Below are 124,202 nucleotides of genomic sequence, written 5' to 3'. Positions count from 1 at the left end.
TTGTGTGTGCATCTGATAGTGCAATTCCTGGGTCATACCATAGCTCCATCTGTTTTGGTTTGGTTTGATTTTTGGGTTTTTTGTTTGTTTGGTTGGTTTTGTTTTGTTTTTTAAATACACTTAGGTTTTCTTTTTTTTTTTTTTAATTATTATTAAGAGATTCCGATTCATTTTACATATCAACCACAGATTCCCCTCACCTCCCTCCTCTCACCCCCAGCCTTCCCCCCCATTTCCACCTCCTCCAAGGCAAGGTCTCCCATGGGGAGTCAGCAGAGCCTGGCACACTCAGCTGAGGCAGGTCCAGGCCCCCCTGCCCTGCAACAAGCCTGTGCACAGTGTCCCACTACAGGCACCGGGCTCCAAAAACTGGCTCATGCACCAGGGACGGTCCCGATCCCACTGCCTGGGGGCCCCCTACACAGTTCAAGCTAAACAACTGTCTCACCTATCCAGAGGGCCTAGTCTAGTACCATGGGGGCTCCTCAGCTTTTGGTCCACAGTTCATGCGCTCCCACTAGTTTGGCTGGCTATCTCTGTACATTTTCCCATCATGACTCGATATCTCTTGCTTATAGAATCCCTCCTCTCTCATCAATTGGACTCTTGGAGCTCGGCTTGGCGCCCAGCTCTATATCTGCTTCCATCAGTCACTGGATGAGGGCTCTATGACAGTTAGGATATTCAGCCTACCACAGTAGGCCAGTTCAGGCACCCTCTCGACTATCGCCAGTAGTCTTGTGGATTCCTGGGAACTTCCCTAGCACCCTATTTCTCCCTATTCCCATGATGTCTTCTCAATCATACCACAAGGACACATGGTCAGCTATGTTCATAGCAGCATTATTCATAATAGCCAGAACCTGGAAACAACCTAGATGCCCGTCAACTGAAGAATAGATTAAGAAAATGTGGTACAGCCAGGCGGTGGTGGTGCACGCCTTTAATCCCAGCACTCGGAGGCCAGAAGACAGCATTGGATCCTCTGAAACTGTAGTTAAGAGATGGTTGAGAGCCAGCTTAGGAGTGCTGGGAACTGAACCCCGGTCCAAGCAACAGTGCTCTTAATCTCAGCGCCACTCTGCAGCACTGTACACTGTCTCTCCTGTCGGCCATCTTCAGTGAGGTAAGGTGACATCTTACTGGTTGGTTGTGTGTTTGCTTTTTGGTTTTGTTCTGAGACAGGGTTTCCCTGTGTAGCCCTGGGTATCCTGGAACTCACTGTGTAGACAAGGCTGGCCTTGAACTCACAGAGATCTGCCTGCCTCTGCCTCCTGAGTGCTGGGATTAAAGGCGTGCGCCACCACTGCCAGGCATCTTACTGGTTTTGGTTTGCATTTCCCAGGTGACCAATGATAACGGACATTTTCCTTCCTGGCTTTTCTTAAGTTCTATCTGTTTAGATGTACTGCTCATTTTTAATCAGGTTATTTATAAATTCTGATTAAAATAGCAAAAGTTAGTGGACCTGTAATCCAGCACTCCAGACAATTTAGACAGGACTACTATAGCTTCAGGACCAGCCTGGGTTACAGTGGGAGAACCTGCTTCTTGGTCAGTATTCTTTTTGGTTTGAGACAGGGTTTCTGTATAGTTTTGGAGCCTGTTCTGGAACTCACTCACTCTGCAGACACGGCTGGCCTTGAACTCACAGAGATCCTCCTGCCTCTGCCTCCCCAATGCTGGGATTAAAGGCGTGCGCCACCACTGCTCGGGGCTTCAATCAATATTCTTGATGTTAACCCTTGGGTTATAGTTGGCACACATGCCACTGGTACACACAAGTAAGTGTAATTTTAGCTGGTCATGGCAACACATTCAGGATGCAGGAGGTTGATCTCTTTTTTTTTTTTTTTAATTTATTTATTTATTATGTATACAGTATTCTGCCTGCATGTGTCCCTGCAGGCCAGAAGAGGGCACCAGATCTCATTACAAGTGGTTGTGAGCCACCATGTGGTTGCTGGGAATTGAACTCAGGACCTCTGGAAGAGCAGTGGGTGCTCTTAACCACTGAGCCATCTCTCCAGCCCCCGGTTGATCTCTTAAGAGGCCAACCAGGGCCACATAGAGAACCTAGCTTTAAAAAAGAGAAATTAATTTGGGCACTGGAGATGACTCGACAGTTAAGAGCATTTGCTTTTGCAGAGGACCCAGGTTCTAGTTCCAGCACCTACATGGCTTTAACTCAGTTCCAGAGGATCAGACACTCTTCTAGCTTCCTTAGGCAGGCACGTGGTGCATGGACATACATACTGGGAAAACATCCGTACACATAAAACAAAAATACATTTGCCACTCGGAGACACACACTTTTAATCCCTGCATTTGGGAGGCAAAAGCAGGCAGATCTCTGTGGATTCAAGGCCAGCCTGGTCTATTTAACAAGTCTGAAGTCAGCTAATACATAGAAAGACCCTGTCTTTAAAAAAAAAAAAAAAAAAAAGCAAAAATAAATGAATAAATAATTTTTAAGTAATTTATTTGTATTTTTTGTACATTGATGTTTTGCTTGCATGTATGTTTGTGTGAGGGTGTCGGATCCCCTGGAACAGAAGTTAAAGTTGCGAGCTGCCATATTGGTGCTAGGAATTGAACCCAGGTCCTCTGGAAGAGCAGCCAGTGCTCTTAACCACTGAGCTAAATTTTAGCCCGGTGTTGGTGGTGCAAGCCTTTTAATCCCAGCACTCAGGAGGCAGAGGCAGGAGGATCTCTGCGTTTAAGACCAGCCTGGTTTACAAAGCAAGTTCCAGGATAGTCAGGGCTACACAGAAGGACCCTGTCTCAAAGAAAAGAAAAAAATTTAGAAGTGTAATTTTAAAAATAATCAGGAATGCCGGGCGGTGGTGGCGCACGCCTTTAATCCCAGCACTCGGGAGGCAGAGCCAGGCGGATCTCTGTGAGTTCGAGGCCAGCCTGGGCTACCAAGTGAGTTCCAGGAAAAGGCGCAAAGCTACAGAGAAACCCTGTCTTGAAAAACCAAAAAAAAAAAAAAAAAAAAATCAGGAAGCTGGGTATGATAGTGCACACTTTTAATCCCAGCATTTAGGAGGCAAGCAGGTATCTGGGAATTTGAGGCCAGCCTGGTCTGTATAGCAAGTTCAGGTAAGCCAAAACTACAACGTGAGACCCTGCTTCTAAAACCCCAAATAAGTAAGTAAAATAATGGCTGAAGAGGTGAATCAGTGGTTAAGAGCACTAGCTGCTCTTACTAAAGACCTGGGTTTGGTTCTCAGTATCCACAGGACAGTACACAATTGTCACTCACGCTACATAAAATACAAATCTTAAAAATAGCTGGGCAGTGGTGGTGCACGCCTTTAATCCCAGCACTCAGGAGGCAGAGGCAGGTGGATCCCTGAGTTCGAGGCCAGCCTGGTCTACAGAGTAAGATCCAGGACAGGCTCCAAAACTACACAGAGAAACCTTGTCTCGAAAAAACAAAAAAAAAAAACCAAATAAACAAATCTTAAAAAAAGCTAGACGGTGGTGACACTCAGGAGGCAGAGGCTGGCAGATCTCTTGAGTTCCGGGACAGCCACAGAGAAAGTTCCAGGACACAGAGAAACCTTGTCTCAAAAAACCAGAATAAGTAAGTAAGTAAATAAATAAATGAAAATAAAACCCCAAAGCTTTCATATTTGCCACATCACATGGCCAGTCTCTTCTCTGGAATCTGACCAGACACCCTTCTCTCATTAAGCATTAAGTCATGGAAATTACTTTGGCAATTTCACTTTGAAGATTTCAACCTTTTATAATTTGGGGGTTTTAAACTTTAGAGATTTTGATCTCTTGGGGTTTGTTTTCAACCCTTTTTGTACTAGGAAGAGCTCTACCACTGAGTCTTACCCCAGTCTCCTGAGATTTCAGGTATGAATCTTCCAGAGTCATGCTTGACTATTGCAAGCAGAGATCATCCTCACTCACACTACTGAGTGTGGGCAGGAGGAAGATTCCACTTTGAAAGTCCCTTTAAGACCTGTCTTGGAGCAAAGTGTAAAGCACACAGCTGTACAATGCCTGTAGTCTCAACATGCAGGCAGTAGAGTATGGCCAAGGTTCAAGGCTGTTCACGGCTACAGTAGCAAGACCCTGGGTTTTTGGAAGGCCGTATTAGAGATTGAATAAGAACCCACTGGGCTGAGCATGTGAATGGACTGCCCCATACACAGGAAGCAGTCATAGCATCATGGGTCCATAGAACAGCTACACCAGCCCACAAAGAATGACAAGGACCTTTCTTGCCAACAAAGTATTTTAATAGTTATAAAGCGTCTATAAAGTTTTCTGCTGAAATAAAATTACAATGTTTATCTCCGGTCAACACTAGGACACCCAGAGCCAGAGATCCTGCTGGCTGCCCCTGGGGCTGGATTAATGTTGTGTGTCCAGAGAAGTGCACATCTCAGGAGATGATCCTCAAGGATGGCCTTTCCTCCTCCAGGGCCCGCAGCTGGTCTTCCACCTCCCCCGTGCAGTAAATGTCATACAGGCTGTCACAGACAGGCAGGAGAGAGTGAGTTGGGGTGCTCCTGTTTACTCATCATTCCCACCTTCCTGCCTGATTCCTCTGGGCTCAGGTACCCCGTCCCACTACCTTCAGAACATCCACTTACACTAGCTGCTGAAGGGCACAGCTGGGCTGTTTGAGACTCTCCATCAGTTGCAGGACACCTGAGTCACCCATGCAGTTGTTACTGAGGTCCAGTTCCCGCAGGCTGCGGTTGGTCAGCAGGACTGAGGCAAGGCTGCTGCAACCACTGTTTGTCACGTCGCAGTCCCCCAGCCTGGGTAGAGAGGGCAGAGCTGTTCTCCATATCTGGGCTTTAGCAGCAAGGCAGCCCCTCCATACTTCAAGTGCAGCTAAGCTTCCCTCAGCTGGATACAATAGACGGAACCCTAGCTTCCCCTGACAGGAATGGCGCACAGCCTCAGAGGGCACGTGCATCTCTTTGAGCACCAAAAGCCTGGCTAGGTCAGAACCCTGTGCACCAAGGCCAAGAACATCAGGCTGCCTATAGGAAGTGACAGGGTAGACAGGTTCCAGACTGAGTAAGACTGGGGTACAGACCAAAGGCAGAACAAGTGTGCAGGGCCAGTACCCATGCTCATCAGCTGGAACCTGAGAAAGCCAGAGGTACTGGGAGTTAAGGTACAGGTAGGCCAGGTGACATCAAGAAGCTGCTATGGCTGGCCTCCCCAAGGTGGGTCTGAGATCGACAGGACCCCATCTGTAAGTGACTGCAGCAGGCCCCAAGACTCCTGGGACAGGACCCTCAGACTTCAGAGTGTCCTACGGCCCTGGTGTCCCTATCCTAAGGCCTAGTCCACCCTTCAGTTAGTGCCCAGTCCAGAATGACCAGCAGTCAATATGTGCCACCACACAAGGCAGGGCAGAGATAAATGGTAAATGAGACTCTGGACTGGGTAGAAAATGGGGAATGGCTAGAAATGCGAACAAAAGCTTGAGAAAGAAAGTGAGGACAGGAATTGAACTGCCCTTAAAACCCGACGACTGACTCCAGGACCCTGCAGACAAATGAACGGAGAAGGATGAAGAGAGTACACGACTTCTCAGGACCAAGGCCCACACAAAGGCAAATCAACAGCCCAGAGCACAATGGACAGGAAACTGTAAAAGCTGCCAAAGAAGGCTGGCCCACTTGCTGCCAAGTACAACCACCTGAGTTCCACACTTGGAACCCCAGGGTAGAAGAAGCAACTCCTGTAAGTTATCTTCTGACCTTGACATGCATGGTATGAGCTTGGGGGCACACACACAAACAGAAATGTGAAATAATAACTTAAAAATCTGCCAAAGAGAATAAGGAGGCACATAGGGAATTTGGGACAGCAGAATCCTCCCTGGAACTAGAAAAAGATGGGAGGAATGAGTGGCTCAGATTCCACATCTAGCTCAATGACCAGGATACACGAGGTTCTGTAGAAGATGAGTTTCTAGTACTCATGGAAGCTGCTAGAATGTGACTAAGAGAATGAAAGAACCCAGGCTTGGTGGTGCATGCCTTATCCGAAACAAACACTATCAAGAGGCGGGGATAGGATGCGGAAAACCCATGCCTACCTGTGGTTCCTCACAGGAGGAAGGTGGCCAGACTTGGAGCTGTACCTACCTCCCGGCACATGCCCACCTGAACACTCACCAAAGCACACGCAGCACAGTGTCTGGCTGGCCCAGGGCCTTGCACAGCTCCAGGACTCCCAAGTCCCCCAGGGGATTGCTGCTCATTTGCAGCTCCAGCAGAGAACGGTTCTTGGTCAACACAGAGCAGAAGTGGGAACAAGAGGCGGCTGTGAGGCTACAGGTCTTTACCCTGTGGGAACAGAAAGGCTGGAGCCAGTAGCTCCAACTAGCCCTTCCCTTGGAGGTCCGTAAGGAACCCAGGTGGCACACCCACTTCCCCATTCCTCCCTCATCCTCTGTGGACCTGCACCTCAGCTCAGCACTGTCCTCTTCCTGAGTCCCTCAGCAGCCCCCAGACCTCACTCCACTCTAGCCTTTCTGCATGTCTGCGTAGTCCCCATTCTGTCCTAGAAGAACCTCAGGCCCCCTCACCACAGCGACTCCAGCTGACAGCCAGGCTCCAGCAGGCTCTCACACAGCAGCTGGGCACCTTCATCCCTCAGCTCATTGCCAGCTAAGCTGAGTTCCTTCAGGCTCTGCTTGGCCCTGAGGACACGGCACAGGTCCTTGCAGCCCTCTGCAGTGATATCACACTCCCACAGCCTGTGGGACATCAACATTCTTGAAGGATGGTCCTCACTCACCATGTCCTCCATCCCCATGCAAGGAGGCTGGGAGCTGACTCACCACAGAGTCCTGAGCCTGCAGCTGGGGAGCAGCAGTCCTGAGCACAGAGCTGCAACGCCCGCATTACCCAGCTTGTTGCTGCCCAGGTCCAGTTGCCGCAGTGAGGCTTTGGAGGCCACGACATCACACAGATCCTTGCAGTTGGCTGATGTGATACCACAGCTCTCCAGCCTAGAGACATAGGACATAATAAGAGGAGTACTGGTGCCTGCCCCTACCCCTTTGCCCCTGTGGCCTAGTACATACTTGAGTGACTCCAGTTGACAGGCAGAGTCTTTCAAGCCCTGGCACAGCATCTGGACACCAGCCTCGTGGAGGTCGTTGTTGCTCAACACTATCTCCTTAAAGTCAGGTTTCACCCTGAGCACTGAAGCCAGGGGCTCGCAGCTGGTAGCTGTGAGGTTACAGTATTCCAACCTGAGGGCAGGCAGGGGTCTCAGTACATCAAAAGGATTAAGGATGGGCCTAGAAATTTGGCATCAGGGAAACAAGGGATTGCTGGTATCTCAATTCCCATTGCAACCTTAGGCCTCGTCTGGTCAGGCACAGTGAGGACCTAGAGCCTCCAGGAGGACACCAACATCACTCAGGAAACCTTTACTGGAAAGCCCCACCTCAAATTCTGAAGTCCTCCCAGAACCAGCGGAAAGAAACAAGTTCCTACTGGAGAGTATCTTCGGCTCATCTGGGGTCACACTACAGAATCAAACCAGACTACCAGTATCAGTTCCCCCTCTGAGAGGCTCGGCCAGCTGCCAGCACCTAGCAAAGGAGAGCCCCTCAAATCTTAGGAGTCTCCTCCAAAGTTCTTATCCACTGTGCTGGTGTGAGGCTTACTGAGGATGGCTGGATGACTAGGCTCTGGGTAGGGGGTGGCAAAGAGCTCAGGGATCCTGGCAAGACAGACACTCACTGAAGCTTCTCAAGGCGGCACTGGGGGTCCAGAAGTCCTTCACAGAGCAGCTTCAGGCCTGCATCCCCCAGAGGGTTGTCACTGAGATGTAGCTCACGCAGGGTAGGCAAAGAGCGCAGCACGTTAGGCAGGACCCCACAGCCAGCCTCCGTCAAGCTGCAGTTCTGGAGGCTGAAGCACATGCCATCAGCAGCAGTGAAGAACAGACTCAGCCCACGCCTGCCAGAGCTCCAACCACACCCTATAGGGTTAGGACACTACTTTCCCTCTAGATGGGGTTCCAGGCCAAAGGAGGACACCAGTGTGGCTCAGCCAGATTCTCTCTTGGGGCGGGGACCTGGAACAAAGCCACAGTGTGGCTTGTCCCAGCACTGCACACTACACCTGTGTTCTGGATGGAGCTGTGAGTGCCTAGTACCACAACCTGTCCCTTCCTATGTCACCAATGTCTCAGTGGCTTTCTACATCATGGCTGCCTATCTGCCCACTTGAGGTTCTGCCCTGAACAGACTGGGCTGAGCCCCTGGACTTACCTCAGCTTCTGGATCTTACAGGTGGGCTTCTGCAGGCCCTGGAGCACCAGGCACACACCAGCATCCCCCAGCTCATTGGTGCAGAGGCTGAGCTCTGTGAGGGTAGGGTTGGCCTGGATCGCTGAGCTGATGTCTTTGCACCGCACCTCAGTGAGGCCACAGTCATCCAACCTGCAGACAGGACCCCTGGGTCAGCATGGCGCTGGCCTCAGACCCAACCACCATCCCACACAACAAGAGCCAAGAAATCCAAGTGTGGATTATAACTACAATGTTTAAACTTGAAACAGGCATTTATGGTGACAGGTGGATCACTAAGCTCCAACGCAGTCTGGGCTCCACCTACACAGTGGAAGAAAGCTTTCTCAAAAAAACAAGAACTAGAGTTGCCTGCCTCGCTTGCACCAAGCTCCAGCACTGAGAGTTGGGGGTGGGGAGAGCAGGGACGGATGTTGATAGCAGGCAGAGGAACTCAGACCTGGTCAGAGCTGCAGCAGCATGAGGATGTGCTGAATCATAGCAAGTTATGACTCAGTTATGTTCACATGGACACAGTGTGGAAGGCTACACCCACAGTCTCTCCACTCTCTCCAAAAACACATGACCAGCATGAAAAGCCCTCAGACCAGCCAAGGGGACATGTGCAATGTATCCAGACTCAAAACTCGGGTCACTAGGACAAGAGGAAGAGGAACCCTACAGAAGGGGCTATGAGCTGGTCAGTAGAAGTCATGTGGGATCCTAAGCAACTAAGGATGGGAAAGTCACAGGGCAAAGCCGGGAACCCATTTCTGACTAAAAGTGCTAGGCAGCCTGAGAGTCTTAGGACATGGTCATGGGAAGCTGATAGAGGGCTGGGATGCCTCGATGACCTTTGGATTCTGTGGCAAACCTAAAACTATCTTGGGGAAGATGAGGATGAAGCAGGCACCTATCTCTTGCCTGGGAACCTGAGAGCCTAGTGAGGAGGGCTGGTACCAACCCCCTTTCTCAGTCAGAGACGGACAGACAGGGACAGGGGTGGACAGGCACCATCACCTCCTGAAAAGCCTCCTCTGTCTCCAGAGAAGGGAAAGCTGAGTAATAAGTGTCCAAACTGCCAGATTCGAGGTGCCCACCACCTGCCATCAGTCTCCACATCAAGCCTGCCCCCTACCTGAGCCTGCAGTGGTTCACATCTGCTTCTCATACATGATACATGCTAGTCAAGTTCTACTACTTAGCTACATGAGCTACATGCCTAGTTGTCAGTTTTTAAACTCTTGTATCTCAGGCTAACTTGTTATGTTATGCTCACTATGTAGCAAAAAATGGCCTTGGGCTTCTGATCCTCCTGCCTCCACCTCCCCAGTGCTGGGAATATAGGCTTGTACCATCATGCTCATTTATATTTTGTTGGAAGTCGACTGAACCCAAGACCTTGGGTAGGCTAGGCAACTACTGAGCTATGTCCCTGTAGCCCAATTCCTTGGCCAGTATGGGCTACAGAGTGAGACCCCTGTCTGATAACAAACAAACAAAAAGGTTGAAGTAACATCTCATGAAGATTATGCAAAACATCTTTGTGTCCATGAACAGCATGCTTTTGGAACACAGCAAACCCGTCGGGTGGCCGGGCCACAAGCTGCAAGAACCACCCATCTCCACAACCGAGTACTACCCTCCCAGCCAACCCCAACGGTACCCACAAGGTCCCCAAGGCTGCCTCTACCTGACCACTTGGTATTGCTGGATCAGGGGAACGAGCTCTGTCCACCTGGCATCACTCAGGTGCTCACACTGGATATCAAGACTCATGGTGGGTGCACAATGTAATCTGGGCAGAAGAAAGAAGGACGAGAACGCTTGAGGAAATTTCCATAGCTTGACAGGATAGACTTTGTAAGAGGATGAGCCCAAAAGCCAAAAGAGCACATTTTTTTTTTCCAGTAGGGGCCCAGCCTCACCCCAACAAGTGTGTCCACACATTGAGTCTCTAGACGTAAACAAGGTATCAGGGGAGGGTGCCTACATGGTACCCCTAGCAAATACCACTAAGAGCAGCAGAACATAAGGGCCAGCACTGAGATAGTCTGAAGGAACCCAGCCATCCGGGCACCTCCTTCTTGCTGAGGACAGCACTGGGACACCAAGTCTGGCCTAGAACTCTCCTGCCTCGTATGTGCCTGAGCATATCTATGTCTGGAAACCCCAGCAGGGGAGCTTCCTGCTCACTCAGCTCATGTTCTTGGAACAAACTGGGTGGAAGGCAGCACCATACTCTACTGTTGCCAAGCCATCCACAAAGTCAGATGCCAGGAAGCCAGGATCCTGGACAGAAGCCAGCTGAAGGGTGGGAAGGCACAGGACTCTGGGAGAAAGGGGAGTAATGAAGGGCGGCCACTGAGGCACTTGCTTCCATGATTTCCTTCTGAGGCTAGGGGCTCAGACCAGGCCAGGACTATCTTCTGCAAAACCCTCAGCCAGTTCAGGCCCCACCCACAGAGGATCCAAGCTGTCTATCGGGCTGAGAAAAATGAGACCTATATCCAGGAAAGCTGGGACAAACTGGTCACAGGATCTGACAGGGACAGGCACAGAGCATGAATAAACAAGGCTGGCACTGGCTGTGGAAGGATGTTCCTGAGGCCTGAGGGACAGATACCCATGTCCCCACATTTCCTGAGCATCTGTTAAGCAGGTAGTTTGGCCAGCATGTAGGTATCCTGGAGGGCTCCTTGGAAGAAGTGGTCTGTGCTGTGCTGCTAGCACAGAGGTGGGAGAGGGGAACTGGGTTCTGTTTTAAGAGCAACAGACATTCACTCCAGCTGCCCTCTCTGAGGGTCATGACAATGACCACAGTTCTGTGGGAGGGACCAGTGCCTGGCACACCATGGCCTTGCTAAAGGGGCCTTCCCTTTCCTTCTCAGAGCTGGGAGAATAACCCTATAATGCCAACCAGGGAGAAAGATTCACTCTACACACCTTGACCTAGGGTTAGTGACAGGGGAAACTGACGCAAGGCATGGATACCTCACTGCAGTCCTAACAGCCACGACACGGAGCAACCAGTTATCCCCACCCCCATGAGCCAGTGAGTAAAACCAGCACAGCCTGGATTCTAGGGTGTGTCATCCAAACACAGTCATTGCCGGAGCACTAAAGGTGGGGTGGGGCAGCTACCGGACTTCTCTCACAGCACCATCCCCTGGCCCAGGCCCAGAAGTCTGTTCTCTTTTGCGCTATAGACTAGGAGATCCTAGAGTGTCTATCTTTAGGGAAAGTACAGGGCTGGGCTTTGAGGCAGGTGAGGCAGCCAGTTCTGACTGATTATCGGAGGTCAGGGACAAGGGATGTGAAAGTACCCAGGCAGCTGGCTCTCCTCCCACACTCCTCCCCTGGCTTGGCCTTGGGACTGGGCCCTTGATCCTTTGGCTGTAGGCCCTGGGAATGCACACAGGTGACGAGTCGGGAGGACCCACAAGCCTGGTTTTGGGGCAATATTCAGACCTCAGCTTAGCTGTGACTAGGGATTGCTAGCTAGCTGCTCCTAATTAATCCTGGGATCTGAAGACGGCCCCCTTTGGGCCAATAGGCCGCTGGCGACGGAGACATGAGCTCGGCCTTCAAGCACGGAGAAAGGATCCCCCTGGGCACATCATCTGTGCCTCCCTACGAAGGAACAGGCCTCTGAGGCTCGCCGGGCCGGCGTCCCCGCCCCCGCCCTATTTTTGGTCCCTCGAACCTTCTGGTACAGACGCTCTGCCACGCATTAAGAGGGCCAGGAGGGGACTCGAGAAAAACTCTCAGGGCCAGCCGGGCGCCCCGAAGCATGGCCCTAGCTCACCTGGCTCTGCTGCTAGAGGTCCCAGACGTTCCCGTTCCTTCCGCCCAGGGCGGGGCCTCGAGACACTGCCGGTCCTCTCCGGCCCCAACTAGCCTTTCACTTTGCCTTCAGGAAACCGCCCACCGGGTCTGCCCCTCCCACACGCAAGCTGCACTTTGGGAACAGACCTAAACAAACCTGAGTCACTTCTTTGGGGCCTGACTAAAACTATGTGAAATGAGCCACAGCTGCCGCGAAATGGGTGCGACTGCGATGAGAGATTCTGGCACAAAAAACAGCACACAGTCGCGTCTCTGACAGCTGACGAGCTCTGCACGCATAGAACAGTGTTCAAAACATCCTTTATAAACCAGGCGTGGTGGCGTACACTTTAATCCCTGGGCTCGGGAGGCAGAGGCAGGAGGAATCTTTCTCCCTGGTTGGCATTACAGAATTATTCTCTGTGAGTTTGAGGCCAGCCTGGTCTACAGAGCGAATTCAGGACAGCCAAGGCTCTATTAGACAGAAAAACCCTGTCTCAAAACATGCCCCCACCCCCCAAAAAAAGAAATCCTTTATGGCCCGGGGATGTGGCTGCGGGTGGTAAGTAGACATCATCTTATGCATGAGGCTCTTGACACCCCAAAAGGGCAAGCATTTTGTCACTGTTTAATCACTTCAGTATTATTTTTATCAATTTTATTTATGTATATGAACGTTTCATTTGCATGTATGTCTGTGCATCGTGCCCAAGAAGGACAGAAGAGGGTATCAGATTCCCTGGGACTGGAGTTATAGATGGTTGTGAGCCACCATTCAGGTGCTGGGAACTGAACCTGGGTGCTCTGGAAGAGCAGCAGCCAGTGCTCTTAACTGCTAAGCCAGCTCTCCAGCCCATGTTTAAACTTTGTAACATACTCCCACATTATGGGAATTGTTTTTGGTGTTTGCATTTTGAAACAAGGTCTTGATGTGTAGCTGGCCTCGAACTTCCAGATTTGCCTCCCAAGTGCTGGAATTCTAGCACTTTGGAAAAGGTCAGCAAAGACAGTTTGACTGTCACTCAGGAGCCCTGTTCTCCTGCACAGATAGCCACACACTTGTCAAGGAATCAGCATTCATCCACCTATTTCTTGAGCACCTACTGTGTGCCAGGCACTGTTCCAAGTCCCAGCCCTTCTGGGGCTTAAGTAACACAAGAAAAGAGGACTCCAGCATGCTAACATAGGAGGTCAGGGATTATCTTCCCCAAAAGACCTGGGGCAGGGGGCCCTGAAAAGGGAAAGGGAGGCAAAGGGGCAGGCAAGAGGTAGACTGGATTTCAGCTTCATAAACCTTGCATCGTGGTCACTACAGACCTAGCTTAATCTTCTTGGCGGCAGGAGCCATGAGAACTCAAGGCCCCAGCAACTGTGAATTAGGGGATCCATTCTATGGGGAAGGTTAAGGCTTTGGCCAGGCCAGTCCTTTCTTGTTGCTGCTGGGAGAGCTCCTGATAAGAAGCTGTATCTACAGAGACTGACTGATTAGAATTTCAGTGCTATGGAAAGACTGGGATGGTGAAGTTCCAGAGCCTAATTACCTTATCTTGGGCTAGTTCTAGCCCTCCCAGGCAGCCTTTTCTTGCCCATCTCTGTTGGAACTAACATCCCGTGACTGATAGATAGAAACCTTTTAGAATCTATCTTTTAATTTAGCTTCCACTAACCCCAAGCTGAGAATGTCATCAGATAGCATCCTGGACCTATAGAAAAGCTTCCCCCATCTTTCTGTACCTGTCTCTCTGGTGTACCCACCAATGTCATTTGAACTTGTCTTGATTTATGACTTTTTTTCTGCAAAACTACAAAACTTCATGACACCTCTTCCATCTTGGAACATGGAATTTGGGGCAACCTAAATCTATGTTCCCAGGCCATGGTCACTAACAATAACTCCAGAGTAAACTCTCTCTTCTTCCCTGTAAGATGAGAGCTGTGTTTTGGCATGGGTACTCTGTACTCACAGGGCATGGGCTACCAACTTGGGGTCCTGGGTTCCAGGCAAGTGTGTTTCTAGCACCTCACCAGGACCTCAGGACAAACTGTGAAGACAGTGAGCACCTCTCTTCCTGCCACATGCATGAACATGAGGGTTTCTATAGAGACCACTCCCACTGAGGGGGGGTGAGAAAGGAGAGAAGGAAGGTCCACCAACTACTGGACGCTGTAAGGGAAACTAACAGGGGTGGGTCTGGGTAATCATGAGGAGCCTCCTTTTGTTTTTGTTTTTGGTTTGTTTTTTTTGAGACAGGGTTTCTCTGTGTAGCTTTGCACCTTTCCTGGAACTCACTCTGTATCCCAGGCTGGCCTCGAACTCACAGAGATCTACATGCCTCTGCCTCCTGCGTGCTGGGATTAAAGGCGTGCGCCACCACCGCCCAGCGTCACATGCGGATCCTCTTAAGGAAATCGCAGAGATAATGGGTGGAATGGGCAAAGAAACACTTGTCTTTTGGAGGCTCCAGAAGGAACAACCCACAGACACTTGGTTTTTAACTCATTTTGAACTTCTCTCCAGAACTGTAAAGTGACAAATGTAAAGTAACAAACAGATTTGCAATTTTGTTACAGCGGATATGAAACTGGTATTTTTACAACTATTACAATTCTGAGTGTTTTGTTTTCCTTCTAGACAGTCTCACTGTGAAGTTCTGGCTGTCCCGGAACTCACTATGTAAACCAGGCTGTCCTCAAGTTTACAGAGATCCACTTGCCTCTGTCTCCTGACTAGGACTAAAGGCATGCACACTACACATAGCTCTGGGTTTTTTTTGTTTTCTTTTTTTCTTTTTTTAAGCTGTGGTCTTGCAGCAGGACGTGGGCTGCCTTTAATCCCAGCACTCTACTCCGGAGGCCCAGACAGATGAATCTCTGTGAGTTCCAAACCAGCCTGGTCTACATAGTGAGATCTTGTCTCAAACAAAAACAAAAACAAAACAAGATACAGCCTTGCTATGTACTGTAGTCCAGGCTCACCTTGAATCACATATGTAACCTCATCGTCCTTCACGCTGAGCTTGGAAGCCTGTGCCACCACACATAACCTACTTTTTCTGTGTACAAACACAATAAGGCAGCCCAACCTTTACGTTAGTTAATCCCAGCACTTCATCCAAAGTCAAGGCTGGGCCAGAGTATCAGCATGAGTTCAAGATTAGTTTGTGCTACATAATGAGTTCCAGGCTAGGCTGGGCTACAGTGTGAAACTTTGTATTTAAAAAGAAAAAAAAATCACATATACAACGGCCAGACTACTGAGCAAGACCCTGTCTCAAAAATACGTATTTAAAAAAACAAAAACGTGTATACAATGCAACTTTCCTCTGAGTACAATTATCTATGTGGCTGAATCAACCATCCCTATGGTGGACTGTTTTCAAATTTTCACTACCCTGTAAGTAAGATCTAGCCGGTTCTAAGGTCCTTCTCAAACACGGCCAAAATGACAAAAATTGCTGCAGAAATCTAGCTGTCTGCAAAAACAACTCTCACGAGGTGCGGAACCAGTTCCATGCCCTCCCACGGGAGCGGCTTCCACTTCCCCTGGCGTCCTGGAGGCCTAGGGCTAGCCGGGCTGCCTGTTTCAGGCCCCACTGTGAGTCCGCAGTTCTCGGAGGACCTGGACGATCGAGCGACCCTCCCCTCCAGAAGTCGCTCCATCCAGGCCCTCCACCTGCTCCTCGAATCCCGAGGAAGTGCTTGGGGCTGGGGGGGGCCGAAGGCCAAGGGCGGCTCAGGGAAGGAAAGCAATTCTAACCGGGCGGGCCCTTGCTTCGGTGACCTGAAGGAGAGACTACGCACGCGCACGGGCACCCTGACGCACCAGGCCCCCACCCCACCCCACCCCCAAGGCCGATCGCGGGCGGGGGCGGGTGTAACATGGTGCGATGACGTCATCCACGTGCGCAGACACCGCCTCGTTCGTCCCTCCCCCCTCCCCCCCGGCCCCGCCCCACCCCGTCCCGGAGCGCCCGCTCGCTTCCGGCTCTTCACCGGCTGAGCGGGGCACGGACAGCTGAGTGACCATAAGCGAAGAGAGCGTGTGAAACTGACCTCGCGAAGACGGAGGCCTGGAGACCCGGGGCGTGATGGCGGCCTTCTGACTGGAGTGGGCAAGGCGAGGCCCTGCGAGGCGTGTCAGCATGGTGGGGGCGGGGCTTGTTGTGGAGGCGGGGCCTAGCGCGTGGTACTTTTGGCCGGTGAAAGGATGCTCGGAGCCAGCCCGACTACGGTCGTCGGAAGTCGATCCCGAGTGGTGGGCGGTGTAGCAGTGATGCTGCAGGGGTGGTTGGCGCCTGCGCTGGAGCTCACGCCTTTATTGTGACTTGTGTTGCTGGCCGATTTCTGGACCTACACGATAAATATTTCCCGAATTTTGCCAAAATGTGTTGGAGAGTTTTTTGGTTTGTTTGCTTGCTTCTTTGTTTCAGAGCCAAGGTCTCCTTGTATAGCTCTTGATGGCTTGAAACAATTCTATGTAGCCAAGGTGGCCTCGAAGTCAAGTCCATCCTGCCTCAGCCTCTCTGGGTTCTGGGATTACTAACTTGCTTGATATATTTTTTTTAACAAACTCTGACTATATGGCCACCACACCTGACCTCTGAGTTATATCTTCATCATCATCATGATATTTGTGTGTGGTTTATGTATACTTACTTGTCCAGTGCTTGGGAGGAGGACATCCAGTGTCCTGCTCTATCACATTCCACCCTATTCCCATCAGACAGGGTCTCTCACTGTCTTTCTACTGCTGTGAGACATCATGTCCAAGGCAACTTATAAAAGAAAGCTTTTAATGTGTTGTGTTCCAGAGGTGAATTCATAACCATCATGGTGGGGAGCATGGCAGCAGGCAGGCAGGCATGCAGGCCACTCTGGAGTAGTGACTGAAAGCGTATATCCTCATCTGCAAATAGGAGGCAGAGAGACCTAACTGGAAACAGTGTGGTGGGGTGTAGAAACCTCAAAGCCCACCAGGCAGTGTGGCACATGCCTTTAATCCCAGCACTTGGGAGGCAGAGGCAGGTGGATCTCTGAGTTCAAAGCCAGCCTGTTCTACAGAGTGAATTCCAGGACAGCCAGGGCTACACAGACAAACCCTGTCTCAAAAATAAAAAGGCAACCTCAAAGCCCACTCCCAGTGACACACTTTCTCCAACAAGGCCCATATGCCCTAATCTTCCAAAAGAGTTCCACCAACTGGGGACCAAGAATTCAAACATATGAGCCTCTGGGATCCATTCTCATCCATACCACCAAACCTGAAGCTAGACTGGAACAGGCAAGACCCAACAATCTGCCTGTCTCCTCACCGCTGTGATGGTCCAAGTGCAGAGGTGCTGAGTGACCAGGCAGCCTCCTCAAATGCACATGTCCATCCCACACACCCTCCAAAGTCAAGGCTTTCTGATACAATACTAGGAAAACCTACCCACTTTATAAGCTGGAAATTGATTTTCTTTATTATCTTAAAAGAAGTCATTCGGGCCGGGCGGTGGTGGCGCACGCCTTTAATCCCAGCACTCGGGAGGCAGAGCCAGGCGAATCTCTGTGAGTTCGAGGCCAGCCTGGTCTCCAAAGCGAGTTCCAGGAAAGGTGCAAAGCTACACAGAGAAAAAAAAAAAAAAGAAGTCATTCGGGCTGGAGAGATGGCTCAGAGGTTAAGAGCACTGACTGCTCTTCCAGAGTTCCTGAGTTCAATTCCCAGCAACCACATGTTGGCTCACAACTCTCAGTAATGAGATCTGGCGCCCTCTTCTGACCTGCAGTCATACATGCTGTATACATAATAAATAAATAAATCTTTAAAAAAAAAAGTCATTCATTGTAGACAAACTGAAGCCACATAAGCAGAATAGTATCTACAGATAATCCTATGGTCTAGATGAAAACATTGGGGGCTGGGGAGATGGCTTAGTGGTTAAGAGCACCAACTGCTCTTCCAGAAGACCCAGGTTCAATTCCCAGCACTCACATGGCAGCTAACAACTGTCTGTAACTCCATTTCCAGGAGACCTGACAACCTCACACATACAGACATACAGGCAAAAACATCAATGCACATGAAATGAAAATTAAAACAAAAAAAGTTGGCATTTTGACTGCAGTTACTAGTATTTGTTGTAGACCAGGATTATCTAAAGAAATGTATTGTGCCCACAACTGTGATGGAACAGGACCCAAGAACAGGAAAACTTATGAGAGGACTTCAGAAAGAAAGTGACGGCCCAAACAGTAAAGCCACCATTGTCAAGTCTGATACCTGAGTTCTCTTCCAGAAACCCATGAGGGAGGGAAGAAACCAGTTCCCCTCGGCTGTCTCTGACTTCCACTCACAGGCTGTGGCATGCCCACATCCATACACCCAAACACAAATAAATACAGGTTAAAAGGGAACTAAGAAGAAACAGGTGAAAACTCTTCTTTATTTAAGTCAGTATGTCCAAAACATCATTTCAGCATGTAATTGGTATCTTATAAATTAAATTGAACATGATTGTTCACATTCTTTAATACTTAGTACTCAGGCCCTATGGTTATTTTGTTCATGGACATCTCAGTTCAGGTGAGCCCTATTTCCAGTACGCAAAAATCTCATAGGACTTTTTTCTTTTTTGTTGTATTTTTTTCTTTCTTCTGGTTTTTCTAGACAGGGTTTCTAGCCCTGGCTGTCCTGAACTCATTCTGTAGACCAGGCTGGGCTCGAACTCAGATCTGCCTGCCTCTGCCTTCTGAGTGCTGGGATAAAGGCATGTGCCACCACCACATGGTGGACTTTTTTCTTGATGTGTATGTGTATGCATGTTTATTTTCTTGGTGTGTATGTGTATGCACGTTTATTTTTAAATTCTATATCATCTATTACATTCTCATAATTTGAGGAAGTAGATATGTATGGGCAGATAAAACAGGTAGAATCCAGAAATGAAACAGGCTGCTGCAGTGATCCCTCTCTGGTTTTAGTGAAAGCATTCACCAGCAAGGCCCGCTGTGCAGGGTTCTGGCTCCCTCTAGTGGACACAGCTGGCAAATCCACCTGGCTGCCCAGGGAAGAGGTAATGCTAGGAAGAAGTCATGGAGTTACCTCCACTGATTCATCAGAAACCACAGAGGATCCACAGCCTGACAGGTGAGTGGTACACAGAGGCCCAGGCAGCGCTTACCAGCTGGCCGACAGATGGCTGAGCCTGAGTGATGTTTGCTATAGAGAGGATGGGGAATTCTAGAGATGAGGGAAGATTTCCTTCAGGAAAGCAGAACATACCTGCCCTCAGCACTGTGGGGCTATTACCTCCTGAACATCTTATAAAATGACTTTCTTAAAAACCATTTTGTTGTTGTTTTGTTGAGACAGGGTTTCTTTGTGTAGCCCTGGCTGTCTTGGAACTCAATCTATAGACCAAGCTGGGCTTGAGTTCAGAGATTCACCTGCACACAAACAAATATAAATAAATATAAGGGCCTAAAGAGATGACTCAGTGGTTAAAAGTGCCCACTGTTTTTCCAGAGGACTCGGGTTGGTTCCCAGCACCCATGTCAGACAGCTCACAACTGCCTAAAAGTCTAGCTCCAGGGAATCTGACACTTAAGACGTCTTTAGACACCCGCACCTATATGCACATACCCACCCACAGGAACACACATATTTACAAATAATAGAAATAAATATTTTTTTTCGAGACAGGGTTTCTCTGTGTAACAGCTATGACTGTCCTGGAACTTGCTTTGTAGATCAGGCTGGCCTTGAACTCATAGAAATCCGCCTGCCTCTGCTTCCTGAGTGCTGGGATTACAGGCCTGCACCACCACTGTCCCGCTAGAAATAAATCTTTTTTTCTTTTATTTTTTATTTTTTTCATTTTTCACTTTTTCAAATTAATCAATTTATCCCCCTTTCTATTACCAGCTTGATACAATATGTATTCCCATCTTAATTGTGAAATGTTTCATTGAGGTTTGCTCAGTAATTGAGTAAAACCAAAACTTATTATAAGCCACAGTCGTCCTAGGGTCCCCCATGCTATATATATAGTTTCCATGGTTCTGTGGGTTGTAGTCTGATTGATTGTTCTTTTTTTTTTTTTTAAGTCTTTTTTTTTTTTTTAAGGTTTATTTATTGTGTATACAATGTTCTGCCTGCATGTATCCCTGCAGGTCAGAAGAGGGCACCAGATCTCATTACAGATGGTTGTGAGCCACCATGTGGTTGCTGGGAATTGAACTCAGGACCTCTGGAAGAGCAGTCAGTGCTCTTAACCTCTGAGCCATCTCTCCAGTCCCCAGTCTGATTGTTCTTTATTTTATATCTAGAATCCACCTATGAGTGAGTACATACCTTGTTTGTCCTTCTGGGTTTGGGTTACCTCACTCAGGATGATTTTTTCTAGTTCCATCCATTTGCCTGCAAATTTCATGCTTTCATTGTTTTTCTCTGCTGAGTAGTACTCCATTGTGTATATGTACATTTTCTTAATCCATTCTTCAGTTGACGGGCATCTAGGTTGTTTCCAGGTTCTGGCCATTACAAATAGTGCTGCTATGAACATAGTTGAGCATGTATCTTTGTGGTATGAATCAGCATAAAATAAATCTTTTTTTTTTTTTTTTTTTTTTTTTTTTGGGTTTTTCAAGACAGGGTTTCTCTGTGTAGCTTTGCGCCTTTCCTGGAACTCACTTGGTAGTCCAGGCTGGCCTCGAACTCACAGAGATCCGCCTGGCTCTGCCTCCCGAGTGCTGGGATTAAAGGCGTGCGCCACCACCGCCCGGCCCAGAAATAAATCTTTAAAAGTTAAAGTTAAGGGCTGGAGAGATGGCTCGGTGGCTAGGAGTAGTTTTTCTCTTCCAGAGGATAAGGTTTGGTGGGTCACAACCATCTGTAACTCCAGTCCTAGGGATTCGGATGCCCTCTTCTGACCTTAGGCACCAAGCATGCATGTGATGCACAAACATATATAACATGCATGTAAAACACACATGGGATTGGAAAGATGGCTCAGAGGTTAAGAGCATTGGTTGCTCTTCCAGAGAACCAGGGTTCAATTCCCAATACCGACATGGCAGCTCACAACTGTAATTCTTGCTCCAGGGGAATCTGGCACACTCACACAGACATACATTCAGGTAAAACACCAATGTACATAAAAATAAATCTTTTTAAAAGTCCATACACTAGGCTGGAGATGTCTCAGCGGTTAAGAGCACTGGCTGCTCTTCCAGAGGTCCTGAGTTCAATTCCCAGCAACTACATGGTAGCTCACAACCCTCTGTAATAAGATCTGGCTCCCTCTTCTGGTATGCAAGCAGAACATTGTATGCATGATAAACAAAGTCTTTTTAAAAAATCAGTACACATAAAAAAAATCTTAAAATATATTTTTAAAAATGAATAAAGTTTTAAAAAGAAAAATTAAAAAACCAACCACAGTCTCATTATTCTATTGGATACTTCTTCCTCCTCCTCTTCCTCCTCCTTTTCTTCTTTTTGGGACAGTGTCTCTCTACATACCATGACTGTCCTGGAACTCCCTCTATAGTCCGGGCTAGCCTCTAACTCACTGCCTCTGCCTCCTAAGCTCTGGGATTAAAGATATGCACCACCATGCCTGACTCCATACGTTAGGTTCTTAAGTTTTAGTGTATTAAGGCCAAACATGGTGATGAAGCCTTTAATCTCAGCACTGGGAGACAAGAGTTAGGCCGATTTCTGTGAGTTCAAGGCAACCCAAAGCTACATAGGGAGAGCTTGACTCAAAGATACTTTTTTTCAAAAAAAAAAAAATGTGGGCTTTATTGTATATTTCGAACATGTAAAATTTATGCATATGTTTATATGTTTGTGTGAACATGTATCTCACATACATGTGAGACTGGAGGACAGCCTTGGTGTCCTCCTCAGGAACACCATCAATCTCAGGTCCTTGCATTAATAAAGCAAGTGCTGAGCCAGGCAGTGGTGGCACACACCTTTGATACATGCTAGGCAAGCACTCTACCAACTGAACTATATCCTTAGCCATTTATTGTCTTGTTCAGAAAATCCCTACCTAAGAGATTCTCCCATTTTTCATGTCTGTCTGTCTGTCTGTCTGTATGGGTGAGATGTTCATGGGTATGCATGTTTTTGCATGTGTGAGAGCCCACATGTGTATGTATGTATACGCATGTGTACATGTGCATGGGGAAGCCTGAGGTTGCCATCAGGAATCATCCTCCATTGCTCTTCCACCTTATTCACTGCAGGCAGACTCTCTCAATCAAACCCAGAGATCTTGGATGTAGCTAGTCTCACTAGCCATCTTGCTCTGGGGATCCCACCTCTGCCTTCTGAGGCTGGAATTACAGGCAAGACGCCACACTGCCTAGAATTTAGGTGAGTTTCTTGGGGATCCAAACTACAGTCCTCAAACTTGAGCAGCAAAGGCTTTAACTGATGAGCCGTCTCTCTAGCCCTGAAAAGATATCTTATTCTAACTATTTTTAAAATGTGATTTATACAGTCAGGTTTTCAACCCACATAGACTTGAGTTTGGAAGGAATGGCTGCAAGTAGAAATGCAAGAATACAATTCCTAGAGCAACAGCTCTTTATGTGAAGAAGTATCAAAAATGCCATTTTTTTCTGGGCTGGAGAGATGACTCAGTGGTTAAGAGCACTGGCTGCTCTTCCACAGGACCTGGATTCAATTCTCAGCACCTACATGGTAGCTCACAACTGTCTGTAATTCTAGGGGATCCAATGCCCTCTTCTGACCTCCTTAGGCACTATGAACACATGTAGTGCACATACTTACATGCAGGCAAAACATCCATGCACATAAAATAAAAATAAATTTTATGTGCATTGGTGTGAGAGTGTCAGATTCCCTAGAACTGGAGTTACAGACAGTTGTGAGCTGCCACGTGGGTGCTGGGAATTGAACCAGGGTCCTCTGGAAGAGTAGCCAGTGCTCTTAACCTCTGAGTCATTTCTCCAGCCCAAAATAAATCTTTTTTGAAGATACAAGTTAGGGGGCTGGCAAGGTGGCTCAGCCAGGAACAGTGCTTACCATCGAGCCTGAGGACCTGGGCTTAATCCTTGGGTTCCACGTGGTAGAAGGAGAAATAAGTAAATGTAAAAAAAAATAATTTTAGCAGGGTGTAGGGGTGCACGCCTTTAATCCAAGCACTTGAGAGGCAGAGGCAGGCGGATCTCTGTGAGTTAGAGACCAGCCTGGTCTACAAAGCGAGTTCCAGGACAGCTAGGGCTTTTATACAGAGAAACCCTGTCTTGAAAAATGAAAAAATAAAAAAAATAAATGTAACACAATTTGGGAACTGGCAGGATGGCTCAGTGAGTAAAAGCATTTGATGCCAAGTCTGACAACCTGAGTTCAATCCCTGGAACCCAGCAGAAGGAGAGAACCAGTTCCCACAAGTTGTTCTTTTACCTCTACACATATACTGCCATGGCACATGCACACAGCCTCCAATAAATAAATAAATATAATTAGAAGCATTAAAAAATTTAAACAGAGTATCCAGAATGTTTCACATAACCCAAATGAAGGCAGGAAATGGTAAGTGGATCCAGCTTATTTTGAGCACAGGCATCTCGAGCGTAACCACCGGGATGCTCTGGGTAACCCTGGTCCGCTTTCCCCACGGTTTCCCAGCAAACTATAAACATATAAGCCCACTACAGAGGTGTGCTTTCCTCCCGGACCCTGCCTGCTCTAGTGACACACCTGACTTACTATTACCTTAACATAAACCAGGCATATTCTAGCAAAATGAAGTCACCTCTTTCTCACCAGTATGCACACTTGGCCTTTGACCCTGATCACAAGGAGCCCAGGGCCTTGCTGCTGCCCAGCACCACCCTTCTACCAGTGAGTACCGTATAGCCTTTACCCTGTGCAATCCTTGATCTATCTTTGTTTCAAAGCACCTTGGAACCAACCAGTCTCTAGACCCTGGGACCAGACTGTTTTGCAACAAAGTGGAAACAGAAATTAGAAACAGCAGAACAGAAAGCAGTAAGATGCTGGAACTAAAGCCAAACATCTCAATAGTTACATTAAATTAAAACAAAGACAGCACATTAATCAAGAAAGATTGGCAGCATGTTTCCAAAACTGTGTATTAACTGAGCTTGACCGCACACACTGTAATCCTAGCACTCCGGAGGCTGAAGCAGGGGGATGGCAAGTTCTAGAGCATGGGTAGTCTTTGGCGGGAGGGTCACTGAGCAGGACTCCATCCCTAGGGACCATTTATGCAGCTCAGGAGTTGCTGCCTCCTAAGATCCAGTTGGATCTCAAGATTCTATGGCCTGAAGAATGAAAGGTGTGTCCCATGCCATAAAATGAAGCCACCAGCATGACCTGGCCTTGCCTGCTTTTTTCCAGCTTGGTCGCCTCAGTGCTCTAAGCAAGAGGGCAAAGTAGTGTCCTAGGTCCTCCCCAAGAAGGAACAACTCAGCTAACGCAATCATTTCTCATGTTCTAGCAAAACTGACGGAAGTTCAGGTACAAGGAAAATAGCTAAGAACTGGCGTCAGTACAGGAACAGCAAAGGGTGAAGTACTGAGCTGAGATTCCCTCAGACCACCTGTTGCTGTCAGGGTGGTTATTACTTCTTTGGCTCTCGGAAAAGAAAGAACATTGTTTTGACCTTGAGGACACAGGTCTTGGTTTCCAGATTTCTGCCATTCCTGCAATGTCACCTTGATGAGGAAGAACCTTACTCTAGTTCAGGGGCAGTGGTGCCACCTGGTGGAAAGGAGGAATCGAAGTTCAACTCTGAGCCCTTGTCCATTCTTTAACCATGGGGGGCAAAGTCCAGTTTCAGGAGGACTGACCTCTCCTGGGAGCCATGAGTCAATATGATCTCCCTAATCCCCACACTCTGGTCCTTCCATGATCACCCTAGACCCGCCACTCAGGATTATTATTCTCCCCACATACTTCTCCACGGGTCTGCTGAAGACCCACGGAAGGTCCTGCGACAGGTATGGTCTCTTCTGCTAGGGATCCAGAAAGCCAAGAACCAAGGGAAACACCAGACACTATCTTTGTATCCTAGGCAGGAGCAGCAGGAGTCTAGGTCTCCCACTAACCAGGGAGGTAGACAAGAACACGGCCAATTACATGTTCGGGACACCAGTCCTGCCCTAGTGGCGGCAATACCTGCTATGGCTCTGCCTGATGTCCCTCCCCAGGCCCACGTTCCTCATTTTGTGAGAAGCTTGTTCCCAAGTCCATCCCACACTTAAGATAAGAAACTGAGCTCCACCTTCCCAAGGGAAGGACATTAAATGTCAGGGTTGGAGAAGGAGCAGGAGCAAGGGCAGCAGATTCCCAGGAGGTACCACGAACAAACTGGGTTACCCTGGCTTTCTCCTCCCAGGACCAGACACAGAGTAGCCAATGGCATGGGTACAGCCTCCCCGACCACCCAACACAGGGATAGTCCAAGGTAGCCCCAACCCTGCAGCCTCCCTGGGTATCTGAATTTTTTTTTTTTTTTTTTTTTTTTTTTTTTTTTTTTTTTTTTTTTTTTTTTTTGGTTTTTCGAGACAGGGTTTCTCTGTGTAGCTTTGCGCCTTTCCTGGAACTCGCTTTGGAGACCAGGCTGGCCTCGAACTCACAGAGATCCGCCTGCCTCTGCCTCCCGAGTGCTGGGATTAAAGGCGTGCGCCACCACCGCCCGGCTGGGTATCTGAATTTTAGGAAGAGGTTTACAAATGGAAGATGTGTGTGTGTTACATTAAATTAAAACAAACAGAGCACATTAATCAAGAGAAAGATTGGCAGGATGTTTCCAAAACTGTGTATTAACTGAGCACGATGGTACACACTGCAATCCTAGCACTCTGGAGGCTGAGGCAGGGGGATGGCAAGTTCTAGGGCATGGGTAGTCATTGGTGGGGGTACAACCAATGTACAACACACACACACACAACATAAACAGACAAACAAACAAAAACAGAAAAGAGAAATAAAAAGATTCTTTGGACAGGCAACATTAAAACTGAGCTTCAACTAGGTATAGTGGCACATGTCTTTAATCCCAGCACTTAGGAGACAGATCAGGTGGATCTCTGTGAGTTTAAGACCAGTCTGGTCTACACAGAGAGCCCCAGGCCAGCCAGAACTATGCAGTGAGACCCTGCCTAAACTAACAAACAAACAGACAGAGGAGCTTCTCCCAGCCTGATTTGATTTGTAGATTTGGGGGGTGGGAGTAAGAGGCCAAGCATTCTTAGGGACCCAGAGCCACAGCCTGTCCCAGGAGGCCTGGAGGGAGAGGACAGGGGCATGGGTCCCTGAGTGTATAGGGATGTCAGAAGGGATGGGAGTCCCAGGAGGACAGGGAGGAGTCCTAAGCAAGATTTAGGAGTCCAGAAGGAGGGGTGATACTACCAAAGGACCCTTCCTTATAGAAAGTAGCCACAGCCCTCTGCTGGGTACTGCTAGGCATCAAGCCTTAAACAAGAAGGGCTAGGACCCAGGTGGCACCCAAGGAGAATACTGGGAAACAAATAATGATGCATGGTGAAAAGCACTCTCCATGACTTATGCCCTACAGAGAGGGCACCAGGACAGGGCACTCCCGGGCCTCCATGTGCAAGTAAAGACCTATGAAGGGACACAGAGCTGACCTGCTAGTAAAGGAGCGGGTTAAAGGGCGTGACACAGAGCTGACCTGCTAGTAAAGGAGCGGGTTAAAGGGCGTGACACAGGGGTTGAGGATTTAGCTCAGTGGTAGAGCGCTTGCCTAGCCAGTGCAAGGCCCTGGGTTCGGTCCTCAGCTCTGAAAAAAAAAAAAAAAAAAAAAAAAAGCCAGGGTGTGACACAGAGCTGACCTGCTAGTAAAGGAGCGGGTTAAAGAGCGTGAATTGCCTGCTGTACGAAGAAAGTACTCGTGAGGGGAGACTAGGAACAGACCAGAGGGTGGGCGGGGATGCCAGAAGTATGGAGGCCAGGTATATGGCTTCTTCATCAAACACCTTCTAGGCCTCCTCCTTGGAAGACCCTGGTTTCTTACAGAGCCAAACCGATGACTACCACATGGCCTAAAAGGCTCTACACTCTGGTTCAAACCTGGGACGATATATTCCAAGGACTGAAACCATGTGCACAAACAACCAACCAAAGCAACCAGAATGAAAATCAAACTTCACCCACCGGACCCCTGACATGGTTTACCCTCAAATGTACAAACAGCAGTGCCCTGGGAGACTTGCTGCCTGCTTGGCGCATGGGCCAAACTCGGCCTGGGTTTCTGCCAGGGACTGTCATGGTACCAGTGGGCATGGGCACTTTCTCTTAGGCAACAGCCTTACTTACTACGGTGGCCCTGTGACATGGGTCACACTGTATGAGCATGGGTATGGGTGTCCCATTACCATTGTTGCTTCTAGGGTCTGTTTTCTAGTCTCCCTTAAACAGTACTTCTCTTCCTCTTACAGGAAGTGGTTCATTTCCTCCCTTAGGCCTGCACCTTCACGCCAGGCTTCTCTATCACTATGCAGGCAGGACACAGCAGTGAGGATTAACTGCCATCACTGAGGTGGGTACAGCAAGGAGCTAGGGCTTCCTGGTCTAGGACAGGGATTGACAGGGTGTGGGGGTCCTAGCTCCTGGTCTCCCCTGAACCTCTTTCTTGAGCTTACCCCAGAACCCCACAAGCTTTGCAGCGCTGCAGCATGCTATCCCAGAAGCACGTGGCAGGCTACTGAAATACCCAATGGATGCTACTGGTCCTCGAGCCTGGATCCTGCAAGTGCCATGTGACTACTCCAGCCTAGCAGAGTTAGAGGTTTCTAAGTGCCTGGACCCCATAAGACAACAAGGCAGTCCCCAAAGTGGCTGCTCCCCTCCCCAACCCAATTTCCAGACCTCCTTCCAGAGGCTGTCCACAGCAGGGCTCCCTGTCCTCTGGCCAGAACTCTGGTATCAGAGGCTACACCTTGAATTTCCCTGGGGCCGTTGGCAGCCTCCCAGGGGACCTCAGCCCCCTGCGTGATCTCCTCCCACAATGATTTTGACTCCTGAAAGCAGGGGCCACTGCCTGGGCATGGGCCAGGTTGCCACTGTCCTGATGATGGTCCTCACTAAGGAAGATGCCTTTTGGGCACTGGCCCAGCTGCCAACCCATTAAGGAGCCACATACTGTCCAAGTGGTCAGGTTCTCATGACACCAAACAGCCTGGCTGGGTGACAGCCATACTGATGAGTGATGGCGACTTACAGCCACAGCACCTTCCCTTCCCTCCTTCTGAACCACTGCACTGTCTGCTGTAGTCAAGGGACCCCACCATGTCCCTTGTCAGCCAAGAACCCTCTAGGCATAAGCAAACCAGGTGACATGTTCCAGCTGGTTATTCTGCAGCTCTCACCATCTATCGCCAAAATCCAGGGGACAGCATCAACCTATCCATGTCCTCTCCTGATCCTGAGCCCAAGAGGCAGCCACCAACCTCCATCCCTGTCCCTGTCCCCTGCTAGCTTCATGGGCCCAATAGGCTGCTCGTACCCTATCCACCACAGTCTTTCCTCTGCCTCAAAGGCTACCCTGCCCTTCAGGAACCAGGACACAGTAAGGCAACAAGTCTAGCTGGAACTTGTTTGGGTGTTCCTGCTTCCTTCTCTGGGGCTGCAAATGCCTAATGGAGACTCGGAGTGGGATGAGGGGGAAACCTCAGCTTCCCGGGACACCTGCTACTGTCCTCAAGCTATGGCTCCACCCCTCTGGAATAAGTTCTACTTGTAGGTTATAGGCTCTCAGGATGCTACAAATGGTTCCAGCCACTGCCTTTCAGCTCCCAGCTTAGGAGAATGAAGTCAAAAAGTATAAGGGTAATGGAAGGGACCTGCCTCATCCCCAGAGGCACTGGGTGGGACCTGGAATAGAGAGGTTTGGGGACCATCATGAGCAGGAGACCCTGAGTAAAGCAGGACTGTGAGGAGATACCAACTGTCCAGGGCTTCTGCAGTGTTATGGCAATGAAGTATAGACAGGGAGGGACCTTCCTTGATCCACAGTGCTGGTTTCCCAGCCCAGGGGTCCCAGGAGCTCTCCCACCTTCCAAGAAGGCCAGGAGAGCCCATATCCAACAGATGAGCTAGGCCCTAGACCTCCTGCCCTCCTGCCACACAACCCACAGCACAGGTCAGAGTCTGAGCAAGTGCCACTGGCAGAGCAGGCCAGGCCAGGAGAACCAGGGAAACTCCGAGTCTTGGCAAGCCCCTGATCCCAGGGTCACACCTGCTAAGTCCAGCCCTGAGCAGTTACAAGCCTGATAGCAGCCTCATGGAATCACCTCTACAGAGAACCCAGAGGTTGTGTGCAGGCCATGGGTCCCACCCCAAAGTTCTGGGATGTCTATATCCTGGAGGATAAAGTTGTGGTCATGACCATGGCAAAAAAACAGCCCTCAAGGTACATGGAAGTCACTTCTCAGATATCCAATACAGACCGTGGCTAGCTGTGGGCCATCCTCAAACCAACCATTTGTCTACCTCTCCAGCCTAGAGTGAGCCAGCCACAAAGGGTGGGTCAGGCCAGCTGTGGTCAACTAGGCAGGCGGCAAGGTATTGTCCCAAGCACTAAGCCCATCCCCCATACCACAGATAAGAGTTGAGGTTGCTTTCCTGGCAGGATCTCTCTTTGGCTATGGTCTTATGTATACAAGACCACAGGCCAGTGGTGATGGCACACGCCTTTAATCCCAGCACTCAGGAGGCAGAGCCAGGAGGATATGCGTGAGTTTGAGGCCAGCCTGGTCTACAGAGCGAGATCCATGACAGGAACCAAAACTACACAGAGAAAACCTGTCTCGAAAAACCAAAAAAAAAAAAAAAAAAAAAACCCAAAAACCAGAGTTAGAAACAGAAGGGTACAGTATCCTTAGCAAGACGGACCTAGGAACAGGCAGGTCTTGGGCAACAACCTTTCCCAGGGCCCAGCAGAGTCGAACTCCATACCTTTGAAAATCTCCCAAAGCCTCTCTGTAGGACATGCTGCTTCAGGCTGAACTATACAATGCTGAAGTACCTCCAGGCCTCCATTGTGGTGTCTTGAAGGACAGAATGTGACATTCTTCCCTTATTAGCTCTAGTTTGAGGTCCATTTCCGGGGCAGGCATGTCGAGGCCCCACGAGCTCTGCCTCCATGTTTCCCACCCTACTGCCTCCAGCAGGAACACGAAGCTCCTGTCCACCCTTACAATCACAGCCCAGAATGTGCTGAGCCTACTAAAAACCCCCAAACAGGGCCAAAGACAACCATTAGCATATCAGGCCCTGTCTCCAACCACCTTCATGACCAACATGGCTCCCAAGGAGCCACTGAAGCCTCAGATGATACCTCAGGAGCCTCAAATACAGTGGACAGGAAAGCTGAACTTTTGGCTGCTGTGGAAGAGGGCAGGAGTGGTGTCTTCAACCACTCAGCAGCAGGCCCTACATCATGCCTAGAGGAGCCTCCTTATATTGCAAGTATCCTCCGAAAGAGAGAGTTCACTCAATTCCACTTCAGTCTTGAGAGGGTAAAGCATAGCCACCAAGGGCCCCAGCAGCCAGGATGAGGACCAGGATAAGGAGATGGACACTCCTGTAGTCATGACCTGTGCTAGAATGAGGCCCTGGGCATGGCACGCCCTTTGGGAGCAGTGAGCAGCTACCTGGCCGGCATGTGCCTCTCAAGATGGTACTGGTGGCCGGGCGGTGGTGGCGCACGCCTTTAATCCCAGCACTCGGGAGGCAGAGCCAGGCGGATCTCTGTGAGTTCGAGGCCAGCCTGGGCTACCAAGTGAGTTCCAGGAAAGGCGCAAAGCTACACAGAGAAACCCTGTCTCGAAAAACCAAAAAAAAAAAAAAAAAAAAAAAAAAAAAAAAAAAAAAAAGATGGTACTGGTGACTTGGAGAACATCTGTACACCTCAGAGAAGTGGTAGGAACTGGTAAGGCAGCTTCTAGCTTCTCAGGGTGTTGAGATTGCCAGGCTCTAAGCACTGATGGGACAGAGGCCTGCGGCCACACAGAAAACATTGATGACCTATTTCCAGAGTTCTAGAATCCCCATCACTGGTCAGAGGGCTGAAGGATGCTGGGGCAGGGCAGGTCTTATACTCTGCAATCCTTGGGGCTCTATTTCATGGATCCCAGAATTCAGGAAATGTGTTTCCTGCTGGAGACAAGGGATACCCCGTGCTCTTCAGCCCCCTCCTCCATTACTTAAGGACAATAGGTCACTCTTTGTATCACCTGACTGTTCTTTTGTTGCCTATAGCTTTCTGCAGGAAACACAAGCCAGCTGGGGCAGGCAGAGGGCAGGGCTACACAGTCCAGGAGCCCAGGCTAGTCTCCCCAGCCTCTTCTCAGGAACAGGAACAAGGCAGATGATGAATCCCAGGTTCCCAGTATCTTCTGGGAGGCCACAAGCACTACACCTCTCACTCCCAGCCAGAGACAAGTCAAGACCATCAAATAATTTACTGTGATTCAACCTGTGCCCCAGAGGCACCCAGAGGGAACGGAGAGGGGTTGAGGACTGGGGTGCCAGTGGCAACAGGGACAGTTCATGACAGTCTGTTCAAATTGTCCATGCGAAGGTCTTGGTCACCTCTGTCCACCATCCCTGGACTGGACCGGCTCCAGCATCACTTCCTTCCTTCCTTCCCTGCTCTTTCCTTCCTTCCGTCTGCACCTCCTCCCTGCATCCGGCACCTCCACGTCCTGAGCCTGTGCCGGGACGGGCACAAAGGACACCACTGACGGTAGGCAGGGGGACTGGCAGAATGGGGGTGGGTGGGAGCAGGGACATCAGTGTGGATATGAAGTTCATTTGGCTAGCTGGGGCCACGGCCCCAGAAGTCTGCTGGTCCCTGCCTCACCTGGCGTCAGGACAGCACACACTTGCAGCTCATGCAGCCGGGGCCGCTCTCATCGGGCGGGTTCAGCTTCCGCAGTTTGTGCTGCCGAATCTCACGGACGAGTGTGTAGAAGGCATCCTCTACACCCTGGGAAGAAAGGGAGTGGATCAGAGGGGGCTCTGAGGACGAAAGGGGTGCTGTCTGGGTAAGAGACTCCCTGCCTGGATCAGGTAACACCCCAACCCTGGAAAATAACCCTTCCTCGGCCGCACAACCAGCACAGACAGGGAGCTGGGCTCTGCACAACTAAAAGGCACAGGGCCACTCTCCTTAAGCAGGCTCACTCCAGAATGTCCTTGAAAATCAGAGTCACTCAACTCGGGGCTCTCCCAGACTCCCAGGATGGCTCCGGCATGAATGCCCTGAGCACACTTAAGGGCTCAAAACTCACAGGTAGCCATAGGACACTATGGGGACAGGAAGGACTAGGCCCCTGGGTCACCGCTCCGGCCTGGCTCAGGGCAGCTCTCTCCACGGACCCCCTCCTACCCTGGCGCTGTGTCAACCGAGAACTGCAGGGCATAAGCCCAGACCCTGACCCTTGCCTCCCTCACAGCCCTGCCGTCTGGGAGACTTACAGCATGGGGGCCGCTGGGTCACATGGGTCCCGGGGGGTCCCAGAGGGTCCCGGAGCTGGAGCCAGAGCCAGAGCGGCTGCCCTGTGTTGAGGGAGAGGGGCGATGAGCTCTGCTCCCTGGCTGGGGTGGGGTGGGGTGAATCCCTGACTCGCTGTGGAATGGGGAGCAAGCTCACCTGCCGGGTCTTGGCTGATGTTTCAATGTAGGGGATGCCATAGCTGCGGGCAAGGTCCTGGGCCTGCCGCGACTCAACAGTACGAGCGGCCAGGTCACACTTGTTCCCCACCAGCACCATTGGCACATCGTCTGAGTCCTTCACCCGCTTGATCTGCTCCCTAGAGGGAGATGGAGGGTATGTAAGCCAACTAGCAGGCTACAGGCATGGCTGTATCCAGGACATTTGGGAGAAGACATAAAGTCTCAGTGTGCACACAGAACCTTGCTCACCTGTGCCCTGGGCTCATGGGCTAGCCATAGATGGCTCACCTGTACTGATGGATGTCTTCAAAGGACTTGGTGTTGTTGATGGCAAACACACAGAGGAAACCCTCCCCTGTGCGCATGTACTGGTCCCGCATGGCACTATACTCCTCTTGACCTGCTGTGTCTAAGATGTCCAGCAGACATGTCTCCCCATCAATGACCACCTGTTTCCGATAGGAGTCCTGCAGAAGAACATAGCTTAGGGGTCCCACCTCTCCTCAGACAGAAGTCCACAGAGCCAGCCTACCCTTGCACCTCTCATGCCCTGATGGATCAGGTGGGAGCCAGACCCACACCACCTTCAAGACTCGGCTGTGTGGGCCTGTCCTGACTCTTACCCATGACCACTGCCAGAGCCCAGGCAGGTAGCTAGAGCTCACCTCTATGGTGGGGTCATACTCGTCCACAAAATGGTTCTGGATCAGCTGGATGGTCAGGGCACTCTTTCCCACGCCTCCAGCACCCACCACCACAAGCTTGTATTCTGTCATCGCTTCTATAGGGACTGTCACTCCAGGAGCTCCTGCCCCACCTGCCAATGAGAACCACACTTAGCCAGGTCCGGGTCACTTGAGACTGATAATAGGTGCCTGACCCAAAGGCCCCCTCCAGCATTGAGGAGGCAGGCCAGCCACGACAGTGGCCCAGTCACTCACCTGTGGCACCTCCAGCTGGGACAGGGAGGCCCCCCCCCACCTCCTCCAGCAGCACTTAATGGCTGTGTGAGGAAGCAGGGAGAGGCCCCCAAGGCAGGGCTGACAGCTGAGAGCTTCTCCCAACCACGCACCCAAATTAGAAGTCGCTAGGTAGGCAGAAAGCCTCAACTGGAGGCGCCTGAGGGCTGAGGCCACCCCCCAAAAACAGGTCCTGCCACGGCGGCCTCAGCGTGCCCAGGCAGGCCAGTGCCAGCCTACAACCGGCTCCGGCCCGCCGGCATGTGGGTGCAACCGACAAGTATTTACTGAGCGCCTACTGCATGCCAGGCGCGGTCCTGGCAGCGGGGGAAGGGTAGCTGGAGAGGGACCCTGCCCTCCACTGAGAGAGACCTTCCACAAGGGGCCAGGGAGCCTTCAGCAAGCAGTGGGAAAAAGCGGCTGAGGGTGTGGGAAGCAGGTGACTGCGGGAAAGACTCACAAGGGGCACGAGGGGTGGCTGGGGAGCAGAAGGCCCTGATTGGGGCCCGACGTGGGTGTCCTTGTAGCCCCGAGGCCGGAGCGTGATGGCCGCGGGGTGCAGAGTCTCCGGAGGCCCGGGCGGCGCCTCGCCGGGAGGGCGGCCACAGGCGGGGCGGGCCCGGTCGGGCCGCAGAGGCGGGCAGCCGGGCGCTTAGGCACGCTGCCGGGCTAAGAGGAGCAAGGAAGCACCGATCACCTGCGCCCCGCGCCCCACCCCGCGCCCGCACTCACCGCTTGCTGGAGCGACTGCCCCCGGGGCCGGGGCCGGGGCAGGGCGGGGGCGCGGACCGGCGCCGGCTGGGCCCGCGCATGGGCTCCGTCCGCGGCGGGTGCGGCTCAGGCTGCGGGCGCCGGGCGCGGACGGCGGGGACTCGGCCGGGCCCGCGCTCGCCCCGCCCCGCTCCGCCCCGCGCCCGTCCGTCAACTCTAGACGGCCGGTGATTGGTCGAGCTCCGGCCCATCACGACCTGTTGTGGTTGGCTGAACAACCCATCCGTCAGGAGCCGCAGCTGGGCGGGGCTTCCTGGAGTGGCAGGGAGGGAAGTGTGGCGACCTGGGTACTGCACTCAATGAGCGACGCCTAGTTCCGAGGTGCGGAAGAGAATGTGAGGGTGACGGTGCTTAAGAGGCCGAGATTCCTCCGCAGAGAAACTGGCGTACGCTCGGGTTGGGTCGCAGGGCCTGCCACAGAGCCCCCACCCTGCAGCCGCACCAGAGGCCCTAAGGCCCAGGGAGCAGAAAGGTCTTTCCGACGGAGACCTGGCGTCAGGGACAATCAGCACCGCGGACGCGGGATACCAGAGGAAGGCAGAGTCCGCCGGAACCCCAAGCTGCCTGTTCCCGTAGGCTGAGGTGGAGCGAAGGTCCCATCTCCGGACAGCGTCGGCCCATCACACTGTGCTCCTTGTACTTTGGAGAAGACCCCCCTGCCTCCCCCAAACTTGAGGTCCCAACCCTGCAGCAGCTCATACTGCACCCCATTTGAAGAACGACCCCAGAAGTCAGAAAAGTTGGTATTAGGGCGAAATGAAGTGTTCCACCCACTCAAGCAAGTAGGGTACATCTGTGTCAGACGCAAATAACATGTTTTCAACACTTTTTGAAATTTCAAAGAAACGAGTAAGCTCGTCCTTCTCAGAAAACCGACAGGGCTTTTACTCAGGTGATGCAGGCCTCGGGGCGTGCGCTCACGTGTCGCCCGGGGTCCGAGCTCGGCTCGGTCGATGCGGCCAACAGGCAGATAACCCAGAGCCTGCCATAAGCCCCTTACGGGGCAGCACTCGGAACCACTGTGGGTGTCTTCTCTGCGTTCAGAGGTCCCGCTTGCCTCCCTTACTCTGGGGAGCCCTCCCACCTCATCTGCCGCGTGTCCCGGCAACCGTTGCTAGGGGGCGGGGCTCATCTTGCCACCGCCCTGGATGCCCGGGGCTCACGAATATTTGGATATTCAAATGAGGCCCCGCCCTCGTTGCCATGGCGCCCGGGCCGCAACCCCTCTGCGGTGGAAAAAATAAAAAAGTCCTCACTTAAGAGAGCGACCTCCACGGTGGAGGGGCCCAGGGCTGCGCCCCAGATCTTGGGCACCCTGGCCCACCCCTCAGGTGAGAGCTGGGCACCGCCTCTCCATGTCCCTTATACTAGGGGAAACCTGGGCCAAGGAGTGGGGCCTACATCTTGTGGGGCAAGACACCCTGGACTGAGTAAGTAATAAATCATGAAGTGCAGTGGAAGGAGATAACTCTTACTAGAAAAATGTATCTGGGAAAGATTGGCAGGCAGAAAGTGCAGGACTTAGGTGTCGGCCAAACCCGAATGGAGGTGTAGAGGCACCTGAAAAAACTTCTCCAGAGGTATGGGAAGGAGTTCAGGAAAGGTGGGCCTACAGAAGATTCAGAACCACACACCCAGGATCCCCTTTAGGAGCAGAAGAAGCAGCAGGATTTGGATGAGGACCGTGTCTTAGTTTCCACTGGGTGACCCAGAGGAACCCTGACTGTCTTCCTCATTATCTGAGCCTCATCCCCCACTAAAATGGTCACAGGGGGTTCAGGACTAGGCCCCCAGCTAACAGCACTCCATTCTTGTATCTGTTTGCTTCTGAGCTGACCTTGGCCAGCTCAGCCCATGTGCTACAGAGCACAGTGACAGCCAGGAAGCTAATCTAACTCTCTCTTACAGGTGTTACATGTAGACACATGTGGCCCTCTTGCCCGGATGTTTGACCTACAGCAGGAGCCAGCTACCTGCAGGTGGGGCCTCAGTCAGAGAAGTGGGTGGTTGGAGGGAATGTCTGCTATCTTGATCCTGAACCTAGACTCAAGAGATCATTAATGAAGACGGATCCACAGCCAGGGTCTGGGGCAGTGCAGGGAACTGTCAGTAACAGCTGCCTGCTGGTCGATACAGGCATCTTGTCCAGTATCCCTAGTCTCACAGCCTTAAAAAAAATTATTCTTTATCTTATATATTTGTGCCTGTGTGTGTGTTTGTGTACCACAGAGCACAAGTGCCCTCAGAGGCCAGAAGAGGGCATCTGATCCCTTGGTTACAGGTATTTGAGCCATCCACTATGGATGCTAGGAATCAAATGCAGGTCCTCTGCAAGAGCAGCCAAGTGCTTTTTAACACTGAGCTATCTTTCCAGCCCCAACTCATAGCCTTTGTGAGGCCCAAGATGGCAAAGCCTGGAGCCAGTGCTCCTTGCATGGACACTGTGGGAAGCAAATACAGAACCAAATGAAGGAGTAGGGAGATAGCTCAGACAGTAAATTGTTTGCTTTGTAAGCATGAAGACCTGAGTTTGATCCCCAGAACTCACATATAAAATGCCAGGCATGGTAATACGATGTTGTAATTCCAGCACTGGGGAGACAAAGACAGGCAGGTGCCTGGAACTTGCTGGCCAGCCAGCTTAGCCAATTTGGTGAGCCACAGGCCAGTGAGAGACCTTATCTAAAAAAAACAAAACAAATACACACACACACACACTAACATATATACACACACAAATTATAAAATGGATAAACACATCTCTTTTTTTCCAAAATACAGAAGCAAATGGAGAGAAGTTATTAGCACAAGCAGGGAGTTTGAGTTGAAACTAGGGGAGTGGATATGTGCTGTCCAGTTATCTGGACCGCTGAGGTTGCCCAGGGTCTCTCAGGGCAGGCCAAGTCAGGCTAGGATGTGGGGAGATGTCAGAGTTGACCTAATGGCTTTGTGGGCCGTTGATGTGAAGTAGAGCCTTGTAAACTAGGAGATTTGGCCCTCCGCCTCTCCTAACAGGTTGGATGTGGATGGACCCAGCCTGGGATGGATCCCAGGGGCCTCGGCCAAGCACAGCTAGTATCCGGGTACGGGAGCTGAGCTGGCAGGGCCTAAACAACCCCTGCCCACAAAACAAGAGACTGGGCAGCCATGGGGAGATCCACAGGGAGCGGCGGATGGAGGAGCACCTTTCCCCTGCTCGGCTGGTAAGTGACTGGGGCCTGAGGCTCCGCCATGGGTCTGCATGAGGTGACATACTGGCATCCTTTCTGCTGATATCCAGGTTTCCCTCTGCTGGGTACCCTCTACCTTTCCACCATCAGGGTCCCTGCCAGCAACCCAGTGACACAAGCATCCCCAGGCATTGAGATCACTGGCACTGTTGGGCCAGGATTCTGCAACTATTGGCTGAGGCCTGTGCTCAAGCAGACATGAAGCCTCTTACTCAAGAGCTAATGTTGTAGCAAGGAGGACTAGGAGATAGCACATTGGGATGCTGGAAGGGCATGGGTGCATGGCTCCCCTCCCAAGGCTAGAGTTCCTCAGTCTACTCTCAACCTGCTTGAGGTAGGGTCTGTCCTTGGTATGCTGACTCTATTGGTAGCAGGTAAAGACCTTCCTCCAAATCCAGTGGGAGAGCCCATTGGTGTACCCTGTCCCTGAGTCCGAAGGTTTTGTAGAGTCCATCTGGGCAATCCTGAAGCCCCCAGGACTTAGAGTTTGCTACCTATGGCCACTATGAAGGAAAGAATATGGATAGATGGTATCACCCAGGACCTCCTCAGAATAAATGTTTGGCCTGCTAGGCCAGTACCTGCACATGTTCCCCAAGGTGTCCCCTGATGCCATAGCAGGTGTGGCCCAGAGTCCTGAGAGACCATGCTTGCATTTCACATACAAGAAGGTCTTGTCTAGTCCATCTGCAAGAACAGACAGACCAGTAGGGCTCCCACCCCTTGTCTTCCAGCATGAGTGTTTTTCTGTGTCCTCTGGTCCAGGTATGCTGTGGCTGGGTGCTTCTCAGCAGGGCTCTGGGCTCCAACTGCATCACTGAATCTGTTCTGAAGGTCTCATTTGGAGACTGGCACCCCAAGTGCAGGCCCTTCCCTGGCAGCACTCCTTCCCTGATAGTGAGTTACAACCTCTGCTCATGTCATGTCCACCAGCCAAACTGTTATTGCAAACCCCACCTGGATGAGGCAGGGGAACACTTGCCACCTGCTCCAGTAGGCCCCTTTACAGAGTCCTCAGCCAAAAGCATGGAGAACACTGGGAGTGACACCTGATGATTTCTGCAGCAGGCCCTGGCCCGGGTAGATGACCTCCAACTGGTGAGGGTGCTGGAGATGTGTGTGGACACCCGTAAGAACAGCCTGGGGAACTTCGGTGAGAGCCGCTGGTCACACCCATGCCCCCGTGACTGTCACAACTAGACCTTTCCCTAAGCCAGTTGTATTTCCTGTTGTAAATGAAAAGCTAGCAAACACCTTGGACGGACAGCATGTCCCTTTCCTTAAGATTGGACTGTAGAACTAGGATGTATACTCAGTTTAGAAAGAAGTTTTAGGCCAGGATATGTATTCCAGGGACCACACCCAAAGACCAGTACCAGTATGGCAAAATAGCAAAGGTACTCTGCTCCCGTACAAGGTGCTCCCAGAGCTTATTTGGAGAGGATTTGGAATTTATAGACACAGTGCACAAATGTTATATTGATCCCTCACACGTTCTTCCTCCAGAAGCCCCCTCTGCAATGGTCTCACCATTCTCTCGCTTTCATGTACACGTACACACACACACACACACCCCTAAGACACTTGTTTTTTTAATCTGAGAGACCATTACACTTGTTCACCAATGCCTCAGTGCCTACTTCCTAAGGAGAACATTATCTTAAATACTCTCAGGATAATGATCCAAGTCAGAAAAGGACACTGATAGAACACTCTTATCTGTGTCACAGACCTTGTTCAAATTTCACCAACCATCCCAACAGGAGAGATTCTTGCTGTTCAGGATAGTTGTGCATTTTGTTTGCTTTTCTCTGATTACAAGCGAGGTTAAACACTCCCAATCCTGGTTAGCTTGGTTTTCAGTTTTGCATTTAAGTGTTTTAACAGCTCAGTGCAGCATCTCTGTGCACCTGTGAGATCAGGGGACACAAGCTCTTCCCTGGGGCCTTATAGGCCACCCTATACCTCTTTTTTCATCATTCAGGGATTCTGTCTCATCCTTAGGGCCAGAGTCTCACCCTAAGAAGCTTTGAGAATGGGGGCCTGGAGCTTTAAGGCTGTGCAGGACACTGGCAGGGCATTCCTGAGGCTTGTTATCTAATGCTGCATGTTGAAAGACCTCCAAGGGGGTGCTTCAGGCCCTGGGGGCCAAGGAGGGGATATGCTCAGGGTTCACCTTATCCATGCCAACCTGGTTCCCCTCTTCAAGTTAAGTCCTTGCCAGTGTGTTCGCCACCTTTTTACCTGTTTTACCTGTAGGCTGCACGTGGGTGGAAGGACATGCAGCCCCTACATAGCAAGGGGAGAGAAGGCTCAGAACACCTGGGCCAGATCCTGCAGAAGCCCCTAGAATCAGTCCCACTGTGAGCCAGAAAAGGCCATATGCCTGTGACCAGCCCTTCAGATGTTGATGCCTCTCGGGGGTGTGGGGAGCACTGCAAAGAGGTGGGCAGTGTCGGTGGGGCTAGGCCAACCTCTCCTTCCTGTGGCCCACAGGAGTGCACCTTCCTAACCTGATCCAACTGAAGCTGAACCACAGCTGCCTGGGCTCCCTCAGGTGAGAGCCTGGTCTAGGCAAAGAGGGCTGGGCCTGGAACTCAGCTGCTGCAGGCTGCCCCTCCTCTCAAGACTCTGCTCCACCCTGTTGACCTTTGGAGGGTGAGGGCTGCTATCAAATGGTTTAGAGACATTTATTCAGGTGTGAGCTCCGTGGAAGGGAGAGAGAGGAGACTCCAGGGTAGGATCCTTTATGAGTGGGTCCCAGGTGTCCTGCCTTCCAAGTATCTTGGAGTCTCTGGCTCCTATTTTGACACCCTGCAGTGCGGCAGGTCCCTCTTCTCACCCTCAGTGGGAAGCCCCTTCTACATGCGAATGATACAGAAAACCAAAGCCGGTGCTGGTCAAGGTGCTGGTCATACCAGGTCCTGTGGCAGATAAACCAAATGTATTCCCTGACCTTTAGCAAAGTGAGGGGTCTCTGGCAGACAGCCCAAACCAGGCTAGACTTGGAGGCTCCAGAGATCCCTTGCCTCACATTGCAACCCAGGCATTAACTACACCCTAAAGACCAGAAGATGGAGGGAAGTGGCTAGTGTCCCTAGGAAGAAGAGAAGGTAGGAGCTGCCTCCAAGCTGACCGTCCACCTGAAGCCAGACCCAGCAGAACATGTATCTCCTGAACAGGACTGAAGTGCCAAGGAAGCTTGATATTCTCAGAGTTCTTAGGAACTGGCTTAAAAGATGACATTCAAAATGCAAGGCCACCTTGTGGTTCTGTCCCACTGGACTAGAAAGAACAAAGCCAAGAGAAGAGCGGACTGTATCTGGTAGTTTGAGCAAAAGGCGCTTTGGAAGATGCTGCTTCTTCAAGCCTAGAAGTGTAAGGCAGGCAAATTACAGTTAAAACTCTAGGAAGAGGTGGAGTTCAGTTGGTAGAGTGCTTGTCTGTCATGTATGAGGTCCTGGATTCAATCCACAGTAATAAACGTGTGTGTGCACACATGCATGCACACACACACACACACACACACACACACACACACACACACACACACACGCACACACACTCTGTCTCAGTCTCTCTCTTTCTCAAAAGTTCTTAACTATCTGAATTGGACTCCAAGTGTAGCATCCAGTTGTTTCCAGTTGATTTCCTTACATTGCTATTTAACAAATAAAGCACTGAACAGAATTTAGCAAAGCAATGAAGATGTACAAATGCAGGCAAAGACAAGAGAGCTGGTGTTTCAGCAGAAACCATGGAGGGACATATGTCAAGGAGCCACCTGGTACTGAAGTCCAGCAGCCCTTTCTAGGGATGACACGGGACATACCTTCTTCCCAGCTGTGCACCTGGAGTCACATGATGTTCTAGCAGATGGCTCTTCCCCCAGATGAACAGAACGTTTTCTAGGTCTGGGTGAACAAATAATCTCAAGGAACAATAAAGGTATATTTTTAAAGAGCACCTAAAATAAAATAAAGGATGGCGGGCATGGTGGCACACACCTTTAATCCTGGCACTCAGGAAGCCAAGGTAGTCTGATTTCTGTAAGTTCAAGGCCAGCATGGTCTACAAAGTGAATTCTAGGCTAACCAGGGCTACACAGTGAGACCCTGCCTCTAAAAACAAACAAACAAACAATAAATCAATAAATTATGGAAACCGTGACAGAGAAGTAAATGTATTATAAAACTAAGAAATAATGAAACTGGGTATAGTGGGGCAGGCCTGTGACCTCATACTAAGTATCAAAACTTCAAGGTCATCCTTAGCTCCATAGATAGTGAATTCAAGGCCAATCTGGAATACATGAGACCCTGTCTCAAAACAACAAAAACCTGAAGAAATATAAGCCCAGTGGTGGTGATTTGCACCTTTAATCCCAGCACTCGGGAGGCAGAGACGGGCAGATCTCTGTGAGTTCGAGGCCAGCCTGGTCTACAGAGCAAGTTCCAGGACAGGCTATAAAGCTACACAGAGAAACCCTGTCTTGAAAAGAAAACAAAACAAAACAACAAAAAAAAGCATAAGATAGTACTTGTAATAAAACAAAATAATTCTAAAGGAAATATAGTCAGATTGCAAATGTTTTGAAAATACCCTGATCAGTTTGGTCACAGCAAGGAAAAACAGAGTGAAATTTCGAGTTCTTTCAGTTATCTAATCCTGCAACTAGGCTAGTTGGTAGTTACCACCCGGTAATGATTGAAAATGAATAAATATTTGTAACAGGAAACTGATTGAATAACAGCATCCCATAAACTGCTGTTGTAAATGTAGATGACTGCAAATATGAGCATTAAATATTAAAATCTCAGGCAGTGTTACAAGAGATGGGAAATAATTTTAATGTAGTATCTATCATTTCACCCAAAGCTGAGATAATTTAGCCCCTGAAAATAACAGCCAACATGCACACAGATGTTCTAAATACATGGGCTGGAACTGCCACCAAATGGCTTCATGCTAGCAAGCCTGGGGCAAGCACCTTTTTCTCAGTACCACTGTGTGTGAAACTCCACCTACCTACATGTTCTGATGATACTCCACAGATAATTTAGAAACTGTTAAAACATATTTGGATGCATCCATTTCATACACCTTCATTGCTCATCATTCCTGTGCCAGGCGCTAATTTAAGGATGTATCCTCTTCTCTTGTTGATTACCAGGAATTATCTTTTATATTCTGGTGCATTTTCAGCTTTGCAAGACTTCTCAGTATATCCTTTCAGCCTAGAGGTGACCACCTATGCAAGGCCCTTTGTTTTGAGTAGTTCCAGTCCAACCAATTCTGGATCATACCTGTCTTCTTATTGTCTGCAAAGCAATGTCATTCCCACTGAACTATTTGTCTGGTCCGTCATTTGTAAAGACCATGCACCTATGTTAGGAACTCTGGATCATTAGCTGGTCTCTTGCCTCAGTGCTGTGTTATGTGTATCACTTCGGTCTGTGCTGCACATCCCTCATCTGTATCACTTCGGTCTGTGCTGCACATCCCTCATCTGTATCACTTCGGTCTGTGCTGCACATCCCTCATCTGTATCACTTCGGTCTGTGCTGCACGTCCCTCATCTGTATCACTTCGGTCTGTGCTACACTTTCCTCTGTTGTCCTTACTCCAGACTGACCTTGACTCTCTTGGGCTTCACTTATCCTTGCACTTGTATTTTATAAGCCAGTCAGGCCAGTGGGCCTCATACACTCATGCATACTAATCTGTGATTTTAAAACTGGAATTTAAAAAGATTTATGTAGGTCGGGCGGCGGTGGCGCACGCCTTTAATCCCAGCACTCGGGAGGCAGAGCCAGGCGGATCTCTGTGAGTTCGAGGCCAGCCTGGGCTACCAAGCGAGTCCCAGGAAAGGCGCAAAGCTACACAGAGAAACCCTGTCTCGAAAAACCAAAAAAAAAAAAAAAAAAAAAAAGATTTATGTACTAGTTATGGGCATATACTTGTTAGGTTAAATACATCCATGCATATGGCCTCTTTCCATCAGTGTACTTTATGTATTTAAATGGAGTTTTAGACTTTGCTGTCTATAGTGTGCCAGTTAGCATGCTCACAAACAGACTACATCAGCTTACTTCATATCAGCCTAAACTAGAGAAATTATTCCATGCTGCTACCCTAGAGCAAGACCCAGGAACACCTCAGTGAGAAGACATCGCTATGACCTGTTTGCTGTGGTGACCAGAAGCCCTAGGGTGGGTTAGTTCAGTAGTCAGACTCACAGCAAAGGCCCAGGGAGCCTAGGTGAAATATGACCCTTTGTGACTTTGCCTGTGCTATCATGGGGCCGTTACTACAGCCTTCAATACAGGTGGCTAGGACAGTATAACCATTTTCCTGGGGCCACTATAACAAAGGAGGCAAAGGGGGGCACTTCATCTACAGCGGGGACTGTTTCCCCTGGGAAGTATAGGCGATGTGCCCAGAACCCTTTTCCACACCCCTTGTAAGAACTGTACCTGTCACAGTCTCATCCACCAACTATTATCTAGGAGATGGGGGTTACAGTTGTGAAGGACCAATCAGCTCCCCACCAACCCCTGCCCCAGGACCAGGCGACACTAGACTCCTTGACACTGCACAGTGGCTGTGCTTGTAAATGCCATCTTGTTTCTGGTTTTTCATTGTTGTTTTTTCTTTTTGGGTAATTATCGAAAATGTGAAGAAATACTATGCTGCCAGGTGTGGTGGTTCACAACTGTATCTCAACACTTTGGAAGCCAAGGAAGGGGTATTGCCATGAGCTTGTGGCCAGACTTGGCTACAGAGTGAGTTCTGGCCCAGCCTGGTCTGCAGAATGACACCCTATCTCAAAAACTTGAAAGGAAGGATGGGAGAGAGGGAGGAAAGGAACGAATAGAAAAGCTTTTAACTGGCAGAAATTGGGCTGAAGATATAGTTCAATCAATAGAGTACTTTCCTAGTGTGGACAGAGCTCTGGTTAGATCCTCAGCATTGTATAAACCAAGCATTGTGATGCATGCCTATAATCCCAGAATGTGAGAGTTCATCCTCAGCTACATATGGAATTTGAGGCCAGCCTGGGATACATGAGACTCTGCCTGCCTACTCCTTGTGTTAGAGAGAGAGGGAGGGGAGAAGGAGGAGAGAGGGGGGAGAGAGAGAGAGAGAGAAAGGAGGAGGAAGAGGAGGAGAGGAGAGAAGAGAGAGGAGAGGGGAGGGGAGAGGAGAGGAGGGAGAGGGAGAGGAGAGAGAGAGAGAGAGAGAGAGAGAGAGAGAGAGAGAGAGAGAGAGAGAGAGAGAAACACTACTAGTTTTCCTTCGTGTCTTTGTGTATCTGAATTCTCCACAGTTCTCTCTCACACATACACATTGCACCATCAGCACATTATAACAGATATATGCTCTGTGTGTGTGTGTCTGTCTGTGTGTGTGTGTGTGTGTGTATGTGTGTGTAAAACAGATATAACAGTCTTGCCTCCTCGTTGCCAACCTTTATGCGATTCTTTTTCTTGCTTTATAGTACTTGTCAGGGCCTGGTAGCCAGAACCTTTTTAAACAGCAGCAGTGATAGCAGCCATCCTTAGCTTATTCCTGCTTTTGACTGGCATGTGTCCAATGTCTCTCTCAAGGATGATATAACTGATATTTTCCCTTTAGTCTTATTAATGCTGTGTTCTCCCTTAATGAGTTTTTTGTTGGTGATCATGGTGGGTTTTTGTTTATTTTTGGGTTTTTGGTTTTTCAAGACAGGGTTTCTCCGTGCGGCCTTGTCAGTCCTGGGGCTTGTTCTTAGACCAGAGATCCACCTGCCTCTGCCTCCCGAGTGCTGGGATTAAAGGCGTGTGTCACCACCACCGCCAGTGTGGATCATATTTTGTATGTTTTCATAATTTTTTATGTGGATGGGTGTTCACCTGTATGTATGTCTGTGTATCAGGTGTATGCCTGGTGCCTGAATAGAGCAGAAGAGGTCTTTGAATCCCATGAAACTAGAGTTACAGACAGTTGTGAGTGCCATGTGGGTGCTGGAACCCAGGTCCTCTGGAAGAACAGCTAGCGCTCTTAACATCGAGCGCTCTCTCAAGCCCTGGCCTCCAATTTTCATCCTCCTGCACCTGTCTAAACCTCCCAGGTATTGGGATCATAGACCTGTGCTACCTCAGGCTAGACTAGAATTCTGTGTAGCCTAGGCTATACTTAGACTCATGATGATCCTCTTGCCTCTGCCTCCCGAGTGCTGGGATTAAAGGCCTGTGCCACCACCACTGCCCGGCATCACCAGTTTCATAACATACTTTTCAACTTGACTCAAACCAGGAGAGTCCTACTTTCAAATCAGGTTGTTGGTGGTGGTGGTGATGGTGGTAATGGTGGGGTGGAGTGTCTGTGTTTGTGCACATGCATATACTAGTGCCCTTGCCCATGGATACACACGTGGAGGCCAGAGGTCAACATTTTGAATGGCTTCCTCTATCCACATTATTTTTTGAGAATGGGTCTCTTATTAAACCTAGAGCTTGCTGTTTCAACTAGCTAAGCCGGCCAGTGAACCCCTGGGAGCAGCCTGCTTCCTGCCTCTTGCCTCCCAGTGCTTAGATTATGTGTGTATGCTGCCATTCCTCATTCTTGCACATCCAGCTTTTAGCCACTTAGCCACCTCCCATCCCGTGAGCCAAGTTTTCTGTTTCTGTTAAGTGTCACTCTTGTCAAGGCTTAAAGTTGTTGGTGCCTGCTTCCTTCATACTGGTCTTTTATCATCTTACATTGCTGCTATGGCCACCTTGATTCTCTTTTCAGATGCATTCTATTTGTAATCTATCTATCAGTCTGTCCATCTGTCTGTCTATCTATCTGTCTGTCTGTCTGTCTGTCCGTCCGTACGTATCTCTATATCTATCTATCTATCTATCTATCTATCTGTCCGTCTGTCTGTCTATCTATCTATCTATCTCTGGCTCTTCGTCAGTCTTGCCAGTTAGAAAATCACCCCTGGGCTGTTGTCCTTCTCTGACTGTAACAGGTTCATCCTTGTCTTGGCCTCCTTTTTCCTTCTTGGCTTTTGTTACTCTTCTTTCTCCTGGAGCTGAGTGCTTGCCACAGTTGTTCTAATCCTCCAGCTTTTTTCTGTTTTTCAGACAGAGTCTCAAGTAACCAAGGCTGGCCTAGAGTTCCTCTTTTATTATTTTACTTATTATTTATTTACTTTGTGGATAGGTATTTTGCCTGATGTGTGTCAATGCACCATGTGTATGCCTGATGCCCTCAGAGGCCAGAAGAAGGCGTCAGATTCCCTAGGGCTGGAGTTATGGTCAGGAGTTGCCATGTGGTCGCTGAGAATTGAACTCCCATCCACTGGGAGAACAGCCAGTGCTCTTAACCACTGAGCCATCTCTCCAGCCCCTGGTCTTGAACTCTTCACCTTCCTGTCTCTGCTTCTACTTCTCAAGTGCTGAGAATACAGATGTGAGCCACAGTGCCTGGATTGTTTTTTTTTTTTTTGGGCAGGGGGCGGGGGTTGGTGGAGCAGGGCTTTTTGAAACATGGTTTCTCTGTGTAACCCTGGCTGTCTTGGAACTTGATTTGTAGACCAGGCTGTCCTTGAACCCAGAGATCCACCTGTATCTGACTCCTTAGTGCTGAGATTAAAGGCATGAGCCACCACATCTAGCTTGTTCTAAGTGATGGGGGTCTCGCTAGGTTGCCTAAGCTAGCCTTGAACTGAGGTCATGATGTTGTTTCCTTCAGCTTCCTGAACTTCAATACAGGTATACCACTACACCAGATATGGTAGTTTGAATGTAATTGGCCCCTATAAGCCTATAGGGAGTGACACTATTAGGAGGTGTGGCCTTGCTGGAGTAGGTGTGGCCTGGTTGGAAGAAGGGTATCACTGTGGAGGTGAACTTTGAGGTCTCCTTTGCTTAAGCTCCGCTTAGTGTTGACACTCAGTCCACTTCCTTTTGCTCCTGATCAAGATGTAGCCAGCCAGCACCATGCTCCCCACCATGATGATAATGGACTGAACCTCTGAAACTGTAAGCCATCCCCAATTAAATGTCCTCTTTTATAAGAGTTGCCGTGGTCATGGTGTCTCTTCATAGCAATAGAAACCCTAACCAAGACACGAGGCTATTCTAACTTTTTGTAAGTTCGTATACAACTTCAGACATTCTTTGTGTATTATAAGACTTTGCAAAGGGCATGTGTTTTGCCTTTTGCCCTCAACCCTAAGAATTTTATAGTTTTCCTGTCATTACAAAGTATGGCAAAATCTAATTATTTCCTGATACTTATACAACAAGAAGAATCCATTTTCAGCTGGCTATGTGGTCCACCAAAAGAAATGGAAGTTGCCTTACTCCCTCAGGGCTCAGTCCAGTCATGTGACTCTTCTGAGCTACCAGTGACGAGAAGAAAGAAGTGGGTGAGCTCTGAAAAGGAACAAGCCGGGCGGTGGTGGCGCACGCCTTTAATCCCAGCACTCGGGAGGCAGAGCCAGGCGGATCTCTGTGAGTTCGAGGCCAGCCTGGGCTACCAAGTGAGTTCCAGGAAAGGCACAAAGCTACACAGAGAAACCCTGTCTCGAAAAACCAAAAAAAAAAAAAAGGAACAAAAAACCCTTCGGGGACAAGACAAAGTGACGGAGACCCCTCAGGAAACCAATGTGATCTACAAAAGACTAACTGTCCGTGACAGAGTTTAAAAGAGAGAGAGCAGTGAAGAACGCTTGCCGCTCTCCCAAAGGACCTGAATTTGGACCTCAGTACTCTTGTTAGGGGGCTTACAACCATCTTTAACTCCAGCTCCAGAGTAGAGGGCTAAGCCTCTTCTGGCCTCCCAGGATACCTTCACACACTGCATACACTCAGATACACATACACATAAACAAGTAAATCTTGTTTTAAAAGGATCACAAAGGAAGGGCAGAACCAGTTCCAACAAGTTATCCTGTAACCTCCACATGAATGCCATGGTGTCATATATACATGAGTACACACACACACACACACACACACACACACACACACACACACACACGCACACAGAGAGAGACAGAGACAGAGACAGAGAGACAGAGAGATTGAGATTTTGAGATTGCTGGTATGGTGGTACACACCTGTATTAAGAGGCTGAAACAGGAAAACTGCCTCAAGTTCCAGGACAGCCTAGACTATAGAGTTAGACCATCTCAAAAAGTAAGCAGGGTGGTGCTGGAGAGATGACCTGCCCTTCAGAGGACCTAGATTCAGTTCCCAATACCCATGTCAGGTGACTTGTCACCACCTATTACTCTAACCCCAAGGGATCTGATATCTTCTTCTGGCCTCCATGAGCACCTGCACAAATGTGGTGTATAATCACAGACACTGATACACACACACACACACACACACACACACACACACACACACACACAAGAATCTTAAAAAAAAAAAGAGAAAAAATGGTGATTTAAGGCAACTGATAGGGTAAATGCTGAATCTTTGCAGCTGAAGGACAAAGACTGAAGTAAAATGTACAGCCTAGAGCAACAGCAGTAAATAAGCCCCAGACAGGCTACATAGTAGATGAGTCCTTGCCAAAAAGACTTAGGGCCATGGAGAAATAGTGCCAGTTCATGAAGCCTGAGGTCAGATGGCAATTGTACTAGGGGGCAAAGAGCAGTTTGGCGCTACAAGAAGAGCATCACAGCAGGAGAGCAAGGACCGGTACTCAAACACAGTATCTGTACGCTGCCGAGAAAAGAGGTCCAGGGGGTACCCAGGGTCGGACACCGACAGGGAGCAGGGACAGGGCGCACGCAGGGCTGGATCAAGGCATCAGGTTGAAGGCAGCTCCTCATGGTCAATCTGTAGGCCTCAGGCTGGCGCTTGGCCCTTCCAACAAGGTGTGGGTGCTGAGCACCCCGTCAACATGTTTGAGAAGGGACCTCCACACTCCAGGGACCTCTGTGCCTACAGACGAGTGGGCTCTCCAGGGACACATTTTAACCATGCCTAGGATGCTACAACACTGAAGTTAATAGGGATCTCTGGAGCCCAAAGCTGGAAGCCACCACAAGTAAAGTCACAACTATCCCTGCACCCGCGGGCAGCCAGAGTGGGTGGTAGCTTGGCATTGGCTTTTGTTGGCTAAAGACAGAACCCTCAACTCCATGACAGCACCAATCACTTACAGTAGTAACTTTTTTGGGGGCGGGGGTTTGAAAACTACAGGGTTTCTCCGTGTAGTTTTGGTGCCTGTCCTGGATCTCGCTCTGTAGACCAGGCTGGCCTCAAACTCACAGAGATCCGCCTGGCTCTGCCTCCCGAGGGCTGGGATAAAGGCATGCGCCACCACCACCACCACCACCGCCGCCCGGCTAGTAGTTACTTTTTATTGTTGCTGCTGTGGCTAAATAACTGGCCAGAAGCACTTCACGGAGGAGAGGTTTATTCACGGTTTCGGGGATACAGCATCACGGCAGGGAAGGCATGACAGCAGGAGCAGCTCCTAGCTGTGGAGTGGAAGCTTGCTCACACCTAAGCAGATCAGAAAAGAGAGACAAGAGAGTGCCAGCCATCATCTGGCTTTCTCCTTTTCCCTATTCTATTTTCTTCAGGATCCTTGCCCATGAGGAGATGCCACCCACATTCAGGGTGGATTTTCCCTCCTCAGTTAAACCTTTCTAGAAATGCCTTCACAGACACATGCTCCAAATGTGTCTCCTAAGTGATTCTAAAGCCAGTCAAGTTGGCACTGAAGATTAACCATCACACCACTCTGCCTGCCTTCTGCAGAGACCTGGGCACTTCTCTGGGCCACCTGCAGGTGCTGTGGCTGGCTCGTTGTGGCCTGAGTGATTTGGATGGCATTGGCTCCTTCTTGGCACTGAAGGTAAGTCTGTAGCACTTGGGGTCAAGGAACGGAGATCAAGTTAGACCCCAGCTGAGATTCCCCCATGTGGTCCTCAGGAACTTTATGTCTCCTACAACAACATCTCAGACCTGAGTCCACTGTGCCTGCTCGAGCAGCTGGAGGTGCTGGACCTTGAGGGCAACAATGTGGAAGACCTGGGGCAGATGCGGTACCTGCAGCTGTGCCCACGGTTGGCCACGCTCACACTGGAGGGGAATCTGGTGTGCTTGAAGCCAGACCCCGACCCTTCCAACAAGGTGTGGGTGCTGAACACCCAGGCAGCATGAATCTGGGAGGGACACCCCCCCCCAATGGGAACCTCTGTGCCCACATGCACCTTCTGGCTTGTTGTCTGTGAGACAGAGCTATCTCTTCTGTCACTGGGCACCTAAACAGCCTAACTGTTTGGATATATCAGGCATATGTAAGCTCCTTTGCAGCAGGTAAATCCACATGCACTCACAAAGGCCATGCATGCTCCAACCTCACTGTCCACCTCAATACCTGTTTGATGTTGACCTATAATCAGTTCCACATGCTAGAGGGCATCCCTGAACCTTGGCTATGGGCTTGGGGGGGGGTGAGGGTACCCATAGGCTACGGTAGGATGAGGCAGCATCGCTACCCTGTCTCCTCTGTCCTGCACCATCGCAGTCTGGAAGAGGAAGCCCCAGGAAACAGCTGGTCTGCAGGGCCCACCAGACCCAGGTCTGCTGTCCCCCTCCCTCTACCCTTTAGGCACCCCAGGACTACAACTATAGGGCAGAGGTAAAGAAGCTTATCCCCCAGCTCCACATCCTAGATGAGGTCCCCACCACATGCACCAACCTGCCTGCTCCCCACAAGCTGAACCAGGACTGGCTGATGGTGAAGGAGGCCATCAAGGAAGGCAGCGTGCTTGACATTCTCTTCCCTCGGCTGGGTAGGCCAGACACTTACTATGGACCTCGATACTAAGCCCTAACCCCTGACTCTAGAAGAGACCTCCTCCAGCCCTCCAGGAAGACAGGCTTCTACCAGTACCCCAAGAGGACAGGCCTCCTTCATCCCCAGGAAAAAAGACCTCCACTAGTTCCCCAGGCCTTGTAGAGATGGGTGTCTGCATTTCATTCCCTTTCCCAGCCTTATCTCCCAGAACCATGCAGATTGGCCCAGGTCAGGATATTCCCATTAGCAGCACCAGCTTGCTTCCCCTTTCCTACGTTGAGGGAGAGGAGGGTCTGAGGCTGAGGGTCTTTCTGGAAGGAAAAGGAACCATCATAGGCCAGCCCCTAGGTCACACAACTTGTTGAGGGACAGGGCTGTGTTCTGTGGTCTGAGTTTGAAACATGCTGGCTAGCATGAGCCCAGTGATCTCTGGATCTGACCCTGGACAGATTGTTCCCATGGAACCACCCTACGGAAACTTGACCCAACCTTGCCTGTGCCTGAGACCCAGCCATGGACTCTGTCCCTGCTGGTCCCTGAGGTCCCCTTGCCTGAAGGTCTGCTTTCTGAGAACCCAGCCACAGAAGACCATGCCAGCAACCTCACCCATGGTAACTGAACCTATTTGGCCCAGAGCTGACCCTGCAGTACCTTGACCCCAAACCAGGCATAGCCACACCCTCTTCTTTAGGTGCTGGTCAAGTTCTCTGTGGGAACCCCACCAAAGGCCTGCGGGAACGTAGATACCAGTACCAGGTATGCCTTCCCCATACTCCAGAGTGAACTAGGACTACAGCTCTCCTTCCCAAAGTGGACCATCACCTATTGCCCTCACCCCACAGGAGACCCATTACCTAGAGTCCTTCCCCCACCATACATCAGTGTTCAGGACTACTGCCATGTCCATACTCTGGCTCTCCCATTCCAGGGTCAGGGTCCCTATACCAGCCCTTTCCCTTCCTAGGAATGGGCACCCCTGGAGCAGCTGCCCCCACATAGGCCTGATCTGGCCACCAGCCCCTCCACCCCAAGGCCTGACCCTGCAGAAAGCTGTGACCTGGCCATGACTGGGCTTCGGGCCTGGAGGGAGCCTGGCCTGCGGTTGGTGTCCCTCACCCTGCCAGCCCTACCACCTTTTGTCTTGTCTTTGGGGGGTGGGAGCTGGGCTGGAAGCTGCGTTGGCTGAGCAGCCGTTGGTCCCCCAAGATGGCCACAGAGATCCATCCCAGTATGATGACCATTTGGGACTGGGTCTGAGACAGACGTGGTTGCAGCTCTGCCTTCTCCACCTCAGTCCCCTCCTCCACAGGCAGCTGGAGTTCCAGCAGGAAAGGCTTGCTCAGGCTCCAGCTCAGGACCCACAGAGGGCTTCTGAAGAACAGGAAGACCAGACTGGACCAAAGACTTCCCTAATCCCCCCACGCCTGACCTCAGGTACACTACCTCAGTGCCTGAGAGGAACCTGACCTCCACCACCTGGGTATGGATGTCCCCACCTCAGATCAGTGTAATATAGTTCAGCCCCTTCCTTTGCCAGGCTCTGGGAGGGGCTACATGAGACAGTCCTCTTCTTAGCGGAGTAGGGGTGGGTGAGTTTCACAGCCTATGGATGGTCAATCCCAGCTTCTCCTCCATACCAAGGACACCTCAAGGGCACCTGGGCTAAATGAGAGAGGGAGGCATTCCACAAAAGGATACAGGGCAAGTCCAGAGGCAAGCACCTGTTAGGAGCCTCATGGTGGCCAAGGGATCCAGAAGCAGACACCAGTTGTCAGGAGAAACTGGAAGGAATCCAGGGGTAGGAAAGTGGCCAACAAAACCACCAGGATACCAAGGCAGAGAAGGTTAGGAACATTCAGTGGCTTCAACCCAGGCAGGACTGACCTGTGCTGGCATAGGGATGCAGAATGAAGCCAGGTAGAACCCTTTCCAAGGAAGCCAGAGTGACTGCTGCCTCACTGGAGAGACCCTTACCCAGCAATGCCTTAGAAAGGCACACTGTGGCCATGGACAAAAAGACTGATGGTATAAAGGTTGCCAACCACCATCTCTGAAGGACCAAACAACCACACTTTTGCCCCTCTGTAGACTGGCTAATGCTCGAGGCAGTGGGCAGGAAGAGGGCCCTGAGAGTAAAGCAGGACCAACAGCAGGTCCTCCAGTGGACAAGAATTGTGCAGGTTAAAGAACAGTAGGAAGGTGACCAGCAGAGAGTTGGCTGGAATGGTGTCTAGCCCTCTTGCTACAGATGTCAGGCCTAGAAGGCACTGGATGACCCTAGCCACCCACCTCACACTATTACAGAAGCTTAAGAACTAGCCTGGAGCTACCAGGCCCTCAGGGATGAACACATTCTCAAGGATGGAGCTCAGATGACCAGAGCCAGAGCCCAGCCACTTGGTTTGCCTTAGAGCAGTGCTTCTCAACCGTCCTGATGCTGCGACCCTTTAATACAGCTCCTCATGTTGTAGTGACCCCCAACCATAAAATTATTTCCTTGCTACTTCATAACTGTAATTTTGCTACTGTTAAGAATCATAATGTAAATATCTGATATGCAGGATGTCTGATACACGACCCCTGTGGGGATGGTGACCCTCAGGTTGAGAACCACTACCCTAGAGATAGCCACAGGGCTGAAGCCATATTTTCTCTGGAAAGCAGATGAAGCAGAGCAAAGGGATGTGGCCTAGTGGAACAGGTTCAACAAAGGCCACTGAGACTCTCTCTACCTGTGGTTGCACTGTCCATAGCCTGCCACCATCTCCAGGCTACAAGATGATGGGTAGGCAGCAGCTGGTACCCCCCACCTTGTCGGCCAGGTCCCCTCTGACATGCTGTTTTCTTCCTTGCTTTCTAGAACTTTCCAGGACATCGGGCTTTCACCTGATCCCTTCTCCCCCGAAGTACCCAATGCCTCCTGAGTCAGGCAGCAGCTCCTCGGGGAGACCTGCAGACCTGCCCTTCAGAGGGCGCAGGCTTAGAGTCCTGGGTAGCTTAGGGCCTAGCCTGGCTGAGGGGTCTGGCCTGGGTGAGAGGTTGGCTGCAGTGACCGCCCTGAGAGCCCTGGAGGTGTCCTCAGGTCCCAGCCATCGAGTCCAGGGATGTCCAGACCCAAAGTCAGCACTAGGTCCAGCAGCTTGCTCTCCAGGCCTCCACTGCCTCCATCACCTGAACCCAATCCCTCCAGCCCATTCTCTCCCTTAGCATAACCCTCTCTTGGCCTGGATGGGACCAAGGCTGAAGTGGCTGGGACTGGGGCTGGGCTCTTTGGATGCCCCAGGACTCTGGTTCACCTATGTGACCCAAGTTCTAAGCCTGCTTGTCCTTAGCCTCAAAAGGGCACAGCCATCCTGGGTGGATTTGCAGGTTTCCCTATGTGGGGCAGTTCCTTTCTCTCGGGACACCATAGACCCTCTGTAAAAGCCAAGTGAATCATTTTCGACTCTCAAGTGTGCAGAAATGTGCTTTACTTTGTAAGCAACGGTTGGTTCAATAAATTATGCAGCTGGCACTGCCTGCCTGGCCTGGCTGCCCTACAACCGCCGAGACAAGTCCTCGGTGATAGGAGGGTAGCAGAGGAAGCGGAAGCCATATCTGCTCTCGGCTGTGCTCTGTACTGACAGGGCCACCATGGGGCAACTCAGGTCCACGCTTTTCCGGCACACCTGCAGAAAACATTGGGGCCGAAGAACTCGGTGGACTGGCAGACCCGAGAACCCGGGGCAACAGCACCACACTCACCTGGACCTTCCGCTCCTGCCTACCCAGCGAGTCCTCGAGGCACATTCTTGAGGCACACTCTGGGATTGCAGGGAGGAGCTCAGATGTCTCCGGCTTCACACCTTCCTGCTGTGCAGGAACTTCCCCAGGGTAAAGAAGCTTGCGGGTGCTCAGGAGCGGCAAGATATCCCGTGTCTCGTTGGGGCGAAGAGATCCTGAAGTCCTCTGTCCACTAGTGCTGGCGCGGGAGAGCCTTTGCTGGCGAACACCTGGCCTGGAGATGTGGGAGGGGCCTGAGGAGTATCCTAGTCAATCGGGGCAAAGGTGGGTGTAATGCAAGATAGTTTGGGCCAGGGTAGTAGTCCTGTCCAAGGCGACGCCTAGGGAAATAGGGGATGGGTTTCGAGAGGCAGAATCAGGGGCTTGCACCTACCCCGGCTTCTTGCGCCTGGTCCCAGCACCCCGCACCCTGCCCTTGTGTGGGGATGGAGGACGACGCTGCTCTTCGCCAGGGTCAGCATTGGGCTCGGACTCTGAGAGCGGGAAGCGGTCAATGGACCAGTCAGTGTTGTCTTTGAAGATCTTCGAGCCCAGGGTCATGCAGGGTGCAGCTTGATGCTCACTGAGGACCTGCAAGGCCATCAGGGTGTGTGGTTAACTCTAACCCAGTCAGGTCGGCTCCTCAGCTCCTTAGCTAGGATCAGCACTGACCTGGCCTTGAGGGTTGACTAGTACTGTCACACAGCCTCGACTGGATTGGAAGTAGAAGGGGTCCTGGCCCGAGGACACTGGCAGCTGCTTCTTGGTCCTGCTAGTTCCTTCGCCCCATACCTAGGAAAAGGCTGGGTGGTAAGTGAGGAACAGTGTAGGCTGGGGCAAGACAATTTGAGCTGGCAGGCAGCAAGGGTTCACCGTGATATGGTGCTGTGGGGCTAGCAGAGTACCAGGCGGGAATCGGTACATGCACACGGGGAAGTCCCTCACAAGCTGCTTCAGAACAAAGCCACCCAGGTCGACAGTCTCGGCCTGAGACTGGTTGAGGATGCGGATGAACTTCTCTCGGTGGCTGACGGCAGTGATCTTCAAGGAGCAGCCAAGTAGGCTGGACAGAAAGGAATGCTGGGTGAGGAAGAGGGGCCACCCACCCAGAAAGCCCACCCACCAGGCAGTCCTCCCTGCTCCCTGCTTCTCCTGGTGTGCTCATGGGCGCTCTCACTTCAGCTGGGGCCTTGCGTACTGGTGGTGAAGGTCTGTACAGGACTCCAGAACAGTCTTGCTGAACGACGCTGAGCGCCTCTTATGGGGATCTAGAAAAAGAAGTCCTTTAGGGGAAGGAGAACACAATGAAGAGTCCAGTGGGGGAGTTCCCCAGGAGGCCCGACCAGGGGTCTGCATAACAGGGAAACAGCAGCAGGGTTCAGATCCTGGGCAGAAGCAGCTGGACCTTGGGGGCTGAAGAACCTGAGTAGGACTTTGGGCAGAGGTGAGAGGTTGCTCAAGGGCGAAAGGGAGATGCACCCAACTCCACCTTCCATGTGTCCACTGAAGCTCCTAGTGCACTCCTGAATCTGCTCAGAAGCAGCTAAGTCTGTTCCCTGGGCCGGGTGGTCCGACACCTTCTTTGTTCCAGAATGCTGAACTATCTGGTAGCTGTTAGAGTCAGAGTCGGTTCCCCCTGAGCTGCTGGAGTCTACCAAAGGCAAGGCGCTCCACTCCAGGATTTTGCCAGGCTTCTCCATAGACTTGATGGCGTACTCCGAGTCCCAGGTATCCATATCGTAGGACGGGTGGGGCTGGAGCAGCCTGGGACCATGATATGTTCACTGGCTGCTTTGGCTCCTAAACCCAGGACCCATGCCCCCAACCCCAGTTTGCCTCCCCAAGGCAATGGGTACCCTGGTTTGTGTTCCAGGATCTCCAGAGTCAGACCCAGCTTATGGTAAATTAATGAAGGTAATGATGACCTTGGAGCTCCTCCCCTTTTCTTGAACCCATTCCACATATTACATATCAGAGCTGAGGCTTGAAAGGGTTACATGACTTGTCTGGGAACACTTAAGGATACAATGGGAACTGGTCCACTTCTGTCAAGCCAAATCTTCCCTTCCCCTGACCCCTGGGAACTCCCTGTTCAATGCAGTTACTTTTGTTCTGAGTGGAAACTCATGTTGGAGAAGAGGTTGGGATATCGTTGGGCAACGCTGTTCCAATCTACATCCTCCAATCGGAAACCCTAGCAGGAAAAAAAGAGGTATGTGCCTCCCCGACCTTGCAGGGCTTGAGAGAACCTTATCATACACGTGGAATGCCTCCTGTGGTAGCCTTGCTCACCTCCGTGCCAGAGGGAACCTCAACATAATCAGAGGAGTCAGTAGGGTCTCTTAGAACCTCTGCAGTAACCACCTGAAAGAAGGAAACACAGGGGCTGGAGTGATGGCTCAGAGGTTCAGAGTGCTGGCTACTCCTCCAGAGGACCCAGGTTCAATTCCCAGCACCCACATGGAAGCTCACAATTGTCTATAACTCCAGTTCCAGAGGATCCAGCACCCTCACACAGGCATATATGTAGGCAAAACACCAATGCACAAAAAATAAAAATACATAATTTAAAAAAAAAGAAGAAGGAACCACAGACTAGCTGGCAGGGAACTTGAGGGAGGACACCCTTCCCCAACAGGGCCTCTCACTTTTGACTTTAACAGCACTTTATGTGAACTAGATGAGGAGGATGCTGGTCATATGATTCCTTCTTGTGGAGACATCCCAAGGAAGACAAGGTTTCTCAAGCATGCTGGCTGCCCGAGGAGTGTTGCGGGGGAGGGGGGTTGTCTGAAAGGTATTGGGCCAGGGGCACAAACTCACCTCTACACTGCCTGTCTGAGACCGAATCACGCGGCCCACCCAAGAGGAACGGGCCAGCTGTAGAAGGCATGATTTCTCGAAGGTCTGCAGCTCGGCCTCCATCTGCTGCATTGCACAGAGGTTCTGGCGAAGTTTCTCCTCCATCTGCTCTTTCTCCTGATCAAGAATGCCTGCCAGTGAGAGGCCTCCAGCAGCCTCTCCCTTCAGACCAACCTTAGGTGGGGAGCTACTGCCTGCCGAGGTACTGCCCTGTTCCCTGATCCCATGCCCTCACCAGCTGAGCATGTTCCTTCTGGGCTTTCAGCTCCAGCGTAAGCTTCTGGACCTGGTTCTGCAGGAATTTGTCTTGACTTTTGGAGTGCCTGGTAGGAGGGGCAATCTCAGCCCTTCTAGATCAGGCCAGGATTGCTGAGAGTAGGTCAGCAGTAAAGGATGCCCCACAGCCACCAAAGCCTGAAGGCACACATTATAGCAGGCCAGGGCAGAATAAACCCTAACAGGTCTGGGCAGAGGTCTACATGCTCAGGGGTAGGGTTACATTTCCAACACAGTAACTTATTCAAAAGTATGTTGGGGTGTCAAATCATGCAAAGACTACAGATAGCAGCAGTCAGGTCGAGGGCTCAGGGGTAGAGGTTGGCTTCAGACAGAAACAGCAGGGTAGGACCTGGGTTGGGCTGGGGGTTTCGCCACTGACCGCTCAGGGGGAATCCCTGCCACCTCCTGCAGGATGTGGTAGTATCGGGCATTCTGGCTATTCTGGACAGCCCACCGAAGTGCCTGGATCTCTAGTTCTCTCTGTTCCCATAACAGTCTCAGGGTACGTGGGTCCAGGGTTTCAGGAGCTAACCTGTAATTCCAGTTCCATGTGGTTTGATCAGGGCTGGGTCTTTGGCTGGCCCAACCCAGGAGGCTGCCCCATCCCCTGCCTCCTTACTGCTGCTTGAAAGAGCAGCCTACTGGTATGGATGCGCAGTAGGGCTTACTGCTCTGGGAACTCGAAGGAGCCACTGTGTCCACAGGTGTGCCAACTGGGGACTCTAAGTCACTGCTGTCTGGCTTTACACCTGCTGGAGCTGGGGACACCTGCTCATCTTCAGACTCCTGGCAAGACTTAGGGGCCATGCTCGATGTTGGTCAGGAGCTGGAAAGGAAGGAGGTAGGATGGAATCTGCCCTGTGTCCCAGGTGTGGGAAACGCATGGGGCTCTCTTTGGGTGTCAGAGAGGCCCAGGCAGCATTTGCCAGTTCTCTCTGAGGGGATCTACACATGTGCCTACCCAACAGGACACAGGACTGCTGGTCATATGAGTGTCCTCCTCTGTATGTTTCAGGCTAGGACAGCAGGTCACCTCCCAGGAAGCACGTCCCAAGTATGTACATATATTCCCTGATGTCTCCTCTTTGTCCCCCTAAAGCTCAGCCTAGAGCTAAGATCAGAGGTGCTAAGCTTTTGCCTATAACCCTTATTCATGTGCCTCCAAACCAGAAACTCACCCCCACACTCACCTGAGGCCTAAACCCACAGAAGGCCTAGAGAGGGAAGTGTTCTATACTGTTGCCATGGATTTCTGCACCTGGGGGGAGGGTGTCTGTTACCAGGAGCCTCCAGGGAGACGCAGGGCCATGAGTGCATTCTGTGCCAGTGAGGTTTAGATATGTAAGCTCAGCTAAGCCCTGGAACCCATCCCTAGCCAGTGGTGATAGGCAGGTACTGGGGAATGGTGTCCTGTGAGTGAATTGAATATGTGTGTGTGTGTTAAGTGTGTAAATGGTCCTAGGGATCTGAGATGATTAAGGGAGCAGTTGAGGATGGTGGTAAGAGACTGGAGTGGCTGTGCTAACTCTAGCCTATAAATGAGCCTATGTCTGATAGCCATCTACCTAACCCTTGGAAGCCTTATCTTCCTGTGTCTATCTCTGTACCTCTGGGCTCTCCCAATGGTGGTTCCACTAGTGAACCCTGGGGGACATTGCTTCTGCTTCAGAACAGAAGTGAGGCCCAGGAGAGGCCCCTTCTACCTTGTCCCTTCCCCAGCTCCATACTTCCAACATTTGCTTCCTTATGGCCACAAGAGCACGAGTACCTCCTCCCACAGCTCTCTGTGATTGGGACAGAGCACGTGGGGCTGGACTGGCTGGATTTAGCCCGTTGAGACACAGGGAAGACGTTAAGGCAGGGGCCCGCTTCAGGGAGAGAAGGGCTGCTCTGGAGGGCACTGGGCCCACTGGGGGAGGGGAGAGGATGGAGCTTCAAACAAAGACCCCAGGGTCTTTGTCGCAGGCAGCCTCAGGAACGGTCCCCTCCCCCACCAGGGCTACAGAGCCCACCAGGTCAGCCGGCCCCTAAACTCCACCTCCCTCGGATGGCGGGCGGGAGACATTCACGTCCTCTCTAACTGGTGTTCTCGGCTACAGATTCCTAAGAAAGCAGGGATGGAGAGGCCTAGCCTACGGGGCTGGTGAAGGAAGGGCGAATGTTGCGCTCGGGTACATGTCAGAGTTGCAGGGTTGCAGTCAGGATCCCTCTCGGTGGGCGGAGACCAGTCACACTGAAAGTCTGTTGAGGAAGTCCGCTCTGGAGCTGGGAACACACCTGGGCTAAGCAGCCCAGAGCGAACGCAGCTGCCGACGCGCTTCCGCGTTGATCACCGGCGGTGAGCATCCCCGGCGCCCGGGTCCTGCCCTTACCCACTCAGGGCCCCGCCCACACCTGGATGCCTGCGGGCGGGACAGAGTAGCGAGCCAATGGGGCGTGGTGGGAGGAAGGCCGCCAATGGGAGTGGGCATGGGGCGGGATGCACACGCCTCCGATCTAATGGGGTGTCGTGGGGCGGGGCGTGCGGGCCGCGAGCCAATGAGGCCGTGAGGTTGGGCGCGCCGCAGCGCTGGGACAGCAGGTTGAGGCGGCGCTGGAGCGCCTACGTCCCGGAGGCCAGCGGGCGCCCAGGTGAGCTGTGCCGGGTTCTCGAGCCTCCTGAGCACTGGGCGCGGCACCCGGGAGCCGTCTCCGTCCCGGGAGAAGCGGATCTGGGCGAAGGGGCGCGCGGTGGCTGTGCTGCACCTGCGTCTGCCAGCTGCGGAGTGGGGACGTCTGGATCCCGCGCGGCCGGGATCAGCCGTGAGGCGGGCTGTGTGCCCCCAGCGGGGCGGGACCACTGGAGCCCAAAGTGCTGGCTGGACGGGAGGGACTGCAGAGGCGGACCAGGGACTGGCGGGGGGCTGCTCAGATCTGGGGTCGGTTCGGAGATGGAGGTCTGTCTGGGTCGTAACTCTCAGCTCCTCCCGGCCCAAGACTGTTCCTTCCCTGGGGGCGGGGGGGGGGGGGCGTTCCCATGACTGTGGACGGCGTCGTATTTGCGTATGGTCGGTGTTAGGTGCCTGGGGACAGCCGCCTGCGTGAAAAGGGTAGTGAGTGGCCCTTGAGCCAGGTGACCGGGGGACAGGAAAACTTGGACCTGGTTAATAATTTGCCCTGTTCCTGGAGTGGGGTGGGTGGGGCAAGAGGAGGCTGGTGCAGAAGGGGACGCCTCAAAATGCTCAAGAGGGCCAAACTAGTTCCCCTGCCACTCCAGGAATGTGTGGCCTGCGGGTGGGGCTGGGCATAGGAGGGCAGGGCTGAAGGGCCACAGTCCTAAGTCAGTTGTGGCAAACCAAGAGAAGAGGAAGGCCAGACTATGATGGAGGCAGGCCTGGCCTGATCTTATGACCTGTGTCCTCCCCACAGGACAGGGATGGTCTTGGAGCTTGTGGTCATGGAGCTGAAGGTGTGGGTGGATGGCATCCAGCGGGTGGTCTGTGGGGTCTCAGAACAGACCACCTGCCAAGAAGTGGTCATCGCGCTAGCCCAAGCTATAGGTGAGTTCCCCGGGGACGGAGAGGCAAACCGGTGGGGCTGGAGTCCAGCTCTGTCTCCCCTCCCGAGGAGGGTGGGGTTGACTCCACCCTTTTACTGCTCTATTCCTCAAGCCAGGTGGATAGAAAGGGGTGATATAGACTGACCCTGTCTTTCCCCCACAGGCCAGACAGGCCGCTTTGTCCTTGTGCAGCGTCTTAGGGAGAAGGAACGGCAGCTGCTGCCTCAGGAGTGTCCAGTAGGAGCCCAGGCCACCTGTGGACAGTTTGCCAGTGATGTCCAGTTTGTCCTGAGGCGGACTGGGCCCAGCCTGTCTGGAAGGCCCTCCTCTGACAACTGTCCACCCCCGGAACGATGCCCAGTTCGGGCCAGCCTCCCCCCAAAGCCATGGGCAGCACCAGGCCGTGAGCCACACAAAGCACTGACCTTCAACCTAGGATGTCCCAAGCTGGTCCCCAACCCCTCGAGCCCTGAGCCTACAGCTCTGGTAGGACCCACGCCAGACTGCTTTGCAGACCTGCAGGGCCTAGAACTCAGGATACAGAGGAATGCTGAGGAGTTGGGCCACGAGGCCTTCTGGGAGCAGGAGCTGCGAAGAGAACAGGGCAGGGAGCGTGAGGGACAGGCGCGCCTCCAAGCACTGAGTGCAGCTACTGCCGAGCATGCTGCCCGCCTGGAGGCCCTGGATGCCCAAGCCTGTGCCCTGGAGGCAGAGCTTCGGCTGGCTGCTGAGGCCCCTGGCCCTCCTTCAGCAACCGCATCTGCTACGGAGCGCCTACGCCAGGACCTGGCCATCCAGGAGCGCCATAGTATGGAGATGCAAGGCACCTTGGCCCTGGTGAGCCGGGCTCTGGAGGCTGCCGAGCATGCTCTGCAGGTGAGCCCAGGAGGTCTAGACCCCTGTCAACGCCCCGCCTGCTACACAGCCAATGCGTCAACACTCCATCTGCTGTCTGGGCAGTTTGGGAGTTTGATATAAGACCAGGGAGCATGCGGTATGTGAGAAAGAAGGTCATGGGCTTGTTCCTGAAGGTCCCGTGTGCCCCCAGGCTCAGGCTCAGGAGCTGGAGGAGCTGAACAGGGAACTCCGACAGTGCAACCTGCAACAGTTCATCCAGCAGACAGGGGCTGCATTGCCACCACCACCTTCACAGCTGGACAGAAGCATCCCCGGCACACAGGTCAGAGTAGTTCTGGGAAGAGGTGATGGTCGAGGGGCCACCCTAGTTCTCAACTGACCTGCTTTCCCCACAGGACCTTCTGCCTCCAGCCAGAGAAGAGCCCCTCCAGGGAGTCCCCCAGAGCCATATCCTAGTGCCCAGCCTGAGTCCCGAGGGTATGTTTCTCTCCCTACCCCTACCCCCAGTCCACAGGAAGGGCCCAGCTCTGGTTTCAGCCCATTCAGCCTGTGTCTTTCTCACAGTTCCCCCCATGAGGCAGAGCTCCTGGAGGTAGCAGTTCCTGCTCAAGTAGGGGACACTGAGGACAGATGAGCCAGCACAGCTGGAATGAGCCACCTGGACAATGGGAGAGTATGACCACAGGATTCTTTCCCTAAAGTGGGGAAAGCTATAATGTCCCGGGGTTTCTGCGTCAGGGGGCGGGAGTGCTAGTGACATGTTGTCCTAGTCTTCTTCAAGTCTCCCAAGTCCCCTGGAGAAGCAATGGGCACAGTTCAGAACTTACCACGCCCCAAAGGCCACTACTTATCGGAGGAGTGAGAAGTGTGGACAATGCATTCATCCTGTGGGTGTGTGCCTGCTGTTCACTCCACAGAACGTGTGCTGCCTTCCTTGCCCTGACAAACCTCAATAAACTACCTTTCAAAGGTGCTTAAGTATGTTCTGACGTTGTGCCACTGGGCAGTGTCTGCAGTTCAGAACTTGAGGGCCACATGGCGGCTACTGCTGGGTTCCTGAGAAAGCAGTGTTTTCAGAGGCCAGTACTCAGTAGGGTCCAAAGCTGGGGCTCCCAGGGTCCCGTGTTCTGACTTCCTAGGGGCATTTATTTGTAACCCCTAGCCTGGTGAGGCTTGCCAGCTCAGCCCTGGCCTGGGTTTTTATCTGGACCCTTCTTCCCTGGCTTTCCTTGTTTGGCCTGTGCGCCACCAGCAGCAGGAACTGAGGATGCCAGGACAAGCTAGACCCGCCAGTCAGGTTTGCTGAGAACTTGTGGGGGCGAGTCCTGGACTCCTGGGTCAAGTCTATGACTTCTGGGTTGGCCAGGCTCAGGGAGTTTTCCCTAGAAAACTTTGCCAGCCCCAGGGTGGATATGGGCATTGAATGGTAGGGGCTGTCCCTCTCCTAGAGTGGGTGTGAAGCCTGTTTATGAGCCTCCAACTTCGACACTGGGGCAGGGATGCTTCCACAGCCCAGCCCAGCTACTGCTCTGGCTCCTGAGCAGATAGTGACCACTTCCAAAGTCCCAGTTACCCAGGCAGACCACATGTTCTGAGTTCCTGGGGCTGGAAATGTTTGCAAGGATCAGAACTATGGGTAGAATTGGGTGAAAAGATGGGGACACCATAGATTATGAGGGTCTTCACACCATATTGAAAAGGACATTTGGGATGGGCTCCGCTTTCTCTCTGGCTGGCTCCTGAACTAGGTTCAGTGCTCACTATTTCTTCTGGGGCAGACTAAAAAGGGACATGGAAGTCCTGTGCTGGAAGAGCAAGTAAGACCATATTCTGTGTGTGTGTGTGTGTGTGTGTGTGTGTGTGTGTGTGTGTGTGTGTCTGGTTTTTCAAGACAGGGTTTCTCTGTGTAGCATTGGCTGTCCTGGAACTCACCCTATAGGCCAAGCTGACCTCAAACTCGGAGATCTGCCTGCTTCTGCCTTCCAAGTGCTGAGATTAAAAACAGGTGCCACCACCACCCAACAGACCATATTCTTGCCTGAAGCAGGAAACAGGGAAGGGGAGAGGCCAGGCAGCAGAGGGAGGCTCCTGATCTGGTGTCAACGAGCCAGAACTTCCAGCACACTACTCCTGTCTGCATTCCAGCCTGAGCCTGCTGCAGCCTAGACCTGCCTGACCTGTGGCCCCAGACAGGCAGGGTCAAGCAAAAGGTCACATAGAGTAGATCCTAGAGTGCAAATGCCACTACGGCTGTATCCTTGGTAGGAAGACGGGTCTGAGGAACCTGCTCCCCCCACCTAAAGCCCTACCCACACTCAGGAGAGTTGAATAGATGACCCTTTGGCACTGGTCCTGAGCTCATCATGGTTCATCTCCCAGGCTAAGCACACAGTCTAGTGGATGCAACGCCAGGTTCCACCCAGAGACCACCCTACACAGGAAGCTAGGCAGGGGTAAGCTATAGCCTCCTCATTTGAGTCTTTCACATGTTCCCTGTGTCCTGAGGAGCACCTGTTTCTCCTGAGACCTCTGCCAGGTCAGGTCCAGTCTGTAGTATGCTGTTGCTGGTGGCACTGAAGAAGCTACCAAGCCTTCTTCATGTGGCCACTATGCTTTGAGGGGGGAAGGCTGGTAGAGATCCACTGCTCATCGGTGGCTGTTTCAAGTGGACAGACTCCCATACTCCAAACAGTTGCTAGACTGCTTTGAACCACCAAACAAACACCTGAGTTGATGAAAAGTTTACTGTGGAACTTGCAACTTTACTTTGGAAACAATGGTGTGATGTATGCTGAAATGAGGAACAGACAAGCTGCCCACAAATGTCTGGTCCGTGACAGGGCAGGACCTGGCCAAGTGAGCTACCTTACATGGGTGATGTTAGGACCTTACCAGGTACCAGTGTGGGGTAGGCAGTCTCCTTGTCTGGGCAATCCAACCAAAAGTCAGGTCCAGACTCTGCTAGGTCTCCTAGTCTCAGTGGTCTTGTTCATTTCCAGTACAGAAGTGGAAGAACCCTAGTTCAGAGGACCTCCCCAGTAAGTAGCTGTCCAGCAATGAGTCAGTTTTGCAGTTTCTTAACCCAGAGGCCACATACACCTCCTCTCATCTGCAGAACAGAGTTTGATACCACTGTGGTGACAAGCAGGGTCCCCTTCAGAGGCCATGTCGGTTTGGAGAGGTCTGGACTGAGTCTGTCCCTCCATCTCCAGGGACCGGATCTGCTCCAGATGTCCTAGCCCTGTAGCCTATAGCTTCCCTGGATAACCCTTTCCCTTTCTGCTGGACTTGAGAACACCCAGCAGGAATGTCCCTGGGAGAGGCTTGTCCCAGGAGCCCACAAAGAGGTCCATGGTACAGAAACAGGCAGAAGCATTCAAATTGTCGCTGTCTTCCTGTAGGAAGTTCCAGAGGTGGCCCTCAGGAGGTGGGTCCTTAGGCTCTGGTCCCGTTGGCTGAAGTTCACACCAGTGCCTGCCCAGAGATTCCTTGGATGACTTCAACAGTGGCTGTTCTGGGGATGTACACAACCTTGAACCCTAATACACATAAAAAGAAAGTTTCCTCCAAGAGGGTACCTGACCCAACCTTAGTCCCACACGTGAAGGGCAGAGAAGCCCCCAGTGTGCCCTCAGCCCAGCCTGTCTCAGCTGCGCTCCCACACGCAGGCCTCTCTGTAGGTGCAATCCTCTCCTAGTGGCCTGCTATCCTGACTCTCTGAACCCAGGTGGCCCCTGCCTGCCTCTGCCAGACCCAGGTCACTGAAGGGCCAGGGGTTCGCGCTGCCCAGGGACAGATCAGCCGCTGTCACACGCACAGTGGGTCCGGAGCAACGCAGTGTGCTGTGGGCAGTGACTGTCCTGAGCCTGGAAGAACTGCCCCCGCTGGCCTGCAAGTGGAGGGGTCACCCTCTCTGTCCCCGCCCCCGTCCCCTCCAACTTGGACAACAGAGCCACTCCTCTCTTGTCCTGCCCAATCCCCATATCCCCCTGGGAAGGGCAGCCTCGAAGATGCTCCCCCATCCGCCAACCTTGTAACCTTACTGTTTCACCTGCGAACCCGGCACAGGGCCATCGCCAGCTCTTGAATCAACTTCAGTGGCGGCGGTGGCCACTCTCACACCCAAGGCGGGCCCCAATCGGGCCCAGTTACCCCGCCCCATATGCAAATAATCTATCCCTCAGCCAATGGCCGGTCGAGTAGGGCCCACCCTGCAGGGCTGCAGCCAGTGAACACGAGGAGGAGGCAGTACGCCCCGCCCGCCGCCGCGCAACCCTTCGCGGGCGAGGCCGGCGCGTTCCTTTCTGCACGTCGGCTTGGGGAGGGGCCGCCACCTGCTGGGCGGGGCTTGCGGGACGGCATCGCCGAACGGTGTGTGCCGGTGTCGGTCGTTGGTACAGTCCAAGGCAAGTCCCCTTCCCTCGAGCGGTGGTACCGTCCGGGCTTCCTGCATCTGGGCCTGGAGTTGGGACCGCTGCCTGACCGTGGAGTGCTTCCCTGGCCCAGCGCGAGGAGACAGCTGGACAAGGCGGGCCCTTTGAGGCACAGCAGCAGCTGCCCCGCCTCCCAGCCTGATGTTAGGGCGGACCGGTTATCCCCGCCCAGTCTAAGGACCGCCCCTCCTCGGGAACTCACAACACTCCGGGCGCACGTAGTCCTGGCAGTTACCCAGGAGTGGCCTGGATGGCCAGGGACAACATGCCCTCGGGAGGCACGTAGGCCCCTGCCTTTCTCCAGCGCCTGTAGATCTTCAAAGATATGTGGGTCCGTCTGGCTGTGAGGAAGGGGCTGTTTCTGTCTGACTTGCTTGGAGATTGCCTTTGCCGCGACCTAAACGACCAACTCTGGAGGGAGAGTTCCGCGGAGCGCTGGGCTCTCAAAGGGCTTGCCCCTATGTTTTGAAAAATAGGCGAGAGCGGCTGCTTGGGGAACTGTCACCCTCCTTAGGATAAGTCGGGCCAATTATTTTACTCCTAGGAGGAGATCCAAAGGGGTGGGATGAGATACAGCCAAAAGAGAGTTACTTCCCTCCCTACACACCTCCCTCACTCCAGGTCCTTCCTGTGGTGGAATCATGGGACATTTAAAAGCTCTTAATCACTCAAGATGCTGCCGCTGTTCTTTTGCTTCTAAGGCAGAGAGCCTTTTTTCTTTCCGCTTTCCCGTCCACCTCAACCAGTTTTCCACGCCATCCTCAAAGATAGTCTCCCAGGGAAACAACCTTTCCTTGCTCTAGGCAACTCCAAAGGGCTCTTTTGTCCACCACAGATACCCTGGTCCGTGGCTCAGGGGTTGTGATATATTGTGTACCCTAATAAAATTTACCTTAAGATCAGAGGACAGAGCAAGCCACTAGATTAAACATAGAGGCCAGGCAGTGGTGGCACACACCTTTAATCCTAGCACTCAGGAGGCAGAGATCAGTCTGGATCTCTGAGTTCAAAGCCACCCTGGACTATATGAGATTGACTCAGTCTAGGAGAGAAACAGAGCCAGGCAGTGGTGGCACACACCTTTAAACCCAGTATTTGGGAAGCACACACGCCAATAATCCCAGCACTAGGAAGGAAGTGATGGCTGGTCAGAGAAAGGTATATAAGGTGTGAGGAGACAGGAACTGAAGCTTTTTCAGGCTGAGGAGTTGGGAAGGTAAGAAGTGGTGGCAGTGGCTTGTTCCTTTGTCTCTCTGATCTTTGAGCATTTACCCCAATATCTGGCCCTGGGGTTTTTTTTGTTTTTTTATTAAAAGACCATTTAAGATTCAAGCTAGAGGGGCCAGTCTTCTCAGCTCAGCCTCCTGTCCTTCAACCCTCTACCCTGCTTTTGTCCTGTTTCTTTGGCCTCCCTATGTCCTGAATCTCACAGTTTGGGCTGGAGCCTGCCAGCAGCCATAACCCAGCCTAGTACTGAGGCCCTATCAGGGAAGTACCTGACCCAACCCAGACCTCCAGGGCCTGGAGCCAGGGACACAGAGAAGCCAGAGGATCAGAAATTGAAGGATCAAGTTGGTTGTGGTGATGCACCCCTGTTAGCCCAGCAGAGAGATTGATTGCACCCTGTAACCTTGATCAGAGGCAGAAGCAGGAGGATACGATGCAAATTTCAGGCCAGACTTGAGGGGGTGTGGTTTGAGGGGTCAGCAAGACTTGGCTCATGTGGATCCTGAAAGAATTCCTAAGAGTCATTGGGAATCCTGAAAAGGTTCATATCTTGAGAACAAGGCCTAGGTTCAGAGGACAGATGTCAGGGACTAGGGAGAGAGAGGGAAAAGTCTGGTTCCTTCCTGGCTTTGCCAGGATGCTTCACACATGTGCCTCAAAACTTCCCATCTGAAATGTACTCCTGCCACGCGGTGGTGGCGCACGCCTTTAATCTCAGCACTCGGGAGGCAGAGCCAGGCGGAGATGTGTGAGTTCGAGGCCAGCCTGGTCTACAGAAGAAGATCTGGGACAGGCACCAAAACTACACAGAGAAACCCTGTCTCAAAAAAAACAAAAAAGAAAAAGAAAAAAATGTATTCCTTATCATCCTGTGTGGTGGGTCTATTGTACCATCCAAAATATTTGTCCAAATCCTATTATTTATAGCCTATAATTGTGACTGCGAAAGAAGTGTGTGTGTGTGTGTGTGTGTGTGTGTGTGTGTGTGTGTTGGGAGGGTGTCTTTGTAGATGGTTAAGAGAAAGATTTTCCCCTTACTTTACTATTTTTATACAGGGTCTTATTGTACCTGGCTGGCCTGGAACTCACCATGTAGACTAGCTGTCCTCAAACTCACAGAGATCCACTCACCTTTGACTCCCAAGTGCTGGAATTAAAAGTGTGTACCAGGGGCTGGAGAGAAAGCTCAGTGGTTGAGAGCACTTGCTCCTCTTCCCGAGGACCTGGGTTTAATTCCCAGCACTCACATAGTGGCTCAGAATCGTCTGTAACTCCAATTCTAGAAGATCAAATACTGTTCTGGCTTCTGTGGTACATGCATGTGTCAAACAGACAAACTTGAAGACAAAACACACACATACACACAAAGTATACTCCAGCATGCTAAGCCAAGAATGGATTTTTGAGACCATTATGAATGAACTGGGAGGCCCTAAACCCAATGACAGTGTCTTATGACAAAAGAGAGAACACAGATACAGAGGAAAGTCCATGAGGAAGTGTAATGTTGCCAAAGCCAAGGGACATCTGGAGCCCCCACTGACAGGAGCAGTAAAAACTCTCCCCATGCCTAGACAGGGAGCAAGAAAGACCCTGGCTTACTTAGCTTGAACGCTGACATCTGGCGCCCAGAACTATGAAAGAATAAATTCTTTTTCTTTTAACCACCCAATTTGTAGTCAAAGAAACAGCTGCCTTGCCTGGTCTGAGGAGGCAGCTCCTTGTCTCTTCATCAGTTCTGGGAGTTTCAAACCCCTTGTTCTTACTCAAACCACACTCACTACTGCCCTTGCTTCAGCTTCCTTTGGGAATCCCTTGACTGTTCGGCATTTTTGTTGCTAGGGATAGGGTAGGGCCGAAGGCAATGCCTAGGCTCAGTGTTCACCCGGCCCTGTTTTGTTGTTTGGTATTCAGGTGACAGGGGAAGGGGCTAAACCCTCTGAGAGAGACTGATTTGGACTGGACAGAATAGAGGCAACACACAGCCTCGTTACAAAGTTCTATGTACCCAAGAACATGCATGCCATTTTTATGTCTGTCTATGCATGCATGACATTGAGCAGTGTGTGCCAGCATACATTAGGAATCCAGTAGCCACCTACTGGTGCAGGTCTAGGTGAGCAAGTTGCATTCCTGTGTGTGTGTACACTAGCAGGAACATGTGAGAAGTGGCCAGTAGACAACTCATAGCAACTCATAACCAGTAGGTAGGTCATAGCATTGATGTGAAGGTGGGGTACGTATAACAGTCCACTATATGCTGACCGTCAATGTGTGTGGGGACAGGTGAGAAGTTGTTTATAACACCGGGGTTTTTTTTGGGTGGGGGAGGGCGTATATCAGCAGGTAGGATGTAGAGATATTTGTCTATGTTCTCAAGAGGTACTACTGCTGGGCATGGTTCGTCCATACCTGTGTTACCTGTACTTTATGGGTAGACGCAAAAAGATTGGGAGTTCAAGGCTAGCTTTGGCTACATAGCAAGTTTAAGGCCAGCTTGGACTGCATGAGGCCCTGTCTCAAAACAAACAAATGAAAATGGTACTATCATTGCTGGGTTTGGCCCAGTTTGGCCATAGGCAGCTCCCTGCAGACACCTCTTCTCCCACGCTCGATGATGAGCATGGTGGACTGACATGGCTGCATAGGTGGTGTACTGCTCAAAGACACCGAGGAGGAGTTCTTCATGTCTCACTATGGCTGCATTTGCTTATTATAACAGCTTTTCTTTTTTTAGCAGCTGCCTCCCTCAACAAAGGCAGCTGCGGAGGGAGGTAAAGGGGGCTGGCTTTTGTCTAAGGGGGCTCCAGGTTCTTTGTAGGCTGCCTTAGCCCTTCCTCGGAGATTCAGTGAGTGTTTACAGGTGCTCCTATATCTAACGATCTCCACCAGGTAGGCAATGTCTCCACATAGGGACCAACACATGTAGAGAGCCAAGCTGGGAGGGAGAAAGAGGTGTTTGGTTCAGGGTGAGGGTGGCCTCCCAGGTTCTTTTTTTTTTATCTGCTGGACCCCAAATGAAGCTTTCTCCCTGTATTCACCCAACCAGTCCTCACAGTGGCCTCTTTGAGTATGATCCACATCCCTGTCTTGCAGCAAAGGACCCTAAGACACAAAGAGGGTAAGAAGCTCACCCAAGGCTACATAACTGAGAGCCAAACATACCTGAGTCCAGATCCCCTTCCAAATGGATGGCCCACAGAAAGGAGAGGTCTTGTTCCAAGGGAACCCTCTCTGACTCCATCCTTTCTTCCTTGCACTCTACCAGTAGCAATATTTTTTAATTTATTACTTTTAGCTGTGTGTGTGTGTGTGTATACACATGAGTGCAGGTGCCCTTGGAGACCAGCGGCATTGAATTTCCTGGAGCTGGAGTTGAAGCAGGTTATGAGCTACCATGTGAGTGCTGGGAATTGAACTCTGGTCTTCTGGAAGAGCAGCAAGTACGCAACCATTGAGCAATCTCTCCAGCCCCCGCCAGTAGCAATATTAATGTTTCTCCCACTTTAAACTCCTTTCAATTGTTTCTTCTTAGCCTCTTCTACTTATCTCTCCCTTCCCAGCAAATCTACTTCAGTTACTGTGCTGCTGGCTTTCCCTGTTCAGTCTTCCTAGTTTCTCTATATTTCCTCCAGACGGGCTCTGCCCTTGATAGGGCTGATACTCTCAGAGCCTCAGTAGCGCCTGCCTTACACCCAGCACCATCCTTCCCAAGTTAAGAGTCTCGGGTCGTCTAGGATGTTTTTTTGTTTTGTTTTTGTTTTTTATTATGTATACAGAAGAGGGTGCCAGATCTCATTACAGATGGTTGTGAACCACCATGTGGGTGCTGGGAATTGAACTCAGGACCTCTGGAAGAACAGTCAGTGCTCTTAACCTCTGAGCCATCTCTCCAGCCTCCTAGGATGTTTTTGAACTCCCTATGTATCCAAGGATGACCTTGGTTTCCTGCCTCTACTTCCCAACTGCTGGTATTACAAGCACATACCACCATGCCTGGTTTATTTTGTGCTGGAGATGCAACCATGGCTCTGGGTATGTTAGTCAAGTACCTACCAACCTATCCATAACCCCCCCCACCCCACCCCCACCCCCCGACCAGCCAAGTGTCTCCTCCTCCTCCTCCTTTTTTTTTTTTTTTTGAGACAGAGTCTCTCTGTAGCCCTGGCTGTTCGGGAACTTACTATGTACATCAGGCTATCCTTAAACTCATAAAGATCCACCTGTTCCTGCCTGAGATTAAAGGTATATCCACCATGCCCTGCCCAGGTCCCTTCTCGATGCATGTGCTTCTCCTCTCCTTGTTCTCTTAAGCCCCTCACCCTTGAATTCCTTAGCAGAATCTGGACTCTCAGCACTGGAGGTCTGAGGTTCAGATGCTGCTCCCCACCACCACCACATTTTATCCCCAAGGCAGCCTTTTGTTCATCTGCTCTCTGGGGATACCCTAGCTTTCCCCTTCTGAGTACTGAGTAGACGCCTATATCCCCATCTTCATATTCTTCCTTTCCCCTTCTCCCTGCCCATTCACATCCACTTTCTCAGGAAATCCACAATCTCCATCTTCTTTTGTTTTGTTTTTTTTTTTTTTTGTTGTTTGTTTTTGTTTTTTGAGATAGGGTTTCTCTGTGTAGTTTTGGTGCCTATCCTGGATCTCGCTCTGTAGACCAGGCTGGCCTGGAACTCACAGAGATCCGCCTGGCTCTGCCTCCCGAGTGCTGAGTGCTGGGATTAAAGGCGTGCGCCACCACCGCCCGGCTCAATCTCCGTCTTCTATTCCTATCAAAGGCCTTCCTTTCTGAGCCACAGTGGTCCCTGAACCACAAAATGGACAGTGGAGTCCAGTGAGCCAGTATTTACCACCTGTTCAGGACCCTAGGGCTCTCTGAGCACCTCAGCCTTTAGGTCAGTCTCATTTTTGTGGTCCGACTCTCCCCCTCAGCTCCATGGTCCTCCTTAACAATATTGACATTGGCCAGTCCTCCCGTATTTCTGCCCCAAATCCTACTATGCTCCATATCGTCTCCCCCTCTCTCCTGGGCCTTATACATGCTCGGCAAGAAAGCGTTCTACTACCCAGTGCACCTCTAGTCCCATTCTCTCTATTAATCACCTGTCCCATACGGTTAAGTTCTCTACAGTGTTCACGATTTACTGTGCCTCCTCTCTCCGGACTGAATGGAACGGAGGAGACCGCATATACAGAATCCACCCTGAGTTACAAGCATTCTCCTGGAAGGAAACTGGAAGCCCCAGGGGATATCCAGAAGCGTTCCTCCTGAGCTCCTGCAGCCGCCGGCAGCACCTAAGCACTGCAGCCAGGAGGTGGCGCTCACGGGAAGGCGGGCCAGTCGGGGGCGTGGCCCTGGTGCCGCTCGCATTCATCCGGGCGGCGGATGGGGAGCCGGACCGTACCAACTGCCCTGAAGTGGAGGGCACAGCGTGACCCGGTGAACTGGTGATAGCTCGGACAGCAAATGCCTTGCAAGACACCGGTCTCCTCTCTGGGACAGTACTCCTGCGGTAGTCACTGTTCTGAGGGGAAAGGGCCGTTCCGACGTCTCGACATCCTCAGCCGCAGGTTTCTCCCCGTTTTGGCCTCAGTAGTTTCCACCAACGGGCAGGGCGGAAAGTTCCGGAAGAGTGTCGATGCACTTCCGGGTCGAAGAGCTCGCGGCGGCGGCGGCGGCTGTCCGGCCTAGTTGCGGTCGCGTTCGGACAGAGGCGGGATCGTCTAGGAGCGTCTGGGAGGCGCGAGGTTCCCGGGTACGTGCAGTAGCCGCTCCGGTCCGGTGTCCCGGTCGCGTCCGGCCGCGCGGGCTACTACGGTGGCCGTGTGCTTTGTCTGCGGCCTTCGGGGCGGGCGAGGCCTATGTCGCGCTGGCCGTGGGTCGGTCCGGAGGACGGGAGGGCGGCCGAGGCCTCGAGCCGAGCCCCGGGATGCCCGGCTGCGGCCGAGAGGCCCCTGGGCGTGGTGCTGGCCACCTGTCTGGTCGTGCGAGAACGTGGCCTGGTGCATGGGAAAGGTGTGACCCCTAGGTACCTTGTTCTCTGTCCAGGTGGCCCTCGCCCGGGTCAGCACCATCTGCACTTGCCCAAGTTGTGGTTGGTGTCGCGGTGATCATATTCCTTACTTCGAAGAGCCCCCACAGCTGTCTCGAGTAGGCACCACTGCTTGCTGGGGTTTTACAGTCGGAGTTCAGAGAGGTGAAGTAGTTGTCAGTGTTACACTGCGGCAGAGTGGCAGAGGCGACATTGCTCTTTTAAACCTTCTGTGGCCTCTGTCCTGTGTCAGAGACCCGTGTTGCCCCATCGAATCTTACAGTAACCGTGTCTGGGGGGGATGTCATTTTGGCCGCTGGTTGGAAGCACAGGCTCTGAGTTAGAGGAGATTGGGCTTGACGTGCAGCTCAACAGTCCTTCTTTCCGACGGCCACTCGGTGTTCATTCCTTTGGGAAGAATGTTGAGTGAGAACAGCAACATGTGGCTCTCTCAGCCTGAGAGAAGCCTAGAGCTGTATGCTAAGGGTCACCTCACAGGAAAGAGGTCACCATCCTGAACGGGCCATAACTCTGTATCCCATTGTATCTCAATCTGCCTTTTTATATAAGAGATAGTGTTTGACAGGAGTCTGTGGCCAGGACTCCTTTCCTACTTGATTAATTCACCAAGCATCAGGTTAAAGTGAGATAGTTTATCAAAACTCTTCTCACTTTACCATTCCCAACGTGTGACCATTGACGTTCCTTAAGTTATCATGCCCTCACTGTTTAGAGAACATCAGCTCTTCTACTGGGCCTTGGCAGTCCTGGCCCTGATCTGGCCTTTGTCCACTTAGAGAAGGGTTGCACTTTTCCCTTTGGCTTTGAGCATACAGCCCATGTATTCTCTTGAGGCTGTTGGAGACAAGTAAGCTTGTACCTGTAGGAACCAGAAGTGAGCCCCCCATCCCATCTCAAGCCCTACTTTTCATTTTTTTATGCTGTTTTGGGGGTTCTTTTTCCCCCTTTCTTCCTTCTGACTGTGAACATTAGACTTGTGGGAAGCACATGGTGCCACAGCATAGGCTGATGAGTTCTTGAATGAATTCCCTGTGAGAAGTGCTTCCTCTGGAAGTGACTGGGAAAATAGGTGAATATCACTGATGAGGAAAGACCATGTATATGAGTAGGTTCTTAGTTGGGGGACCAAAGTTTAAGAGCTTGGTATAGAAGGAAGGTCATGTTCAGTGACATTTATGAAGTCTTTTATACAGGTATTCCACGTTGTTCTTACAGTGGCTTGCAAGGGAGTACTAACAGGTGTTCCCACAGACAAGCCAGGAGAGGGACAGCCCCAGCATCCTCTGCCTTTCAGCCTGGGGCATGGGAATTCTATAGTCCCCAGGAACTTCATCCAAGCTTTATAATCTGATGGTAGCCAGCTGAGCAGAGGCCAGTGGGCCAGCATTGGCCAAGAGTGACTTGCCCACTTGGTGACAGCAGGCGAATGGGCTACTGGAGTCCTTGTGATGACCGGCTCTCAGTTGAAAAGCATTGCTCTGTCTCAGCTCAGATGTCCATTTGGCTCATCTTTGATATTAGGACTCTCCAGGAATGCTCAAGTGAAAATATTGCTAGTCCTTAGGAATTAAGATCCTGCTTTGCATATGGTTCTGGAAATGAGTCACTGTCTTTTTATGAGGATATTAATATCTTATAAAAATACTTTGTATATTTATTTATTTATTTATTTATTTATTTATTTTTGGTTTTTCGAGACAGAGTTTCTCCATGTAGTTTTTGGTTCCTCTCCTGGATCTTGTTCTATAGACCAGGCTAGCCTTGAACTCACTGAGATCCGCCTGGCTCTGCCTCCTGAGTGCTGGGATTAAAGGCATGCACCACTGCTGCCCGACTTGTTTTTGTTTTTTGAGACAGGGTTTCTCTCTTTAGCCCTGGCTGTCCTGGAACTCACTCTATAAACCAGGCTGGCCTTGAACTCAGAGATCCACCTGCCTCTGCCTCCTGAGTACTAGGATTAAAGGTGTATACCACTACTGCCGAGCTATATCTTCTATTTGCATATGACTTTGTGACTAGGGTCTTGTGTATTGTGTCTCAGTTCACATTCTACATGTGTGGTGATACTGGTGTCACTAGGGAAGTTACCTTTCAGAGGTGACTCTGTAGCCAAGGAAATTTGGAGTTATTTGGCTCTGGTCTCTTTTAGAGCTGAACTCCAATGTGTAGCCATGGATGACGACAGTTTGGATGAGCTTGTGGCTCACAGCCCTGGACCAGATGGACCCCCACGAGTTGGCCCCTCAGAACTGGCCAGTGATGCTGGTAAGCCCCCCACTGATGGCAGGGTATCTGCATCTTGTGCTTTCTCGAGACTGCTAGCTCCCCTTGGAAGCCTGAATGTCAGTTTTTACTTTCAACCTTATAAAAAAAAAAAAACTGATTAAGTTATAGAAGTGTACTACATTCATTCTTTTTGTCTTTTTGTTTGCTTTTTTGTTTTGTTTTGTTTTTGAGATGGTATCTCACTGTGTGGTCCAGACTGTCCTTGAACTTCTAGACTTAGGTGATCAGCCCACCTCAACCTCCCAAATAACTGGTAGCTAAGACCATAATCACGTGTCATTATATTTGGTCTTTCCGTGGGGAAGGAGGTGTGAGGGATGGAACTTAAGGCTTTGTGTATGCTTGGTAAGAGTCTGCTGCTGAGCTGTATTCTCTATTTTTTGAAACAGGGTCTTGCTGGGTAGCATAGGGTATCCTTGAACAGCAATCCTTCTGACTAAACCTCCAGACTGCAGGGATTGCATGTTTTGTTTTGTTTTGTTTTGTTTTTTGTTTTTGATTGGGTTTCATGTATCCCAGGCTGGCCTTTTTCTTTTTCTTCAAGATAGGGTTTCTCTGTGTAGCTTTGGGTCTCACTCTGTAGCCCAGGCTGGCTTCGAACTCACAGAGATCCGTCTGTCTCTGCCTTCTGAGTGCTGGGATTAAAGGTGTGTGCAACCACCTCCCGGCTCTAGGCTGGCCTTTAACTTGATGTATAGCTGAGGATGATCTTGAGCATCTGATCCTTCTGCCTCCACTGCTCAAAGTGCTGAGATCTCAGATGTGTACCACTGTATCCAGTTTTGTGTGGTGCTGTGCTGGAGATAGAAACCTGGGGCTTCATCGTGCTAGGCATGCACACTCTACCAGCTGAGCCGTATTCCAAGCCCCTGTCTTATTTTTGATAACAAACAGCATAAGTGCAGAGTAAGAGGACTCATTTTCCCCATCATATGCCTCTCTAGCCTCCCCACCCTACCTCTGGTAGCCTGGCAGTCCTTATCGCTACCTGTACATTCCCAGCAGTTCTGGCTCTTGGATGCTTAGGTTGTGACAGTGCCCTCACAGGCCTGTGCTTTTCACCCTATGATCTAGAAGAAAGCAGCAATGGCCACAGTGGAGACTCTGAAGATGACACAGGCAGTGAGCATGAAGATGACACAGATGAGGAGGAAACCGAGGGGCTGTCTGAGGAGGAAGACCCAGAAGATAGATCTGGTAAGACTGTTGGCATTTGAGCCAGTTCCCTTGACTTTCCTCGTGAGGAGACATCGTATGTTAGAACATCCACAGCTGTCCACACAAGCTGTCACCTGCCACTGGAACAACTGACTCGCGCCACAGGTTTTAGTGTTTTGTTTTGTTTTTTTTCTTTCTTTCAGTTTTTTTCTAGATGAGATTTCTCTGTGTAGCCCTGGCTGTCCTTGAACTCACTCTGTAGACCAGGCTGGCCTCGAACTCAGAGATCCACCTGCCTCTGCTTCCCGAGTGCTGAGATTAAAGGCATGTACCACCACCGCCCAGATGTAGTTTTTAGTTTTTTTTTTTTTTTTTTTTTTTTTTTTTTTTTTTTTTTTTGGTTTTTCGAGACAGGGTTTCTCTATGTAGCTTTGCGCCTCTCCTGGAACTCACCTGGTAGCCCAGGCTGGCCTCGAACTCACAGAGATCCGCCTGGCTCTGCCTCCCGAGTGCTGGGATTAAAGGCGTGCGCCACCACCGCCCGGCTAGTTTTTAGTTTTAAAGTTAAGTTCAGTGATAGGATTCTGTGGGTATCTCTTCTAGGAGAGACAGAACATGAACTATCTAAGAACACTGAGCGGCATAAGCCATGGGATGATGTAGGTAGACTGGAGTTCTAAGATGATGAGCAGGAAGGTCTTGGTAGCCCCTGTTCATCTCACAAGGGCCAGTTGCTAGCATTATAGGTGCTGGACAGATTAACATGCCATGAGGGGCATGTGGCCTGGGACCTCATTTAGGATATAGATAGTCCCATCTTGTGGCTCGTTATCTGCTTATTCAACAAGCTCATTGTGTGGCATTATTAAAAAATTCCAGGCTTATATACACTGGTGAAAGTTTGTAACGTAACTCCTGTAAACTCCTGCAAAGAACAGTGCTTGAATGGCACACCTCTACTCTGAAAAACCTTCATGGCCACCCTGGCCTGTGGGCAGCCTGTAAGGACTCTACGTGGTTGGCTTGGCCCCATCCACCTGTGGCCACCTTTTTCAAAGTGTCTTAGGGTTTCCATTGCTGAGCTGAAGCACCCTGACCAAAAGCAACCTGGGGAGGACAGGGTTTATTTCATCTTACAGTTTGTAGTCCATCATCTAAGGATGGCAGGGCAGAACTCAAGGCAGGAACTTATACAAAGGACATGGAGGAGTGCTGCTTACTGTCTTGCTCCCTAGAGTTGGTTCAGTCTGTTTTCTTTTTTTTTTTTTTTTTGGTTTTTCGAGACAGGGTTTCTCTGTGTAGCTTTGCGCCTTTTCTGGGACTCACTTGGTAGCCCAGGCTGGCCTCGAACTCACAGAGATCCGCCTGGCTCTGCCTCCCGAGTGCTGGGATTAAAGGCGTGCGCCACCACTGCCCGGCCAGTCTGTTTTCTTATAGCATGCAGGACAACCAGCCCAGGGATGACGCTGCCCACAGTGAGCTGAGCCCTTCCACATTATTAATCAAGAAAATGCCCCACAATCTCCTCAGTAGGACAGACAGTCTGGTGGTTCATTTTCTCAATTGAGGGTTTCTCTTCTCAAATGAATCTAGCTTGTGTTAAGTTAACATAAAACGAGCCAGCACACAAACAAAGGGCTCAGTTGGACCAGGGTTCTGTTCATTTAAGGGTTTCCTTCTGACGTGGTCCTCAAACCAGGAGGTCACAGTCCCATAACACCCACTATGACCTGAATATTAGCCTTTCATTATATGCCTGTGGCTGTCAGTGTTAAAGTGGTCCAGAAAGGTAACCACTATAATTGGAGCAGTACTTATCACAAAGGATTAGAACTGATTGGGAGTTAGTAACTTTGTAATTATACTGACTTGAATTCACTCTTTAGCCAAAGCTGGGCTCAAATTCCTGGCAATTTTCCTGCCTCAGCCTCCTAAACAACTAGGATTAGAGGCATGTGACTACCATGCTTGCCCAGGTGTGTGTGTGTGTTTTGTTTTGTTTTAATTCTGAGTGTGGACTAGAGAGTGAATCTGTACTGGGTTGAAGTCACAGACATGGCTTTTCTACCTGTTTCCAGCCTTGAGGTAGGCTTGTTGTGTCCTCAGCAGGATTGAACAGTGCTGATGCTGCCAGAGCAGGGGGCAAAAGATGTCAGGCACTGTTGGGTAGCTCCGGCATCCTTTCCTGAAGTTTGGAAACTAGATTCCAGAAACTGATTATGGATTAGATTGAAAGTGGGGCCCACTCAGCCAGGATTCCTGGTATTCCAGAACTCATCATCTAGAGGGAGAGACCAGCTGTGAAGCAGCAATCAGAGCTAGGTGCCCAGAGTGTAACATGGGTGGTGAGGAGCTTCAACAGATAGAAGTAAAAAGCTTCGAAGCAGCTAAGCCACAGCCTAATTTACAGGAACTAACTATATAATGTCTTATCACAGAAACAAAGTAACTAAGACAGTATCCAAGGGAGGTGCTAACAAGTGCTAGTACCAACAGTGCAGTAGGCAGCTAGCCTGGAAACTAGGTGCACCTAAAGCCAGTCTGACTGGTGAGCAGAGTAGAGAAGGGCTGTCTTGGAATGGAACCTTGATCCAGTTGAGCCCTTTGTTTGTGTGCTGGATAGGTTTTTGTTTGTTTGTTTGGTTTTGGTTTTGTTTTTTTTTTGTTTTTTTTTTTTGAGACAGGGTTTCTCTGTGTAGTTTTGGATCCTGTCCTGGAACTCGCTCTGTAGACCAGGCTGGCCTTGAACTCATAGAGATCTGCCTGCCTCTGCCTGCCAAATGCTGGAATTAAAGGTGTGCATCACCACTGCCCGGCATGCTGGCTAATTTTATGTCAACTTGACACAAGCAAGATTCATTTGAAAAGAGAGACCCTCAATTGAGAAAATGTCCCATTAATGTAGAGGTTGGGCTGGGAGCAGAATATTAGTGAGGAACAGATGATATAGAGACCGAAGCCTCAGCTGAGCGTTGTGAAGGATGGGGAGAAGACCCATTCTGTTCCTAGTGCCACACAAGAAAGTAGCCAGCATCTGGATTAGCTATCAGGAGATGCAGTAGAAGGCAAGGAGAATTGTCCAAGAGTCCTGGGTTCCTTCTTACAGGAAATGTTTTTTTACTCTGCCTCTTACTTCTCCCACACTGTGTCCTGCTGCTAAAGTGTACCTGCTTTTGCTGCCATTTGTGTGTTTCCCAACTTGATAGGAATAATCTCTTAATATCTTATTCTGAGAAATGAGAATGACTGGGGCCTCGTGCTCAGCACCCATTTTTCCCAGCTCCCCAAACAGTGTCAGTTATTGCAGCGTGTATGGATTGCTTTGAATGCACAGAGCGTCCACAGTTCCTCTGCTCCAGGACAGTCCTTCTCTACTCTGCCCACCAATCCTGTCTCTTTTCAGAGTGGACATTATTTGAGCCCTGGCATTTCCCCACCCCCCACCCCTATTTTTCAAGACAGCGTTTCTCTGTTTAGTTCTTGCTGTCCTGGAATTCACTTTGTAGACCCCGTTGGCCTTGAACTCAGAGTTCCACCTGCCTCTGCTCCCCAAGTGCTCCACCACCACCACCACCACCACCGCCCGGCCAAGCCCTGGCATTCTTAGAGACTCTGTCTGTAGGTGCACCTAGTTTCCAGGCTAGCTGCCTATTGGCACTGTTGGTACTAACACTTGTTAGCACCTCCCTTGGATACTGTTTGTTACTTTTTCTGTTTCTGTGATAAGACACCATGACCCAAAGTAATTTATAGAAGAAAGAGTTTATTTGGGGCTTACAGTTCATAGGGTTAGAGTCCATCAAAGTGGGGAGCAAGGCAGTAGGCAGGTCAGCATGGCACTGGAGCAGTAGTGAGAGTTCACTGGTAATGATGGTCATCTTTTGAAATTTCAAAGCCTGCTCAGAGTGACACACTTCTTCCAAAGAGGCCACACCTCCTACTCCTTCCCAAACAATTCCATCAACTGAGGAACAAGTATTCAAATAGATGAGCCATTCTCTTTCAACAACATTTTTTAAGGGCGTTATTTGGCAACCTAAATGAGAGTTCAGTGAGGGAAACTGCTCAGGTCCTTGGCCGTTTGTACCCTTTTTTCTCCATCTTCAAGTCAATAGGGCCATTGTTATCAGCATGCAAAGCATTGCTCTGTAGACACTATGGAAATTGGGCCAAACAAGATGGCCAGTTCCCTACCTTCAAATTGCATAAGAAAAATCAGCTTACCTGTTCGATTTTGCTGCCATGAGCCTAATTACACAGAAAAGCTGAAGTTAATCATTTTGTTATGTGCTTAGTAATATTTCAAAATATTATGGACATGTCTTTCATCAGTTTTCCTCTGTGGTGTAACAAATGGCCACAAACTCAGGAGCTAGGAATAGTATGTTTATTATTTGTATGTTTCCATGGGTCAACTGGGTCTCTTTCTCTCTTGGTTTTTCAAGACCAGGTTTCTTTGTTTTTTCCCTGGCTATCCTGGAACTTGCTCTGAGTAGACCAGGCCAGTCTTAAACTCAGAGATCCTCCTTCCTCTGCCTTCCAAGTGGTAGGATTAAAGGTGTGCACCACCACCCACTGGGTTCAACTGAGTTTCTTATTCGGTATCGCCAAGTAGCTTCACAGTATCAGACAGGCTATGCTTCCTTTCTAAGCTTCAATCCTTATCCAAGCCCCCTCCCTGCCTGCTGGTAGATTCCTCATGGTTTAAAAGAAAGGAGCCCTATTTTCTAGCTGGTTGTTGACAGATCATTTTTAGCTACCAGAGTTATCGGCTCCCTTAGGAGTACATGTTAGCAATTTGTGTACTTCTAACCCAGCAAGAGCAGCCTCTCTGACTTCTCACTCTGCCAACAGTCGGGGAGCCTCTGTGCTTTGAAAGTGCTCACCTGTTGCCTACCACTTGGTAGGTAGAGGCAGAAGGATCAGAAGTTCAGAGTCATTTCATCTACATAGTCACCTTGGGATACATGAGACCCTTTCTCAAAAAAATGAATAGTAGCAGATGGTGAGATTGCTAAGTGCTTGCTACTAAGCTTGACAGTTTTGAGTTCAGTCCCTGAAATTCACTTGGTAGGAGAGAAACAATTCCCATAACTTATCCTCATCTTGCCCAATAAGTAAACAGATTTTTTTTTTTTTTTAAGAGTTCACCTGGGACTGGAGAGATGGCTCAGAGGTTAAGAGCACTGACTGCTCTTCCAGAGGTCCTGAGTTCAATTCCCAGCAACCACATGGTGGCTCACAGCCATCTATAATGAGATCTGGTGCCCTCTTCTGACCTGCAGACATACATGTAGGAAGAACACTGTATACATAATAAATAAATCTTTTAAAAAAAAAAAAAAAAAGTTCACCTGGCCAGGTGGCAGTGGTGCACGCTTTTAACCCCAGCATTTGGGGGGAAGGGGGGAGGGGCAGAGCCAGGTGGATCTCTGTGAGTTTGAGGCCAGCCTGGTCTACAGTGCAAGATCCAGGACAGGCACCAAAACTACACAGAGAAACCCTGTCTTGAAAAACCAAAAGAAAAAAGAAAGAAAGAAAGCAAAGGGCTCACCTGGTGGGATTTCAGCCAGCTAGAGATAGTTCCCCTTTGTGGGTTGGCAGCAGGGCTCTGGAGAAGGGAGCCAGCACCTTTGCTAGTCCCACCCACAAAGAACTGAATTCTGAGGCCTAGTGAGGATCTGCTTCTCTAGTCCCTATGATTTATGTGTTTAGTAGTTCACAGGAGGATGTTTACTAGCTGTAGTGGTACATGGAATGCATCTTAAATGTTCTGCTGGCCGGGCCCCTGCTTCATACTGCTGAGAAATTGACCACATCTTTTAAAGCCACTGACCCAGTTAGTGGCCATATCTTCTGGCTGTATCCCACAAGGAAGGAGGTCTCATCTGATTACAGATATTTGTTGTCATTGTGTTGAAAGACTTGTGCAGCCGTGCAAGAGGTGTTGTTCCGAGGAGGCATTCTTGAAGGCTTAGTCATTAGTTTGTCATGTGGCGTGTTTCCCCTACCCTCCAGAGCTAAGAGCTGAGGACTGAACCCAAGGCCTTGCACTTGCTAGGCAAGTACTCTATTGCTGAGCTAAATTCCCATCCCCTTGTGGCTTAGTCGTTAGCTCCATCTTCTCTGAAGCCCGTGATAGCTCCTGACACCTTACTTCTTGGATGCTCTGTCTTTACTCTGAGGCTCAGTTGTGAGGACTTAGCCAATATCCCTGTCCCCGTAGTTCAGAGAGCTGTGGTCAAAGAGGATTTGGGTAAGGAGACGTGGTTAGCTTGGCTACTCAGAGTGGGCACTTGGTGAGTGTGGCCTTGCAGGTAGATGGGGAGACATGGCCCAAGAGGAGCTGGGATTCTGGCTGGCTAGAGGCTGCTTTCCTGGGTGCATCCTGAGTCTGATCAAGGCTGGTCCTTGAGTATGCACTCGTTCCTGTATTTACTAAAAGTAGAATGCTTCTCTTTACCCAAGGTTCTGAAGATTCAGAAGATGAAGTAGAAATGGCAGCGGCAGCAGTGGAGACTCAAGGGAAGCTAGAAGCCAGCAGTGCCCCCACTTCTGATGATGATGCAGAGAGCTGCCCCATTTGCCTCAATGCATTCAGGGACCAGGCTGTAGGCACCCCAGAGACGTGTGCCCACTATTTCTGCTTGGACTGCATCATTGAGTGGTCCAGGGTGAGTTGGCTTTTCGAAACCTGTAATTACTAGGCCTGCTCCTCTGCAGCAAAGCTCAACACAGGCCTGAGTCCTAGGCCCTCAGCACTGTCGAGAAGGTTTATTACCCTGGGGATGTGTCTATGGGTGACAGGGCTCCAGAGAGGACTCCGGGTTTTCTGAGGATCAGGACACAGATCCTGAGGCAACCTCACATAGTATGAAATGGCCTCTGTAGATACTAAAATACTGTGAGATTACTCAGTTCTGACGGCCAATAATGAAGAGACAAAATTACATCATGCTGCCTACCTCAGAGTGAACTTTTAGAAGCATTGCCTGACTCTTCTCCCACTGGCAAAGAGCTTTATGTATGTACAGGTGCATGGTGTGTGCCCGTGCTTACCTGTAGATGCTGAAGGATGCCATGTATCCTGTTCTGTCACTTTCCACCGTATTCCTTTTGAGACAGGATGTTTTACTCAAGCCAGAGCTGGATAGGCAGCCAGTAAGCCCCAGAAATTCTCATCCTCCGTGGCAGTGGCATTAAAAAGTCCATGTATAATCTTGACTAGGGAAGCTCCTTGATCCTCACACAACTATAGTGGCAGGACCTAACAGGGAGGTGGCAGATCGGGGTGACCCTTCAGTTTATACATTTATCAAAATTTAGTAGAGTACACAGCTAAAGAGATTGTGTTTTATCGTATCCTTTTCCTTCTCACCAACATGCCACCTATATGGAACATACATCCAGCTTGCTGACCCTTCTCCCTCACCAGCATGGTGGCTTCAAAACACAGACATGTTGCCGGGCTGTGATGGTGCACACCTTTAATCCCAGCATGCATTAGGCAGAGGCTGTCAGATCTTTGAGTTCGAGGCCAGCCTGGGCTACAGAGTGAGTTCCAGGAAAGGCTCTAAAGCTACACAGAGAAACCCTGTCTTGAAAACAAAACAAAACAAACAAACAAAAAAAAACCACAGACATGTTTTCTTCACCAAATTCTAGCATCTTAGCATAGGAACTTAGCCAAGACCAAGGCTTTCAGTAAAAATTTCTTTGTAAAAGGAATTATTATTATCTATTTATTTGTTGTTGTTGTTGTTGTTGTTGTTTTTTCTGAGACAGGGTTTCTCTCTGTAGACCAGGCTGCCCTCGAACTTGAACTTAAGGAGATCCACCTGCCTCTGTCTCCTCAGTGCTGGGATTAAGGTGTGCACCACCACTGCCTGGCTAATAAAAGGATTTTTTAAAATTTATTTTTATTTTTCTATGCAGTGGTGTTTTACCTGCATGTATGTCTGTGTGTGGGTGTCTGGGACTGGAGTTACAGACAGTTGTGAGCTCCCATGTGGGTGCTAGGAATTGAACCTGGGTCCCCTGGAAGGGCAGTCGGTGCTCTTAACACTGAGCCAACTTTCCAGCACCTAATAAAAGGAATATTTTTAAAATTTTTATTACTATTATTATTACTATTATTATTTTTCTGTTTTGAGACAGAGTTTCTCTGTGAAACAGTCTTGGCTGTCCTGGAATTCACTCTATAGACCAGGCTGGCCTTGAACTCACAGAGATCTGCCTGCCTCTGCCTCCCAAGTGCTGGCATTAAAGGCATGCGCCATCATCGCCCGACCAATAAAAGGAATTTAAAAAAATTTTTGAGACATACTCTATACATCAGGCTGGCCTCAAATTCACAATCCTCTTACCTCCCAAATGCTGGGATAATGGGCAGGTGCCCCAACATTTAGCTTGAAATTGTTAATAAGTAAATTCTTTATTTTGAAGACAGTAATGATAAATGAAGGTGTTTGTGCAGGATTCTGATATAATCTTTATTTCTTACAGAATGCCAACTCCTGTCCAGTTGATCGAACAATATTTAAATGTATTTGTATTCGAGCCCAATTTAATGGTAAAATCTTAAAGAAGGTAAGTGTAGTTGCTGCCTACCCCCGCTTATGTCCTTGTAGGGAGGACCATGATCTTAAGTGGTGACTGGCTTCTCTCAGTGAGGAGATTCTCAGGTCAGTTAGGCTTACAAAGGAGTAACAGAGGCACCCATTTGGGCCCTGAGCAAAGCCCAGGGCTAGGGCTGTCCGTAGTTTCTGGGCACAGCGTAGGAGTCCTGGTGGAGACGTTAGGGTTGCTGGGTTTCTGTCCCTCACCCCTTCCTACTCCAGAGCTTCTCTCCAGCCTGCTCCTTAGCAGTTGCAGTCATGGTAAGGAGAGGTTGTACTAGGATGGACCGTGAACGGGGGTTTGGAAAGTGTCGGGGGGAGAAAGGAAGGCGTTTCCTCCTCTCTCACATAAATAAAGCTTTGCAGATTGGTTTTCTATTGTCCCTCCCTTCCTCCCTCTCCTATCCCTTTCTCTACCCTACCCTTTCCTCCTTCCTCCACTCCCTCCTCCTTCCTTCCCTTCCTTCCTTCCTTTTCTTTCTCTCTTTCCTATCTGTCCCTTCCCCTTTCTCTCTCTCTTTCTTCCTGCCTCTCTTCCTCCTTTCCTCCTTTTCATGGATCACATTCCAGGCTTTGTGCATCTAGGCAAGCTAGACAACTAAGAGCTACATCTTGAGCCCTGTTTGGTTTGGTTTGTTTGAGAGAGAGTCTTACTATGTAGATCAGGTTAGCCTGGAACTCACTGAGATCTTCCCGCCTAAATCTCCTGAGTGTTAGGATTAAAGGTGTACACTACCTCATAGCAGCCCTGTTTTTAAACAGATTTTTTTGTTTTTGTTTTTTGTTTGTTTGTTTGTTTTTCAAGACAAGGTTTCTCTTTGTAGCTTTGGAGCCTGTCCTGGAACTCGCTCTGTAGACCAGGCTGGCTTCGAACTCACAGAGATCTGCCTGGCTCTGCCTCCTGAGTGCTGCGATTAAAGGCATGTGCCACCGCCACCCAGCCTGTTTGTTTGTTTTTAGAGCAGGGTCTCTATGTAACCCTGGCTGTCCTGGAAGTCACTCTGTAGACCAGACTGGCCTCAAACTCAGAGATCCGCTTACCTCTGCCTCTGAAGTGCTGGGATTAAAGGCATGGACCACCACTTCTGGTCGGCCCCTCATGTAGCTCTTTTATTTTTCTCTTTTACCTGACACATGCAGTGGAAAGAACATACAGGTCACCATATGTCTTAGGATTTCTGTTGCTGCAACGAAACACCATGACCAAACACAAGTTGGGGAGGGAAGGTTTTATTTGGCTTACACTTCTGTATTGCTGTTCATTGTTGACGGAGGTCAAGACAGGAACTCACACAGGGCAGGAACCTGGAGGCAGAAGCTGATGCAGAGGCCATGGAGGGGTGCTGCTCATGGCTTGCCCAGACTACTCTTATAGAACCTGGGACCACTAGCCCAGGGGTGACACTACCTAATAGTGGGTGGCAAGAAAATGCCACCCAGGCTTGCCCATAGGCCAGTCTGGTAGGGTTATTTTCTCAATTGAGATTTCTTCTTCTAAAATGATGTATGTAGTTTTATGTCAACTTGACATAAAACCAGCTAGCATAGAGTCCAAGTAGATCTTGGGCCAACAGATTTACTCTAGATTAGATATATGTTGTCCTTTGAATTGACCACTCAGATCCTGAGGGTACATTCAGTGACCAGCATTTCTGTCTTCAGATTCCAGTGGAAAACACTAGAGCCTGTGAGGATGAGGAGGCAGAGGAGGAAGACCCGACCTTTTGTGAGGTGTGTGGCAGGAGTGACCGTGAGGACCGACTTCTGCTCTGTGATGGCTGTGATGCTGGGTAAGGGGAATGGTGCCTTCTACCTGCCTTGCAGACTGTTAAACTGGTCAGAAGAGCAGGGTGGGGAGGACTGAGGGCTCCACTGTGGTGTAGGGCCCTAATAGGGCACTGTGACTCATAGACAGTGACACTGATACCGCTTCTGGCTCTTGTATCTGTACTTCCTTGAGGATGCTCAAAGGCCATGCAGTTTATCAAGACCAAAGAAAAGAAAGACAGGAGAGTGGGCTTGCCTTAGGAGAGAGGGCAGACAGGCTGAGGGGTTGCCTTGAGGACTACATCATTTTGGCTGCTCTGGCTCCTTGCATCTTTTTTTTACTATTATTATTCTTTTCACTGTGTGTGTGGTTGGTATGTGGATATGTGCATGTGAGTGCAGGTATCTGTGGAAGCCACAGGCATTGGATCACCCTGAAACCTGGAATTAAAGATGGGTGTAAGTTCCTGAAGTACCCTTGTACCCTCCAAAAGCAATATATGGTTCTAACTGCTGAGCCATCTCTCCAGCCCTCTCCATTCACCTTTTCAATATGATGGAAGTCACTCCATCACTCCCAGGACAGCAGGAGGGGAGAGTCAAGAATATCCACTGTGTGCTTTTGACCCTGTCTTCTGGGACCCTGCTGGTGTTCTTTGCTCTTTGAGTTGAGAAGGAACTGGCCTCCTCAGCCTCTTGCTGGATCTTTGGCTTTTGGTTAGAAAGGTTTTTCTGCTATAAAATTGTGACTAAAGAGTTTATACAAATACTCTTCCCCAAATGGTGAGGCTGGTAAATCTGAAATGTTTCTTAGGGCAGGAAATAGCAGTTTTAAGGTTGTGCAAGAGGTTTTTTCCTATCCAGCTGGGAGCTATCTTCTGAACTTGCCCTCACTACTTTCACTGGAGTTCTTTCTGTCCTGCCATTTGTGCTGGCTCCACTGGCTGTACTGCTGTGTGTGATGTGCACCACAGGAACTGAGTTCCGTCATCGCAAGGCATGTGGCCGCCTGTTTCCTCCCGCACCTGTTCAACACCTCACAATACTTGGGCCTGCCTGCTCTCAGTGCCAATACTCTATGAATTTGGTCTTCCTCCTTCCCTGAAATTTGTTTGAATCCATGTTTTGCCACAACTTCCTGAATGTCTCTTCCTTACTGACTATAACTCTTCAAGAGTCCTACAAGCATCCATGGCCTCTTTCCTCTTACTTTGTGGATTATTTATTTATTTTGAAACGGGGTTTGATTATATAGCCATGGCTTGCCTGGAATTGTCTATGTAGACCAGGTTTGCCTGCTTCTGCCTTTGCATCCTAGAATTAAAAGCATCTAGTACCTTGATTGGCTTGTTTTACTTGAGATAGGAACGTAAACTGGCCACAAACTGTGTAGGCCAGGCTGTGTTGTAACAGTTCTCTTCTCTTGTGGGCACTGCAGGTGTGAACTACTGGGCCTGGTCTGCTAATTCCGTAAATCAATGTTTTGTTTCTAGTCCTAGGAACTTCTATCGGGTTTTCTGTCTTCATTAAGACAAGTAACAAGAGTTACTCATTAATTTAAATATTTCACTTAACAGATAAAACATTGCAAGCAGCCCTGTTAGATCTAAAATATTTAAATTAAAACATATTAGTGATTCTCATACTTCTAAGCACTTAAATACTGTTGATTTTTTACAGGTTTCTATATCTTCATAGTTGTGTTTCAACTCACAAGTCTTAAACTTTCTCATTTCCATTTTGACACGGAGTCACAAGGCTTTCTATAGATGCTTTGGTTTCTGTGCGTGTATATATGCTTGATAGTTTACACAATAAGGTAAAGATTGTCTTTGAGTTTTAAAGAATTACAGCTCACTTTAAAGGACCATGTTCACAGGGAGACTGGAGAAAGTGAGGGAAGAGCTCCGGATGGAATTTAGTTAGGTTTCTCTATGGCTTTTCAAGCTTTGTGTTGGTATATGAAGTGTTTGAGAGAAATAAGCCAACTCTTTTTTTGTTTGTTTGGTTTTTTGTTTTTTCAAGACAGGGTTTCTCTGTGTAGCTTTGCACCTTTCCTGGATCTCACTCTGTAGCCCAGGCTGGCCTCGAACTCACAGAGATCCGCCTGCCTCTGCCTCCGGAGTACTGAGATTAAAGGCGTGCACCACCACCTCCTGGCATAGGCCAACTCTCTTATATGTGATATCCCAGTGAGTGTCATATGCCTGACTGTCCCTTGTGGAGTAGGGTTTGTAGAGGAGTGGGTTTTCTCTGGTTCAGTGCTGTGGTCAGTACAGGATAATTACGTCACATTGAATTCAGGGTTGGAATTTCAGAAAAACTTTAATTGGCTTGTGCATTTGTGCTCACCTCGGGGCCACTTGTGTATTCTGCTGTATAGAAAGGTGAAAGGTGGGAGCTGGAGAGATGGCTCAGAGGTTAAGAGCACTAGCTGTTCTTCCAGAGGTCCTGAGTTCAATTCCCAGCAACCACATGGTGGCTCACAGCCATCTATAATGAGATCTGGTGCCCTCTTCTGGCATGCAAGCATACTTGGAGGCAGAATGTTGTATACATAATAAATAAATAATCTTTAAAAAAAAAAAAAAACCGAAAAAAAAAAAAAAAAAAAATCAAGGGAAAACTTTAAAAAAAAAAAAAAAAAAAAAAAAAAAAAAAAGAAAGGTGAAAGGTTAGGACTAGAGAGTTGGCTCAGTGCTTAAGAGTGCTTATTCCTCTTGTAGAGGACCTGGGTTCGGTTCCCCAGTTTACAGCCACCTGGGTAGTTTACAACCACTCATAACTTCCAGGCACTCATGTAGTACACACTTATATGCATAATATAAATCTAAAAAGAAAAAGAAGCCGGGCGGTGGTGGCGCACGCCTTTAATCCCAGCACTCGGGAGGCAGAGCCAGGCGGATCTCTGTGAGTTCGAGGCCAGCCTGGGCTACCAAGTGAGTTCCAGGAGAGGCGCAAAGCTACACAGAGAAACCCTGTCTCGAAAAACCAAAAAAAAGAAAAAAGAAAAAGAACTTTCTTTTAAAGGAAAGAGAGGTAGAAGTTGCCAGCACAGCACTTCTCAAAGTTTATTACTGGAAAGCTTGATGGAAAAAAAAACACCTGAAGCCAGGCATGGTGGCTCACACCTTTAATCCCAACACTCTATGAGTTCCAGGCCAGCCAGGGCTACATAGTACGATCCTGTCTGAAAAAGACAAAGGCTATAGACAAAGAAAAGCCTAGGGTGAGGTAGAGGATGAGTGCGGGGCTTCTTAGGGGACCCTCTTCAAGAACTCTGTAGCTCAGCTCTTTAAAGCTGTCAATGCCCTGTCCTTGAGGGTCTTGAAGGAGACTTAATGGCATTGTATGATTGAAACATGAACAATTGGGCTGAAATGTGATTGGACAGGCAGGGATAGCCAGTGCTTCAGGCGACAAAGCCTCTGCCCAGATTTGCATGATCCTCTCTGCAAGCTGAGGCAGGACTTTTTCTAGGAAAATGTTCTCTCCCCAGCCCCTTAGAACACTCTCTGAAAAGAAAGGTGACTTAGTCATCTGCTGTCAGACATAGTGGCTCAAAGAGTTTCTGTGCCCCACCTTCAGAGTGGGAATTGGAGGCAGGGACTGTGTTCAAGGACCAGGATATACTGAGCATCCCATAATGTGGGTGGGGATGGGGTTCAGCCATTGGCAGGATGCACTGTGGACTGGGTATATGTAGATGCCATCTTTGCAACTTGGTTCGTTGTGAGACTTGAGGTTCAAGGTTAGGACTAACACTGTACCTCTTGTTCCCACAGGTACCACATGGAATGTTTGGACCCTCCTCTCCAGGAGGTGCCTGTAGATGAATGGTTCTGCCCAGAGTGTGCCGTCCCTGGTGTTGCTCCCACTCATGGTAATGTGAGAGCCTTTCCTGCAGAGCACTTGGGTCTTTCTTATTGTCAGTTTTGGAGAAGGCCCATGGAAAAAAGCTGGACTTGTTATATAGGGAACACCTCCATCAGGGAGAGGGTTCTCTCTCTGTGGACTCCTAGATAGGAGCTGGAGTTACTAAACCTTTGGAGGCCATGGCAGGTTGTCTTTTTTTTTTTTAATTGGGGTTTAATTTTTTGGGATTTTTTTGTTTTTGTTTAAGACAGAGTCTCTGTGTAGCTTTGGCTGTCCTGGAACTTGCTCTGAAGACCAGGCTGGCCTTGAACTCCCAGAGATCCTTCTGCTTTTGCCTCCCGAGTGCTGGGATTAACATGTTGTCAATTTGGGGCTTTCAGTTCTTAAGGCCTGTTGGGGAAAGCCTATGATGTGTAGTGCTCATGACCCAGCAGCCTATGGCTCTCTTCCAAGATGCAGCTCCTGTGAGTGATGAGGAGATCTCCCTGTTACTGGCGGATGTAGTGCCTACTACCAGCAGGCTTCGACCTCGAGTAGGCAGGACCCGGGCCATCGCTAGGACCCGACAGAGTGAGAGAGTGAGGGCAACTGTGAACCGGAACCGGATCTCCTCTGCCAGAAGGGTCCAGGTAGGTGGCTGGCACTAGGCTGGGTCTGCGAAGGGTGGTCTCTTTACCTGGGAACTGGACTGATGAGGCTCTGCTGGCAATAAAGGGCCCATAGCATTCTCACATGCCAGGCCTAGCATGCATGCAGTCAGCCTGGCAGGAGAGCAGGTGAGTGCATTGGAGACACCATACTTCTCCTATATGCCAGCAGGACCAGTGGGACTGCCTTCTCAAACACTTGGATGGATGGGATGATGATTTTGGGAAATTCCCTCTGTTAGGAAAAAGGCCACTCACTGGCTCTTCACCCCTTCCAGGCACAAGAGATTTTCTTCCTCGCGCCTGGCTCCTGGCACTCAATGTTAGATGTCTGTGGCCTCTGTTCTAGGTGCTGAGGAAGCTTAGAAGGTCTTTCTATGAAGTCATATTCCCGTGGCCAATATAGTGACATCAGGGTCCAAGCTCCAGGGGTTGGAGACCTGGGGACTATCTCCTGTCCTATGCCCTAACCCTGTAATCTCCACTTTGGCACTTGACTCTGAGCTTATGCTTGCCATTCCTCTTTTGCTTTGTGCTCTGGATGCAGGACAGTGTTGGGGGCTGCTATTTCTCACTCACCTCTTTGTTTTCTATCTGCTGGCTCTTTCCTATTCCCTGCTAGACCCTCATCACCACATACCTGCCTCATTTGGGGCTTTCCTCTTGACTCACCCCTGCTCCCTTCCTTCTTCCTGCTTGCACCTCCATTTGCTCCTTCACAGCAGCTGAATGCCCCAGTTCATTCTTTTTTTTTTTTTTAAAGATTTATTTATTTATTATGTATACAGTATTCTGCCTGCATGATCTCATTACAGATGGTTGTGAGCCACCATGTGGTTGCTGGGAATTGAACTCAGGACCTTTAGAGGAACAGCCAGTGCTCTTAACCACTGAGCCATCTCTCCAGCCCCTCATTCTTTTTTTTTTCAGAGCTGAGGACTGAACCCAGGGCCTTGCGCTTGCTAGGCAAGTGCTCTATCACTGAGATAAATCCCCAACCCCGCCCTAGTCCATTCTTTTTTTTTTTTTTTGGTTTTTCGAGACAGGGTTTCTCTGTGTAGCTTTGCGCCTTTCCTGGGACTCACTTGGTAGCCCAGGCTGGCCTCGAACTCACAGAGATCCGCCTGGCTCTGCCTCCCGAGTGCTGGGATTAAAGGCGTGCGCCACCACCGCCCGGCCAGCCCTAGTCCATTCTTGCCCTGACCTTCCCTCCTAGAAACTGCCAGGAACCACTGTCATTGTGATCATGCTGTCCGTTCTTGGTAGAAGTGGAGGGAGGTGGTTCCAGTGCCAAACTCTTCTGCTTTTCTGGTCAATTCGATGAGTCTGCACTGACTGTCTACTCACATGGCCCGGCTCAGTGTCCCATCCATGGAAAGGGTGGTCACCCACCGAGTGGCTTTGTGTTTTGTGTGCAGCATGTGCCAAGGTACCTCATGTCTTCTCTGCTGGATGAAACCATCGAGGCTGTGGCCACTGGTCTGAGCACTGCTGTATACCAGCGTCCCTTGACACCTCGTGTCCCTGCAAAACGGAAGAGGAAGGCAGGTAAGTTGTGCTTGACTCCCGCCAGGAGCTCTGTTCTGGAGTCCAATTGTGTGATCGTTTCTGATTGCTCCTGCAACTTTCTCAGCCAGAAGTACAGCACACCCTTCATATCTGTGGCTTCCACGCTGACCTAGCTAAACAACACTAGGGAAAAAGAAGCACATCTGGGCTGATGGGGACAGATGTACTGTTGTCATTCCCTGATTGAGGCTATATTTGCTGTTGACATGGCTTCTGCATTTCCTAAACCTAAAAATACCCAGAGCTAGTGTAAAGTGTAAGCAAACACTGTGACACATTGTAGAGGGGACCTAGAACCCTGAGACCACCTCTGCATCCTGATCTTACCGTACTGACCTGACCCTCCGCTTCTGAATACTGTTTGATGCTCCTAGTGGGCTCAACTCAGTGTGGACTTAGGGATTCCTGCCTCTCTAGGTGGGTCATAATTAATCTGTAGTCTCTTAAAAATATACTTTATTAGGCTGGCAAAATGGCTGAGCTGGTAAAGGTGCTTGCTGCCAAACCCGATGACCCAAGTAGGATCCCTGAAATCTACCTGATAGAAAGAGAACTGGCATGTACAAGTTGTTCTTGATAGGCTGAGTCTGTGTGTCACGCGCACACACATACATACATTTTTGAATTAAATTTACTTTCTTGATATCTGTGCACAGTGAAGTGTGTGCACCCACGTAAGTGCATAGTTACAGGTTTGACAAATGATGACCTTGCCAATGTGTAGAATACTTGTAAGAGGACATTCCCTCCCATTCCACCCAGCACCCATCATTGGTCATCAGTCTGGGTTCTCACAGGATTCAACGGAAGTCTCTGGTCTTGCTTTGTTTACTAGCACAGACAGCCTTTAGAACATGTGCAGTATGTGTGTCTTTGTATTATCGAAGAGTCTGTTAATGTGCCAGTTTGTTTACTTATTTTTTGTTTGTTTGTTTGTTTTGGTTTTCGAGACAAGGTTTTTCTGTGTAATAGCCCTAGCTGTCTTGAAGCTCACTTTGTAGACTCACAGAGATCTACCTGCCTCTGCCTCCTGAGTGCTGGGACTAACGGTGTGCGCCGCCATGCCTGGCTCAGTTTGTTTACTTCTCACTTGGTGGTCTCACTTGGGTTATTTCTAATTTAGGTGGCCTAAGGAGAAAGCTGCTGGGTGTGGTGGCATATACCTTTGATCCCAGCACTTAGGAGATAGAGGCAAGTGGAATTTGAGAACTCCCTGATCTGCATAGTGAATTTCAGGCCAGCTATGGCTGCAGAGTGAGACACTGTCTCAAAAACTAAAAAACAAACAAACAAACAAAAATGATTAAAACTGCAGAAAAGTAAGCAATTCACAACCCCCTACCCTTAGCTTAGGAACTATTAACGTTAGATGGCTTCTGGGGGAAGGAGAATGGTCTTCTTTAAAGGTGTGGCCTCTGAGAGATCTTGCTCTAGTGGATGGTCCCCATACCCATGCAGCTCAAATTGAACTTGGTGGATTATTTAAAAAAAGAAGAAGAGGAAGAGGAGGAAATCATAATGTTTAGAGGGGTTGGGAGATAAGAGTTTGGTCCTGGGAGGAATGGGTATGAATTTTTTTTTTTTTTTTTGGTTTTTCAAGACAGGGTTTCTCTGTGTAGCTTTGCGCCTTTCCTGGAACTCACTTGGTAGTCCAGGCTGGCCTCGAACTCACAGAGATCCGCCTGGCTCTGCCTCCCAAGTGCTGGGATTAAAGGCGTACGCCACCACCGCCCGGCAAATTTTATTAAAATATGTTATATGCATATGTGAAATTCTCAAAGAATAATACATGCATTTAAAAAGAATAAAGCTGTCGGGCAGCTATGGCACACACCTTTAGTCCCAGCACTCGGGGGGCAGAGAGAGACGGATCCCTGTGAGTTTGAGGCCAGCCTGGTCTACAGAGCGAGATCCAGGACAGGAACCAAAAACTATATAGAGAAACCCTGTCTCCAAAAACAAAACAAACAAAAGAATAAAGCTGATGGAAACCTCATGCATGCAGTTTATTTTGTGAGCAGATATTTTCATTTTTTTTTTCTAGCAGTGTGAAATGCTGAAGAAGTTAGATTGTCAACTTATGTTTAACTTTAGAAAAAAATACCAAACTTGCTTCCAACTCAAAATGCTATCTCTTGTATATCTAAAAGACCTAGTTACTCTGCATATTATGAGTGCATTCTCAGCAGTACTCATAACAGTTGGGTTTCAGTTTCTGCTCACCAGAAGGTAGGCGTGTGTGTGTGTCTGTGTGTCTGTGTGTCTGTGTCTGTCTGTCTGTCTTTAGAATCCTCTTCAGGAAGCCCCTCCTTTTATCAAGAGCGGAGTTTAGAAGCCAGAGCCTTCTCTGTGTTCTGAGCAAGCAATTGGTCATTGTCTATCTAGGTCAGTGACATGGTCCTTCTTAAGGCCTCACACCTGCAGCTGAGGTTTAAGGTCAGGCTTTCACTTCCTGTGTTGCGCATCTGTGCCTCCTGCTCTTCCTGTCACATTCTGCTTCTCAGTGCTGGTTGTTAATAGCTCATTTGCTTCACCAAATCATATAGATTGTGACCAACATTTGATTAGAGGTAGGAGTTTGTTTCCTCTTTAATCCCATTGAGGACATACAGTCGGGCACCCCTCCTAGAGGGTCTTTTAGTTTTTATTTTATGTGGGTGAATGTTTTATCTGCCTGTATGTGTGTGCACCACATGCATGCCTATTACCTACAAAGGCCAGAAGATGTTAGGTCCCTTGGAACTGGAGTTACAGTTGTAAGCCTCATGTGGATACCAGGAACCTAACATCGGTCCTCTGCAAGAACAGGCAGTGCTTTTACCACTGAGCCTTGGTTTTCGTTTTGTTCCTGTGAACTTGTTTTCTTTCCCTCCTCCCTTTCTCTCCCCGTTTCTTTCTTTCTTTCTTTTTTTTTTTTTTTGGAGACAGGGTTTCTCTGTGTGGTTTTGGTGCCTGTCCTGGATCTCGCTCTGTAGACCAGGCTGGCCTCACAGAGATCCGCCAGCCTCTGCCTCCAGAATGCTGGGATTAAAGATGTGAGCCACCGCCGCCCCGCCCCCCTTTCCTTTTTTAAAACAGTCTCTCTTTGTAACCCAGGCTAGCCTTGAAACTCACATCATAATCTTCCTGCCTCAGCTTCCTGAGTGCTAGGATAGTTTATTTGGGGCATGTGGGGGTGGGGAGCCAGGATGATCAGGAGCTCAAGGTCATCCTCAGCTGCATTGTAAGTTTGAGTCCAGCCTGGGCTACAAATGAAATCCTGTCTCAAACTAAAAATGAAAATGCTTATTTGAATTAAGACTCAAGTCAGATTCATGTTGGGGTATGTATGATTGCCCCTTCTCTTTGCTGTTCACTGGCTCCTGCCTGCAGACTGTATGCTTGAGCTCAGACATCTGTTGGGCCTGATTATGAGTTCAGTGTGTTAGATTTTTGTGTTGCAAGAGTATTCTGTGGAGCTCGGCGATGGTGGTGCACAGCTTTAGTCCCAGCACTTGGGAAGCAGAGGCCAGACTAATCTATATAGTTCCAAGCCAGTCAGGGCTATGTATTTAACAGTCATAACAATGCCCTGTAGTAAAAGCTAGGTGAGCTCATTCTTCCAAGTGTCTTCCATTGTGACGATGTGAGATAGTGCAGTGCCTCTGAGAAGAGAGGCAGTGGATGGCGCAAGTGCCTGGGCTACTTCATAAGGGTCCCATGAACTAAAGCATTGCAGTCCCAGGTTGTCTAATAACCAGAACCACAAAGTGAGCAATAGGGGTTGACCCATACCTACACTCTAGGCAAAGACTGATTCCTGTCCTGGACAGGGTGGGCTAGGATATAGCTTGAGATTTCATCACATTACTCCAAACAATACAGTTTAAAATGAATGGATTTTTTCTTCTTGAAGTTCCCACTTGGTATTTTATGGTTGACCATGGGTTATGGGAGCCACAGAAAGGACAACGGGGGAGAAGAGGCACGGTGTTCTGTTTACGAGGGTTTCTGTGGAGGACCACTAACTGCCCTGGTTCTGCCCTCACATGTGCAGTGTAGTTTGCAGGGGCAGCAGGATCCAGCAGCCTTTCCTTATTTACCCGCTCAAAAGTGAAGGAGCTTCCAGTTACCTGTTATTCTCTTCATACCCTGCCATATCCTGATTGAATTCATTCCTAGCTTGTCAGAATCCTAGAAGGAAGTGTCATAGCAGCACCTTTGAGGGTGGGTTTAGACCACAACATAGGTCCTTTAGCAATTGACATCTGTTTTTAGAGTGTCTCCAGAAGTGTTCAGAGTGCTTGCTTGTCTTCCACTCTCTAGGGGAGCTCTCTCTGTTTGGACCATGAAAGGTCATGTTATAGTCGTTGTCTTCAGCAGTTGGTTATTATGTTTTTGTTTTTGTTTTATTTTGTTTTTAATTTATGTAATTTATATAATGGTTCTAAAGTCTGATCTACTCAGAGTAGTGGAACCCCATCCTTGCTTGCTATTTGGATCCTCCTTCCCCCAGGAACACATTACTTTTCAAAATGTTACAGGCTTATTTCTCTAGTTAAAATTTGCCAAGCCAAGCCAAGCCAGTGCTTGGAGCCCAGGCTGCAAACAAGTTGGCACATACCTGTAATTCCAGTGTTCTGCAGGTGAAGGCAGGGAGGATTAAGAGTTCAAGGTCGGGCTGGAGAGATGGCTCAGAGGTTAAGAACACTGGCTGTTCTTCCAGAGGTCCTGAGTTCAATTCCCAGCACCCATATGGTGGCTCACAACCATCTGTAATGAGATCTGGCTCCCTCTTCTGACCTGCAGGGATACATGCAAACAGAACACTGTATACATAATAAATGAATAAAGAGTTCAGGGTTATTTTCCACTACACAGTGAGAACATGGGTCAAAAAATGGTGGGTGAGATATCTTAGCAGATAGAGATGCTAACTAACAAGCCTGATTTCAATCTCCAGATTCCACATGGTGGAAAGAAAGAACCAATTCCTACAAGTTCTCCTCTGACTTCTATAACACATACACACAAATTTTAAAGTGGGGGTTGTGGTGGTTTGAAGGGAAATGACCCCCAAATGAAGTGGCACTATTAGGAGGTATGGCCTTGCTGGAGTAGGTGTGGTCTTATTGGAGGAAGTGTGCCACTGTGAGAGTGAGCTTTGAGGTCTCCTGTGCTCAAGCTACTCCCAGTGAGATAGTCCACTTCCTGTTGCCTTCTGATCAAACACCATGTAGTCAGCACCATGTCTGCCTGCACACCACCATGCTTCCCACCATGATGATAATATACTAAACCTCTGAAACTGTAAGCTACCACCTCAATTTAAATGTTTTCCTTTGTAAGTGTTGCTGTGGTCATGGTGTCTCTTCACAGCCATAGAAACCCCAACTAAGACGGGGTGCTGGGAAGATGGCTGAGTAAAGTTAAGAAAGATCACTTCTTGCTCTTGGAGAAGACCTGGGATTGGTTCCCAGAACCCACATGACTGCTCATAACTGCCTGTTACTCCAGTTATAGGGGATCCCACACCGTCTTCTGAATGCCTGAGTATTACACCCATGTGTGCACATATAGACAAAGTAGATACACACCCAGAAATAGAATCTTCAAAAAAAAATTTTTTTTAAGTGAGGCATGTGTAATCTTTGAGAAGTTAGGTAGAAGAATTGCCATGAGTTCAAGATCAGCTACAGTAAATAGGGCCAGAGAGATGGCTTTGCAGTTAAGAGCACTGACCGTTCTTCCAGAGAACTTGGGTTTGATTCCCAGCACCTACATGGCAGCTCACAACTGTCTGTAATTCCAATTCCAGGGGACCCAATACCCTCACACAAGACATACATGCAGACAAAACAACAATGCACATAAAATATAAATAAATAATTAAAAATCTTGAAAGGAAAAAGGTAAGTCTTTTAAAAAAGTAAATAAATTTAAGTTAAAAAGTAGTAAACCAAGCATACAGTACTTATGAAACAGAAGTTCATCTGTAACTACATACTGAGTTCTATGCCAGCCTGGGTTACATAAGATCAGAGTCTGTCTCAAGAAATAAAAAAGTAAAATCAGGAGCTGAAGGGATGGCTCAGCTTAAGAGAAGTGCTTGCTGCTGCCCAAGAGGACCTGAGTTCAGTTCCCAGTACCCACATTGGGCAGCTCATAGCTACCTATAACTCCAGTTCCAGGGGTTCTGATGCCCCTTTAGCCCTTCACAGTCACCCACATTTGTGTGCACACACATTGGAGCGCACACACACAAACACACACACACAAATAAAAAAAGAAATTGCGTGTATTGTATGTAAAATTCAAGCCAGCACACAGTCCTGAGATGCCCAGACCCTCTCCCCAGCTTCCTGGACTCTGCTCCAACCAACAGTACTTGGAGGATCTGGTCCCCCAGTCAGGAAGGGCCCTGCAGATACTGATCACAGACATTTAATGTTGTCTTTTTAGGGAGACGGAAGAAAGTGCTGGGAAGAAAGAAAACCCGGTCCAGGTCATCTGTGAAAAGTAAGAGTGGGGGTGCAAGAGCCAAGAAGCGGCAGCACCGTGTGAGGAAGACAAAGGCGAGGAAGCTGAAGGTGAGGCTGTCCGCAGTGTCCACTTAGCCAGTCTGGTTCCCCATGCGGCTCTGCAGCAGGAGCCACAACATGGCTGTTTGCCTGCTGCTCTGGTACAGTTCAGAGGTGGGTGGGTATGCTTCTAGGTCATTTGTACTGGGCTGTGTTAAGAGTTGTGTATGATGACCCTGAAACATAGAGGCAGAGAGGGAGAACTAGCAGGGCTCAGGAAGGAGGCTGAGCCACCTTCTTATGGTCACTGGCTGGTCAGATCAAAAGGCTCTCAGTCTTACTTTAGGAGCAAGTATGGACAGACTTGAGTTGAAGTCCTCAGGGCAGATAGCCTGGGTCCTGGGGAGGTATATACAGTTGTTAACTGAGCATAGTCACTGTCTGTCCTGGGGAGCCTCTCGTCTGTGAGTGAGAAGCCTATGTCCACTGAGCAGTGGTGGCGCATGCCTTTAATCCCAGCACTCGGGTGGCAGAGGCAGGAAGATCTCTGAGTTCAAGGCCAGCCTGGGCTACAGAGTGAGTTCCAAGAAAGGCACCAAAGCTACACAGAGAAGCCCTGTCTCAAAAAAACAAAAAGAAAAAAGAAAAGAAAAGCCTATGTCCAGTGGACTCATCTTAGGTACTGTGTTCTCTCTCACTCAGCCCTGCTGCCAGGAGACAGATTTGCTATTTAAAGACCCAGGAAGCTGAGACAATGTGTTTCCTGTGTTTTTTTTTGTTTTTGTTTTTGTTTTTTTTTGTTTTTTCGAGACAGGGTTTCTCTGTGTAGCTTTGCGCCTTTCCTGGGACTCACTTGGTAGCCCAGGCTGGCCTCGAACTCACAGAGATCCGCCTGGCTCTGCCTCCCGAGTGCTGGGATTAAAGGCGTGTGCCACCACAGGCTGTTTCCTGTGTTTTTATGTGAATTTATACTTGTTATCCATTGCCTGATAACTGTAGTATATGCTTATGTATAAAGACATGGATAGCTAGTAGTTTGAACATCTGTTCTGGAGAGTCAAAAAGTCCACAACTGTTCCTTATGTGGCTGTTCATGGGCAGGATGCCGCCAGTCATTCATTGAAATGTTTTCTATCACTGATTTAGAATGAAGTCACAGCTCGGTCTCGCATTGCACGAACACTAGGCCTCCGCAGGCCTGTCCGCGGCACCAGCATGCCTTCAGTGTACAAGCCAGTGGACCCCTCTCTGGGGCTGATGAGGGCAGATATTGGAGCAGCTTCTCTCTCTCTGTTTGGAGATCCCTATGAGCTGGACCCTTTTGACAGGTGACTACAGTAGTGACAGTCCCAGTGTCCCAGCTCATCCTCAGGTTTGCTTAGGCTGCGTGTGAACTTACAGAATGGTCTGCTTTGTCAGTGTCCCCTCCAGCAATGAAGAACCATCTGTAGATCCGCCTTCCCCTTTGAGTGCCAAGCGGAGAGTGCTGTCCCGCTCAGCCCTACAGTCTCACCAGCCCGTGGCCAGACCTGTCGCCCTGGGGCTCTCTAGGTATGGGGCAGCAGGAGCATCTGGGGTGGGTAAGGACACTGAATTACTTATCCTTTCTGTGTGGCCCTTACTGATATGGCTGAGCAGCTCCTCTTGCTTTGATGTGCTTAAGGTTGGCTCTGAGTGCTACGTAAAAGCTAGTTGTCTTGGGGTCAGTTAGCACAGCTACTGGCCACACTGGCCACAGTCTCTGAGAGAGTGAGGGTCCTTGAGCAGGGCAGGAGTGCTGACCCACAGTCAGTTGTAGCGATACTCTCCTGCCAGCTCTTGCTTACTGGTAGAGTGGGTAAACATACATTATAGATGACCTCCCTGCTGAAGGGTGGGGGTTCGGGCCAGAGGAGTGCAGAGGGACCAAGCTAGCAGAGGCACTCTGGTCTATGTCTACAGGAGGCAGCTCCCTGCTGTGGCCCCAGAGCCCAGCGTGGAGGAAGCACCCGTGCCGGACCTCTTGGGGAGCATCTTATCTGGCCAGAGCCTCCTCATGATGAGCAGTGCAGATGTTGTCATCCACCGGGATGGCTCTCTCAGTGCCAAGAGAGCAGGTAAGCTCCTGGGGGCTTGCTGTCCTTACAGATTTGGAAATGTAAAATCACAGTCCTAGAAATGGATGAGTTGGACAGGTTCTCAGGCTTTGCTCTGAGTTGGAGCGACACTACTAACAGCATAACCAGTGTGAGTTTCTGTCAAGATCCTTCCATGACCGAGTAGTTAGGTGAGTGTGGCATTTCCAGGACAGTTCACAGATCTTTAGTGCCTGATGCCCCATGAATCAGCAGTGGTCAAGAGTGGGCAGTACCTCCATCTGCAGCCTCTTGTCTGTGTCTCACTAGCTGGGACTCATTTGAACCATAGTCAGGTCTGCAAAGAGAAAGACTACATGGCAGTGAGGGCGTGTGTGTGTGTGTGTGATCCCGCAGGGTGGGTAGTGGTCATGGCAGTGAGGGCCTGTGTGTGTGTGTGTGTGTGTGTGTGTGTGTGTGAGAGAGAGAGAGAGAGAGAGAGAGAGACATCCTGCAGGGTGGATAGTGGTAGAGCTGAGCCCATGATACTCCTGTTTCAGAGTGGCAAGTGTCCTCTCTGGAAACAACCATTCGGCGTTACTTCTGGTCGTACGTGACAAATGACTGAACTTCTTACAGGAGGTGGGAAGGGTTGCTATCTGACTTTTGTTTTTTAGCTCCTGTTTCTCTTCCGCGAAATTCTGTGACTCAACCCAGAGAAGAGTCCAGGCCCAGAGACAACCTGCAGTCTGGGGCACTACCCTCAGGGGGCGCATCCAGTGGACTCATGGGAGACAGGCGACAGAGCTCAGGGCTGAGCTGTGGGGACAGAGCAACCCCACGCTGTATCCCTGGCCGCACAGTGGAGACCCCTGTAAGGTTGGACTCATCAGTGACCCCGCGTTCAAGTCAGGCTGGGAATCTCTCGAATGAGAGCAGACCTACCTTGAAGCAGACTAACACACCCCGGCTTAATGGCTCCAGCACACGGCCGTTGCCTCTTGGTTCTGCCTCATCTAAGATGACTACTCACTCTAACTTTCCGTCTAGAAATGCAGCTCTTGTGCGTCCCCAGAAAACAGATCCCAGGAGACCTGATTTCTCAAAGCTACCCAGGATACCAAAGATCCACAGGGACCGCAGTGACGGCACACAGGACCAGGCCCCAGCCAGTGGGCAGACTGTGGAGCTCCCCAGCACTTGCATCAGCCGCCTGACGGGCAGGGAAGGCCCCGGGCAGCCAGGGCGAGGCCGGGCTGAGAATGAGCCCAGCAGCAGGGGTCCCCAAGAGACTGGCTCACACACAGGTGGTTCTCGCCCTTCTGCCCCCAGCTCCCATGGCAGTGTGGCCCCCCTAGGCCCCTCAAGAGGAAAGGGCATTGGGTCTACCTTTGAAAGCTTTAGGATCAACATCCCTGGGAACACCGCACATTGCAGCCAGCTGTCCAGTCCTGGCTTCTGTAACACATTCCGGCCAGTAGATAGCAAGGTGCAGAGGAAGGAGAACCCTTCACCCCTCTTCTCCATCAAGAAGCCAAAACAACTCAAGAGCGAAATCTATGACCCCTTTGAACCCACTGGCTCGGACTCCAGCCCTCCTAGCAGCAGCCCTGAGAGTCTTGGCCCAGGCCTCCTGCCCTCTGAGATCACCAGAACTATCTCCATCAACAGCCCAAAGGCCCCAGCCTTCCAGACTGTTCGCTGTGTTACCTCCTACAGGGTAGAAAGCATCTTTGGGACTGAGATGGAACCTGAGCCCCAGCCCCCCAGTGAGCCTGTGTCTGGCATGCTGGAGTTCCTGGGCAAGGGACCTGCTGAGGGAGCCTCCGATATGGAACAAGAAGGACATGGGGAGATGGAGTCTACGGAGATCCAGGGCTCTGCAGCCCGAACTCAGCAGCCATCCCCACCAGACCCTTGGGATGATGAAGATGGAGTGTCTTGTACACCCTTCTTTGATTCTGAGGAACGGACAGTGACATGTGTGACTGTTGTGGAGCCAGGTGTTCCACCGAGCCCAGATGCTCCGCAGATAACCACCCACAGGATTGTGGAGCTCAGGGCCCCATCCCGTTCCCGTTCCACCTCCAGCTCCCGCAGCAGGAAGAAGACTAAGAAGAAGAAGGTTGCCAGAGAGCACCAGAGGACACGCTCCAGCACTCGTTCTGGCTCCAGGGACAGGACCTCACGCTCAGCGTCTCCGGTGGCTGAGGAACACACCAAGAGGCACAGAGCCAAGGCTAAGAGCCGGAGGTCTTCCAGTGACCGTGCCGGCAGCCAGGACAGAGCAAAGAGGAGGAGGGACAGGGACAGAGAGCGGAGGCGGGGCCCCTGGGGTCATGGCAGGTGCTGGAGGAAGTCCAGGTCTCGCTCAGGGAGTCCTGACAGTTCTTCCTGTGAGCGCCATGAGAGTAGGAGACGGAAGAGGCGCCATTCGGGGTCCAGGTCTCGAGGCAGGGACTGCTCACCCCACAGTAGCCTGGAGAGGGACCGGAGACACAAGCATCGGGAGCGGAGCCGAGAGCGGATGGATAAGAAGGAGAGTGTGACTCGGTCCCGGGAGAAAAGGAGGTATCGGTCTCGGTCACCCAGCTTGGAGCATAGGCCACGGAGGCCACGTTCCCGTGAGAAGCGGCCCCATTCCCCAGAGAAGAAGGTGACTGTGAGGGAGGTTTCCCCAGCCCCTACTCCACAGGGAGAGCCAAGGCAGGATGGAAACCACCCTGCCAAGCCTCCAGTCTCAGAAGTAAGTGTCCTGCCAGAGGTGGTTGTGGCTGACCTAAAGCCTCCAGAAGTCCCTCCTATCCTGGCAGAGCCTGTTGAGTGTGTACCTGAGGACCTAGACTATGGTGATTCTGTGGAGGCAGGCCACGTCTTTGAGGATTTTTCAAATGAAGCCATCTTCATTCAGCTCGATGACATGAGCTCACCTCCTTCCCCTGAGAGTACAGACTCCTCCCCTGAGCGAGACTTCCCATCAAATCCCCCAGTGCCCCTAGCCAGCCTTCCACAGGACACTGCTCTACCTGCCATCCAGAGGGAAGTGTTACTGGTTCACAGTGATGATGTCTCAAAGCCTGCACCCCAGGCTTTGACCCCTGCAGACCCGTGCCTGCTCAGGCAGGACACTATAGGGACCGCTGCCACAGCTCTTAGCACCCCGGGTGTGGTGCCCACGGGGAAGGACAAGCCTTTGCTGAGTGGGAGAGGATGTGACACAGTCAGGCCCAAGGATGCTGTGGCCCAGGCCCCAGTGCTGCGGTCCAGAACCCTGGTGAAAAGAGTCACCTGGAACCTTCAGGAAGCAGAGGACAGCGCCCCAGAGTTGGACAGAGTTCCAAGTGAGTTGGCCCTGCCAGTGCCTGGGCCCCTGGTGGTGGTTGTCCTTGTGGATCAGGGGTGTACAGCAGGCATGAGGCATGAGGCAGGGAGGCAGCCACCCCAAGAGCCTCTCCTGACTCTTTGGGGCCCCTACCTGAGTTCAGCCTCTTAGAGATAGATCTGCAGCTTGGCCTTGGTTCCCACTGCTGGTTCTCTGAAAATGTTTTGGCCAGGGTTGACCACAAGGCACCCACCTTCCCTGTCTGTTGGGTCCTCAGGGACACCACTTCAGAGGTCACAGAGGCCCCAGGAAGGAGACTGGGATGCAGAGGACAGGGCCCTCATAGGAATTCAGCAGGCACCATTCTCCGACCTGCCCCCTCCCATCCACGTGCTCCAGGAGTCTGGGTTACCTGATGCAGATCCCTCTCAGGTGGGTGCTGGGCTAGAGGAGCATGGTCCTGGTGCTGGGTATTTGGGGCTGCCCTGGTTAGGGCTTAGACCTCATGGCACTACTTCCTTTCTATACAGCCCCCTGGTGCTTCCGGGGCAGAAGGGCTGCCTGCTATTGGGACTCTACACTCAGCAGGAGGTGTTCTTGCCCAGGTTTACAGCCCCAACATGCCACCACCCCTGGCTCAGCCCTCAAGCATCCTGCCCTATGCACTGGTCAGCCAGCCCTCAGTCCAGTTGCTCCTGCAGGGGACCCTCCCCCTAGCAGGCTGCAGTGCAGCACAGAGCCTAGCCCCAGTGCCCACTGTGCCGGCCACAACCTCAGAGCTAGCTATCCCAACAACCACCACCACCAACTCGGAGGAAAAGACTGCTACTCCCAAGTCAGCTGCTGAGAAGACCAAAAAGGAGGAGGTGAGTGCTGCCTTGTCCTTCAACGACCTCTGTCTCATTCGGGCCTGATTTTCGGTCTAGTATCCAGGTATAGTGGCTTGGGCAGGGTGGTAAGAGATCAGCGAGCCCATTGCCTTTAGTGTTCTTGGGTGAAGGGACATCCCAGAATTGCTGACTTCCCACCAAGGGGCCCACGGGCCAGTTTTGGCCATCTTGCCATAAGTCCCACACGTCCTCACTCCTAGTACATGAAGAAGCTGCACATGCAGGAGCGGGCTGTGGAGGAGGTGAAGCTGGCCATTAAACCCTTCTACCAGAAGAGAGATGTGACCAAGGAGGAGTATAAGGATATCCTGCGCAAAGCTGTGCAGAAGGTAGGTAGGCTGCCAGCAGGCAGACACGGGCCTTTGGGCAACCTTGAAGTTGTAAGGGACACATTGTGACACAGCTAGATCTGTATGTGACAGATAGTTGCTGTTTCTTGTTTGCATGGACTCCTGGTCTCTAAACGTGGAGTCAGCCAGCTGGGCCAAGTGGCTGAAGCCTTAAATAAGTCCTGTCTCTAGTAAGTGCCCATGCTTGGTTTTTTGTTTTTCGAGACAGGGTTTCTCTCTGTAGCTTTGGAGCCTGTCCTGGATCTCACTCTGTAGACCAGGCTGGCCTTGAACTCACAGAGATCCGCCTGGCTCTGCCTCCCGAGTGCTGGGATTAAAGGCGTGCGCCACCACCACCCGGCTAGTACCCATGCTTGTTAAAACTGAAAAGATGAGGAATTTAAAATTCCCCAGTCCACCCAGTTTCTTTGAAGATCGGAGTCCCTGAGAGATGGGCTGATCTTTCCGTAGGAACAAGTCTCTAGCTTCCTACTGACCTTTGACACATGTAGAGAAACGTCAGCAGCTCTGTTAAGTGTGGTTACAGGTGTGTGTGTGTGTGTGTGTGTGTGTGTGTGTGTGTGTGTGTGAGAGAGAGAGAGAGAGAGAGAGAGAGAGAGAGAGAGAGAGAGAGAGAGAGCGAGAGCAGGGGGCATGTACTCTTAACAAGACCAAGGGGCCAGGGCAAGGGTGCCTGCGTGGGTTGGTCTCTGACAGGTTGAGAGCATTCAGGGTGATGTGTTCTTTCTTGAGATCTGCCACAGCAAGAGTGGCGAAATCAACCCTGTGAAGGTGGCCAACCTGGTGAAGGCCTATGTGGACAAATACAGGCATATGCGCAGGCACAAGAAGACTGAAGCTGGGGAAGAGCCACCCCCTCAGGGTGCTGAGACCTGAGACTGGCCACTGTGGGGAGGCGTCCCCAGTGGAAAAGAAACGGGGCTACCAGCACTCCTGCCTCTGAGCTTCCCATGACACCTGTCTGCACCTGTCTTGCTTACAATTGAAAACTGGACTTTTTTATATGTATATTATAGATACACTGTTTCCATTGTGTTCTAATTTATCAAAAATGGCTTATCTTTAGAAACTTTGCTGTGTATTCAGTGCTTGGAAGGTGAAGCTTTTTTGGTTCCAGAAAGCCTGATAGCCCAGTGGGAAGCTCCTCTATCTGCCCATAGCCGCCTGCCAGCAATAGCAGTTTTCTCACTCTAGTTTACAGGACACGGTGCTGTGGGCCTCAGACTCCGACAGACATGTATCCCACCTTCCCCAGTACACCTGGCACTGTAAGGTGTTCCCGATGCCTGTCTTAGAGCGTTGGTATCCAGGAAGGGGTGCGATAGCTCAAGCCAGATCTTCACTGTCAAGATGAGTGCTGCAAAGGAGGCTTAGTGTGCAGGGATGGGGTGTCAGCTTTCATGGGGCCCCACCAGGTCCAATAAAGAGGTGACATTCAGCTAGGGAGTAAACCTGACTCAGGACAGCACTGGTTCTCGACTCTTTATTGAGTGGGTAGTATTTATGGGCTAGGTCCACTGACCCACCTCCATGAGGAAGTGTTCAATGTCATCGTAGAGACTGTTGGTGCTAGACAGGCACAGGCCAAGACTACTGCTGTCCAGGGAGGACGCACCCTCACGCTGCACACCTTCCAAGTGTGCTTTGCACAGCCATGGCTCCAGCTGTGGAAGAACATCTGTTAGGGCTACCACCCAGCAGCCCACACCCACCTTTGCTTGCCAACCCAGGCTCTACCTTCACCAGAATTAGGCTTTTCTCCTTGGGCCTCCCTGCTGACAAGTCTTGCCCAAATCCCAGGTAGATGGTGTAGTGTGGTGATCCTTGCCGCTTCCGGGTCCGAAACTCTTCCAACTCTGTTAGGAGGTAGCTCTGGTGAGCAGGTTAAGAAAGGCTCCAGGGACCCACAAGGACAGCACCCCAGACAGGCACCTCACTGACCTCTGAAGAAAGTGCTGAAGTCGAAGATTGGGGTATGGCAGTTGCGCTCCAACAGCTGGGCTGGGGTGGAGGGGTTGGTGGAGCCCATGGGGCTGCCCACCTCCCAGTACACCTTGCACTTGCCCATGCGAAGGGCCCACAGTGAAGGCCCCCGCAGCTCCAGCTGAAGGCCTGGAGACACATGCTGCAGAAGTGTCTCTGTGTATTGCAGCTGCTTCTGATCTGGTAGTTCAGCAGGGCTGGGAAAAATCACTGGCTGGGGTGCTGGGTTTATCGCCGAGTTCATGGGGCTATACAGGAACACGCAGCTGGGGTACCCCACCATTGCCTGTAGCACTGTGCGGCCCTTGTACATGATGGTCACATCCAGGAACCCTAGATTGCGCTCTGTGTACAGACCAAGGCTGAGTGGTAGGTATGGGTGGGGCACTTTGTTCCACACCCCAGGACCCATTCACCTCCCACTGAGGTACAGATGTGAGGGATGAGTGGTCCACAGTGTTCTGCCTGGGAGAATAGGTGTGTACCAGGGAAGACCTGTGCTAGCCCCACAGCACTAGCCCACACCAACAGGTCCCCCCAGGTCCTCACCAGTCATCAGAGCTGGGTGTTGAAGCCTGGGGCTGGGGACAGCTTCCACCTGCCATGCTGCATGTGGCTCCGCAGAAGCATGTTCTTGCTTCCCGCCTGAGGACGAGTTGAAACTGCCTGTTGATACTGCCTTCATGGTGCGCTCGCTTCCCGCCCACCCCTGTCATCCTAACATCCTTATCATTCCTCCTCTCTAGGGCTCTGTTGTCCTCTCATACAGCCTCGGCAGGTGAGGGTTCGCTAGTTTAGCCCAGCTCAGTAAAAGTTCTTCCTGCCTCTCACCAGGCTCCTGTGATGGAACTGAGTTTGCCCCAGACTCATATTCCAGTAGGTGGTCCTCCAGGAGGCTGTACTCCAAAACCTGAAGCAAGAGGTCCTCGTTATCACCAGAAAGTTCCCCAGTATCCCCAGAAAGCGGAGGGCTTGGGGTTTGGAGCCCAGCATTTCCTCTTGTGGAGAACGGTCCTAGGGACACACCCTGCAAGAGAAAGTTTAGTGGTAGGCAGTTGCCCATCTCCCACACCTAGAAGGAGCGAACCAGATTGTACCTGTGTGGGTACGGCGTTGCTGAGGGTCACTTCTTCCCTATTTTCCATGGCCCGGCCTTCTGATGGAGAGAGGAGTGGGAATTTGGATCTGAGACTGACCTGCAACCTGGTTATGATGCTTGAGTAGTTCAAAAGTTTTTTTTCCCAGTACCCTTTGTCCCCAAACCACCAAGCATCTCACTCAGCCCAAGGCTCTGACTTAGGAGGAAATGTGCCACCCGCCCACCCACACCTTGGAAGGTGAGCCACTGGGCCTACAATCAGCCTTTTTCCAACCAGTTTTAAAAACCACAAATCCAACCATGAAGCCACCAAGACAGCAGTCCATGTACCACCCCAGCCCATCCCTATTTGTGGCATTCCTCACCAGTAGATCCAAGCTCCAGGCTAAGTTCATACACCTTGTGCGGGTCAGCGGGGTCCCCTGAATTGTCTTGACGCAAGATAAAGCGCCCTGTGCTGTGGAGTGCACAGCGGAAGTTGGTTTTCCAGCCTGCTCGCTCAGCAGCCTCGGCCTCTGGGGATGGCAGGTTACCGCCGCTAGGTGGCCACCTCCCTCGGGCCACAGCCCAGGCCTGAAGGAGAGGACAGAGAACATAGGTTGAGGATGGACTCCCCAGGAGTTCTGGTTATGATGCTTGAGTAGTTCCAAAGGTTTTTTTCCCCTTTGTCCCCAAACCACCAGGCATCTTACTCAGCCCAAGGCTCTAACTTAGGAGAAAATGTGCCACCCACCCACTCACCCGAACCTTGGAAAGAGAGCCACTGGACCTACAATCAGCCTTTTTCCAAACAGTTTTAAAAACCACAAACCCAACCGTAAAGCCACCAAGACAGAGCAGATTATACAGAGGGCAGGACTGGGTACCACCTTAAAGATACGTGCATCAGCTTCGTCCAGATCCTTGCGCCCAAAATGCTTCCAGGGCACACGGAAAACTGTGTGAGCCTCGTCCAGCCACCGAAGGCCCTCATACTGGCCGCTACTGACCTCACCCAGTAGCCACTCTCCGAACAGCATGCGCTGGGGTCCCCTGCAAGCAGGGCAGCAGCGCCAGGATCAGGGCCAAATACAAGGCATACAGGACCCAGCACAAGTAGGGTGGGCATGTTCTCACCTCTCTGTGGCCATTGCTCCTACAAGGACAGTCTGGGAGAATCAGAGTGGTCCAACTCTGTGACAAGTTGTAGCCACTGGAGCAGTCAGCTATTACAAATGAGGTAAGAGTCCCTCGGATGTCACTGATGTTTCAGGTTGTTGCCACAGATAGTGTGGCCAAGTGTCACAAATGTGATTATGTGTGTTGGTCACAAGTGGGAATTTAAGTGTCACAAATGTGACCCAGGTGTAGGGTGTTGAGGGTCACAGATGAGGTTTGAGAACTTGTAGCCACCTAGGTTCCGAACCTAAGTGTGGATTCCTCGGCCAGGGTGGCTATAGATGTGACTACAGATGTAGCGGGAGCGCACACGTGAAGTCACAGGTGTTGATCCAGCGTCCAAGCCTGGATGGGCTGTCTGTCGCAGGCTGGACCCTGCAAAGACACGATGAGAAAAGGGGGCGGGCCCAGGCGAGTAAAGCGAAACTGCATCCCAGGAAAATGAAACCTAAACAGCCTGTGGGCAGCCGCGGGCTTCCCTCTGTTCCAGTGGCTATGGGAACAGTCCTCGGCCTCCACCGAACCCCTACACAGATCCCAACCCCACCTGCAGATCTTCCGATCGCAGATCTTGCCAGACCCTCTGCCCTCAGGTGTCCCCGATCTCTCTGTACTGCCCTTCCCCGATCGCTCGCTACTCCGTGGAGGGGACAAGAATTTCCCCGTGTGGCACTAGCTCGCTCCCTCCCCGCATGGCCTAAGGGTCCCTCATACCTGGTGCCGGAGCCGCCGGGACGGTTTTATCTCAGTGAGAAGGAGACAGCCAGTGCTTTTATAGGACCCGGCTCAGGGGGCGGGACGAAGGGAAACAGGGTGTGGCTTAAGGGCCCTGGACGCCTCTGGGGTGTCATGTGCCCGTGGCCTTCCACTCTCTCGGAGTCACAAGCCTCAGAGAGATAGTAGGAGTAGCAGCCTAGTCTACTTGCAGGGCTCCCTCCACACCTCCTCAGGAAAACACAGCAGGAGAAGGCAGGGGGACCCACAACCGTTCCAAACAAAGTCAGCAACTTTTGTTTGTTTTGTTTAGCTCTCAGGAAAGCAGTGGGAAGTGTAGTCTAAAGAGGATGTGGTACAGTTTGGCTTCACATTGAGAATGGTACAGATAAGACTATTACAGCGGGCGATGGTGGCGCACACCTTTAGTTCCAGCACTCAGTAAGGCAGGCTGATCTCTGTGAGTTCAAGGCCAGTCTGATCTACAGAGTGAGTTTCCAGGACAGCCAAGGCTACACAGTGAAACCCTGTCTCGAAACACACACACACACACACACACACACACACACACACACACACACACACACACACGGAGAGTATTCCAAAGCCAGTATTTGTAGTACCATCTCTGGAGAGGTTGAGTCAGAAGGACCAATTCTTTTGGGTTAAAGAGTAAGACCCTGTCTCAAAATGTAAAATACAGCCACAGATTAGTGTTGTGTCCAGCCTTTGTTAGAGAAGCTTCTAATTGCAAGGAGCAGAACCTGTAACTGGCCCAAGAACAGAGGACAAGTGATGGTGGAGCGTTCACCCTGAACGAGAGAGACCTCTATCACCCCCTGCAAGGCTCAGGGAACATCTCCCAAAAGTAGGAAGAGCCAGAGGATGGAGAGATGTGCAGAAAAAAAAAAAGTCTTCTGAGCATGACATAGCCATTTGCACCTGAACTCACTGCAGCTGTGGTTATCTGCACATGACCTCCATGAGACTGGTCGCATTGACAGCTAGCTCATCATGGCTGTGCGAGGGGCCCAGCGCCCCTCCCCCACTATTGGCAACCATTCGGGTGAGGGGTCTCGTTTATCCAGTGGTTAATTGTCATTGGTCCAGCTGGGTCAAGAAAGTTCTTAAACTCAGAGGGCTGCTGCTCAGAAGATGTGAGAGTAGGGGGGTGACTTGTTGAGAAGGTTTCCAACGAGGGGAAGGGGGGCGTGACCTGCAGGCCCCTGTTTCTCACATCTAAGGTTTCTGTGTGAGGCAGAGGGCAGTGTTCACTGCCAGAGCAGCCTTTTTGTTTGGGTCTTTTGTTTTTGTTTTTTATTTTATTTTATTTTTGTTTGTTTCTTTGTTTTTTGTTTGTTTTTTTGTTTTTGTTTTTCGAGACAGGGTTGAGAAAGGGTTTCTCTACATAGCCTTGGCTGTCCTGGAACTCCGTAGACAGGGTTGGCCTCAAATTCACAGACATCCTCCTGCCTCTGCTTCCCAAATGCTGGGATTAAATGTGTGCCCTACCATGCCTGGCCAGACTTTTGAACCAGGCTGTGACCTCCCAGAGACTACCCTCTCCCAAGTGAATGTACATGTAGCGTGGGCGGTTCTGGTTCTTTCACTTCGCTCAAGCAAAGCTGTGGACATTGGGCCAAGCGCTGACGATCTGACGATCTCCACCAGTGAAGACTTCCCTCTTCCCCGCGGGCTACCGTGGGAGCGGAGCTTGCGGTGTGTGTGTGAAGGGCGGAGGGAGAGGGGACTGAGGACATCCGGAAGCCAGCAGCTGGGCGCTCACAGCAGGTGGTTTACCCCGAGCGCTCCCTCCTTCCCGCGCTTGGAGTGGAGAAAAGGGGACGGAAGGATGGAGTGGGGGAGCAGGAGGGGGCTGGGGATGGGAGGGATGGAGGGCAGGGGCCAGATAACCCGGCTCAAAAAGAGGAGGCATGAGCGATTGGGCTTTGTTGAACGACCTTCCCTGGCACCCGCTCTCGCACACCCGCCTGAAGACTCAGGAATTCGAAAGTGCTACTTTAATTTGCAGAGGAAAAGGGAGTGTCTTGGGGAGGAGGGCCGGGTTGCTGCGCTAGATGTAAGTGCTGTCGTCACCGGCGCCAAAGTGAGGACCCTTATTCTGGTCAGGGCCATCATCATCATCGCTACCCTCACTTCCCGTGGCACTGGCGCTGTCCATGTCTGCTGTGGGCTCGTTGAGGACCACCACGTCAGCCTCCTCCCTGATGTCCTTGCCGAACCAAACTGCTTTGTAGCCGCCCTCCCCCTCTGGCCGCCGCTCCTTAGTCAGGATAGACCTCACGGCGGAAGGACTGTCTCCGGCCTGGACGGTCTTAGGAGACTCGGGAGCTCTGAGCTTGGGGCTCGGAGGTGCTGAGCTGGGGGGCGTGGGTCTGGAGAACATGGGGCTATGGGGCCCAGAGGGCGGCTGGGCGGCCTCGGGGCCTGACTGCGGCTGCGGGTTGGAGGTGGGCGACCAGCTGGCCTTGTGGTCTGGGAGGAAGGTCACGTTGTCATAGTCATTCGGCGGCGGCGGCGGCTCCTACAGGCGCAGCAGGAGCAGAGGCCTTAGCAGCAAGCAGTGCTGTTGCTCCCGCCAGGACCCTCTTCCCACCACTTGGCTCCCACTCCTCCTCTGCCCCCCCTCCCCCGCCTCCCGCTAGTGTCCGCACATCCATCCCAGCCTGACTCCGCTGCTATCCCCAGCTGTTCCCATTCATCCCTCCCTCCATGTCCCTTCCCTGTGACTCCTCAGCCCTGGGTTAGTCCCCTTTCTGCTCTGACTAGCCCAGTACCCCACCGAGGCCCTTACCGAAGCCTTGCCAGAGCAACAGTTGAACCGATGACCGTAGTGCTTATGGATGAGGATGACCAGGCAGATGAGAGCCAGCAACAAGAGTGCACCTAGCACCCCGCCCAGCACTGCCATGTCCACCGTGGAAAATCGCTGGCTGTCACCCAGCTCGCCTTCTCCGGGTGTCCCTGTCCAAGACACCATGACCGCTTACTGTGGGAACACTCCTAAAGCACTTCCCTCTCTAACCTGGGCCAGTCTGAGGCACCACGAAAACGAGACAAGCATGACCTGACCCACCCACCCCCTAGAGCTGAGGTTCTGAGAATGGGTGTTGTGAACTCCCCCAGGGAGGCTGCCTGGGGGTACCAAGGCCCCTGGTGGCATGGCTGCCAGCTTCTGATACATCAGGATGGCCTTCAAGGGCACACTGTCAACAGTTGAATGTGGACATTGTCTTCTGTGGCTTCAACTCCAATTATGAATATATATTGCGCTCGACCAGAAGCAGGGCTCAGTGACGCTTGACACAGTTTTTAGAGAACACTCATGAGAAGTCTGCCATGTAAAACTGCCTCTGGTGGCCATCCAGACTAACTGTGTCTGGCCCTTGTGATCCTGCACCCTGAAGGGGTGTGTGGGTACAGCTCAATGATCAGTACAAAAACCTTTCGGTGGGAACCTCATATGTGTGTGTGTGTGTGTGTGTGTGTGTGTGTGTGTGTGTGTGTGTGTGTGGTGTGCACTGTGTGTTTTGTGTGTATGTGTATATATGTGTGTGTGATGTTTTATTCATGTAGTGTGTGTGTTTGTGTTGGTGCTGCATGCATGTCATGGTGCATGTTGTAGTCAGAGCTGGCCATGTAGCTGGCTAAGCTGTCTGGTCAGGGATCTCCAGGGTTATTCCTGTCTCTGGCTTCCCAACACTGGATTGTAAGTGCACGCCCCCACGCTCAGTTGTTTTATGTGGGTTCTGGGACCAAATTCATGTCCTCATGCTTGGAAGGCAAGTACTTTTACCGATGAGTCATCTCCCCAATCTTGATTTTGTGTGTTTGTGTGTGTGTGTTTTGTGTTTTTGTTATGTTTTGTTTTTCTGTAGTATTGCCTCTATATGTTGCCCAGGTTAACCCTGAATTCCTAGGCTTAAGTGATCCTCCTGCCTCAGTCTCTCCATTAGCTGGGATCACAGGCATGCACCACTACATCCAACCATAATTATTATTTTTTCTTCTTCTTCTTTTTTTTTTTTTTCAAGACAGGGTTTCTCTCTATAGCTCTGACTGTCCTAGAACTCGCTCTGTAGACCAGGCTGGCCTCAAACTCAGGGATCCGCCTGTCTCTGCCTCTCAAGTGCTGGGATTAAAGGTGTGCACCACTGCCACTGGTTCATAATTATTTTTCTAAAGATAAGTTCTCTGTGTGTAGCTGTGTCTGGGCTGGAATTCACTATATGGACCAGGCTGGCCTTGGACTCACAGAGATCTGCCTTTCACTACCTCCCTAGTGCTGGAATTAAAGGGTTACATTAGCACAACCTGATAGCCATAAAATCCTAATTTTTATCTTGTACCTCCCTAATTATTGGCCCTAAATATAGATTATCCTGGGAATTATGGGACTCACTGGCTCCAAAATCTGCTGCTGTATCCCCATACCTTCTTCAGCTCACCCCATTCTGCCCCCCTGGAGCCATCTGCTGGGACTAGACACAGACTCCTTGGAGGTGGCCAGTGTGGTCAGGCCAGGTTAGCCTGGGTGGACCCTGTCCTAGAGCACATCCCTGGAACCCCTGGCTGAGTTAAGGGTGATAGTGACTCGAGGGCAAACAATGTGTGGACTACCTGAGGGTGAGGGGTTCCTGACGGACGTAGTGGCTGTCGGCTGAGAGGTTCCTGGTTTGGGGGTCTGTGTTGAGCCTCCACTGGGTGTAGCTGGCTGAGAAGAGGTGCTTGTTCCTGTAATGGGGACCATTGGCTGAGGGTTCCTGGCTGGGGGGTCTGTGTTGAGCCCTCACTGGGTGTGGCTGGCTGAGAAGAGGTACTCATACCTGTAATGGGGACCACTGGCTGAGAGGTTCCTGGTTTGGGGGTCTGTGTTGAGCCCTCACTGGGTGTGGCTGGCTGAGAAGAGGTGCTTGTTCCTGTAATGGGGACCACTGGCTGAGAGGTTCCTGGCTGGGGGGTCTGTGTTGAGCCCTCACTGGGTGTGGCTGGCTGAGAAGAGGTGCTTGTTCCTGTAATGGGGACCATTGGCTGAGAGGTCCCTGGCTGGGGGGTCTGTGTTAAGCTCTCACTGGGTGTGGCTGGCTGAGAAGAAGTACTCATACCTGTAATGGGGACCACTGGCTGAGAGGTTCCTGGCTGGGGGGTCTGTGTTGAGCCTTCACTGGGTGTGGCTGGCTGAGAAGTGGTACTTGTTCCTGTAATGGGGACCATTGGCTGAGAGGTTCCTGGCTGGGGGGTCTGTGTTGAGCCCTCACTGGGTGTGGCTGTCTGGGGGGAGGTGCTGATTCCAAGAGTAGGGAACCCCCCAGGTGTAGATGAGGCAGAGGCAGGGGGACTTAGAGTTGTGCCTGAGGGTGGAAATGGGCCAGCACTTCCCCCAGAGCTGGTTGTAGCAGGTCCTTGAGAGGTCCCAGAGGTCGTGGGGGTTTCCAAAGTGGTGCTACTTGAAGGCCCAGTTGTTCCTCCAGCTTCTGGGGGTGTGGGGGACTCTGGGGGTGGCATGGACAGAACTTGGGTTTGCCTGTGTCCTCAAATATGCCTGTCCCAGAGGAGGAGCCACCCTGCTTGGGGGCCCTGGGGCTCACCTGTGGAGGGGGGCTCCTGCCCTGACACTTGGATCTCAACAACAGAGGTGGCTGTGTCCTTAGTCACAGTACTGGTAGCTTCTACCTGGGTCAGGAAAGGAGCTTGTTCCTCTTGGGTCCCTCTTTACCCCACACCTTTGATTCCCTTATTCCCCACTCCACCTCTACATAGATGACTTCTGCACGCTTCATAGCCACAGTGGTCACTATGACATCCTCGTCCATCTTGAAATCTGAGGAGTTGGTGATTTGATATGTGATGGCCGAGTTGAGGTCCTAGGTGAGACTGCAGTGAGACCTGGGCTTGGGTGCCCTACTGTCCATCCCAAGCTGCCCACACAGAGAACCAGAGTCCAGGCACACTTAGAGAGTTCCTAGGTGGTCGGGAAGGGACTGCATACCGGGAAGCCTGAGTACTGAGCCTGGATCCTCAGGATCTCAGAAGGGGAGGTCCTGTCCTTCACTTCTGTACCAGCCTCAGCACCAAGCACCACTGTGCCATGGTACAGGCTCTGAGAGAACTGGAGTTCTCCGCCACGGGCCTCCACAATGGCCTGGGTCATTGAGTAGCGGGCCATATCAGTCTGATCAGCCTGGGGAGTCAGGGGAAACAGGAGTGACTAATGGGACTCATTGGAGCTGGGCTGCAGCTGGGGTTCAAGGGAACACAGGAGACCCATCTGTCATCCAGTACTGGTACCCACCCTGACCAGCAGGGTGAAGCTCATGGGGCTGGGGATACTTTTGGCCATCGTGAGGTTGCCAGAGTCTGCGTTGATGATAAATGTGTCGTCCGTGTTTCCTGGGAGAATTCGGGATGGAGTTTGGCGTCTGGTCCCTCTGTTGTAGGGTCCAGGTGCTGTGGGGCTAGCCCTCACTCACCCGCTACAATGCTGTAGATGATAGGCTGGTTAATGCCCTGATCTCCGTCCACAGCATAGATGGGACCAGGACTCAAGATGAGGGGGGATGGCTGTGGGGATAGGGATATCTTGAGGTTGAATGACCCCAGTTCTTACTCTTTTGTTGTCCCTCAAGGCCTGAAACATGAATTGGAGCATGGGGGCAGGGGTAGTGCCTGCTTGGGGCAGAGCTGCAACCACAGCGGGGCTCAGTGGCAGCGAGAACTTAGGAAGGAAGACTTGCAGCCTCCATGTGTGCCTCTCTGCCCAGTGGGGGCTGTGGTAGCCTTGGCTGGACCCCACCTGCCCAGTAGGCTCTCTAGCCTCAGGAGACTGTCAGCTGGGCAAGGATGTGGCAGTCCCATCAGCCCAGCCCCGACGTCCTCCCATCCCAGCTGACATCACTGATTTGTGTCTGTGTGTTGCCCACCTAAGGCTGGGATAGTTAATGAATGATTATTCATTCACATTAGTTTCAAAAAAAAAAAAATCACAAAATTGCCTAAACCACTCAAGAAGCACAGGACCACTGCTGGATCCCTACCCTAAACTTCCTCTGACTTGGCTCTGGATTCAAGTCAGACTCTGGGCTTTCTTACTCCCCATTACCAGTATGTGTCCAGTGGGGACCACCCCATGGTACTGCGCCTGGATGCAGAAGTAGCCATCTGAGAAGGAGCAAGGCAAGAACCAGGGGGTTCGCAGGTCAGCCGGAAGCACGTTCAGGACCAGGGTGGCAGTGGCCGTGTGGCTGAGCTGTGCCTGTTCATCCCAAGTATCCTGTAGTAACAGCCAGCCCTGACAGGTCAGGCCCACGATGGCTTGGACAGGCCAGACTATCCAGGACTCAGGTAGCTGTGATCTGCTTACCCGTGCCAGCAGCTTGAAGGTCATGTTCTGAATTTTGTAGAAATCCAGGGCCTGCTGCAGCCTCAGAGCAGGGTTGTTTACCCCCACGAGGGAGAAGAAGCTGCTAGCGTTCTGAGAAGGGGGAAGAGGGCGCAACATGAGACTCTGGAAGGTGGAAGAACTGAGGCCTGGCGGCATCAGAAGGGAGGGGTCAATAATGAGTGGGGACAGGAAAAGCACTGACCGGGGTCACTTCTTGGAGGGTGTAAAATAGGGTGTCATCTTTATCAGCGTCTTTGGCCTCCAGTTCTGTCTCGGGGATGACGGTTGTGCCCACTCTGGTGTCCTGGGGATGGAGAAGAGGTCGATCCAGCCATGCTGTGGCTTCTGTCTATATGAGTCTCCCTGATGGTGTCCCCCAGACACCTCCCTGTCCCCCTTCCTTCTCTGTACTCAGAAGCCGCCTGCTCTGGCTCCACTGGACTTACCTCTGCTACATCATAGCTCTTGACTGTAAAGGGAAACACTGGGGGATTGTCATTGACATCCAGGACAGCCACGAACACCCTCAACACTGTCACCTGCAGAAAAGTCAACAAAGTCCGCCCCCGGCTGAGGAACTATGCTCTGATGCCCCCATCATTAATTCCTCCCTCCTTTACCAGTTCATTCATTCAGTCACTCTTCTGTTCTTTCATTCAACAGACACTGGTGACATCAACAGTGCAGCAGTCTGTGGACCCCTGTTCTAGGAGGGGCTCAGACTATATATATAAACAAAAACAAAAACCAGCCGGGCGGCGGCGGCGCACGCCTTTAATCCCAGCACTTGGGAGGCAGAGCCAGGTGGATTTCTGGGAGTTCGAGGCCAGCCTGGTCTACAGAGAGAGATCTAGGACAGGCACAAAACTACACAGAGAAACCTTGTCTCAAAAAACAAAACAAAAAAAACTAAACTACATTTTAGAGTGTGGCCACGTGTGTGTGTGTGTATGTGTGTGTGTGTGTGTGTGTGTGTGCGTGTGTGTGTATGTGTGTGGTGAGTGTGCTGAAGAGAAATAAGGGGGCAAGCCTGGGGACACGCCAGCAAAACATCATCAAAGGAAGAAAACTGAGCTGTCTCACAGCCTCAAAAACAGGTCCCCAAGAGAACAACAGAGAAAGGAGCGTCAGGTTAAAAATCACCCGGCTGTATCCCATGGGAGAGACCTTCCTGGGACCCAAGGAGAGGTGAACACAGCCAAGTGCTGGAGGACAGAGAGGAAAAGGCTGCTCTTCTCCAGTGACAGATGTCAAGGCCGTGGTCGCTATGTCTGTCTGTCTGTCTGTCTGTCTGTCTGTCTCTCTCTCTCTCTGTGTCTGTGTGTCTGTGATGTGCATTTGTGTGTTGAGGGTGGAGCCCAGGGCCTCAACCATTACTCGGCAGGCACCCTACCACAAAACTATACCTAAAAATGAAGTTTATTTATTTAATTATTATCTATTAGAGACATGAGCTGAGATATGTGTGGGTAACATGTCATGGTACAGGGTAGGAGTGCAGGGTGTGAGAGTCGCTCTTGATGGAGCAGAAAGTGTGTGGGGCCTGTTATATCTGCAAGTTTCCTTTAGTAAAAGGCTGAAAATATGGTATAGTCTGAGGGCTGAGGGCGAAGATGTATGGGATAGGGTAGGTGGACAACGCAGAGTAGGAGGGTTAGGCATCCCCTGAGGAGATGACGTTTCCATGCTGACCTGAGCAGGCATGAGGAATGTCTACCCTAGGCCAGTGTTTGCATACCCTAGCCTTGCCCGCCCAGCTGTGAAATTAGCTTTGAGTTCCAGTAAGAAAATGTGGAAGTTTCTGCGTGAGGCTGGACAGGGTCTGGCTGTCCCTCTCTAGGGACTCACTGAGTGGAGCAGGGATTGAGGAGGGCCAGGGACATGAAAGCAGTAAGTGCATCTGCTGGAAGGGTCAGAAAGGAGGTGTGTTGATCGAAGCCCCATGGGACTCGAGGTGGGAAGAGAACGTCTGACTCTGAGGCACAGCCAACCGAGTACCTTGGGTGGGGTGACAGAAAAGTGGGCTGAGAGGCTGGGGTGAAGGTGTCTCCCAGGCAAGGGTGAGGGGCGGACTTGCGGTCTGAGTGTTGACTTAATACACGGCCCTGAGTTAGCTGAGTTTGAGTCTAGAGCTCAAGGCAGAGTCTGGGCTCAAAGAAGTGTGGGTACAGTGGCCAGCAGAGAGCTCGTGTCCAGACTCCATGGGGTGAGGTCCTGGAGGAGTGGTCTTGAGGTACTCGGACAGAGGGCAGGGGTGGTCAGATAATGGAGCTGACTTACCGGAACCTCTCCTCTCTTGCACTCCAGGACTGCCTCCAGTGATGTGGTTTCCTGAGGAGGAAGCCAGTGCCCGATGAATCAGCTGCCCCATAGGAAATAGAGTGCCCTAGGCTAAGAGAGTGCCACAAGCAGAGCCCATACTTCTCCAGGGCCCCTGTCAGTCACCAGCGGCAAATCCTGGGTGTAGGGGGCATCTGACAACTTTGTCCCCAAATGGTCCTACCCCTCAGTACCAACCAACCAAGCACTGGGCCTGAAGGTACTCCTCACTACCTGGGAGACATAGAGCCATTAACCCCTCCTCCCCTGAATCGTTTCCAGGGTAGGGGAGTGGGTGCTCATGTATGTCCCCATGGGGCACATTCCATCCAGCCTATAGACTGTACCTCATAATCTGGAGTCACGTTGAGAAACAGCTGATTGTCCACGATCTTAAATGCGAAAGGAGTGGATGAGGATCCCAGGGTCACCCGCAGGTCTCCTGGGACCGAAATGTTCACCAGTGGCTCAGAAACATTCGAGTTCTCCTCCACTTGAAAAACCGTTTGGTTCACAGAGCAGACTAGAAAGTTGTAAAGGAGAAGTTGGTGCCTTCCACCCAAGCTCTGCTGCCTACCCGTCCTGCCCCTGTCCAGCACATACCTTGGGCCTTGGTCCCCGGAGTTTGGCCAAACAGCACTATGAACAATGGTAATAGCAGTGGAGGCCACAGGAGGGCCGGAGCCCCCATGGTGGCAGCTGTCACCTGGAAGAAGGGTCCAGCTGCCTTCTTGTTCCAGGGCTGGTACAGTTCCTGCCTTGGCGACCTTCGCCCCTGCCAGGCACCGCCTCATTTTATGACTCTTTACTGATGGCCTCTACCAAGGGGGCTCCCGCTGGCCGGCACTGAGAGGGGACATGAGGTCATATTTCAGCCTGGACTTCCAGGAAGTTAAGTGGGGACTCAACCCATAGACACTACACATGAGGTGTAAAAAACATGAGAACCACTGGGCGTGGGGAATAGGCCTGGTAAAGCTAGGACAAGGCTGGGGCCGTAGGTCTAAGGAGGCTGAGTCAGGGCTGAGGAGCTAAAACCATTCATAGATCTGGGGAGCTGAGGCAGGCCTGTGGGGGCGGAGCAAGGCTGGGGGGAGCTGGGGCAGGGCTGGAGCACCAGGGTACTGGGAAGGGCTGGGTGAGCTGGAATAAGGCTGGAGGAACTGAGGAGGGATAGAAGGAGCTGGAGCAGGCCTGGGGAGCTGGGGGCAAGGCCAGGGATGTGGGCTGAGTCACTGGGTCTTGGGTCTACCGTAACCCACATCAGGATAACCCCTCATCTTGTCTCTTTCTCTTAGTGTCTTTCAGCAAAATTCCTGAAGCCACATTATGTTGCCTCCCTTTCCTGTTCCACTCCCAAAGGAAAAGACTGGATCCCAGATGCTCCAGGTAGGGCCTGGCCGGGCCTGGCCGGGCCTTGGTAATAGGATGCAAATGAAGCCTTCCTGCCTTAGCTGGGAGCTGGTGTTGAAGGGGGGGTGGGGGGAGCAGTATCTGATGGAAGACAGGAATCCTGGTGAACACACAGCCCAGGGCTCCATTAGACCTATTCCAGTCTTTCTCGCTTCCTCCCCTCTCTCCTACAAGCCCTCAGAGCTGGGGAGAGGCCTCTAGGTAGAGCCAGGAGGGTGGTGGGCGGTGCTGTGCTGAAAGGGCCTGGAGCCCTCACTACTCTGGGCCTCTACAGGGCTGCTCTGGATGCCTGAGAACCTTCCTGAGGCTCTCATGACCCTTCCAGTGGTCCCACAGCTGTCTACTGGGAGATGACATCACTATCCAGGCTTCAGGGCTGTGCCAAGACCACACAGACATGTAGAGCCAGGATGGACGCAGGTCCTTCCACTCATGCCTGTGCCTCCCCACCATTCCATGTACCCTCACCA

At 50.8% G+C, this 124,202-nt stretch overlaps 8 protein-coding genes and 1 long non-coding RNA gene across 21 annotated transcripts; 3 read left to right on the top strand and 6 right to left on the bottom strand.

The window, feature by feature from the left end:
• Window positions 1-4,240: 4,240 nt before the first annotated feature.
• Rnh1 (ribonuclease/angiogenin inhibitor 1) lies at window positions 4,241-16,478 on the bottom strand. 3 transcript variants are annotated; one of them, XM_052761022.1, is made up of 10 exons: window positions 16,181-16,478; window positions 9,993-10,097; window positions 8,282-8,452; window positions 7,749-7,919; window positions 7,082-7,252; window positions 6,836-7,006; window positions 6,581-6,751; window positions 6,168-6,338; window positions 4,620-4,790; window positions 4,241-4,496 (listed from the first exon to the last, which is right to left on the bottom strand). In XM_052761022.1, the coding sequence occupies exons 2-10, from the start codon at window positions 10,076-10,078 to the stop codon at window positions 4,409-4,411; spliced, it is 1,371 nt and encodes a 456-aa protein (XP_052616982.1). In that variant the 5' UTR covers window positions 10,079-10,097; window positions 16,181-16,478; the 3' UTR covers window positions 4,241-4,408. The 3 variants fall into 3 exon arrangements, with proteins under 3 accessions (XP_052616982.1, XP_052616983.1, XP_052616980.1); XM_052761023.1 differs by lacking the exon at window positions 16,181-16,478 and adding an exon at window positions 12,108-12,322; XM_052761020.1 differs by lacking the exon at window positions 16,181-16,478 and adding an exon at window positions 12,006-12,097.
• A 15,537-nt stretch (window positions 16,479-32,015) lies between these two features.
• On the bottom strand, window positions 32,016-34,620 carry Hras (HRas proto-oncogene, GTPase). The gene is made up of 6 exons (XM_052761976.1): window positions 34,511-34,620; window positions 33,485-33,636; window positions 33,108-33,286; window positions 32,797-32,956; window positions 32,622-32,702; window positions 32,016-32,130 (listed from the first exon to the last, which is right to left on the bottom strand). The coding sequence occupies exons 2-5, from the start codon at window positions 33,593-33,595 to the stop codon at window positions 32,640-32,642; spliced, it is 513 nt and encodes a 170-aa protein (XP_052617936.1). The 5' UTR covers window positions 33,596-33,636; window positions 34,511-34,620; the 3' UTR covers window positions 32,016-32,130; window positions 32,622-32,639.
• Window positions 34,621-35,680: 1,060 nt separating this feature from the next.
• Window positions 35,681-55,099, top strand: Lrrc56 (leucine rich repeat containing 56). Of its 6 annotated transcripts, none has more exons than XM_052712044.1 (13): window positions 35,681-35,880; window positions 36,458-36,528; window positions 37,565-37,752; window positions 38,845-38,932; window positions 40,276-40,336; window positions 50,541-50,637; window positions 50,715-50,915; window positions 51,397-51,580; window positions 52,035-52,196; window positions 52,277-52,341; window positions 52,550-52,686; window positions 52,880-53,065; window positions 54,446-54,557. In XM_052712044.1, the coding sequence occupies exons 3-12, from the start codon at window positions 37,570-37,572 to the stop codon at window positions 53,049-53,051; spliced, it is 1,350 nt and encodes a 449-aa protein (XP_052568004.1). In that variant the 5' UTR covers window positions 35,681-35,880; window positions 36,458-36,528; window positions 37,565-37,569; the 3' UTR covers window positions 53,052-53,065; window positions 54,446-54,557. The 6 variants fall into 6 exon arrangements, with proteins under 6 accessions (XP_052568004.1, XP_052568005.1, XP_052568003.1 ...); XM_052712041.1 differs by having other exon boundaries at window positions 35,738-35,979; window positions 52,880-53,019; window positions 54,446-55,099; XM_052712040.1 differs by having other exon boundaries at window positions 35,739-35,880; window positions 52,880-53,019; window positions 54,446-55,099.
• Window positions 55,034-60,820, bottom strand: Lmntd2 (lamin tail domain containing 2). Its single transcript, XM_052712048.1, has 13 exons — window positions 59,108-60,820; window positions 58,868-59,020; window positions 58,445-58,559; window positions 58,171-58,326; window positions 57,640-57,711; window positions 57,453-57,541; window positions 56,837-57,111; window positions 56,525-56,615; window positions 56,221-56,410; window positions 56,020-56,139; window positions 55,742-55,938; window positions 55,330-55,582; window positions 55,034-55,253 (listed from the first exon to the last, which is right to left on the bottom strand). Exons 1-13 carry the CDS (start codon window positions 59,293-59,295, stop codon window positions 55,122-55,124), a joined length of 2,031 nt encoding a protein of 676 aa, XP_052568008.1. The 5' UTR covers window positions 59,296-60,820; the 3' UTR covers window positions 55,034-55,121.
• Window positions 60,821-61,125: 305 nt separating this feature from the next.
• On the top strand, window positions 61,126-63,857 carry Rassf7 (Ras association domain family member 7). The gene is given in 7 exon segments (XM_052712047.1): window positions 61,126-61,424; window positions 61,897-62,027; window positions 62,190-62,902; window positions 63,075-63,206; window positions 63,280-63,310; window positions 63,313-63,361; window positions 63,449-63,857. Coding segments are annotated over 6 exon segments (1,119 nt in total). The 5' UTR covers window positions 61,126-61,424; window positions 61,897-61,903; the 3' UTR covers window positions 63,519-63,857.
• A 1,753-nt stretch (window positions 63,858-65,610) lies between these two features.
• LOC128125568 (uncharacterized) lies at window positions 65,611-67,035 on the bottom strand. Its single transcript, XR_008223197.1, has 2 exons — window positions 66,928-67,035; window positions 65,611-66,423 (listed from the first exon to the last, which is right to left on the bottom strand). It is a non-coding gene; the product is annotated as an uncharacterized LOC128125568 (long non-coding RNA).
• A 6,910-nt stretch (window positions 67,036-73,945) lies between these two features.
• On the top strand, window positions 73,946-108,679 carry Phrf1 (PHD and ring finger domains 1). Of its 2 annotated transcripts, none has more exons than XM_052762778.1 (18): window positions 73,946-74,310; window positions 76,757-76,872; window positions 77,971-78,090; window positions 84,520-84,725; window positions 86,557-86,640; window positions 88,332-88,459; window positions 92,222-92,319; window positions 92,766-92,941; window positions 94,378-94,507; window positions 100,970-101,097; window positions 102,175-102,356; window positions 102,448-102,579; window positions 102,970-103,124; window positions 103,760-106,423; window positions 106,682-106,836; window positions 106,935-107,270; window positions 107,495-107,623; window positions 108,377-108,679. In XM_052762778.1, exons 2-18 carry the CDS (start codon window positions 76,779-76,781, stop codon window positions 108,518-108,520), a joined length of 5,061 nt encoding a protein of 1,686 aa, XP_052618738.1. In that variant the 5' UTR covers window positions 73,946-74,310; window positions 76,757-76,778; the 3' UTR covers window positions 108,521-108,679. The 2 variants fall into 2 exon arrangements, with proteins under 2 accessions (XP_052618738.1, XP_052618737.1); XM_052762777.1 differs by having other exon boundaries at window positions 73,947-74,310; window positions 77,968-78,090.
• A 434-nt stretch (window positions 108,680-109,113) lies between these two features.
• Window positions 109,114-112,680, bottom strand: Irf7 (interferon regulatory factor 7). Of its 5 annotated transcripts, none has more exons than XM_052762780.1 (10): window positions 112,599-112,680; window positions 111,843-112,259; window positions 111,596-111,758; window positions 111,092-111,299; window positions 110,725-110,783; window positions 110,459-110,654; window positions 110,177-110,272; window positions 109,586-109,972; window positions 109,382-109,500; window positions 109,114-109,308 (listed from the first exon to the last, which is right to left on the bottom strand). In XM_052762780.1, exons 2-10 carry the CDS (start codon window positions 111,854-111,856, stop codon window positions 109,153-109,155), a joined length of 1,398 nt encoding a protein of 465 aa, XP_052618740.1. In that variant the 5' UTR covers window positions 111,857-112,259; window positions 112,599-112,680; the 3' UTR covers window positions 109,114-109,152. The 5 variants fall into 5 exon arrangements, with proteins under 5 accessions (XP_052618740.1, XP_052618742.1, XP_052618741.1 ...); XM_052762782.1 differs by having other exon boundaries at window positions 110,459-110,537; XM_052762781.1 differs by having other exon boundaries at window positions 110,725-110,780.
• A 1,972-nt stretch (window positions 112,681-114,652) lies between these two features.
• Cdhr5 (cadherin related family member 5) lies at window positions 114,653-123,046 on the bottom strand. Its single transcript, XM_052712448.1, has 16 exons — window positions 122,917-123,046; window positions 122,667-122,842; window positions 122,281-122,331; window positions 120,447-120,539; window positions 120,203-120,304; window positions 119,980-120,090; window positions 119,719-119,889; window positions 119,090-119,180; window positions 118,912-119,009; window positions 118,609-118,800; window positions 118,370-118,483; window positions 118,208-118,292; window positions 117,725-118,111; window positions 117,237-117,353; window positions 115,414-115,571; window positions 114,653-115,143 (listed from the first exon to the last, which is right to left on the bottom strand). Exons 1-16 carry the CDS (start codon window positions 123,008-123,010, stop codon window positions 114,673-114,675), a joined length of 2,511 nt encoding a protein of 836 aa, XP_052568408.1. The 5' UTR covers window positions 123,011-123,046; the 3' UTR covers window positions 114,653-114,672.
• Window positions 123,047-124,202: the final 1,156 nt, after the last annotated feature.

This window comes from Peromyscus californicus, unplaced genomic scaffold (genome assembly GCF_007827085.1).
Source record: "Peromyscus californicus insignis strain IS unplaced genomic scaffold, ASM782708v3 Scaffold_4__1_contigs__length_199733344, whole genome shotgun sequence".
Classification (NCBI taxonomy): Eukaryota; Metazoa; Chordata; class Mammalia; order Rodentia; family Cricetidae; genus Peromyscus; species Peromyscus californicus.
The sequence above is the reverse complement of the archived record's forward strand: the minus strand, read 5'-3'. Positions and strand labels throughout refer to the sequence as shown.

Excerpts from the sequence above, each read along its gene's own strand:
- Rnh1 (XM_052761020.1), bottom strand. The coding sequence starts at position 12,094 with ATGCTTCGGGGCGCCCGGCTGGCCCTGAGAGTTTTTCTCGAGTCCCCT. Across the intron at positions 8,453-9,992 it reads CAGCAATACCAAGTGGTCAG|GTTGGATGACTGTGGCCTCA; the intron begins GTAGAGGCAGCC and ends TCCTGTCTGCAG. Across the intron at positions 7,920-8,281 it reads TGTAAGATCCAGAAGCTGAG|CCTCCAGAACTGCAGCTTGA; the intron begins GTAAGTCCAGGG and ends CATGTGCTTCAG.
- Hras (XM_052761976.1), bottom strand. The coding sequence starts at position 33,595 with ATGACAGAATACAAGCTTGTGGTGGTGGGTGCTGGAGGCGTGGGAAAG. Across the intron at positions 33,287-33,484 it reads AGTATGACCCCACCATAGAG|GACTCCTATCGGAAACAGGT; the intron begins GTGAGCTCTAGC and ends GTTCTTCTGCAG. Across the intron at positions 32,703-32,796 it reads CATCAGCCAAGACCCGGCAG|GGCAGCCGCTCTGGCTCTGG; the intron begins GTGAGCTTGCTC and ends CCCTCAACACAG.
- Lrrc56 (XM_052712041.1), top strand. The coding sequence starts at position 37,570 with ATGTGGATGGACCCAGCCTGGGATGGATCCCAGGGGCCTCGGCCAAGC. Across the intron at positions 52,197-52,276 it reads TGCCAGCAACCTCACCCATG|GTGCTGGTCAAGTTCTCTGT; the intron begins GTAACTGAACCT and ends CCTCTTCTTTAG. Across the intron at positions 52,687-52,879 it reads TGGAGGGAGCCTGGCCTGCG|TCCCCTCCTCCACAGGCAGC; the intron begins GTTGGTGTCCCT and ends TCTCCACCTCAG.
- Lmntd2 (XM_052712048.1), bottom strand. The coding sequence starts at position 59,295 with ATGGCCCCTAAGTCTTGCCAGGAGTCTGAAGATGAGCAGGTGTCCCCA. Across the intron at positions 57,542-57,639 it reads AGGTTCCCTCTGGCACGGAG|GGTTTCCGATTGGAGGATGT; the intron begins GTGAGCAAGGCT and ends TTTTCCTGCTAG. Across the intron at positions 56,140-56,220 it reads CCCCACAGCACCATATCACG|GTATGGGGCGAAGGAACTAG; the intron begins GTGAACCCTTGC and ends GCCTTTTCCTAG.
- Phrf1 (XM_052762777.1), top strand. The coding sequence starts at position 76,779 with ATGGATGACGACAGTTTGGATGAGCTTGTGGCTCACAGCCCTGGACCA. Across the intron at positions 106,424-106,681 it reads AGAGTTGGACAGAGTTCCAA|GGACACCACTTCAGAGGTCA; the intron begins GTGAGTTGGCCC and ends TTGGGTCCTCAG. Across the intron at positions 106,837-106,934 it reads CTGATGCAGATCCCTCTCAG|CCCCCTGGTGCTTCCGGGGC; the intron begins GTGGGTGCTGGG and ends CTTTCTATACAG.
- Irf7 (XM_052762780.1), bottom strand. Across the intron at positions 109,501-109,585 it reads CTTCAGCACTTTCTTCAGAG|AGTTGGAAGAGTTTCGGACC; the intron begins GTCAGTGAGGTG and ends ACCTCCTAACAG. Across the intron at positions 109,309-109,381 it reads AAAGCCTAATTCTGGTGAAG|CTGGAGCCATGGCTGTGCAA; the intron begins GTAGAGCCTGGG and ends GTTCTTCCACAG.
- Cdhr5 (XM_052712448.1), bottom strand. The coding sequence starts at position 123,010 with ATGGGGGCTCCGGCCCTCCTGTGGCCTCCACTGCTATTACCATTGTTC. Across the intron at positions 122,843-122,916 it reads GACCAAGGCCCAAGGTATGT|TCTGCTCTGTGAACCAAACG; the intron begins GCTGGACAGGGG and ends ACAACTTTCTAG. Across the intron at positions 115,572-117,236 it reads GAACCCCTCACCCTCAGGTA|AAGGCGAGCTGGGTGACAGC; the intron begins GTCCACACATTG and ends GGACACCCGGAG.